This window comes from Oncorhynchus keta, chromosome 30 (assembly GCF_023373465.1).
Source record: "Oncorhynchus keta strain PuntledgeMale-10-30-2019 chromosome 30, Oket_V2, whole genome shotgun sequence".
NCBI classification, from domain to species: domain Eukaryota; kingdom Metazoa; phylum Chordata; class Actinopteri; order Salmoniformes; family Salmonidae; genus Oncorhynchus; species Oncorhynchus keta.
Window position 1 is genome coordinate 15,584,480 of NC_068450.1, and position 105,157 is coordinate 15,689,636.

Genomic DNA, 105,157 nt, shown 5'->3' on the forward strand with positions numbered 1-105,157 from the left:
CATCTAGGTGATTAATGGTTTATGTTGGACTGGTATAGTTCCCAATCAGAGACAGCTGTTGATCGTCGTCTCTGATTGGGGATCATATTTAGGTAGCCATTTCCCCTTTGTGATTTGTGGGATCTTGACTATGTATAGTTGCCTAGTGGCACTGTTAGGGTCACGTTTCGTTTGTGCTTTCTTGTTTTGTTTGGTGAGTTTCGATTTATTAAAATATGTGTAACTCTCCGCACGCTGTGCCTTGGTCCAATCATTCCAACGAACGTGACAGAACCAGAACTAATAAGTTACTGTTCTCTCTTTTCAGCTATTTGACAAAAAATGATACTCCTGTGTAAGGGTCTGCAGCGAATCACAGCCAGCCGCCAGAGAGAAGCAAACATAACCACAGGACATGTGACAGAGTTGATGGACACCCTATGTTCATCAAAGGACAGAAAGTTCGTCAGAATGGAATATAATCCCGTTCTATCAGAAACCGCTGCACTTGACCCCAGGTTTAAGAGGCTAGCCTTCAGTGATGCCAGAGCGATTGATGAGGCTCTTCAAAGAATAACCTCAGCAGCAGGGAGGGACAGCCCCAGCAGTCAGTTGGCTCAGGCACCAGGGCAACAGGAAGAAGAGGGATCAGATGGAGCAGAAGCACCAGCAGTAGTGCCACAAACGTCTGCTGTTTGGATGCTGTTTGACGAGAGAGCAACTGGGGATGCAGCACGAAGAAATCTCTCAGCAGATGTCATAACGGAGGTCCGATCCTATTTGGAGGAGCCCCTGCAGATCCTCTGAGCTGGTGGAAGAACAAGGCCTCTGTCTACCCACGGCTTACTAAAGTCATGACAGGGAGACTCTGCATATGGGCCACATCCGTTCCCTCTGAGAGGGTCTTCTCGAAAACGGGACAAATAACTACTGAGAGAAGAAAGCTCATCAGCCCCTCGAAAGTGAGGCAGCTTGCATTTCTGAATGCAAATCTCTCATAAAAGCTAAATATGGTCAGCATTGCTGTGTGCTGCTGGTTATAACATGGCAATAAAGAAGAGAGAGAAAAGAGAGACCAGTTTAATGTTTTAACTGAGATGCTGCAGTTTTGCAAATTGTTATTTATTTTTCTTTGATAAAGTGCAATATTCTATTATGCTGTTCAGATTCTATTTGTTTTGAATGGTTAGATTTACAGGCACTTAGTTTATATACTTTAAAAAGTTATACTTTAAATGCAAATGTTTAATAGCTTTCTACTTTATAACAAACCAATGCAATTTTAAATACATTGTGGTTAAGGTAGGTTATGATTTAATTTAATAATTTAATTAGAATTGTTTTAACAACAATCATAGTCAAACAATCGCAAACTGTTTGAATTTAAAAAATACAAAACATATATTTTTTAAAGAGCCGTTTGGGAGCCAAAAGAGCCGGCTCTTTTTGGTGAGCTGAGCCGAATGAACTGAAAAGACCCGGAATGCCCATCACTAAACATCGTACAGAGCAGAGCCTGTTGGGGACGGTTGGAACAGGGACAGCGCTCTAATTGGCCCTGGGAATCTCGCGCAGTTTAGCTGGGGCTGTCAATCAAACTGCCACCTTTATAAGGGCTGATAAACCCGGCAGGAGACAGACAGACAGGACAGGAGTGTGACTGTCTGGGAGCAGATCCATTTTAGATAAACAGATTAGGCTACAATCAGGAGTTGAGTTTTAGATTGAGATTGATCCATTCACCTGTTTGTTGACTAATCTTTTAGAATATTTTTCTCTCAATACTTTTTTTCCTAGTCAGTCTTCTCATTAGTTGATTTTTTCATCTGTTTACCTTTCCACCAGTCTAGACTTCTTGTGTTAAGTTGGCTTTCAATATACTTTTAAAAATATTTCTTTACTCTATATAAAAAGATAAGTCTAAGTAGTTCTCTCTTGTCTCTCACCACCTGTCTCTTCTGAGATGGATAAACTGCCAAGGGTGAACCTAACGGCTGCTAACAGCTCTACTGTGGACCGGCTTTATCCTTCCTTCATCGAGCATGGCTCCTACCAGCACCTGTGTGTCCTCGTGCCTGTCATCCTGGGGGTGATCTGTGTCCTTGGGCTTGCCAGTACCCTCACAGCCATGGGCATCCTGATCTCCAACGCCCACCGTGGGAAACTATCCCTTATCAACGCTCTCATCCTCAACCTGATGTTTGCCGACGGCCTTGTACTGGCATTCGCCCTCCCGTTCCGTGCCGCCGCCTTCTCCAAACCCACCTGGACGCTTGGTTGGACAGTGTGCAAGACCTGTGATTGGTTCCTGCAGAGCTGCATGGCTGCGAAGAGTTTTACCGTAGCGGTGTTGGCTAAGGCTTGTTACCGTTACGTCTCTAACCCGACTAAACAGGTCAGCATCCGTCTACGCTCCATCCTATTGGTGATGTGGTTCCTCTGGCTGTCTGCCTGCTCCGCTCCCATCCCTACCTGGCTGTTCTCTTCACTGCAGAGAGACACCCGGGGGCTGGTGTGTGTGCAGGTGGTTCCCTCCGAAGCGCAGGACTTCATGTCGGTCTACGTCAAGGCGTACCCCCTGGGTGTATTCTGCGCCCCTTTGAGTTTTGCCCTGCTGTATTTCTGGCGGATGTATGGGCAGTGCCAGCGGCGCTGTAGTAAGACCCAGAACCTCCGAACGCAGATCAGATCCAGGAAGCTCACTCTGATGCTATTCAGTCTGACGGTAGCCATGACAACGCTGTGGCTGCCGCAGTGGGTGGTCTGGGTGTGGGAGCGGCACGCCGCGGAGCGAGAGGCACAGGGACCGGGAGAGGGAGGACCCTTTGTCGTCTTCTCTCCCCCTCTCCTCCTCTCTCTCTCCGCCCTGCTCCTCACTTTCTTTCTCTCCCTGGTGAACCCCCTCATTGTCCTCTCTCTGTCAGAGGAGTTCAGAGAGGGTTACAGAGGTCTGTGGAGGCGCCTTACTCTTCGTAAACACACCCTGTCCAACCCCAAACCTGGCCCCCATGCACCCACTGCCCCCCATTCCCCCTGCCCGCGACCGGAGACCTCAGGCCAGCCGAGGGGAGGAGATGGAGGCCTAGGCTCCATCCCTTGCCAGGGGACGACAGATCATCCCCAACCCCAGATGGAGCAGGGCGGAGTGGGAGAGGCGGAGGATGAGGCAGAGGGAGAGAGCCCTCGGGATGGGATCGTGCTGCTAGACGTGGAGCAGTTTTGGCATGAGAGAGAGACAAACTCCATGACAGAAGAGAATGATCCCATACCCTGGGAGCACCAGGAGGGAGCACCAACCGAAGGGAGGAAGTGAAGGAAGGGAGGAGAAGATATACACACAGACGAACAGGACTGGTTCTAAGAGGCTACTCAATACTCAGTTACATCTGTTCTTGTCTTTGTGTATCTGTCTATCTTGTGTGGTTTTTGTGAACAAATTGTGTTGCCCACCACAAGCAGTGATTTTTAAGCAAAAGGTTGTTTGAGAGTATTTGGATACTGCCTCAACGATGCCTGATACACTATTTAGCATTGAGACCAGCCAGTAAGCCTCCCCTCTCTCTTCCTCTCAGTTAGCGCCACAGCGTTCAAACAACCTTCAAACAACACACACACTGACAGACTATATCAAATGTCAGTCCGACTGTAACGGACTGAAGATCAGTCAACAGAGGAATCAGCACAGGAGACAACATAGGAGACGAAACAGGAGACAATACAGGAGACAACACAGGAGACAATACAGGAGACAATACAGGAGACAACACAGGAGACAATACAGGAGACAACACAGGAGACAATACAGGAGACAATACAGGAGACAATACAGGAGACAATACAGGAGACAATACAGGAGACAACACAGGAGACAATACAGGAGACAATACAGGAGACAACACAGGAGACAATACAGGAGACAACACAGGAGACAATACAGGAGACAATACAGGAGACAATACAGGAGACAACACAGGAGACAATACAGGAGACAACACAGGAGACAATACAGGAGACAATACAGGAAGCAACACAGGAAGCAACACAGGAGACAACACAGGAGACAACACAGGAGACAATACAGGAGACAATACAGGAGACAACACAGGTGACAATACAGGAAGCAACACAGGAAGCAACACAGGAGACAACACAGGTGACAATACAGGAGACAACACAGGAAGCAACACAGGAAGCAACACAGGAAGCAACACAGGTGACAATACAGGAGACAACACAGGAAGCAACACAGGAGACAATACAGGAGACAATACAGGAGACAACACAGGAAGCAACACAGGAGACAACACAGGAGACAATACAGGAGACAACACAGGAGTCAATGGTTGGTATTCATTCAACTGTGTCTATGATATTGTTTGATGGGAATTACATTGGTTTGTCAACTGTTTGATTGGTTATTGTTATGGTGAATATACATAAAGTGTTATATTTCACTGTAGATGTGTGTGTGTATATATATATATATACACACACACACAGAGTATATATATTGGAGGTATTCTACTTATCCTTGAAGTAATGACCAACAGTAATGTCTGTTGTAAATACCAACAAGAGTTACAAAATATAAACTGTACATAAGTTTGAAATGATTTGATACAACAACAAAGCAGAATAAATAGCCTTTAGAAATCAGTAAGAGCATTTCTGTATGCTATTGAACAGTATTTGATGTTACTGTTACATGTATCAGTGTTTGATTCTCCTATTTGAGGTGGTTTTGTAATGATATGTGCTTGTAAAAAAGGTTGTTTATAATAAAGTGATAAATAAAATTGATCCAGTGCTCTATTTGATTTCATCTTTATTACTATAATAAATTCAATTTACATACATTGGGGCAAAAAAATATTTAGTCATCCACCAATTGTGCAAGTTCTCCCACTTAAAAAGATGAAAGAGGCCTGTAATTTTCATCATAGGTACACTTCAACTATGACAGACAAAATGAGAAGAAATAAATCCAGAAAATCACATTGTAGGATTTTATATGAATTTATTTGCAAATTATGGTGGAAAATAAGTATTTGGTCAATAACAAAAGTTTATCTCAATACTTTGTTATAAAACCTTTGTTGGCAATGACAGAGGTCAAAGAAATCTCAACTAGCAAGCAAGTCACAGCAAATAAGAATTGAGTGTGTGTGCATTTACACACCAGCTCCAAGCATAAGTGATACAAGTGGTCTCTTAGACCCGACACAAAACACACACACACACACACACACACACACACACACACACACACACACACACACACACACACACACACACACACACACACACACACACACACACACACACACACACACACACACACACACACACATATATATGTAAGAATAGTAGAATACACCTGAGGGGTATACAAAGATTTAAGCTACATATAATTTTTTTTAAATTTTTTTATATACTCAGTGTTTTCTAAAACGAGCCAGCTTCAGTTAGCTTCACATTCCATTTCAGGCTTTATTGGTACGATTATTGCTTGTCCACCTACCGCTAACCAGCAGGCATGTAACTGTCGCATGTGGCCCGTCGAACACCGAACTCTTCGTTGAGACAATGCTGATACAACAAACCTGATTTCCTTGTGCCGAAATCAAAATCAAACAACAGTTATCATGCACATTTAGCAGTCTGTGGTGTGAAATAGGCTTCTTGATGTGATGTATTTATAAAATGATTTATCGTTAAAATGCTGTCTTTGGTGTGCTTATCAATGCACAAGCACCACACTCCTATCGATACAATAATCGTATTGTCATGCACAAGTTTTAATGTGTGTGAAGTTTCAAATATATTCTGTCTTTACTAAATAATAAAATATTTAATCAGTCATCTTCCTCAAATGAAGGGGATGATAATGATCATTTCATTGGTCCTCAACTCACAGATCAGACACGTCATTCAGGATAAACACAGTTAGTTCTGGGTCAGCCTGCCCTGGAGCAGGTTAGTTCTGGGTCAGCCTGCCTGCAGGTTAGCTCTGGGTCAGCCTGCCCTGGAGCAGGTTAGTTCTGGGTCAGCCTGCCTGCAGGTTAGCTCTGGGTCAGCCTGCCCTGGAGCAGGTTAGTTCTGGGTCAGCCTGCCCTGGAGCAGGTTAGTTCTGGGTCAGCCTGCCCTGGAGCAGGTTAGTTCTGGGTCAGCCTGCCTGCAGGTTAGTTCTGGGTCAGCCTGCCTGCAGGTTAGCTCTGGGTCAGCCTGCCCTGGAGCAGGTTAGTTCTGGGTCAGCCTGCCTGCAGGTTAGCTCTGGGTCAGCCTGCCCTGGAGCAGGTTAGTTCTGGGTCAGCCTGCCTGCAGGTTAGCTCTGGGTCAGCCTGCCCTGGAGCAGGTTAGTTCTGGGTCAGCCTGCCTGCAGGTTAGCTCTGGGTCAGCCTGCCCTGGAGCAGGTTAGTTCTGGGTCAGCCTGCCTGCAGGTTAGCTCTGGGTCAGCCTGCCTGCAGGTTAGCTCTGGGTCAGCCTGCCTGCAGGTTAGTTCTGGGTCAGCCTGCCTGCAGGTTAGCTCTGGGTCAGCCTGCCTGCAGGTTAGTTCTGGGTCAGCCTGCCTGCAGGTTAGTTCTGGGTCAGCCTGCCTGCAGGTTAGTTCTGGGTCAGCCTGCCTGCAGGTTAGTTCTGGGTCAGCCTGCCTGCAGGTTAGTTCTGGGTCAGCCTGCCTGCAGGTTAGCTCTGGGTCAGCCTGCCTGCAGGTTAGTTCTGGGTCAGCCTGCCTGCAGGTTAGCTCTGGGTCAGCCTGCCTGCAGGTTAGTTCTGGGTCAGCCTGCCTGCAGTTTAGCTCTGGGTCAGCCTGCCTGCAGGTTAGTTCTGGGTCAGCCTGCCTGCAGGTTAGTTCTGGGTCAGCCTGCCTGCAGGTCAGCTCTGGGTCAGCCTGCCTGCAGGTTAGCTCTGGGTCAGCCTGCCTGCAGGTTAGTTCTGGGTCAGCCTGCCTGCAGGTTAGTTCTGGGTCAGCCTGCCTGCAGGTTAGCTCTGGGTCAGCCTGCCTGCAGGTTAGTTCTGGGTCAGCCTGCCTGCAGGTTAGCTCTGGGTCAGCCTGCCTGCAGGTTAGTTCTGGGTCAGCCTGCCTGCAGGTTAGTTCTGGGTCAGCCTGCCTGCAGGTTAGCTCTGGGTCAGCCTGCCTGCAGGTTAGTTCTGGGTCAGCCTGCCTGCAGGTTAGTTCTGGGTCAGCCTGCCTGCAGGTTAGTTCTGGGTCAGCCTGCCTGCAGGTTAGTTCTGGGTCAGCCTGCCTGCAGGTTAGTTCTGGGTCAGCCTGCCTGCAGGTTAGCTCTGGGTCAGCCTGCCTGCAGGTTAGTTCTGGGTCAGCCTGCCTGCAGGTTAGCTCTGGGTCAGCCTGCCTGCAGGTTAGTTCTGGGTCAGCCTGCCTGCAGGTTAGTTCTGGGTCAGCCTGCCCTGCCTGCAGGTTAGTTCTGGGTCAGCCTGCCCTGCCTGCAGGTTAGTTCTGGGTCAGCCTGCCTGCAGGTTAGTTCTGGGTCAGCCTGCCTGCAGGTTAGTTCTGGGTCAGCCTGCCTGCAGGTTAGTTCTGGGTCAGCCTGCCTGCAGGTTAGCTCTGGGTCAGCCTGCCTGCAGGTTAGTTCTGGGTCAGCCTGCCTGCAGGTTAGCTCTGGGTCAGCCTGCCTGCAGGTTAGTTCTGAAAGATTCGTTGGCACCAATGAGCCAATTTCATGGTACTGATTATCCCGAGTTGAACTCAGAGGTTATCAAATTTTCCACGCTACCTCATCAAAAGAAGTTTTATTTTATCCTTATTTAACCAGGCAAGTCAGTTAAGAACAAATTCTTATTGTCAATGACAGCAGGTTAACTGCCTGTTCAGGGGCAGAATGACAGCTTTGTACCGTGTCAGCTCAGGGATTTGAACTTACAACCTTTAGGTTACTAGTCCAACACCCTAACCACTAGGCTACCATGCCGCCCCAGCTATGTAGTATAGTGCTCAGGTGCAATTTCGAAATATGGTTGTGCTGCCCAGCTATGTAATGGGAACCCAGCTATGTAATGGGGACCCAGCTACCCAGCTATGTAATGGGAACCCAGCTATGTAATGGGGACACAGCTACCCAGCTATGAAATGGGGACCCAGCTACCCAGCTATGTAATGGGACCCAGCTACCCAGCTATGTAATGGGACCCAGCTACCCAGCTATGTAATGGGACCCAGCTACCCAGCTATGTAATGGGAACCCAGCTATGTTATGGGGACCCAGCTACCCAGCTATGTAATGGGGACCCAGCTACCCAGCTATGTAATGGGACCCAGCTACCCAGCTATGTAATGGGGACCCAGCTACCCAGCTATGTAATGGGAACCCAGCTATGTAATGGGGACCCAGCTACCCAGCTATGTAATGGGGACCCAGCTACCCAGCTATGTAATGGGACCCAGCTACCCAGCTATGTAATGGGGACCCAGCTACCCAGCTATGTAATGGGACCCAGCTACCCAGCTATGTAATGGGACCCAGCTACTCAGCTATGTAATGGGACCCAGCTACCCAGCTATGTAATGGGACCCAGCTACCCAGCTATGTAATGGGACCCAGCTACCCAGCTATGTAATGGGGACCCAGCTACCCAGCTATGTAATGGGGACCCAGCTACCCAGCTATGTAATGGGACCCAGCTACCCAGCTATGTAATGGGGACCCTGCTATGTAATGGGGACCCAGCTACCCAGCTATGTAATGGGGACCCAGCTACCCAGCTATGTAATGGGGACCCAGCTACCCAGCTATGTAGTGGGGACCCAGCTATGTAATGGGGACCCAGCTACCCTGCTATGTAGTGGGGACCCAGCTACCCAGCTATGTAGTGGGGACCCAGCTATGTAATGGGGACCCAGCTACCCAGCTATGTAATGGGAACCCAGCTATGTAATGGGGACCCAGATACCCAGCTATGTAATGGGAACCCAGCTATGTAATGGGGACCCAGCTACCCAGCTATGTAGTGGGGACCCAGCTATGTAATGGGGACCCAGCTACCCAGCTATGTAGTGGGGACCCAGCTATGAAATGGGAACCCAGCTATGTAGTGGGGACCTAGCAACACAGCTATGTAATGGGAACCCAGCTATGTAATGGGGACCCAGCTACCCAGCTATGTAATGGTGACCCAGCTACCCAGCTATGTAGTGGGGACCCTGCTACCCAGCTATGTAGTGGGGACCCTGCTATGTAATGGGGAAACAGCTACCCAGCTATGTAGTGGGGACCCTGCTACCCAGCTATGTAGTGGGGACCCTGCTACCCAGCTATGTAGTGGGGACCCTGCTATGTAATGGGGACACAGCTACCCAGCTATGTAGTGGGGACCCTGCTACCCAGCTATGTAGTGGGGACCCTGCTACCCAGCTATGTAGTGGGGACCCTGCTATGTAATGGGGACACAGCTACCCAGCTATGTAGTGGGGACCCTGCTACCCAGCTATGTAGTGGGGACACAGCTACCCAGCTATGTAGTGGGGACCCTGCTACCCAGCTATGTAGTGGGGACCCAGCTACCCAGCTATGTAGTGGGGACCCTGCTACCCAGCTATGTAGTGGGGACCCTGCTATGTAATGGGGAAACAGCTACCCAGCTATGTAATGGGAACCCAGCTACCCAGCTATGTAGTGGGGACCCTGCTATGTAATGGGGACACAGCTACCCAGCTATGTAATGGGAACCCAGCTACCCAGCTATGTAGTGGGGACCCAGCTATGTAATGGGGACCCAGCTACCCAGCTATGTAATGGGACCCAGCTACCCAGCTATGTAACGGGGACCCTGCTATGTAATGGGGACCTAGCTACCCAGCTATGTAATGGGGACCCAGCTACCCAGCTATGCAATGGGGACCCAGCGACCCAGCTATGTAATGGGGACCCAGCTACCCAGCTATGTAGTGGGGACCCAGCTACCATGCTATATAATGGGGACCCAGCTACCCTGCTATGTAATGGGGACCCAGCTACCCAGCTATGTAGTGGGGACCCAGCTATGTAATGGGGACCCAGCTACCCAGCTATGTAATGGGAACCATGCTAGGTAATGGGGACCCAGCTACCCAGCTATGTAGTGGGGACCCAGCTATGTAATGGGAACCCTGCTATGTAATGGGGACCCAGCTGCCCAGCTATGTAGTGGGGACCCAGCTATGTAATGGGAACCCTGCTATGTAATGGGGACCCAGCTACCCAGGTATGTAGTGGGGACCCAGCTATGTAATGGGAACCCTGCTATGTAATGGGGACCCAGCTGCCCAGCTATGTATTGGGGACCTAGTTACCCAGCTATGTAATGGGGACCTAGCTACCCAGCTATGTAGTGGGGACCCAGCTATGTAGTGGGGACCCAGCTATGTAGTGGGGACCTAGCTATGTAATGTGGACCCAGCTATGTAATGTGGACCCAGCTACCCTGCTATGTAATGGGGACCCAGCTATGTAGTGGGGACCCAGCTATGTAGTGGGCACCCAACTATGTAATGTGGACCCAGCTACCCTGCTATGTAATGGGGACCCAGCTACCCAGCTATGTAATGGGGACCCGGCTACCCTGCTATGTAATGGGGACCCAGCTACCCTGCTATGTAATGGGGACCCAGCTACCCAGCTATGTAATAGGACCCAGATACCCAGGAGGGAGAGGTTTAGGGAAATAGGAGAGAAGGAGGAAGAGTAGAGGGAGGAGATGAGTTGAGAGGGATGGTGGAGGCAGAGGAGTTGGTGGTCTCACTCCCTCCCCCACTCCCTTTCTCCCATCCTCCCAGACGACATTTATCTCTCATTAATCATTGATGGTGACCTTTCTTTACCAGAGGCACCAAACTCAATCACAGGAACACTTAATAAATCTAACCCTCCCTTCCTACTAGCTCCTGGGCTAACACTAGGCTAACACACTTAACCCTTAATTCCACTAGCCCCTGGGCTATCGCTAGGCTAGGTCCAATACCATTCCACTAGCCCCTGGGCTAATGCTAAGCTAACCCTCCATCCCACTAGGTCTCTGGGCTATGTCCTGCAGGGACCTGTACTCTATGATGGAAGCCCCTGAGAGAAATATAGCACTAAACTAAAGTGTGATGTTGGCTCTGTCTTGTATAACATTAGAGGCAGTGACTAATGGCCATCCTTTAGTTAAAATAGCAAAAATCCAACAGTCATTTATGTTGACCTGGCGGTTGTCATCTGAAATGGCTGATTGATTGGCCTAGAACCTGGAATAGCAGACCATGAGATGGAGAGAGGTTTTCTAATATAGAGAAAGCCAGGGACAGAGACAGAAAGAAATAAGAGAGAGAGAGAGAGAGAGAGAGAGAGAGAGATGCTATGCTAGAGGCCGTTTTAGACAGAAGGAAAATACAAATCTGCATTTACAGGAGAAACAAGCCCAGGCTTAATTAGTTTATTATACAACAGGGATCATGCTGGTAGAGGTGTCAGCAGGTGAGTTCATCACTGTGCCCCTCACCCTTATTCCATGCCCCTTCTCCCCCCCCCCTCTCTTACTCCCCCACTGTGTGCGGGAAGTCGTGGGTGTGACTGGCGTGCGTTTCATCCCAGAGCCAGTCATCTCTAATGGATGATGTGCCACATGGTTCGCAGTGGAGCTCACAACATGCTAACGTTAATTAGCTCACAGTGCAGTAGGGGGGTAATTAAGATAAACAAACATCGCCCCCTGCTCCACTACCTCACCCTTACGTCACCCATACCCCCTTTTACCTGAAATCTTCCTACCTCACCCTTACATCACCCATAACCCCCCTTCACCTCAAACCTCCCTACCTCACCCAAACATCACCCATACCCACCTTCACCTCAAACCTCCCTACCTCACCCTTACATCACCCATAACCCCCCCTTCACCTCAAACCTCCCTACCTCACCCTTACATCACCCATAACCCCCCCCTTCACCTCAAACCTCCCTACCTCACCCAAACATCACCCATACCCCCTTCGTGCTTTTACACCTGCATTGTTTGCTGTTTGGGGTTTTAGGCTGGGTTTCTGTACAGCACTTTGAGATATCAGCTGATGTACGAAGGGCTATATAAATAAATTTGATTTGATTTTGATTTGATTCACCTCAAACCTCCCTACCTCACCCTTACATCACCCATAACCCCCCTTCCCCTCAAACCTTCCTACCTCACCCTTACATCACCCATAACCCCCCCTTCACCTCAAACCTCCCTACCTCACCCGTACTTCACCAATATCCCCCCCAAAACCTACCTCTCCGAAGACCTCTACAACTTCATAGAGAGTGTGTGTTTGTGTATGTATATATTTATGTGTGTGTGTGTGTGGAGGGGGTTATGGGGGCCTTGATGTTTGTGGTCTTTTGATTGGAGTAAATCTGTCTTTCATCTCAGTGAAGATCCAAAGGACAGGAACCTTTCAGGCCCTCTGTGTGAACTTATAGGGGGTCTCTTTTTAACTCTCTCCTTTATTCACTGATCTGAAATAAATCATTAAAAGCAAATAAACATTTGCTAAAAACATTTGTTTTGTTTATCTCAAACCACTGAGATAGGCTGGGATTCATTCTGATCTCGGGTTGTCAACAATGCAGCTTTTAAAGACAATTTCTGATTGATCCGACATCTGCAGTGACTACTGTGAATGCAATCTCTTCAAACACGGGAACATTGCCTTTAAAAGCCACATAGTTGAGAACCCACGATCAAATGTAATCCCAAAACGTATATAACTCTTACAGTGAAGTTTTTGTAACATTGCCCAGTTGCTAATTAAGACCGTGAAGCAACAAGACAAATCGCTAGATTTGAGGGGTTGTCGGCCACTTCTGACTGAGAGGATGGAAAAAATAAGATGAAGAGGTAGGAGTTTGGAGAGAGAGGAAGATGAAGAAGAGGAAAATAGAGGTAGGAAGAGGGAGGAGGGGGGAGAGGGAGGATGAGCTGTCTGTATATTCGGCTGGTATATTCTAGTAGTCAACAACAGCAGCAGCAGCTGGTAGCCATGACACGTCTTCTGAACGGGTACAGTCATACAGACAGAGACGTAGTGATACAGACAGAGACGTAGTCATACAGACAGAGACGTAGTCATACAGACAGAGACGTAGTCATACAGACAGAGACGTAGTCATACAGACAGAGACGTAGTCATACAGACAGAGACGTAGTCATACAGACAGAGACGTAGGCCAACTTGGGGCTAGAGAGGAGGCTGCTGAGGGAAAGACGGCTCATAATAATGGCTGGAATGGAGCGAATGGAATGGCACCAAACACATGGAAACCATGGAAACCATGTTTGATGTATTTGATACCATTCCACTTATACCGCTCCAGCCATTACAACTAGCCCATCCTCCCCAATTAAGGTGCAACCAACCTCCTGTGCTAGATTCAATCCGTAGCGAAGAAGATGCAGCGTTATAGCATGAGTCAAATGTAAAGGAAGCCTAGTGGTTAAAGCGTTCGACTAGTAACCGAAAGGTTGAACGATCAAATCCCCGAGCTGACAAGGTAAAAATCTGTCATTCTACCCCTGAACAAGGCAGTTTACCCACTGTTTCTAGACCATCATTGAAAATAAGAATTTGTTCTTAACTGGTCTGCCTAGTTAAATAAAGGTTAAAAAAACACAGGTTTACTCTTAATGTAGTCTCTGCAAAATTATTTCACCTTTATTTAACCAGGTAGGCTAGTTGAGAAAAAGTTCTCATTTGCAACTGCGACCTGGCCAAGATAAAGCAAAGCAGTTCGACACAGACTACAACACAGAGTTAAACATGGAATAAACGAACATACAATCAAAAATACAATAGAAAAATCTATATACAGTGAGTGCAAATGAGGTAGGATAAGAAAGGTAAGGCAATAAATAGGCCATGGTGACAAAGTAATTACAATATAGCAATTAAACACTGGAATGGTAGATGTACAGAAGATGAATGTGCAAGTAGTGATACTGGGGTGCAAAGGAGCAAGATAAATAAATAAATAAATACAGTATGGTGATGAGGTAGATTGGATGGGCTAATTACAGATGAGCTATGTACAGGTGCAGTGATCTGTGAGCTGCTCTGACAGCTGGTGCTTAAAGCTAGTGAGGGAGGTAAGAGTCTCCAGCTTCAGAGATTTTTGCAGTTCGTTCCAGTCATTGGCAGCCGAAAGAGAGGTTGAAAAGGCTAGTAGTAGGGGTTGCAACAATTTCAGCAGATAATTTAAAAGAGAGGGTCCAGACTGTCTAGCCCGGCTGATTTGTAGGGGTCCAGATTTTGCAGTTCTTTAAGAACATCAGCTATCTGGATTTGGGTGAAGGAGAAATGGGGGAGGCTTGGGCGAGTTGCTGTGGGGAGTGCAGGGCTGTTGACCGGGGTAGGGATAGCCAGGTGAAAAACATGGCAAGACACTTTTAAAGAATGACCAGGCATCCTCTACTGACGGGATGAGGTCAATATCCTTCCAGGATACCCAGGCCAGGTCAATTAGGAAGGCCTGCTCGCTGAAGTGTTTTAGGGAGCGTTTGATAGTGATGAGGGGTGACCACAGACCTGTTACGGATGAAGGCAATGAGGCAGTGATCGCTGAGATCTTGGTTGAAAACAGCAGATGTGTATTTGGAGGGCAAGTTGGTTAGGATGATATCTATGAGGGTGCCCATGTTTTACAGATTTGGTATTGTACCTGGTGGGTTCATTGCTAATTTGAGAGAGATTGAGGGCATCTAGCTTAGATTGTAGGATGGCCGGGGTGTTAAGCATGTCCCAGTTTAGGTCACCTAGCAGCACGAGCTCTGAAGATAGATGGGGAGCAATCAGTTCACACATGGTGTCCAGGGCACAGCTGAACATTGAACTTAAATGTTTCTTGCTATAGTGTGAATCTTCCCCGCTACGGATTGAATCTAGGCCTTCTAGCTACGACCACCAGCAGAACAATGTTTATTATATTTGGAATTGTTACGCACGTCTCTATGAAGAGGGAACGCAACATCCTGCTACAACTAAACTCTCCGTGAAGTGAAAAAGGTATGGACTGTAGGTGCGAGTAAGGATGACAACAGACAGAATGTGGTACCGTTTACAAGGACTTTATTCCTTCACACGGTAATATGGGGAAAAGGGGCTGGACGGAACCAAAGCAAAGAAAGTCAATCTCAAAGCTCCCCCTCTATCTTACCTACCTACCCACTACTTACCTAATTTAGCACCACCTGGTGCCCTAACCAAAATACAGGGTTTGGTCCGCCCAGGTCTTACCTAGTGTGCCTAGACAGCGAATATGCTACGGGTATATGTATGCCCGCGGGCATCTTGCTTAAGCACTCCCTAGGTGCCTTCCCCTTCTCCCCCTGGGAACAAATGAAACAATTTCACAAACAAACTAAGAAACAAAGGACATCAAATAAGCTCTATCTGAGCAACAAACTCACAAAACATACCAACTCTCAGCAATAATCTCTCAAGCAAAATCTCTCAAGCAAAATCTCTCAAGCAAAATCTCTCAAGCAAAATCTCTCAAGCAAAATCTCTCAAGCAAAATCTCTCAAGCAAAATCTCTCAAGCAAAATCTCTGCAATGACCTCCCAGCAAATCTCTCCCTCCTGAACAGAACACTGGCTTTTATATAGCTTCTGAAGGAATGGGTAATTGGAGACAGCTGCGTCTTGACGAGGGGGCGGGGTCAGCTCTCCAATTAGCCATGGAGTCGACCAATCAGCTGCTTGAGGGATTTCAGGAAGCCATTTCCTGAAATAAACACATGCAAACATACAAACTACAACACATAAACAGGGGAACGTAACAAGAATGTAATGCCAATTCATGCCAGTAGAGAGAATAAGTTATCTGATGACACTAAAGGCAGTTAGTTTATGTACGACAGTACTGCCAGCTACAGATCATTCTAGGACATTACTGCCATCCGTAGATCATTATTGGACAGTACTGCCATCTGTAGATCATTCTTGGACAGTACTGCCATCTGTAGATCATTCTTGGACAGTACTGCCATCTCTAGATCATTCTATGACAGTACTGCCATCTGTAGATCATTCTTGGACAGTACTGCCATCTGTAGATCGTTCTTGGACAGTACTGCCATCTCTAGATCATTCTTGGACAGTACTGCCATCTGTAGATTATTATTGGACATTACTGCCATCTCTAGATCATTCTAAGACAGTACTGCCATCTGTTGATTATTCTAGGATAGTACTGCCATCTGTAGATCATTCTAGGACTGTACTGCCATCTGTAGATCATTCTAGGACAGTACTGCCATCTGTAGATCAAGCTTATTTCTCTCAAATGTTGTGCACAAATTTGTTTACATCCCTGTTAGAGAGCATTTCTCCTTTGCCAAGATAACCCATCCACTTGACATGTGTGGCATATCAAGCAGCTGATTTAACAGAACAATCAATACACCGACGCACCTTGTGCTGAGGACAATAAAAGGCCGCTCTAAAATGTGAAGTTTTTTCACACAACACGATGCCACAGATGTCTCAAGTTTTGAGGGATCGTGCAATTAGCATACTGACTGCAGGAATGTCCACCAGAGCTCTTGCCAGAGAATTGAATGTTAATTTCTCTACCATAAGCCACCTCCAATGTCATTTTAGAGAATTTGTCAGTATGTCCAACTGGCCTCACATCCACAAACCACGCCAGCCCAGGACCTCCACATCTGGCGTCTTCCCCTGTGGGATCATCTGAGACCAGCCAACCGGACAGCTGATGGAACTGTGGGACCAGCCAACCGGACAGCTGATGGACCTGTGGGACCATCCAACCGGACAGCTGATGGAACTGTGGGACCAGCCACCCGGACAGCTGATGGAACTGTGGGACCAGCCACCCGGACAGCTGATGGAACTGTGGGACCAGCCACCCGGACAGCTGATGGAACTGTGGGGCCAGCCACCCGGACATCTGATGGAACTGTGGAACCAGCCAACCGGACAGCTGATGGAAGTGTGGGACCAGCCACCCGGACAGCTGATGGAACTGTGGGACCAGCCACCCGGACAGCTGATGCAACTGTGGGACCAGCCACCCGGACAGCTGATGCAACTGTGGGACCAGCCACCCGGACAGCTGATGGAACTGTGGGACCAGCCAACCGGACAGCTGATGGAAGTGTGGGACCAGCCACCCGGACAGCTGATGCAACTGTGGGACCAGCCACCCGGACAGCTGATGGAAGTGTGGGACCAGCCACCCGGACAGCTGATGGAACTGTGGGACCAGCCAACCAGACCGCTGATGGAACTGTGGGACCAGCCAACCGGACAGCTGATGGAACTGTGGGACCAGTCACCCGGACAGCTGATGGAACTGTGGGACCAGCCAACCGGACCGCTGATGGAACTGTGGGACCAGCCACCCGGACAGCTGATGGAAGTGTGGGACCAGCCACCCGGACAGCTGATGCAACTGTGGGACCAGCCACCCGGACAGCTGATGGAAGTGTGGGACCAGCCACCCGGACAGCTGATGGAACTGTGGGACCAGCCAACCGGACCGCTGATGGAACTGTGGGACCAGCCAACCGGACAGCTGATGGAACTGTGGGACCAGTCACCCGGACAGCTGATGGAACTGTGGGACCAGCCAACCGGACCGCTGATGGAACTGTGGGACCAGCCACCCGGACAGCTGATGGAACTGTGGGACCAGCCACCCGGACAGCTGATGGAACTGTGGGACCAGCCACCCGGACATCTGATGGAACTGTGGGACCAGCCAACCGGACAGCTGATGGAAGTGTGGGACCAGCCACCCGGACAGCTGATGGAACTGTGGGACCAGCCACCCGGACAGCTGATGGAACTGTTGGACCAGCCACCCGGACATCTGATGGAACTGTGGGACCAGCCACCCGGACAGCTGATGGAACTGTGGGACCAGCCAACCGGACAGCTGATGGAAGTGTGGGACCAGCCACCCGGACAGCTGATGCAACTGTGGGACCAGCCACCCGGACAGCTGATGGAAGTGTGGGACCAGCCACCCGGACAGCTGATGCAACTGTGGGACCAGCCACCCGGACAGCTGATGGAACTGTGGGACCAGCCACCCGGACATCTGATGGAACTGTGGGACCAGCCACCCGGACAGCTGATGGAACTGTGGGACCAGCCACCCGGACAGCTGATGGAACTGTGGGACCAGCCACCCGGACATCTGATGGATCTGTGGGACCAGCCACCCGGACAGCTGATGCAACTGTGGGACCAGCCACCCGGACAGCTGATGGAACTGTGGGACCAGCCACCCGGACATCTGATGGAACTGTGGGACCAGCCACCCGGACAGCTGATGGAACTGTGGGACCAGCCACCCGGACAGCTGATGGAACTGTGGGACCAGCCACCCGGACAGCTGATGGAACTGTGGGACCAGCCACCCGGACATCTGATGGAACTGTGGGACCAGCCACCCGGACAGCTGATGGAACTGTGGGACCAGCCACCCGGACAGCTGATGGAACTGTGGGACCAGCCACCCGGACAGCTGATGGAAGTGTGGGACCAGCCACCCGGACATCTGATGGAACTGTGGGACCAGCCACCCGGACAGCTGATGGAAGTGTGGGACCAGCCACCCGGACATCTGATGGAACTGTGGGACCAGCCACCCGGACAGCTGATGGAACTGTGGGACCAGCCACCCGGACAGCTGATGGAACTGTGGGACCAGCCAACCGGACAGCTGATGCAACTGTGGGACCAGCCAACCGGACAGCTGATGGAACTGTGGGTTTGCATAACCAAAGAATTTCTTCACAAACTGTCAGAAACCATCTCAGGGAAGCTCATCTGCGTGCTCGTAGACCTCACCAGGGTCTGAGTGCTCGTCATCCTCACCAGGGTCTGCGTGCTTGTCGTCCTCACCAGGGTCTGACGTGACTGCAGTTCAGCGTCGTAAACGACTTCAGTGGGCAAATGCTCACTTTCCATGGCCACTGACACGCTGGAGAAGTGTGCTCTTCACGGATGAATCCCGGTTTCAACTGTACCGGGAAGATGGCAGACAGTGTTATGGCGTCATGTTGGCGAACGGTTTGCTGATGTCAACATTGTGAACAGAGTGCCACATGGTGGCGGTGGGGTTATGGTGTGGGCAGGCATAAGCTACGGACAACAAACACAATTTGCATTTTATCAATGGCAATTTTAATGCACAGAGATACCATGACGAGATCCTGAGGCCCATTGTTGTGCCATTCATCCTCCACCACCTCATGTTTCAGTATGATAATGCACAGCCCCATGTCGCAAGGATCTGTACACAATTCCTGGAAGCTGAAAATGTCCCAGTTTTTCCATGGCCTGCATACTTGCCAGACATGTCACCCATTGAGCATGTTTGGAATGCTCTGGAACGATGTGTATGACAGCATGTTCCAGTTCCCGCCAATATCCAGCAACTTCGCACAGCCATTGGGACAACTTCCCTCAGCCAATGGGACAACTTCCCCCAGCCAATGGGACAACTTCCCCCAGCCAATGGGACAACTTCCCCCAGCCAATGGGACAACTTCCCCCAGCCAATGAGACAACATTCCACAGCCAATGGGACAACTTCCCCCAGCCAATGGGACAACATTTCACAGGTTACAATCAACAGCCTGATCACTTCTATGTGAAGGAGATGCGTTGCATGAAGCAAATGGTCACACTAGATACTGACTGTTTTTCTGATCCATGATCCAAAGGGATCCAAAGGTATCTATGACCAAGAGATGCATATCTGTTTTTCCAGTCATGTGAAATTCATAAATTAGGGCCTAATTTATTTATATAAATCGACTGATTTCCTTATGTGAACTGTGACTCAGTAGTCTTAGAGATAGTTGCATTTTTCAAATCAAACTGAACGACGTAGTCCTGTTTCTAAACACTTTATTTCAAATCAAACTGAACGACGTAGTCCTGTTTCTAAACACTTTATTTAAAATCAAACTGAACGACGTAGTCCTGTTTCTAAACACTTTATTTCAAATCAAACTGAACGACGTAGTCCTGTTTCTAAACACTTTATTTAAAATCAAACTGAACGACGTAGTCCTGTTTCTAAACACTTTATTTCAAATCAAACTGAACGACGTAGTCCTGTTTCTAAACACTTTATTTAAAATCAAACTGAACGACGTAGTCCTGTTTCTAAACACTTTATTTAAATCAAACTGAACGACGTAGTCCTGTTTCTAAACACTTTATTTCAAATCAAACTGAACGACGTAGTCCTGTTTCTAAACACTTTATTTCAAATCAAACTGAACGACGTAGTCCTGTTTCTAAACACTTTATTTCAAATCAAACTGAACGACGTAGTCCTGTTTCTAAACACTTTATTTAAATCAAACTGAACGACGTAGTCCTGTTTCTAAACACTTTATTTCAAATCAAACTGAACGACGTAGTCCTGTTTCTAAACACTTTATTTCAAATCAAACTGAACGACGTAGTCCTGTTTCTAAACACTTTATTTCAAATCAAACTGAACGACGTAGTCCTGTTTCTAAACACTTTATTTCAAATCAAACTGAACGACGTAGTCCTGTTTCTAAACACTTTATTTAAAATCAAACTGAACGACGTAGTCCTGTTTCTAAACACTTTATTTAAAATCAAACTGAACGACGTAGTCCTGTTTCTAAACACTTTATTTAAATCAAACTGAACGACGTAGTCCTGTTTCTAAACACTTTATTTAAATCAAACTGAACGACGTAGTCCTGTTTCTAAACACTTTATTTCAAATCAAACTGAACGACGTAGTCCTGTTTCTAAACACTTTATTTCAAATCAAACTGAACGACGTAGTCCTGTTTCTAAACACTTTATTTAAAATCAAACTGAACGACGTAGTCCTGTTTCTAAACACTTTATTTCAAATCAAACTGAACGACGTAGTCCTGTTTCTAAACACTTTATTTCAAATCAAACTGAACGACGTAGTCCTGTTTCTAAACACTTTATTTCAAATCAAACTGAACGACGTAGTCCTGTTTCTAAACACTTTATTTCAAATCAAACTGAACGACGTAGTCCTGTTTCTAAACACTTTATTTAAAATCAAACTGAACGACGTAGTCCTGTTTCTAAACACTTTATTTAAATCAAACTGAACGACGTAGTCCTGTTTCTAAACACTTTATTTCAAATCAAACTGAACGACGTAGTCCTGTTTCTAAACACTTTATTTCAAATCAAACTGAACGACGTAGTCCTGTTTCTAAACACTTTATTTAAAATCAAACTGAACGACGTAGTCCTGTTTCTAAACACTTTATTTAAATCAAACTGAACGACGTAGTCCTGTTTCTAAACACTTTATTTAAATCAAACTGAACGACGTAGTCCTGTTTCTAAACACTTTATTTAAATCAAACTGAACGACGTAGTCCTGTTTCTAAACACTTTATTTCAAATCAAACTGAACGACGTAGTCCTGTTTCTAAACACTTTATTTAAATCAAACTGAACGACGTAGTCCTGTTTCTAAACACTTTATTTCAAATCAAACTGAACGACTTGGTCCTGTTTCTAAACACTTTATTTAAATCAAACTGAACGACGTAGTCCTGTTTCTAAACACTTTATTTCAAATCAAACTGAACGACGTAGTCCTGTTTCTAAACACTTTATTTAAATCAAACTGAACGACGTAGTCCTGTTTCTAAACACTTTATTTAAATCAAACTGAACGACGTAGTCCTGTTTCTAAACACTTTATTTAAATCAAACTGAACGACGTAGTCCTGTTTCTAAACACTTTATTTCAAATCAAACTGAACGACGTAGTCCTGTTTCTAAACACTTTATTTAAATCAAACTGAACGACGTAGTCCTGTTTCTAAACACTTTATTTAAATCAAACTGAACGACGTAGTCCTGTTTCTAAACACTTTATTTAAATCAAACTGAACGACGTAGTCCTGTTTCTAAACACTTTATTTCAAATCAAACTGAACGACGTAGTCCTGTTTCTAAACACTTTATTTCAAATCAAACTGAACGACGTAGTCCTGTTTCTAAACACTTTATTTCAAATCAAACTGAACGACGTAGTCCTGTTTCTAAACACTTTATTTCAAATCAAACTGAACGACGTAGTCCTGTTTCTAAACACTTTATTTCAAATCAAACTGAACGACGTAGTCCTGTTTCTAAACACTTTATTTCAAATCAAACTGAACGACGTAGTCCTGTTTCTAAACACTTTATTTCAAATCAAACTGAACGACGTAGTCCTGTTTCTAAACACTTCATTTAAAATCAAACTGAACGACGTAGTCCTGTTTCTAAACACTTTATTTCAAATCAAACTGAAGGACGTAGTCCTGTTTCTAAACACTTCATTTAAAATCAAACTGAACGACGTAGTCCTGTTTCTAAACACTTTATTTCAAATCAAACTGAACGACGTAGTCCTGTTTCTAAACACTTTATTTCAAATCAAACTGAACGACGTAGTCCTGTTTCTAAACACTTTATTTCAAATCAAACTGAACGACGTAGTCCTGTTTCTAAACACTTTATTTAAAATCAAACTGAACGACGTAGTCCTGTTTCTAAACACTTCATTTAAAATCAAACTGAACGACGTAGTCCTGTTTCTAAACACTTCATTTAAAATCAAACTGAACGACGTAGTCCTGTTTCTAAACACTTTATTTAAGATCAAACTGAACGACGTAGTCCTGTTTCTAAACACTTTATTTAAATCAAACTGAACAACGTAGTCCTGTTTCTAAACACTTTATTTCAAATCAAACTGAACGACGTAGTCCTGTTTCTAAACACTTTATTTAAATCAAACTGAACGACGTAGTCCTGTTTCTAAACACTTTATTTAAATCAAACTGAACGACGTAGTCCTGTTTCTAAACACTTTATTTAAAATCAAACTGAACGACGTAGTCCTGTTTCTAAACACTTTATTTCAAATCAAACTGAACGACGTAGTCCTGTTTCTAAACACTTTATTTCAAATCAAACTGAACGACGTAGTCCTGTTTCTAAACACTTTATTTCAAATCAAACTGAACGACGTAGTCCTGTTTCTAAACACTTTATTTAAAATCAAACTGAACGACGTAGTCCTGTTTCTAAACACTTTATTTCAAATCAAACTGAACGACGTAGTCCTGTTTCTAAACACTTTATTTAAAATCAAACTGAACGACGTAGTCCTGTTTCTAAACACTTTATTTCAAATCAAACTGAACGACGTAGTCCTGTTTCTAAACACTTTATTTAAATCAAACTGAACGACGTAGTCCTGTTTCTAAACACTTTATTTAAATCAAACTGAACGATGTAGTCCTGTTTCTAAACACTTTATTTCAAATCAAACTGAACGACGTAGTCCTGTTTCTAAACACTTTATTTAAAATCAAACTGAACGACGTAGTCCTGTTTCTAAACACTTTATTTCAAATCAAACTGAACGACGTAGTCCTGTTTCTAAACACTTTATTTAAATCAAACTGAACGACGTAGTCCTGTTTCTAAACACTTTATTTAAATCAAACTGAACGACGTAGTCCTGTTTCTAAACACTTTATTTAAATCAAACTGAACGACGTAGTCCTGTTTCTAAACACTTTATTTAAAATCAAACTGAACGACGTAGTCCTGTTTCTAAACACTTTATTTCAAATCAAACTGAACGACGTAGTCCTGTTTCTAAACACTTTATTTAAATCAAACTGAACGACGTAGTCCTGTTTCTAAACACTTTATTTAAATCAAACTGAACGACGTAGTCCTGTTTCTAAACACTTTATTTAAATCAAACTGAACGACGTAGTCCTGTTTCTAAACACTTTATTTCAAATCAAACTGAACGACGTAGTCCTGTTTCTAAACACTTTATTTAAATCAAACTGAACGACGTAGTCCTGTTTCTAAACACTTTATTTCAAATCAAACTGAACGACGTAGTCCTGTTTCTAAACACTTTATTTAAAATCAAACTGAACGACGTAGTCCTGTTTCTAAACACTTTATTTCAAATCAAACTGAACGACGTAGTCCTGTTTCTAAACACTATTTCAAATCAAACTGAACGACGTAGTCCTGTTTCTAAACACTTTATTTAAATCAAACTGAACGACGTAGTCCTGTTTCTAAACACTTTATTTAAATCAAACTGAACGACGTAGTCCTGTTTCTAAACACTTTATTTAAATCAAACTGAACGACGTAGTCCTGTTTCTAAACACTTTATTTAAATCAAACTGAACGACGTAGTCCTGTTTCTAAACACTTTATTTAAAATCAAACTGAACGACGTAGTCCTGTTTCTAAACACTTTATTTAAATCAAACTGAACGACGTAGTCCTGTTTCTAAACACTTTATTTCAAATCAAACTGAACGACGTAGTCCTGTTTCTAAACACTTTATTTCAAATCAAACTGAACGACGTAGTCCTGTTTCTAAACACTTTATTTCAAATCAAACTGAACGACGTAGTCCTGTTTCTAAACACTTTATTTCAAATCAAACTGAACGACGTAGTCCTGTTTCTAAACACTTTATTTAAAATCAAACTGAACGACGTAGTCCTGTTTCTAAACACTTTATTTCAAATCAAACTGAACGACGTAGTCCTGTTTCTAAACACTTTATTTAAAATCAAACTGAACGACGTAGTCCTGTTTCTAAACACTTTATTTAAATCAAACTGAACGACGTAGTCCTGTTTCTAAACACTTTATTTCAAATCAAACTGAACGACGTAGTCCTGTTTCTAAACACTTTATTTAAAATCAAACTGAACGACGTAGTCCTGTTTCTAAACACTTTATTTAAAATCAAACTGAACGACGTAGTCCTGTTTCTAAACACTTTATTTAAATCAAACTGAACGACGTAGTCCTGTTTCTAAACACTTTATTTAAATCAAACTGAACGACGTAGTCCTGTTTCTAAACACTTTATTTAAATCAAACTGAACGACGTAGTCCTGTTTCTAAACACTTTATTTAAATCAAACTGAACGACGTAGTCCTGTTTCTAAACACTTTATTTCAAATCAAACTGAACGACGTAGTCCTGTTTCTAAACACTTTATTTAAATCAAACTGAACGACGTAGTCCTGTTTCTAAACACTTTATTTAAATCAAACTGAACGACGTAGTCCTGTTTCTAAACACTTTATTTAAATCAAACTGAACGACGTAGTCCTGTTTCTAAACACTTTATTTCAAATCAAACTGAACGACGTAGTCCTGTTTCTAAACACTTTATTTCAAATCAAACTTAGTCCTGTTTTAAACACTTTATTTAAATCAAACTGAACGACGTAGTCCTGTTTCTAAACACTTTATTTCAAATCAAACTGAACGACGTAGTCCTGTTTCTAAACACTTTATTTCAAATCAAACTGAACGACGTAGTCCTGTTTCTAAACACTTTATTTAAATCAAACTGAACGACGTAGTCCTGTTTCTAAACACTTTATTTCAAATCAAACTGAACGACGTAGTCCTGTTTCTAAACACTTTATTTCAAATCAAACTGAACGACGTAGTCCTGTTTCTAAACACTTTATTTCAAATCAAACTGAACGACGTAGTCCTGTTTCTAAACACTTTATTTCAAATCAAACTGAACGACGTAGTCCTGTTTCTAAACACTTTATTTCAAATCAAACTGAACGAGTCCTGTTTCTAAACACTTTATTTAAAATCAAAACTGAACGACGTAGTCCTGTTTCTAAACACTTTATTTCAAATCAAACTGAACGACGTAGTCCTGTTTCTAAACACTTTATTTCAAATCAAACTGAACGACGTAGTCCTGTTTCTAAACACTTTATTTCAAATCAAACTGAACGACGTAGTCCTGTTTCTAAACACTTTATTTCAAATCAAACTGAACGACGTAGTCCTGTTTCTAAACACTTTATTTCAAATCAAACTGAACGACGTAGTCCTGTTTCTAAACACTTTATTTCAAATCAAACTGAACGACGTAGTCCTGTTTCTAAACACTTTATTTAAATCAAACTGAACGACGTAGTCCTGTTTCTAAACACTTTATTTCAAATCAAACTGAACGACGTAGTCCTGTTTCTAAACACTTTATTTCAAATCAAACTGAACGACGTAGTCCTGTTTCTAAACACTTTATTTAAATCAAACTGAACGACGTAGTCCTGTTTCTAAACACTTTATTTAAATCAAACTGAACGACGTAGTCCTGTTTCTAAACACTTTATTTAAATCAAACTGAACGACGTAGTCCTGTTTCTAAACACTTTATTTAAATCAAACTGAACGACGTAGTCCTGTTTCTAAACACTTTATTTAAAATCAAACTGAACGACGTAGTCCTGTTTCTAAACACTTTATTTCAAATCAAACTGAACGACGTAGTCCTGTTTCTAAACACTATTTCAAATCAAACTGAACGACGTAGTCCTGTTTCTAAACACTATTTCAAATCAAACTGAACGACGTAGTCCTGTTTCTAAACACTTTATTTAAATCAAACTGAACGACGTAGTCCTGTTTCTAAACACTTTATTTCAAATCAAACTGAACGACGTAGTCCTGTTTCTAAACACTTTATTTAAATCAAACTGAACGACGTAGTCCTGTTTCTAAACACTTTATTTAAATCAAACTGAACGACGTAGTCCTGTTTCTAAACACTTTATTTAAATCAAACTGAACGACGTAGTCCTGTTTCTAAACACTTTATTTAAATCAAACTGAACGACGTAGTCCTGTTTCTAAACACTTTATTTAAATCAAACTGAACGACGTAGTCCTGTTTCTAAACACTTTATTTAAAATCAAACTGAACGACGTAGTCCTGTTTCTAAACACTTTATTTAAATCAAACTGAACAACGTAGTCCTGTTTCTAAACACTTTATTTAAATCAAACTGAACGACGTAGTCCTGTTTCTAAACACTTTATTTAAATCAAACTGAACGACGTAGTCCTGTTTCTAAACACTTTATTTAAATCAAACTGAACGACGTAGTCCTGTTTCTAAACACTTTATTTAAATCAAACTGAACGACGTAGTCCTGTTTCTAAACACTTTATTTAAATCAAACTGAACGACGTAGTCCTGTTTCTAAACACTTTATTTCAAATCAAACTGAACGACGTAGTCCTGTTTCTAAACACTTTATTTCAAATCAAACTGAACGACGTAGTCCTGTTTCTAAACACTTTATTTAAATCAAACTGAACGACGTAGTCCTGTTTCTAAACACTTTATTTAAATCAAACTGAACGACGTAGTCCTGTTTCTAAACACTTTATTTAAATCAAACTGAACGACGTAGTCCTGTTTCTAAACACTTTATTTCAAATCAAACTGAACGACGTAGTCCTGTTTCTAAACACTTTATTTAAATCAAACTGAACGACGTAGTCCTGTTTCTAAACACTTTATTTAAATCAAACTGAACGACGTAGTCCTGTTTCTAAACACTTTATTTCAAATCAAACTGAACGACGTAGTCCTGTTTCTAAACACTTTATTTCAAATCAAACTGAACGACGTAGTCCTGTTTCTAAACACTTTATTTAAATCAAACTGAACGACGTAGTCCTGTTTCTAAACACTTTATTTAAATCAAACTGAACGACGTAGTCCTGTTTCTAAACACTTTATTTCAAATCAAACTGAACGACGTAGTCCTGTTTCTAAACACTTTATTTCAAATCAAACTGAACGACGTAGTCCTGTTTCTAAACACTTTATTTCAAATCAAACTGAACGACGTAGTCCTGTTTCTAAACACTTTATTTCAAATCAAACTGAACGACGTAGTCCTGTTTCTAAACACTTTATTTCAAATCAAACTGAACGACGTAGTCCTGTTTCTAAACACTTTATTTCAAATCAAACTGAACGACGTAGTCCTGTTTCTAAACACTTTATTTCAAATCAAACTGAACGACGTAGTCCTGTTTCTAAACACTTTATTTAAATCAAACTGAACGACGTAGTCCTGTTTCTAAACACTTTATTTAAATCAAACTGAACGACGTAGTCCTGTTTCTAAACACTTTATTTAAATCAAACTGAACGACGTAGTCCTGTTTCTAAACACTTTATTTAAATCAAACTGAACGACGTAGTCCTGTTTCTAAACACTTTATTTAAATCAAACTGAACGACGTAGTCCTGTTTCTAAACACTTTATTTAAATCAAACTGAACGACGTAGTCCTGTTTCTAAACACTTTATTTAAATCAAACTGAACGACGTAGTCCTGTTTCTAAACACTTTATTTAAATCAAACTGAACGACGTAGTCCTGTTTCTAAACACTTTATTTCAAATCAAACTGAACGACGTAGTCCTGTTTCTAAACACTTTATTTCAAATCAAACTGAACGACGTAGTCCTGTTTCTAAACACTTTATTTAAATCAAACTGAACGACGTAGTCCTGTTTCTAAACACTTTATTTCAAATCAAACTGAACGACGTAGTCCTGTTTCTAAACACTTTATTTAAATCAAACTGAACGACGTAGTCCTGTTTCTAAACACTTTATTTAAATCAAACTGAACGACGTAGTCCTGTTTCTAAACACTTTATTTAAATCAAACTGAACGACGTAGTCCTGTTTCTAAACACTTTATTTCAAATCAAACTGAACGACGTAGTCCTGTTTCTAAACACTTTATTTCAAATCAAACTGAACGACGTAGTCCTGTTTCTAAACACTTTATTTAAATCAAACTGAACGACGTAGTCCTGTTTCTAAACACTTTATTTAAATCAAACTGAACGACGTAGTCCTGTTTCTAAACACTTTATTTAAATCAAACTGAACGACGTAGTCCTGTTTCTAAACACTTTATTTAAATCAAACTGAACGACGTAGTCCTGTTTCTAAACACTTTATTTAAATCAAACTGAACGACGTAGTCCTGTTTCTAAACACTTTATTTCAAATCAAACTGAACGACGTAGTCCTGTTTCTAAACACTTTATTTCAAATCAAACTGAACGACGTAGTCCTGTTTCTAAACACTTTATTTCAAATCAAACTGAACGACGTAGTCCTGTTTCTAAACACTTTATTTCAAATCAAACTGAACGACGTAGTCCTGTTTCTAAACACTTTATTTAAAATCAAACTGAACGACGTAGTCCTGTTTCTAAACACTTTATTTCAAATCAAACGACGTAGTCCTGTTTCTAAACACTTTATTTCAAATCAAACTGAAGGCACACTGTTTGCATAGGTCTCATGGTGGATGGTGAATTTCAACAATCAAGGAAAACCAGATTATTTGATATAAATTCATTTTATGGGCCTGACTATAATTGTGTTGACTCTGCTGTCCTGTGCATCACATTTCAAAAGATAACATACTGTATGTTACACAGGACCAAAAACCATCCAGGTGTCCATTCATCCATTCAGTCAGAAAAGCTGAATTTAGAACCCAACACAACAAGAACAGTGCAATATACAGGAAATACATTTAAAAAACAGTCAAAACAAAACAATGTCATTTTCAAATAGTTATTGCTACATTTGAGATGTCCTTCATCTTAGGCATACACATGTAGCAATAATAACATGCATGTTTGTGTCCTTATAATTCCAGTCTATCGTTTATTCACATACTAGAAGCATTAAGCATCATTCCATACATGGCGTTTTCTTAACATGAGATGTTCCCTTAAGACTCGTGCTCTTGTAGAAACAATATACAGTACATCCACTTTAAACACTAGTCTCTTTGCTCTGAAGCGTTGCAAATAAATAGACCTGAAACAGCATATCAACACATGATACTGTTAACCCATGGTATAAGGTACCATCTACAAGAACTAAATCAGTCGATAAAGTCCAGTCTTAAATATTACAAGTATACAGGACGCCTGGTTTCAAGAGGTAAGGCAAGACATAGCCTGGCAGCTAGCCGAGTAGCCAGAGATGTTTGTTCATCAGGCAACTCCTTTGTCTTTGTTGTTGGAATGAAATACAAACACTGAGACTGGCGAACAGAGGCTACCAGGCTAGCATTAGTCTGATTCTATAGTAATGGCATCCCTGGACAGATCTGAAACTGAACCCTATTTCCAATATCGTGCACTACTTTTAGGGTGCCATTTTGGACCCTGTGTGTCCAGCCGTGGCCCTCCTCTCTCCTTTCCTACAGTGTCATTTTCTTCATAAAGGCTGACGGTGATGTTCCTCTTTGGACAACCTTGGGGAAAGACGCAGCTCACAGAGAGAGAAGAGATTTCCAGTTAGATGTCTCAGCAATTTCACTGAGCTCCGTTGTCCAGTGTTGGTCCTCGTCTCCTCCCTGAGATGTTGTTTTGGGATCTAGAAAAGAAAGTGGAACGTCATGAAATTGAGTGAAAATAACAGATATTTTTGTAATGAACGTCTAGAACAGAACAGATGAGTCAAAACTAGTGCACTTTATAGGACAAAGGGTGCCATTGGGGACATAGCGTGGCAAACACATTGTGATGTTCTTAAGGTTCTGCGCTGCAGTATATTCTGTTCTTACCTGCTGGGTTTCTTATGTCCACCAGGTGGCGCCAGATTGGACTTTCCTCTCTGTAACACGTCTGATGGTATTTTGGGTTTGGTGAGCGGGCAGGGGGGTTGGGGTCTGTTGGGGGGGTCAGGTCTGTGTGTGTGAGGTGTTGAGTGGGGCTTGGGGGGCAGGATGGCTGGAGGAAGGGGTCCTTTCTGCTGGGCTAGGGAGCTGGGGATAGGAGGTTTATGCTTGGGCTGTGGCAGGGGCTGGAGAGAGGGTTGGGGCTTGGGCTGGAAGGAGGGTTGGGGCTTGGGGTGGAGGGAGGGTTGAGGCTGGGGCTGGGATTGAGACTGGGGCTGAGGTTGAGACTGGGGCTGGGATTGAGACTGGGGCTGAGGTTGAGACTGGGGCTGAGGTTGAGGCTGGGGCTGGGATTGAGACTGGGGCTGAGGTTGAGACTGGGGCTGAGGTTGAGACTGGGGCTGAGGTTGAGACTGGGGCTGGGTTTGAGACTGGGGCTGGGGTTGAGACTGGGGCTGGGATTGAGGCTGGAGCTGGGGTTGAGCCTGTCTCTGCTGGGCTGCGTAAGCAGGTATAGGAGGGGGTTTCACAGTCGGACGGAAGATAGCGTGCCTGGTTCTGGTGGAGGGGCTGGGACGAGGACTGGACTGACTCTGTGGCGGACAAACACAAGCACTCACAGCACTGCTGTCAGAATAGTTTTTGAATTATTATTTTGTTATTTACCTGTCAAGAGTAAGATTTTTAGCATTGACTTTACTGTACATAGAATGTACTGTGGTGTAAGGTGAATAAACAGATCCCCTCACCAGTCTGTCTGAGCCCTGTCTCTTCAGTAGGAAGGCAGGGTTGGCATGGCCGTTGGCATGGCTGTTGTCAAGGTGACAGTTTTCAAGACTGTTGGCTTGTAGATGTTTGGCTTCAGCAGGGACTGGCCAACTGACTGGGCAACTAAGGAGTCAAACACAGTGTTTTTCATTCTAGAAGTTAAATCTGAGATGTTGATTACTGTGAAATGTCTATGATGCATATTTTCCTTTAATAAAATAAGATAAATTTAAAAAGTAAAATATGTAAAAACAACTGAAATACTGAGCTACACACATTGTCTTGGGTGGTGGGACCGAGGTCTTCAGAGGAAGGTTTTTATGTAGTTTATGGCTGTAGCAGCACCACAGGCCCACAGCAGACAATAGGACAAAGAGAACCATGGGGAGGAGCAACAGGACAGGAAGTAGACTGCCTAGAAACACAAACAACATCAACAACAAAGGTCAGATCAAACATTAACCTGGAAGATATGACTTGAAAACCAACAATCAAATATATGTGGTTTAACCTAGTAGTCTTTTTCAACACCACATCAGTTATTAGATTTAATCAGTTATTAGACTGACTGAATCATTATTTGAGTGACTGGTTGGTTGATAACATACTGTGGTTGATGACAGGTCCACTATCGACACTCCCTCCTGTCCCCTCCTGGTCACACAAGGGAGGAGCCCAGCCTGAGTCACAATGGCAGTGGTGGTTGTTGTTACACAGCTAGAGAGAGAGAGAGAGAGAGAGAGAGAGACGCTTTCAACACTGACAACATGTGTTATAACAGCTTTATTAAACCTTTGAGTCCATAACCTCAGACCCAGCACCTTCCCTTATTCTGCAGTAGCCCATACGCCTACCTACCCCTCCCACATCACTCCCATACCCTTCCCCTATCACACACCCAGCCCCTCCCATACTCTTCCCCTATCACACACTCAGCCCCTCCCATACCCTTCCCCTATCACACACCCAGCCCCTCCCATACTCTTCCCCTATCACACACCCAGCCCCTCCCATACTCTTCCCCTATCACACACCCAGCCCCTCCCATACTCTTCCCCTATCACACACCCAGCCCCTCCCATACTCTTCCCCTATCACACACTCAGCCCCTCCCATACCCTTCCCCTATCACACACCCAGCCCCTCCCATACTCTTCCCCTATCACACACCCAGCCCCTCCCATACTCTTCCCCTATCACACACTCAGCCCCTCCCATACCCTTCCCCTATCACACACCCAGCCCCTCCCATACTCCTCCCCTATCACACACTCAGCCCCTCCCATACCCTTCCCCTATCACACACCCAGCCCCTCCCATACCCTTCCCCTATCACACACCCAGCCCCTCCCATACCCTTCCCCTATCACACACCCAGCCCCTCCCATACCCCATGGCCATGGCACTTGGCATTGCACTCATCCGCCCTCAGGAAAGACGCGTTGCGACACTCTCCCCCGAAACAGATCTGTTACAGAGAGTGAGAGAGAAAGAGGGATGAGAGAGAGGGCGAGGGAGAGCGAGTGAGCGAGAAAGAGAGAGAGAGAAAGGAGAGGGATGAGAGAGAAATTAGAGGGATGAGAGAGCGAGAGAGAGAGAGCAAGTGAGTGAGCGAGAAAGAGAGAGAAAGGAGAGGGATGAGAGAGAAATGAGAGGGATGAGAGAGCGAGAAAGAGAGAGAGAGAGATGAGAGGGATAAGAGAGCAAGAGAGCGAGTGAGCGAGAAAGAGAGAGAGAGTCATTATAATAAGTAGATAGTCTAGTAAATGGCATCCTTCCACAACAGAGAGCTCATAGACTAAAAGATACACAGCGCTAAAGCACACACACACACACACACACACACACACACACACACACACACACACACACACACACACACACACACACACACACACACACACACACACACACACACACACACACACACACACACACACACACACACACACACACACACACACACACAACATCCTCCACCCACACTACCCCCACTCCTCCTCTTCCCTCCTCACCGAGTCCTCTCCACACTTGGTCCCGGTCATGACCAGTCCTGGGTCCAGTGTGTCCCCCTGTTCCTCGTCCCCCTGGCCTGGTCGGTAAACATGTGTCCCCCTACAGAGGACCTTCTTGCTTCCCACCCGGACCGTGGTGTCAATGGGAACAGCGTTAGTCTCCAGGGGCTTGGAGGCTGAACTCACACACTGGATCTTACCACATCTAGCATCCCTAAAGCAACAGAACGGTCACATGGATTCAGACATGAATGTTAAATGGTAGTTGAAGGAAGAGACACTTCTATACAAAGGATCACACATTTGGTGGTGACTGTGTGACTCCTCACCTGTCCCTGCATCCTTTGTATTTCCCCAACAGGTCCTTGCCACAGTTCCCAAAGGTGTCTCCTGCCTCGTTCACCTTCTTAAAGCACAGGTCTAGAGCAGGACGGCCATCTAGAGAGGACCGAACACACACAGTGTTATATGACCTCCTGCAAGCACACAAATGTTCCTGTGGTCAGGTAAAGCCTGTCCTGTGAAGATTTCTGATAGTGAAAACAGAAATAACACCGAACAGAGCCCAGTCCAGTAACAAGCCCTAATCCTTCTCCCTTGGAGCCAAGGACCCAGATAGGTGTGAGCAATATTGTCAAAGCCGCAGACTTCCGGCGCCGACTGAGATGGCCGCCTCGCTTCGCGTTCCTAGGAAACTATGCAGTTTTTTGTTTTTTTACGTGTTATTTCTTACATTAGTACCCCAGGTCATCTTAGGTTTCATTACATACAGTCGAGAAGAACTACTGAATATAAGATCAGCGTCAACTCACCATCAGTACGACCAAGAATATGTTTTCCGCGACGCGGATCCTGTGTTCTGCCTTACAAACAGGACAACGGAATGGACGCTTGCAGCGACCCAAGGAAACGACTACGAAAAAGAGGGAAACGCGGCGGTGTTCTGGTCAGACTCCGAAAAAGGGCACATCGCGCACCACTTCCCAGTATTCTTCTTGCCAATGTCCAGTCTCTCGACAACAAGGTTGATGAAATCCGAGCAAGGGTGGCATTCCAGAGGGACATCAGAGACTGTAACGTTCTTTGCTTTACGGAAACATGGCTTACTGGGAAGACGCTATCCAGGGCGGTGCAGCCAACGGGTTTCTCCACGCATCGCGCGGACAGAAACAAACATCTCTCTGGTAAGAAGAGTGGCGGGGGCGTATGCCTCATGACTAACGGGACATGGTGTGATGAAGGAAACATACAGGAACTCAAATCCTTCTGTTCACCTGATTTAGAATTCCTCACAATCAAATGTCGACCGCATTATCTTCCAAGAGAATTCTCTTCGATTATAATCACAGCCGTATATATCCCCCCCCAAGCAGACACATCGATGGCTCTGAACGAACTTTATTTAACTCTTTGCAAACTGGAAAACATTTATCCGGAGGCTGCATTCATTGTAGCTGGGGATTTTAACAAAGCCAATCTGAAAACAAGACTCCCTAAATTTTATCAGCATATCGATTGCGCAACCAGGGGTGGTAAAACCTTGGATCATTGTTACTCTAACTTCCGCGACGCATATAAGGCCCTGCCCCGCCCCCCTTTCGGAAAAGCTGACCACGACTCCATTTTGCTGATCCCTGCCTACAGGCAGAAATTAAAACAAGAGGCTCCCACGCTGAGGTCTGTCCAACGCTGGTCAGACCAAGCTGACTCTACACTCCAAGACTGCTTCCATCACGTGGACTGGGATATGTTTCGTATTGCGTCAGATGGGAATATTGACGAATACGCTGATTCGGTGTGCGAGTTCATTAGAACGTGCGTCGAAGATGTCGTTCCCATAGCAACGATAAAAACATTCCCTAACCAGAAACCGTGGATTGATGGCAGCATTCGCGTGAAACTGAAAGCGCGAACCACTGCTTTTAATCAGGGCAAGGTGTCTGGCAACATGACTGAATACAAACAGTGCAGCTATTCCTCCGCAAGGCTATTAAACAAGCTAAGCGTCAGTACAGAGACAAAGTGGAATCTCAATTCAACGGCTCAGACACAAGAGGCATGTGGCAGGGTCTACAGTCAATCACGGACTACAAGATGAAATCCAGCCCAGTCACGGACCAGGATGTCTTGCTCCCAGGCAGACTAAATAACTTTTTTGCCCGCTTTGAGGACAATACAGTGCCACTGACACGGCCTGCAACGGAAACATGCGGTCTCTCCTTCACTGCAGCCGAGGTGAGTAAGACATTTAAACGTGTTAACCCTCGCAAGGCTGCAGGCCCAGACGGCATCCCCAGCCGCGCCCTCAGAGCATGTGCAGACCAGCTGGCCGGTGTGTTTACGGACATATTCAATCAATCCCTATACCAGTCTGCTGTTCCCACATGCTTCAAGAGGGCCACCATTGTTCCTGTTCCCAAGAAAGCTAAGGTAACTGAGCTAAACGACTACCGCCCCGTAGCACTCACTTCCGTCATCATGAAGTGCTTTGAGAGACTAGTCAAGGACCATATCACCTCCACCCTACCTGACACCCTAGACCCACTCCAATTTGCTTACCGCCCAAATAGGTCCACAGACGATGCAATCTCAACCACACTGCACACTGCCCTAACCCACCTGGACAAGAGGAATACCTATGTGAGAATGCTGTTCATCGACTACAGCTCGGCATTCAACACCATAGTACCCTCCAAGCTCGTCATCAAGCTCGAGACCCTGGGTCTCGACCCCGCCCTGTGCAACTGGGTACTGGACTTCCTGACGGGCCGCCCCCAGGTGGTGAGGGTAGGCAACAACATCTCCTCCCCGCTGATCCTCAACACGGGGCCCCACAAGGGTGCGTTCTGAGCCCTCTCCTGTACTCCCTGTTCACCCACGACTGCGTGGCCACGCACGCTCCAACTCAATCATCAAGTTTGCGGACGACACAACAGTGGTAGGCTTGATTACCAACAACGACGAGACGGCCTACAGGGAGGAGGTGAGGGCCCTCGGAGTGTGGTGTCAGGAAAATAACCTCACACTCAACGTCAACAAAACTAAGGAGATGATTGTGGACTTCAGGAAACAGCAGAGGGAACACCCCTATCCACATCGATGGAACAGTAGTGGAGAGGGTAGCTAGTTTTAAGTTCCTCGGCATACACATCACAGACAAACTGAATTGGTCCACTCACACTGACAGCGTCGTGAAGAAGGCGCAGCAGCGCCTATTCAACCTCAGGAGGCTGAAGAAATTCGGCTTGTCACCAAAAGCACTCACAAACTTCTACAGATGCACAATCGAGAGCATCCTGGCGGGCTGTATCACCGCCTGGTACGGCAACTGCTCCGCCTCAACCGTAAGGCTCTCCAGAGGGTAGTGAGGACTGCACAACGCATCACCGGGGGCAAACTACCTGCCCTCCAGGACACCTACACCACCCGTTGTTACAGGAAGGCCATAAAGATCATCAAGGACATCAACCACCCGAACCACTGCCTGTTCACCCCGCTATCATCCAGAAGGCGAGGTCAGTACAGGTGCATCAAAGCTGGGACCGAGAGACTGAAAAACAGCTTCTATCTCAAGGCCATCAGACTGTTAAACAGCCACCACTAACAGTGAGTGGCTGCTGCCAACACACTGTCATTGACACTGACCCAACTCCAGCCATTTTAATAATGGGAATTGATGGGAATTATGTAAATATATCACTAGCCACTTTAAACAATGCTACCTTATATAATGTTACTTACCCTACATTATTCATCTCATATGCATATGTATATACTGTACTCTACATCATCGACTGCATCCTTATGTAACACATGTATCACTAGCCACTTTAACTATGCCACTTTGTTTACTTTGTCTACACACTCATCTCATATGTATATACTGTACTCGATACCATCTACTGTATGCTGCTCTGTACCATCACTCATTCATATATCCTTATGTACATATTCCTTATCCCCTTACACTGTGTATAAGACAGTAGTTTTGGAATTGTTAGTTAGATTACTTGTTGGTTATCACTGCATTGTCGGAACTAGAAGCACAAGCATTTCGCTACACTCGCATTTAACATCTGCTAACCATGTGTATGTGACAAATAACATTTGATTTGATTTGATTTGACAATGGATTTCAATAGGGGAGCATTACATTGAAAAGTGCTATAAAAGCAATCCATTACTTTATAACAGCATGCAATAACATGCCTACTAACTCCGCCCCAGAATGATTGATAGGTACTAACCCCGCCCCCAAAGTGATTGACACTGCTGCTCCAGGGTGAGACACATGCCGGTGTAGCAGTAGGCCCGCCCCCCATCACAGGATGTACCATCCACCAGGTATAAGTTAGCAGGACAAGACTCCGCCATCCCATCACAGTACTCGGGTAGGTCACATGACCCTGTTGGAGTACGACACAACACACCTGGACTCTTCAACTAGAGAGAGAGAGAGAGAGAGAGAGAGAGAGAGAGAGAGAGAGAGAGAGAGAGAGAGAGAGAGAGAGAGAGATAGAGAGAGAAGAGAGAGAGAGAGGGAGAGAGAGAGAGGAGAGAGAGAGGGAGAGAGAGATAGAGAGAGAGATGAGAGAGAAGAGGGAGAGAGAGAGAGGGAGAGAGAGAGAGAGAGAGAGAGAGAGAGAGAGAGAGAGAGAAATAAAGAGAGAGAGAGAGGGAGAGGGAGAGATAAAGAGAGAGAGGGAGAGAGAGAGAAGGGGAAGGAGAGAGAGAGGAGAGAGAGAGAGAGAGAGAGAGAGAGAGAGAGAGAGAGAGAGAGAGAGAGAGAGAGAGAGAGAGATAAAGAGAGAGAGAAAGAGAGAGAGAAGGAGAGAGAGAGAGAGAGAGAGAGAGAGAGAGAGAGAGAGAGAGAGAGAGAGAGAGAGAGAGATAAAGAGAGAGGGAGAGAGATAAAGAGAGAGGGAGAGAGAGAGGGAGAGAGAGAGAAGGAGAGAAGGGGACTATTAAATGATCCAACACACCTCACAACTCTTCAACTAGAGAGAGAAAGAGAGAGAAAGAGAGAGAGAGAGAGAGAGAGGGTGGGGAAAGAGAGAGAGAGGGTGGGGGAAAGAGAGAGAGAGAGAGCGGACAACCAGAAAGCTAGAGAGAGAGAGAAATAGAAAGAGAGAAAGATAGAAAGAGAGCGAGAGAGAGGACAGTGTACAGTACCTTACAGTTGTGACAGCAGACTCCGTGGGCACATTCTGCTCCAGCCTTGAGAGTACAATTGTTGGCATTACAGCAGGGACTGGAACACTCCTGCAGAGAGAGGAAGAATAATCAGTATACACACACACACACACACCAGTGGAGGCTCTTCAGATGAGGAAGGGGAGGACCATCCTCCTCAGTGAATATATATTTTTTTTAAATTGTAAAACATTGAAAAAGTTACCGTTTTTAGATAAAACTATACTAAATATATTCACATCACCAAATAATTGATTAAAACACACTTATTCATTTATTCACTTATTTAGCTAGAAAATGCAGCTGGCTAGTTTAGTTACTCAAACAGAGGGATGCTATGTTAGCAAGCTGGCTATGACTATCCAACACAACACTGGAACTCTTCCAATTCAAGGTAAGCTTTTGGTTTTATTCATTTATTGCCACTGTGGCCCACGGATGTAACTGCTTACTGACTGTACACTGTAACGTTACTGCATGATTGTAGCCGGTTTACCAATGAATTAGTTATATTAGCTATGTTGACTAGGATGTTACTTTAGCTAATATGGGGACAACGATGTAGGCTGTGTGTAGCGGTTATGACATGGTTTGGCTTGGAAAGGTTTTTTCGCCTGGTCACAAACAGCTGATGTATTGTTCATTGAAGCCCACAAACAAAGGGAAACGGTGAGAGGAGGAGAGTGCATTGAGGCGAGAAGGAATACAACGTGGCTGCTATGAAAGTGAACTGTGTTTATGCTGATCACTGTTGTGTTCATTCCACAGATTCTGTTGACAAACGTTTCTTAAACGGAAGCAAACAAAACGGAACAAAAAAATACCTGAATTTGTCCAATAGAAACTCTCATTTGCAACTGTTGGACTAAGGATTACACCATAAACTACATGCAGTTAAGAGTGTGCAAGGCAGTATTGAATGTGTCACTGTCTGTCATCTCATTGTCTTTCTCTCGACCCAAGTGTAAACTTCCATTCATAGGCTAGGTTTTAGCAACCTCATGACTGATTTAGGGAAAATGTGAATCATGTAGTAGTCTAAACCTCAATGTTATATTGAACAGGGTGAATGAAATATGAATGACAGTCATCTAACATGCTGTAATAGAAGTAAGACCATGTCAGTGGCGGCACTGACCATCACACACGCACACTTCCCCCCCTCACCTTCTCGTCTCCACAGTCACACTCCTCTCCGTCCTCCAGGTACCCGTTCCCACAGCGCTGTCCCCCGTACATGGCTCTGGTGTTGGGGAGGTTAAACAAACACTTTCCCCCTCCGGAGCTCAGGTACCTGCTCAGCTCCCGATGGTTACATCCATTAAACACACGGGGGAACGGGTGGCTGTGAGACACACACCAGGGGTGTATTCGGTAAGGTGCAACGCATTGCAGATAGAAATGCCATCACTAGACTTTACATTATTCCTTCTACTCTACGTGTTAGAGAGGAAATTCTGTTCTAAGTTATATATTTCTATACAGATATTAATAATCCACTACATTTTGCTCAGCTGAATGTGTCCCGGGAATGTCTTTTACAAAGCAGCATTATATCATTATTTAACCTTTAGTTATACAGGTTTATTCTCACTAAGATAAAATCTCTTTAATAAGAAAGATATTTTCAACATAGATAGATTCTCTCACCCAGTGGCAGCAGCCATGATGCAGCCTCCATCATCAGCCTTGGCCTGGCAGCACCCGGGGCTGTCATGGCTCATGCCAAAGTTATGCCCCATCTCGTGGGCCATGGTCGCTGCCACGCCCACAGCACTGTCAGAGTGGTCCTGTAGGGGGGTAGAGGTGGATTCCCGTATTGAAAGTCAAAAGGACATACATCTCATGTTAGCTTGGTTCTAGATCTATGTGTGCTATTAGAAATACATCACAACTTCATGACAACATTAGAGAAAGCTTTACTGGGCTGCTATTGGCAATGGTCAAATCTCAAACGACAGAGTTCTGTTGTAGTCTTACTGCGTTGATTCCCCCTGACTGGTACTCTGAGCACATGGCTCTGAGAGGGGCCAGCCCAATGGTGGTGCCCTGAAACGCCACGCCCCTGTGGGAACAAAAAACACAGCTGTGTAGTTCCACTGAATGGTTTTAATGGAAGGAAAGAGAGCTGGATTAAGGATGAATGGATTAAAGAGATCTAGAGTACAGTAAGGAGTGTGTGTCACACTAACGTGATGAGTTGAGCGTTGTTGTTAGGTAGTGTGTGTGTGTGTCACACTAGCGTGATGAGTTGAGCGGTGTCGTTAGGTAGTGTGTGTGTGTGTTACACTAACGTGATGAGTTGAGTGTTGTCGTTAGGTAGTGTGTGTGTGTCACACTAACGTGATGAGTTGAGCGTTGTCGTTAGGTAGTGTGTGTGTGTGTCACACTAACGTGATGAGTTGAGCGTTGTCGTTAGGTAGTGTGTGTGTGTGTGTGTGTCACACTAACGTGATGAGTTGAGCGTTGTCGTTAGGTAGTGTGTGTGTGTGTGTGTCACACTAACGTGATGAGTTGAGCGTTGTCGTTAGGTAGAGTGTGTAGCTGTTTGCGTCTCCAAGCCAGGAACGCTCCCAGGGTACTGTAGGGGTTACCAGACACACTGATCCTGTCCTGATCAGACCACACCTCCAGACCGATCACTGCCACACGAATACTTAGAGACTTGTAGTACTGCACAAACACACACACACACACACACACACACACACACACACACACACACACACACACACACACACACACACACACACACACACACACACACACACACACACACACACACACACACACACACACACACACACACACACAATTTGACTAACAAGTTTTATTTAAACTTTAATTAACCAGGTAGGCAAGTTGAGAACAAGTTCTCATTTACCAAGATAAAGAAAAGCAGTGCGACAAAAACAACAACACAGAGTTACACATAAACAAACACACAGTCAATAACACAAGAGAAAAATCTATATACAGTGTGTGCAAATGTAGTAAGATTAGGGAGGTAAGGCAATAAAAAGGCCATAGTGGCGAAATAATGACAATTTAGCAATAACACTGGATTGATAGATGTGCAGATGATGATGTGCAAGTAGAGATACTGGGGTGCAAAAGAGCAAAAGAATAACAATATGGGGATGAGGTAGTTGGGTGGGCTATTTACAGATGGGCTGTGTACAGGTGCAGTGCTCGGTAAGCTGCTCTGACAGCTGATGCTTAAAGTTATTGAGGGAAATATATGTCTCCAGCTTCAGTGGTTTTTACAATACGTTCCAGCCATTTGCAGCAGAGAACTGGAAGAAAAGGTAGTCAAAGGAAGTGTTGGCTTTGGGGATGACCAGTGAAATATACCTGCGGGAGTGCGTGCTACAGGTGGGTGTTGCTATGGTGACCAGTGAGCTGAGATAAGGCGGGGCTTTACCTAGCAAAGACTTAAAGATGACCTGGAGCCAGTGGGTTTGGCATACCAGGGTATGTTTGGCAGCATGAGTGAAGGAGGCTTTGTTGCGAAAAAGGAAGCCGATTCTAGATTTAATTTTGGATTGGAGATGCTTAGTGTGAGTTTGGAAGGAGAGTTTACAGTCTAACCAGACACCTAGGTATTTGTAGTTGTCCACATATTCTAAGTCAGAACCGTCCAGAGTAGTGATGCTAGTCGGGCAGGCGGGTGCGGGCAGCGATCAGTTGAAGAGCATGCATTTAGTTTTACTAGCATTTAAGAGCAGTTGGAGGCCACGGAAGGAGAGTTGTATGGCATTGAAGCTCATTTGGAGGTTTGTTAACACAGTGTCCAAAGAAGGGCCAGAGGTATACAGAATGGTGTCATCTGCGTAGAGGTGGATCAGAGAATCACCAGCAGCAAGAGCGACATCATTGATATATACAGAGAAAAGAGTCGGCCCGAGAATTTAACCCTGTGGCACCCCCATAGAGACTGACAGAGGTCCGGACAACAGGCCCTCCGATTTGACACACTGAACTCTATCTGAGAGTTACCAGATTGCATAGCGGAGAAGGTACGGTGGGATTCGAAATGGTCGAGGATCTGTTTGTTAACTTGGCTTTCGAAGACTTTAGATAGACAGGGCAGGATGACCGCGGCAGCTTTCCAATCTTTAGGGATCTCAGATGATACGAAAGAGAGGTTGAACAGGCTAGTAATAGGGGTTGCAACAATTGCGGCAGATCGTTTTTGAAAGAGAGGGTCCAGATTGTCTAGCCCAGCTTTGTAGGGGTCCAGATTGTCTAGCCCGGCTGATTTGTAGGTGTCCAGATTGTCTAGCCCGGCTGATTTGTAGGGGTCCAGATTGTCTAGCCCGGCTGATTTGTAGTGGTCCAGATTGTCTAGGCCGGCTGATTTGTAGGGGTCCAGATTTTGCAGCTCTTTCAGAACATCTGTTATCTAGATTTGGGTGAGGGGGGGCAAGTTGCTGCGGGGTGCATAGCTGTTGCTTATTGAAATTCTCGATTATCATATTATCATATTATCACACTGGTGACAGTGTTTCCCAGCCTCAGTGCAGTGGGCAGCTGTGAGCAGGTGCTATTATTCTCCATGGACTTTACAGTGTCCCAAAACGTTTTGCAATTATTGCTGAAGGGGACAAATTTCTGTTTGAAAAAGCTAGTCCTTGCTTTCCTAACTGACTGTGTATGTTGGTTCCTGACATCCCTGAAAAGTTGCATATCGCCGGGGCTATTCGATACTATTGCAGTCCGCCACAGGATGTTTTTGTGCTGGTCAAGGGCAGTCAGGTCTGGAGTGAACCAAGGGCTGTATCTGTTCTTAGTTCTACCAGGCAGTGATGGGTACGAGACCCAGCACCTACGATCCAAATGAGAGCCAGACGGAGCTGAGACCCAGTACCTTTGGTTATTTGAATTATCGAATGAAAAATTGTTGTCCCCATTTAATTTTCCACAGCCAAAACCACGAGTAAACAACAGCAAAATCAGACAACTCCATAGTAGAATAGTTGACCTATTAAATTGTTCAACCTGTCGCATTCTATGAGAGAAAAGAATATTGCTCTTGAGGCGCATTCAAATTCCAAGAGAAAGAGAGAGAAATATGCATGCTCAGTCATTGTACAACATTCTTAATGCAGTGCAGAGGAAAATACATATTTGAAATCATTTGATGGCCACTGTTAAAAGTGGAGGATAACTGAGCTTTCTATAGTTATCAGGCTATACTTAATTCTCAAATCCAAGAAATGAGTAGGCCTAAACTGCACCATTTTAGAACCAGATTGTACAGCAGTGGTGTTTAGCAGTGGTGTTTAGCAGTGGTGTGTTTAGCAGTGGTGTGTTTAGCAGTGGTGTGTTTAGCAGTGGTGTTTAGCAGTGGTGTGTTTAGCAGTGGTGTGTTTAGCAGTGGTGTTTAGCAGTGGTGTGTTTAGCAGTGGTGTGTTTAGCAGTGGTGTTTAGCAGTGGTGTGTTTAGCAGTGGTGTGTTTAGCAGTGGTGTGTTTAGCAGTGGTGTGTTTAGCAGTGGTGTTTAGCAGTGGTGTGTTTAGCAGTGGTGTTTAGCAGTGGTGTGTTTAGCAGTGGTGTGTTTAGCAGTGGTGTTTAGCAGTGGTGTTTAGCAGTGGTATTGTTCCATGCGAGTTAGTGCTCGCCCATGGCGTTGAATGCATAGGGAAGACTGGGGATAAATGTAACACAGGCCAGTGCAACTAGGCCTACATTATATTCACAGTACAGGATCCTTGGTTGACTGAGTGCCAGTGGAACAGTTTTTTTTTTTTTTGGGGGGACAATCAAGTCATCAATATTTTTCTAACTAGCAACATTATAGCCTTATGTTTACACTTTAAAGTGTGTGATCTAACCTGCCTGATCATATGGACCTATATGTTATTGGGCTCATTTCTGGAGGGGGAAATGATATTTTCATTCAGTTCGCAGTAGAATGTTGTTATGAAAAGTCACCAGAACTGGCCTTCTCGCAGTCCTTCTCCCCCACAAAAGTGTAGGTCTCTCCACCACCTGTAGTATGCTGTGATATGTGCCTTTTGTCAGTATTATATTGTTTAGGTTACTGCCTTATACCCCCCACCGCACCCCAAACTAGATGCCTAGTTAAATAAAGGTTAAATAAACAAAAAATCTTAAACTAGGGACCCACAATCTCCCAAATCTCAAATGAACCACAGTGTTAATTTGTGTGGTTTTCTTACCTTGTCTACGTAGTTAGCTGCCTCCAGCAGTTTCGTCTTCGTCCTATTTAAGTCCCCGCCGTGCTTCTGAAACTACACACACACACACACACACACACACACACACACACACACACACACACACACACACACACACACACACACACACACACACACACACACACACACACACACACACACACACACACACACACACACACACAGACCCTGTTAGGTCTCATTAGAACAGACCCTGTCAGGTCTCATTAGAACAGACCCTGTTAGGTCTCATTAGAACAGACCCTGTTAGGTCTCATTAGAACAGACCCTGTTAGGTCTCATTAGAACAGATCCTGTTAGGTCTCATTAGAACAGACCCTGTTAGGTCTCATTAGAACAGACCCTGTTAGGTCTCATTAGAACAGACCCTGTTAGGTCTCATTAGAACAGACCCTGTTAGGTCTCATTAGAACAGACCCTGTTAGGTCTCATTAGAACAGACCCTGTTAGGTCTCATTAGAACAGACCCTGTTAGGTCTCATTAGAACAGACCCTGTTAGGTCTCATTAGAACAGACCCTGTTAGGTCTCATTAGAACAGACCCTGTTAGGTCTCAATAGAACAGACCCTGTTAGGTCTCATTAGAACAGACCCTGTTAGGTCTCAATAGAACAGACCCTGTTAGGTCTCATTAGAACAGACCCTGTTAGGTCTCATTAGAACAGACCCTGTTAGGTCTCAATAGAACAGACCCTGTTAGGTCTCAATAGAACAGACCCTGTTAGGTCTCAATAGAACAGACCCTGTTAGGTCTCATTAGAACAGACCCTGTTAGGTCTCATTAGAACAGACCCTGTTAGGTCTCATTAGAACAGACCCTGTTAGGTCTCAATAGAACAGACCCTGTTAGGTCTCATTAGAACAGACCCTGTTAGGTCTCATTAGAACAGACCCTGTTAGGTCTCATTAGAACAGACCCTGTTAGGTCTCATTAGAACAGACCCTGTTAGGTCTCAATAGAACAGACCCTGTTAGGTCTCATTAGAACAGACCCTGTTAGGTCTCATTAGAACAGACCCTGTTAGGTCTCAATAGAACAGACCCTGTTAGGTCTCATTAGAACAGACCCTGTTAGGTCTCAATAGAACAGACCCTGTTAGGTCTCATTAGAACAGACCCTGTTAGGTCTCATTAGAACAGACCCTGTTAGGTCTCATTAGAACAGACCCTGTTAGGTCTCATTAGAACAGACCCTGTTAGGTCTCAATAGAACAGACCCTGTTAGGTCTCAATAGAACAGACCCTGTTAGGTCTCAATAGAACAGACCCTGTTAGGTCTCAATAGAACAGACCCTGTTAGGTCTCAATAGAACAGACCCTGTTAGGTCTCAATAGAACAGACCCTGTTAGGTCTCATTAGAACAGACCCTGTTAGGTCTCAATAGAACAGACCCTGTTAGGTCTCATTAGAACAGACCCTGTTAGGTCTCAATAGAACAGACCCTGTTAGGTCTCAATAGAACAGACCCTGTTAGGTCTCATTAGAACAGACCCTGTTAGGTCTCATTAGAACAGACCCTGTTAGGTCTCATTAGAACAGACCCTGTTAGGTCTCATTAGAACAGACCCTGTTAGGTCTCAATAGAACAGACCCTGTTAGGTCTCAATAGAACAGACCCTGTTAGGTCTCAATAGAACAGACCCTGTTAGGTCTCAATAGAACAGACCCTGTTAGGTCTCATTAGAACAGACCCTGTTAGGTCTCATTAGAACAGACCCTGTTAGGTCTCAATAGAACAGACCCTGTTAGGTCTCATTAGAACAGACCCTGTTAGGTCTCATTAGAACAGACCCTGTTAGGTCTCAATAGAACAGACCCTGTTAGGTCTCAATAGAACAGACCCTGTTAGGTCTCATTAGAACAGACCCTGTTAGGTCTCATTAGAACAGACCCTGTTAGGTCTCAATAGAACAGACCCTGTTAGGTCTCAATAGAACAGACCCTGTTAGGTCTCATTAGAACAGACCCTGTTAGGTCTCAATAGAACAGACCCTGTTAGGTCTCATTAGAACAGACCCTGTTAGGTCTCATTAGAACAGACCCTGTTAGGTCTCAATAGAACAGACCCTGTTAGGTCTCATTAGAACAGACCCTGTTAGGTCTCAATAAAACAGACCCTGTTAGGTCTCAATAGAACAGACCCTGTTAGGTCTCAATAGAACAGACCCTGTTAGGTCTCATTAGAACAGACCCTGTTAGGTCTCATTAGAACAGACCCTGTTAGGTCTCAATAAAACAGACCCTGTTAGGTCTCAATAGAACAGACCCTGTTAGGTCTCATTAGAACAGACCCTGTTAGGTCTCAATAGAACAGACCCTGTTAGGTCTCATTAGAACAGACCCTGTTAGGTCTCATTAGAACAGACCCTGTTAGGTCTCATTAGAACAGACCCTGTTAGGTCTCATTAGAACAGACCCTGTTAGGTCTCATTAGAACAGACCCTGTTAGGTCTCATTAGAACAGACCCTGTTAGGTCTCATTAGAACAGACCCTGTTAGGTCTCAATAGAACAGACCCTGTTAGGTCTCAATAGAACAGACCCTGTTAGGTCTCAATAGAACAGACCCTGTTAGGTCTCATTAGAACAGACCCTGTTAGGTCTCAATAGAACAGACCCTGTTAGGTCTCAATAGAACAGACCCTGTTAGGTCTCATTAGAACAGACCCTGTTAGGTCTCATTAGAACAGACCCTGTTAGGTCTCAATAGAACAGACCCTGTTAGGTCTCATTAGAACAGACCCTGTTAGGTCTCATTAGAACAGACCCTGTTAGGTCTCAATAGAACAGACCCTGTTAGGTCTCATTAGAACAGACCCTGTTAGGTCTCAATAGAACAGACCCTGTTAGGTCTCAATAGAACAGACCCTGTTAGGTCTCATTAGAACAGACCCTGTTAGGTCTCATTAGAACAGACCCTGTTAGGTCTCAATAGAACAGACCCTGTTAGGTCTCAATAGAACAGACCCTGTTAGGTCTCATTAGAACAGACCTTGTCAGGTCTCATTAGGGGGAAGTGGGGAGGATGTGGATGAGATGTGACGATAGAGAGATGAAGGGATGGGGGGGATGTAACAGAGGGTTGGAGTGTCTCTAGTTCAGTCTTTCCTTGAAGTATGAGTCACAGGTCAGAAGAGGAGATGGAGGTCATGCATCCTTTCTACCCTCACAACTGACTAACTGGAATAAATGGCCATGTAAAAAATGACTAAGGTGCCTAGCCTCTTACCTCAGCATGGTCGGCTACCAGCAGCAGCTCTACATACTTCATACTCTGGCCCACGTTTCTACGCTCCTGGAGAAAATCAGGACATATTAGAGAACTTTACAGCCAACTATTACAGTGCATTATTACTTGTATGAGCTTGCAACACACACATATACCCCCCCCCCCTCCATAATGGTTTATTATCAACTCACAGTATGTTTTGCCTCTATTTTTCATCAGTCTTAAAATGCCTAACATTTATTGGATATTTCATTGATACAAAGCAGCCTCTATTCACTGGAGAATATAGTGGTTGTTCTCATATCAGATACCAGTCTAATCATCCCTCCTCCACTCACCCTTCCGCCCCGCACCATCATCATTCCCCGGATGAGATCACCCAGACCCTCCCCCTGGCCCTGGTTGCTATGGTGATGCCCGCATGTTCCGTTAGGCAGACGAAGGTTCTTGGCTCGGAACACAGCGTGAGGAGGCTGTGTATCCATGGTGACAGCGGGCAGGGGTTCTATCAGGTAGCTGACGCTGGTGTTCACCGTAATAAGTCCCCTAGGGAAACAGAGATCTGAATCACAACAGTTCCAGGCTAGAAAACAAACTAAAACTATTATAGCTGGGAAAACGTATTGGTTTTTCAGTCTCTAGTTTAAGAGAGAATCCATCAAATAACTATTGAGAGAAGTTAGATATGGCAGAATGTAAAACTAGAAACATCTGGGATTTACATGTCAGGTCCTTTTCAAAAATGTTCTTTTACCTTTATTTAACCAGGCAAGTCAGTTAAGAACACATTCTTATTTTCAATGACGGCCTGGGAACAGTGGGTTAACTGCCTGTTCAGGGGCAGAACGACAGATTTGTACCTTGTCAGCTCGGGGGTTTGAACTCGCAACCTTCCAGTTACTAGGCCAACGCTCTAACCACTAGCCTATGCTGCCGCCCCAGGTCTGAGACAACTAAATCCTGGCTGAACTGTATGTTGAACTGTGTACATAAATCCTGATACCGGATGGGTATTGGATCAGGGAGACACCCAGCACATATCACATTCTGACTCAGCGGGGATTGGATCTGGGAGACACCCAGCACATATCACATTCTGACTCAGCGGGGATTGGATCTGGGAGACACCCAGCACATATCACATTCTGACTCAGCGGGGATTGGATCTGGGAGACACCCAGCACATATCACATTCTGACTCAGCGGGGATTGGATCTGGGAGACACCCAGCACATATCACATTCTGACTCAGCGGGGATTGGATCTGGGAGACACCCAGCACATATCACATTCTGACTCAGCGGGGATTGGATCTGGGAGACACCCAGCACATATCACATTCTGACTCAGCGGGGATTGGATCTGGGAGACACCCAGCACATATCACATTCTGACTCAGCGGGGATTGGATCTGGGAGATACCCAGCACATATCACATTCTGACTCAGCGGGGATTGGATCTGGGAGATACCCAGCACATATCACATTCTGACTCAGCGGGGATTGGATCTGGGAGACACCCAGCAAATAGCACCCTTCTCCAGATGCTCTCTACAGCCCTGTGTGTGTGTGTGTGTGTGTGTGTGTGTGTGTGTGTGTGTGTGTGTGTGTGTGTGTGTGTGTGTGTGTGTGTGTGTGTGTGCGTGCGTGCGTGCGTGCGTGCGTGCGTGCGTGCGTGCGTGCGTGCGTGCGTGTGTGTGTGTGCGTGCGTGAGTGTGCGTGAGTGCTCTGGGCTCTATACTGAGCTCTGTCTAGGGACATAGCAGGGAGATGTATTCATTAATTCCTTTCCTGCAGATGTGGGGCTGTGTGTGTATTTGTGTGTGTGTGTGTGTATTTGTGTGTCTGTGTGGGTGTATTTGTGTGTGTATGTGTGTGTGTGTGTGTGTGTGTGTGTGTGTGTGTGTGTGTGTGTGTGTGTGTGTGTGTGTGTGTGTGTGTGTGTGTGTGTGTGTGTGTGTGTGTGTGTGTGTGTGTGTGTGTGTGTGAATTTGTGTGTGTATTTGTGTGTGTGTGTGTGTGTATTTGTGTGCGTGTGTGTGTGTGTATTTGTGTGTGTGTGTGTGTCTGTGTGAGAGCACTCCTACTCCTGCAGATGTTCTGTCAATGTATGTGTCTGTTATTCTCCTATAACAGCCTCCTCTGTGAACCCAGAAAGGAAACAACAGCACGGCTGGATCCCAACCTCTAAACTCCATCCCTGATGCTGCTGGAGCTTCAATAACTTAACATGGAACCCAAATGACCGAGAAACACACTGGCCTGCATATCTCAACAGTCAGTGCATGGCCAACAAATAAACCATCTTTTGACCTTCTCTCCTGTTGTGTTGGTTTGAGAATGGCCGTGTGACAAATATACGTCTGAATTATCATTCAAATAAAATGTATTAATATTTAGGAGGCATGTCTTATTCAATGCTGTTAGTGATCACCACTTTCACCAGAAATGTTACCTGTGGTAACTCTTACCTGAGACCTGAGCAGGTGCTGAGTGCTGCACTTGACCCCTTCACACCACGGACATCACCATGGTAGAAACAGTGGCCCTGCAACACGAGAGGAGAGTTAAACAAACTCACATCATGCAATTTTCTTTTTCCGATGATGTCACCTAAGATTTAAGAGCTTGGTTAGTCTGTTTCTGATTCAGCCAACTCTTTTGCCATTTGACATCCACAAATCAGAAATAGGCTGGTTACATGGTTACCCCCCTATTGTGAGATGCTTTAGAACAACCCATTGAACTCACAGTGCTGGGTGGATTGGAGGTCTGGCGGGAACCACTGGGACTGTACCATATCTCCTGATATCCGGGGGCCAATAACTGCCTGGAACATATGGAACGGGAGAGAGAGAGAGAACATTACCAAACTGAAAACAGTGCTGGTGAATAGAATACACTGTCACCATAAAACAAAGGGGAGCAGGATGCTTCAGTCAGACAGAACAGAGAGAGGGGAAGGGAATGAGAACATGACAGGAGTGTGATAGAGTGAGAGTGATAGAGTGAGTGAGCGAGGAAGAGAGAGAATGCGAGTGAGCTATGAAAAGTGAGAAAAGAAGAGAAAGAAGTACTGTGTTCCTCTCCAGGGACACAGCTCATGAAACATTAATTGTGACATTCTGAGTTACAAAGGGAAAGAGTGCCTCAAAGCATTACAGAGAAATACACAGAGAGATACAGATACAGAGAGATACAGACACAGAGAGATACAGATATAGAGAGATACACAGAGAGATACAGATACAGAGAGATACAGATACAGAGTGATACACAGAGATACAGATACAGAGTGATACAGACACAGAGAGATACACAGAGAGTTACAGATACAGAGAGATACAGATACAGAGTGATACAGACACAGAGAGATACACAGAGAGATACAGATACAGAGAGATACAGACACAAAGAGATACACAGAGAGATACACAAAGAGATACAGATACAGAGAGATACACAGAGAGATACAGATACAGAGAGATACAGATACAGAGAGATACACAGAGAGATATAGATACAGAGAGATACACAAAGAGATACAGATACAGAGAGATACAGACACAGAGAGATACACAAAGAGATACAGATACAGAGTGATACAGACACAGAGAGATACACAAAGAGATACGGATACAGAGAGATACACAGAGAGATACACAGAGATACAGACACAAAGATATACACAGAGAGATACACAGAGAGATACAGACACAAAGAGATACACAGAGAGATACAGATATAGAGAGAAACACAGAGAGATACAGACACAATGAGATACACAAAGAGATACACAGAGATACAGACACAAAGAGATACACAGAGAGATACACAGAGAGATACAGAGACAGAGAGATACAGAGACAGAGAGATACAGATACAGAGAGATACAGACACAGAGAGATACACAGAGAGATACACAAAGAGATACAGAGACAGAGAGATACACAGAGAGATACAGACACAGAGAGATACACAGAGAGATACACAAAGAGATACAGATACAGAGAGATACACAGAGATACAGATACAGAGAGATACAAAGAGATACAGACACAGAGAGATACACAAAGAGATACAGATACAGAGAGATACAGATACAGAGAGATTCACAGAGAGATACACAGAGAGATACAGAGAGATACACAGAGAGATACAGACACAAAGAGATACACAGAGAGATACAGATACAGAGAGATACACAGAGAGATACAGACACAAAGAGATACACAGAGAGATACACAAAGAGATACAGAGAGATACACAAAGAGATATAGATACAGAGAGATACACAGAGATACAGATACAGAGAGATACACAAAGAGATACAGACACAGAGAGATACACAAAGAGATACAGATACAGAGAGATACAGACACAAAGAGATACACAGAGAGATACACAAAGAGATACAGATACAGAGAGATACACAGAGAGATACAGATACAGAGAGATACAGACACAGAGAGATACACAGAGAGATACAGATACAGAGTGATACAGACACAGAGAGATACACAAAGAGATACAGATACAGAGTGATACAGACACAGAGAGATACACAAAGAGATACAGAGACAGAGAGATACAGATACAGAGAGATACACAGAGAGATACAGATACAGAGAGATACAGACACAGAGAGATACACAGAGAGATACACAAAGAGATACAGAGACAGAGAGATACAGATACAGAGAGATACACAGAGAGATACAGATACAGAGAGATACACAGAGAGATACAGATACAGAGAGATACAGACACAGAGAGATACACAGAGAGATACACAAAGAGATACAGAGACAGAGAGATACAGATACAGAGAGATACACAGAGAGATACAGACACAGAGAGATACACAGAGAGATACACAGAGAGAGACAGAGATAGATATACACAGAGAGACAGATATAGGGAGAGATACACAGAGAGAGAGACAGATATAGGGAGAGATACACAGAGAGAGACAGAGATAGATATACACAGAGAGACAGATATAGGGAGAGATACACAGAGAGAGAGACAGATATAGGGAGAGATACACAGAGAGAGACAGAGATAGATATACACAGAGAGACAGATATAGGGAGAGATACACAGAGAGAGACAGAGATAGATATACACAGAGAGACAGATATAGGGAGAGATACACAGAGAGAGACAGAGATAGATATACACAGAGAGACAGAGATAAAGAGCAACCCAGACTCAACCCTATTAAAGAAACAATCCTATCTACAACATATACAATCCCAAACCGTTCTGTCCGATCAGAAAAGCTATTTTTCCCTCCCAGACATTTGGATAATAACATATATAGAGTGACTGTTTGTTTGTCCAACGACACTATGACAGGGCTTTCAGTCAACTCTTCTGGACTTTTCTAACATCCTTACTGAATGGGTATATGCTTCATTTGGAGTGTCACACCTGGGTGAACTCATAGTTAGGAGTATGTGATAGTCTGGTCAAACACACACAGATGCTCTATAGACAGACCAACAAACATTCAGGGTCTTGTGCAGATGTTTATTTTTTTGCTCTGATTGGTTCCAAGTCTGTCTCAATCCACTCTTCCTGTTTTCATTCAAATACTAAACCACACTACCAGCTGTTATAGGTCTCTCTCTTTCTCTACGCCTCCCACTCTCTCCCTCTCTCTCTCTCTCCCTCCCTCTCTCAGATCCATCAAACTAAGGAATGCAGTTGGACCATGCCGAACACACACACACACTTGGGAGACATATTTCTTCATCACTGGGTTTGGCTGAGGGCTCACACGAATAGCTAGAACAAACTCAAGATTATATATACCTCCATCCATCTCTCTATCCATCCATCCATCGTTTCTATACCTCCACCTATTTCTCTAGACATCCATCTCTTCTATTCCTCCGCCCATCTCTGCATCCATCTCTTCTATTCCTCCGCCCATCTCTCCATCCATATCTTCTATACCTCCACCCATCTCTCTGTCCATTCATCTTTTCTATACCTCCACCCATCTCTCTGTCCATTCATCTTTTCTATACCTCTACCCATCTTGGTCAGATGATAGTTTCTCCTGAGGGCTAGTTTCAAACACAGAGCCATCAGCAACGATCAACTGCAACGATATTTTATATTTTTATTTTACCTTTATTTAACTAGGCAAGTCAGTTAAGAACAAATTCTTATTTTCAATGATGGGTTAACTGCCTGTTCTGGGGCAGAACGACAGATTTGAACCTTGTCAGCATGGGGATTTGAACCTGCAACCTTTCGGTTACTAGTCCAACGCTCTAACCACTAGGCTACCCTGCCGCACCCCGCCTCAAATCTATATAATCAAATCTATATCATCAGATCTACATCATCAATTCAATACTCATCTTTAAAACCCAAACTATTTAGGGCAAAAGAGTTCATCTTAAAGAAGGAAATAGAGGAACTAACGGTACAGATAGATAGCAATAAAAACTAACATAGAGGCACAGAATAAGTTAGAGGAAAACTGAAAGAAATGGAGGGACTTATTTAAGAGTGTAAGTGTAATATATTGTAAAAAAATAAAGCAAACCCGAATGGAATATGGGTATAAATGCACCAAATTATTGTTTTATCTTCAACATAGAAATTCTAACAAAAATAATGTATAGAAATGTGTTATCCATGATTTACAAAACTATATTTTGAAAGAGGAAGCAAAGTACTTTCATATCAGTCTCCTCCATTTCCACAAACTGAAGTTACTTCTAGATTCAATTAAAGTCTTCAAGTCTGGGAAAACTCCAGGGCTGGATGTCATACCAGTTGAGGTATATCAAATATTTTTCAATGTACTCAAAGGTACGTTATTAACATGTTTTAATCACTCTTAAAAATGGTAGACTTGTAAACGGCTGTAGTCGGATGAAGAAGGAGACCAAGATGCAGCATGGTAGGCGTTCATGATTTTTATTAAAACTGAACACAGCAACAAAATAACAAAGTTGAACCAAACAAAAGTTCAGTCAGGTGCAGACACTACACAGAAAACAACTACCCACAAAACACAAACAAAAAAGGACAACTTATATATGATCCCCAATCAGAGACAACAATAGACAGCTGCCTCTGATTGGGAACCACACCAACATAGAAATAAAGAAACTAGAATGCCCACTCTAGAAACACCCTGGCCTAACCAAGATAGAGAATAAAAGCCTCTAATAACAGCCAGGAGAATATCGCCGCCCCAAAGAAGAGCTGGAGGCAGAGAAGGCGGAGAGGCGCTGGTATGAGGAGGCAGCACGGCGGAGAGGCGCTGGTATGAGGAGGCAGCACGGCGGCGTGGATGGAAGCCCGAGAGTCACACAGGAAGTATGTCGAAGCCAGGTAGGAGACCTGCACCAACTTCCTGTGCTTACCGGAGGGCGAGAGAGACTGGGCAGTCACCGTGTTTTATGCTGTGGAGTGCACGGTGTCTCCAGTGTGGGTGCATAGCCAGGTGCGGTACATACCAGCTCCGCGTATCGGCCGGCTCTACGCATCTGGTCTCCAGTGAGTCTCCTTGGGCCGGCTTACATGGCACCAGCCTTGCGCATGGTGTCCCCGGTTCGCCTGCATTGCTCAGTGTGGGCTATTCCACCTCGCCGCACTGGCAGGGCGACCGGGAGCATTCAACCAGGTAAGGTTGGGCAGGCTCGTTGCTCAAGAGCTCCAGTGCGCCTGCACGGTCCGGTCTATTCGGCACCACCACCACGCATCAGCCCTCCGGTGGCAGCTCCCTGCACTCGCCCTGAGGTGCGTGTCCTCGGCCCAGTACCAACCAGTGCCGGCACCACGCACCAGGCCTACAGTGTGCCTCGTATGTCCAGCGCTGCCAGAGTCTCCCGCCTGTCCAGCGCTGCCGGAGTCTCCCGCCTGTCCAGCGCTGCCGAAGTCTCCCGCCTGTCCAGCGCTGCCGGAGTCTCCCGGTCTGTCCAGCGCTGCCGGAGTCTCCCTCCTGTCCAGCACTGCCGGAGTCTCCCTCCTGTCCAGCGCTGCCGGAAACTCCAGTCTGCCCAGTGCCGCCTGAGCTACCCGTCTGCCCAGCGCCATCAGAGCCGTCAGTCTGCAAGGAGCCGCCAGTGCCGCCAGTCTGCCAGGAGCCGCCAGTGCCGCCAGTCAGCCAGGAGCCGCCAGTGCCGCCAGTCAGCCAGGAGCCGCCAGTGCCGCCAATCAGCCAGGATCCGCCAGTCAGCCAGGATCCGCCAGTGCCGCCAGGATCCGGCAGAGCCGCCATTCAGCCAGGATCCGTCAGAGCCGCCAGTCAGCCAGGATCCGCCAGAGCCGCCAGTCAGCCAGGATCCGCCAGTGCCGCCAGTCAGCCAGGATCCGCCATTCAGCCAGGATCCGCCAGAGCCGCCAGTCAGCCAGGATCCGCCAGAGCCGCCAGTCAGCCAGGATCTGCCAGAGTCGTCAGCCAGTACGGAGCTACCCCTCTGTCCCGAGCTGCCCCTCTGTCCCGAGCTGCCCCTCTGTCCCGAGCTGACCCTCATTTTAGGATCCGCCAGAGCTGCCAGTCAGCCAGGATCCGCCAGTGCCACCAGTCAACCAGGATCCGCCATTCAGCCAGGATCCGCCAGAGCCGCCAGTCAGCCAGGATCCGCCAGAGCCGTCAGTCAGCCAGGATCCGCCAGAGCCGTCAGTCAGCCAGGATCTGCCAGAGTCATGAGCCAGTACGGAGCTACCCCTCTGTCCCGAGCTGCCCCTCTGTCCCGAGCTGACCCTCTGTCCCGAGCTGACCCTCAGTCCAGTGGGGTCATTTTAGAAGGGTCGCCGTGGTTAGGAGGCCACGGAAGCGGACAATGAGGCGGACTAAGACTATGGTGAAGTGGGGGCCACGTCCAGCACCAGAGCCGCCACCGCGGACAGATGCCCACCCAGACCCTCCCCAATAGGTTCAGGTTTTGTGGCCGGAGTCCGCACCTTGGGGGTGGGGCTACTGTCACACCCTGACCATAGTTTGCTTTGTATGTTTCTATGTTTTGTTTGGTCAGGGTGTGATCTGAGTGGGCATTCTATGTTGGATGTCTTTTTTGTCTGTTTCTGTGTTTGGGCCTGATATGGTTCTCAATCAGAGGCAGGTGTTAGTCATTGTCTCTGATTGGGAGCCATATTTAGGTAGCCTGTTTTGTGTTGGGTTTTGTGGGTGGTTGTCTCCTGTGTCAGTGTTTGTACCACACAGGACTGTTTCGGGTTTTCACGTTTCTTGTTTTGTAGTTTTTTCATGTATAGTTTCTTTATTAAAGAACCATGAATTATAACCACGCTGCATTTTGGTCCGCCTCCCCTTCCCAGGAAGAATCCCGTTACATTATCGGATATTATTCATTCAAATCAGACAGGTTTCTTACATGGACGATAGACTGGAGATAATATAAGACAAGTACTGGAAACAATAGAACACTATGAAATATCTGGGAAACGAGGTCTGGTATTCATAGCTGACTTTGAAAAGGCCTTTGATAAAGTAGAAAAGAGAAACTCTTATACAATGGGTTTAAACTATGTATCGTAACCCCAGGTGAAAAATAGTCAATAATGGCTACTTCTCGGAAAGTATTCAATTGTCAATAGGAGGAAAACAAGGCTGTCCACTATCGCCATATATATATTTTATTATGGCCATTGAAATGTCAACTATTAAAATTGGATCCAAAAATAACTTCAAGAGGCTACAAAATTCAGGTCTTAAAAACAAAGGTGTTATTGTACACTGACGATTTATGTTTTCTTTTAAATTATTTTTGGTTCCCTGCACAGCCTCATAGAGGATCTATATACTTTTTCTAACCCCTCTAGATTAAAACTGAATTATGATAAGTGCCCCCTATATTACGTATTGGATCACTGAAAAATGCTACTTTTACATTACCGTGTAGTTTACCAATAAAATGGTCCGACGGTGAAGTGGACAAACTCAGTATTCATATCACAAAAGATACAATGAATTTTAATAGAAAGTTAGCCAAATTAGATAAGATTTTGCAACCATGGAAAGGACAACACTTGTCTATTTGTGGAAATATCACCCTGATTAATTCTTTAGTCAAATCCCAGTTCACTTTTCTATGGGATCGGTGTCCCTAAACCGGGACGGTTGTTGCTAACTTGCGCTAACGTGACTAGAATGACGCTGTAAACAACGGCGAACTTTCCGGGACATAGACATGTCGTATATAGGCAGAACGCTTACATGCTTGATAATCTAACAGCAGTGTCCAGTTAACAGTGAAAAATACCATGCTGTTGTTTGAAGAAAGTGCACAACAACAAAACACTTTTATCACGGCAACTGGTTGGATACATTCACCTCTAAAGGTAAATAATGTACTTACATTCAGTAATCCTGCTCTGATTTGTCATCCTGAGGGTACCAGAGACAAAATATAGCAGAGTTTTGTTTGATAAAATACATTTAGCCAAAATTGGCTAAAGTGATAAATTAAAAAGTATACCAGTTTCATTTAAGGATGAAAAATGTACAGCTGCACCATACAGGTTGCAAATATAGTTGGGAAGAGATTTTAAATGTACCGATTCCATGGCACATGGTTTATGAACTGATACACAAAACGACACCGGATTCAAAACATAGAGTTTTTCAATTTAAATTATTACACAGAATTATTGCATGCAATAGAATGATGGCAGTTTTTGGTCGCAGGTTTGGGAATGGCTGAAAAAAAATAACATTTCTTGGAGCTAACTCTGCAAATAGCACTGCTGGGTGATTTGATAAGTCATGGTCAATAGAGCAATAATATAATAATACTCTTAGCAAAGGTGTTAATCTTTAATTTACAATCCGTAGAAACTGTGGGAATAGGAAGGTTCGGCACTTTTGTGAAAAATCACAGCACAGTTGAAAAATATATGGCAAATAGAAAACTTTATGGTCTTCAGAGATATATGGGAGGGGTTGAGGGGAGCTGAAGGCTGGGACTGGATGGTCTTCAGAGATAGATGGGAGGGGTTGAGGGGAGCTGAAGGCTGGGACTGGATGGTCTTCAGAGATAGATGGGAGGGGTTGAGGGTAGCTGAAGGCTGGGACTGGATGGTGTTCAGAGATATATGGGAGGGGTTGAGGGGAGCTGAAGGCTGGGACTGGATGGTGTTCAGAGATAGATGGGAGGGGTTGAGGGGAGCTGAAGGCTGGGACTGGATGGTCTTCAGAGATAGATGGGAGGGGTTGAGGGGAGCTGAAGGATGGGACTGGATGGTCTTCAGAGATAGATGGGAGGGGTTGAGGGGAGCTGAAGGCTGGGACTGGATGGTCTTCAGAGATAGATGGGAGGGGTTGAGGGGAGCTGAAGGCTGGGACTGGATGGTGTTCAGAGATAGATGGGAGGGGATGAGGGGAGCTGAAGGCTGGGACTGGATGGTCTTCAGAGATATATGGGAGGGGTTGAGGGAGCTGAAGGCTGGGACTGGATGGTGTTCAGAGATATATGGGAGGGGATGAAGGGAGCTGAAGATTGGGACAAAAAAAAACAAAAGATAACTAATGTAAAATATACTGTCTGTGAAATGTACAGTGCCTTGCGAAAGTATTCGGCCCTCTTGAACTTTGCAACCTTTTGCCACATTTCAGGCTTCAAACATAAAGATATAAAACTGTATTTTTTTTTTGTGAAGAATCAACATCAAGTGGGACACAATCATGAAGTGGAACGACATTTATTGGATATTTCAATCTTTTTAACAAATCAAAAACTGAAAAATTGTGCGTGCAAAATGATTCAGCCCCTTTACTTTCAGTGCAGCAAACTCTCTCCAGAAGTTCAGTGAGGATCTCTGAATGATCCAACGTTGACCTAAATGATGATAAATACAATCCACCTGTGTGTAATCAAGTCTCCGTATAAATGCACCTGCACTGTGATAGTCTCCGTTAAAAGCGCAGAGAGCATCATGAAGAACAAGGAACACACCAGGCAGGTCCGAGATACTGTTGTGAAGAAGTTTAAAGCCGGATTTGGATACAAAAATATTTCCCAAGCTTTAAACGTCCCAAGGAGCACTGTGCAAGTGATAATATTGAAATGGAAGGAGTATCAGACCACTGCAAATCTACCAAGACCTGGCCCTCCCTCTAAACTTTCAGCTCATACAAGGAGAAGACTGATCAGAGATGCAGCCAAGAGGCCCATGATCACTCTGGATGAACTGCAGAGATCTACAGCTGAGGTGGGAGACTCTGTCCATAGGACAACAATCAGTCGTATATTGCACAAATCTGGCCTTTATGGAAGAGTGGCAAGAAGAAAGCCATTTCTTAAAGATATCCATAAAGAGTGTTGTTTAAAGTTTGCCACAAGCCACCTGGCAGACACACCAAACATGTGGAAGAAGGTGCTCTGGTCAGATGAAACCAAAATTGAACTTTTTGGCAACAATGCAAAACGTTATGTTTGGCGTAAAAGCAACGCAGCCCATCACCCTGAACACACCATCCCCACTGTCAAACATGGTGGTGGCAGCATCATGGTTTGGGCCTGCTTTTCTTCAGCAGGGACAGGGAAGATGGTTAAAATTGATGGGAAGATGGATGGAGCCAAATACAGGACCATTCTGGAAGAAAACCTGATGGAGGCTGCAAAAGACCTGAGACTGGGACGGAGATTTGTCTTCCAACAAGACAATGATCCAAACCATAAAGCAAAATCTACAATGGAATGGTTCAAAAATAATTAATCCAGGTGTTAGAATGGCCAAGTCAAAGTCCAGACCTGAATCCAATCGAGAATCTGTGGAAAGAACTGAAAACTGCTGTTCACAAATGCTCTCCATCCAACCTCACTGAGCTCGAGCTGTTTTGCAAGGAGGAATGGGAAAAAATTTCAGTCTCTCGATGTGCAAAACTGATAGAGACATACCCCAAGCGACTTACAGCTGTAATCGCAGCAAAAGGTGGCGCTACAAAGTATTAACTTAAGGGGGCTGAATCATTTTGCACGACCCAATTTTTCCGTTTTTGATTTGTTAAAAAGTTTGAAATATCCAATAAATGTCGTTCCACTTCATGATTGTGTCCCACTTGTTGTTGATTCTTCACAAAAAAAATACAGTTTTATATCTTTATGTTTGAAGCCTGAAATGTAGCAAAAGGTCGCAAAGTTCAAGGGGGCCGAATACTTTCGCAAGGCACTGTATGTAGTATGTATGAACTGGAAGATGAAGTAGAAGCCTAAGTATTGTTGTACATTAGTTTACTCCAATTAGGGGAGGGGTGGAAGGGTTAGGGGAAAATAATAAAATATATTTAAATAAATATACAGAACCAGTCAAAATGTTGGACACACCTACTCATTCTAGGGGTTTTCCTTATTTTTACTATTTTCTACACTGAAGAATAATAGTGATGACATCAAAACTGAAATAACATATATGGAATCATGTACATTAAAATGTAAATGATATCCCATTCACCATTCAATTTCTTAGAGGGGGAGTGTACTAAAAGAGAAAACAGGAGGAGTGGGGAAGAGGGGGAGGAGGATGAGTGAGCATTTTTGTCTCTCTCCTTTAGAATTCTGGGGCAGAGTCGAGAGAGGGGGAGACAAGACCTGTTCCATCCCCAACAAACAACCACTCTGATGGTTATGAAGATACAACCCCCTCCCTCCCTCCCCCTCCCTCCCTCCCTCCCTCCCTCCCTCCCTCCCTCCAGCACAGGCCACACACAGCCCCCAGCAGCACAACAGGTAACACATTAATACTCATTAGGGTTCACTGTATCTGGATGACATCCCACTGCACTGGGCAAAGGTAGACTGTGCTGCTATGACATTTATGTAGAGTCTGCAACCTTTCTCGCTCTCTCCCCGTATCTCTCATGTAATCTTTTCCCTCCTCCTCCTCCTCTCACCTCTGCTTTGAGAGCCGTCTCTCTCTCTCCTCTCTCTCCTTTTCTCTCATTCTCTCTTTCTCGTTTGCCTCTCTCCATCTTTCTCCCTCTTTTATTATTTCTCGCTTGCTCTCTAACTTCTCCCTCTCTCTCTCTCTCTCTCTTCTCTCCCTCTCTCTTTATCTGTGTGATACTAATCCCAGTCAGCTATCATCGTGCTGACCAGTACTGAGTTGGCAGTCCTTATGGGAGGTTAAAGCATGACACAGTGATGGTACTAGGGAGGTTACAGCCTGACACAGTGATGGTCCTAGGGGAGGTTACAGCCTGACAGTGATGGTCCTAGGGGAGGTTACAGCCTGACACAGTGATGGTCCTAGGGGAGGTTACAGCCTGACACAGTGATGGTCCTAGGGGAGGTTACAGCCTGACACAGTGATGGTCCTAGGGGAGGTTACAGCCTGACACAGTGATGGTACTAGGGGAGGGTACAGCCTGACACAGTGATGGTCCTGGGGGAGTTTACAGCCTGTCACAGTGATGGTCCTAGGGGAGGTTACAGCCTGACACAGTGATGGTCCTAGGGAGGTTACAGCCTGACACAGTGATGGTACTAGGGGAGGGTACAGCCTGACACAGTGATGGTACTAGGGGAGGTTACAGCCTGACACAGTGATGGTCCTAGGGGAGGTTACAGCCTGAAACAGTGATGGTCCTAGGGGAGGTTACAGCCTGACACAGTGATGGTACTAGGGGAGGGTACAGCCTGACACAGTGATGGTTCTAGGGGAGGTTACAGCCTGACACAGTGATGGTCCTAGGGGAGGTTACAGCCTGACACAGTGATGGTCCTAGGGGAGGTTACAGCCTGACACAGTGATGGTCCTAGGGGAGGTTACAGCCTGACACAGTGATGGTCCTAGGGAGGTTACAGCCTGACACAGTGATGGTACTAGGGGAGGGTACAGCCTGACACAGTGATGGTCCTGGGGAGTTTACAGCCTGTCACAGTGATGGTCCTAGGGGAGGTTACAGCCTGACACAGTGATGGTCCTAGGGGAGGTTACAGCCTAACACAGTGATGGTACTAGGGGAGGGTACAGCCTGACACAGTGATGGTACTAGGGAGGTTACAGCCTGACACAGTGATGGTCCTAGGGGAGGTTACAGCCTGAAACAGTGATGGTCCTAGGGGAGGTTACAGCCTGACACAGTGATGGTACTAGGGGAGGGTACAGCCTGACACAGTGATGGTCCTAGGGGAGGTTACAGCCTGACACAGTGATGGTCCTAGGGAGGTTACAGCCTGACACAGTGATGGTCCTAGGGGAGGTTACAGCCTGACACAGTGATGGTCCTAGGGAGGTTACAGCCTGACACAGTGATGGTCCTAGGGGAGGTTACAGCCTGACACAGTGATGGTACTAGGGGAGGGTACAGCCTGACACAGTGATGGTCCTGGGGAGTTTACAGCCTGTCACAGTGATGGTCCTAGGGGAGGTTACAGCCTGACACAGTGATGGTCCTAGGGGAGGTTACAGCCTGACACAGTGATGGTACTAGGGGAGGGTACAGCCTGACACAGTGATGGTACTAGGGGAGGTTACAGCCTGACACAGTGATGGTCCTAGGGGAGGTTACAGCCTGAAACAGTGATGGTCCTAGGGGAGGTTACAGCCTGACACAGTGATGGTACTAGGGGAGGGTACAGCCTGACACAGTGATGGTTCTAGGGGAGGTTACAGCCTGACACAGTGATGGTACTAGGGAGATTACAGCCTGACACAGTGGTGGTCCTAGGGAGGTTACAGCCTGACACAGTGATGGTCCTAGGGAGGTTACAGCCTGACACAGTGATGGTCCTAGGGGAGGTTACAGCCTGACACAGTGGTGGTCCTGGGGGAGGTTAAAGCCTGACACAGTGATGGTCCTAGGGGAGGTTACAGCCTGACACAGTGATGGTCCTAGGGGAGGTTACAGCCTGACACAGTGATGGTCCTGGGGAGTTTACAGCCTGTCACAGTGATGGTCCTAGGGGAGGTTACAGCCTGTCACAGTGATGGTCCTAGGGTAGGTTACAGCCTGACACAGTGATGGAGTGATGGACCTAGGGAGGTTACAGCCTGACACAGTGATGGTCCTAGGGAGGTTACAGCCTGACACAGTGATGGTCCTAGGGGAGGTTACAGCCTGACACAGTGATGGTCCTAGGGGAGGTTACAGCCTGTCACAGTGATGGTCCTAGGGAGGTTACAGCCTGACACAGTGATGGAGTGATGGTCCTAGGGGAGTTTACAGCCTGACACAGTGATGGTCCTAGGGGAGGTTACAGCCTGTCACAGTGATGGACCTAGGGAGGTTACAGCCTGACACAGTGATGGTCCTAGGGGAGGTTACAGCCTGACACAGTGATGGTCCTAGGGGAGGTTACAGCCTGACACAGTGATGGTCCTAGGGGAAGTTACAGCCTGTCACAGTGGTGGTCCTAGGGAGGTTACAGCCTGACACAGTGATGGTCCTAGGGGAGGTTACAGCCTGACACAGTGATGGAGTGATGGTCCTAGGGGAGTTTACAGCCTGACACAGTGATGGTCCTAGGGAGGTTACAGCCTGACACAGTGATGGTCCTAGGGAGGTTACAGCCTGACACAGTGATGGTCCTAGGGGAGGTTACAGCCTGACACAGTGATGGTCCTAGGGAGGTTACAGCCTGACACAGTGATGGTACTAGGGAGGTTACAGCCTGACAGTGATGGGTCTGACTCCTGACACTACAGTTACAAACACACAGACACAACATGTAATTAAGATGGTACAGGAAACAGTTCTCTGTCTCTCTCTTTTGCAGAACATTTACAAGGTTTAAAACGTATTTCTGACAAGTTATAAATAGCTCTCTAATGTATGCAATGACTGACATGACAAGAGGAACTGACGATGCAATACCCAATTTCGAAATTGCAGCTTGTGCATTTTACTATTACAACTAGTTCCTTTATTTTGTTGTTGAGTGTATGCACAATGGGTTTTGGGGTCTGGGTTATGGAGTCCAGGCTCCAGACAGATGCTGTGATTGAGAACCAGCTAGTCTGAGAGCAGGGCTAAGACAAAAGACTTGGTTCAGTCACGAACGAAAGACAGAGAGAGATAGAGAGAGGAGGAGGAGAGAAAGAGAGGGAGGAAGAGGGAGAGAGGAGAGGCAAGAAAGAGAGAGAGACTGAGATAGAGAAAGAGGGAGGATTAGGAAAGATGGATAGATGTGGATAGAGAGAGAGGGGATGAGGAAAGATGGATAGATGTGGGTAGAGAGAGAGGGAGGATGAGGAAAGATGGATAGATGTGGATAGAGAGAGAGGGAGGATTAGGAAATATGGATAGATGTGGATAGAGAGAGAGGGAGGATGAGGAAAGATGGATAGATGTGATAGAGAGAGAGGGAGGATTAGGAAAGATGGATAGATGTGGATAGAGAGAGAGGGGGATGAGGAAAGATGGATAGATGTGGATAGACAGAGAGGGGATGAGGAAAGATGGATAGATGTGGATAGAGAGAGAGGGAGGATTAGGAAAGATGGATAGATTTGGATAGAGAGAGAGGAGGATGAGGAAAGATGGATAGATGTGGATAGAGAAAGAGGGAGGATTAGGAAAGATGGATAGATGTGGATAGAGAGAGAGGGAGGATGAGGAAAGATGGATAGATGTGGATAGAGAGGGAGGATGAGGAAAGATGGATAGATGTGGATAGAGAGAGAGGGAGGATTAGGAAAGTTGGATAGATGTGGATAGAGAGAGAGGGAGGATGAGGAAAGATGGATAGATGTGGATAGAGAGGGAGGATGAGGAAAGATGGATAGATGTGGATAGAGAGGGAGGATGAGGAAAGATGGATAGATGTGGATAGAGAGAAAGGGAGGATTAGGAAAGATGGATAGATGTGGATAGACAGAGAGGGGGATGAGGAAAGATGGATAGATGTGGATAGAGAGAGAGGGGGATGAGGAAAGATGGATAGATGTGGATAGAGAGAGAGGGGGGTGAGGAAAGATGGATAGATGTGGATAGAGAGAGAGGGGGATGAGGAAAGATGGATAGATGTGGATAGAGAGAGAGGGAGGATTAGGAAAGATGGATAGATGTGGATAGAGAGAGAGGGGGATGAGGAAAGATGGATAGATGTGGATAGAGAGAGAGGGGGATGAGGAAAGATGGATAGATGTGGATAGAGAGAGAGGGGGATGAGGAAAGATGGATAGATGTGGATAGAGAGAGAGGGGGATGAGGAAAGATGGATAGATGTGGATAGAGAGAGAGGGGGATGAGGAAAGATGGATAGATGTGGATAGAGAGAGAGGGGGATGAGGAAAAATGGATAGATGTGGATAGAGAGAGAGGGGGATTAGGAAAGATGGATAGATGTGGATAGAGAAAGAGGGAGGATTAGGAAAGATGGATAGATGTGGATAGAGAAAGAGGGAGGATTAGGAAAGATGGATAGATGTAGATAGAGAGAGAGGGGGATGAGGAAAGATGGATAGATGTGGATAGAGAGAGAGGGGGTGAGGAAAGATGGATAGATGTGGATAGAGAGAGAGGGAGGATTAGGAAAGATGGATAGATGTGGATAGAGAAAGAGGGAGGATTCGGAAAGATGGATATATGTGGATATAGAGAGAGAGGGATGAGGAAAGATGGATAGATGTGGATAGAGAGAGAGGGGATGAGGAAAGATGGATAGATGTGGATAGAGAGAGAGGGAGGATTAGGAAAGATGGATATATGTGGATAGAGAGAGAGGGGGATGAGGAAAGATGGATATATGTGGATAGAGAGAGAGGGGATGAGGAAAGATGGATAGATGTGGATAGAGAGAGAGGGGGATGAGGAAAGATGGATAGATGTGGATAGAGAGAGAGGGGGGTGAGGAAAGATGGATAGATGTGGATAGAGAGAGAGGGGGGTGAGGAAAGATGGATAGATGTGGATAGAGAGAGAGGGAGGATTAGGAAAGATGGATAGATGTGGATAGAGAGAGAGAGGGATGAGAAAAGATGGATAGATGTGGATAGAGAGAGAGGGGGATGAGGAAAGATGGATAGATGTGGATAGAGAGAGAGGGGGATGAGGAAAGATGGATAGATGTGGATAGAGAGAGAGGGGATGAGGAAAGATGGATAGATGTGGATAGAGAGAGAGGGGATGAGGATAGATGGATATATGTGGATAGAGAGAGAGGGGGATGAGGAAAGATGGATAGATGTGGATAGAGAGAGAGGGGGATGAGGAAAGGTGGATAGATGTGGATAGAGAAAGAGGGGGATGAGGAAAAATGGATAGATGTGGATAGAGAGAGAGGGAGGATTAGGAAAGATGGATAGATGTGGATAGAGAAAGAGGGAGGATTAGGAAAGATGGATAGATGTGGATAGAGAAAGAGGGAGGATTAGGAAAGATGGATAGATGTGGATAGAGAAAGAGGGAGGATTCGGAAAGATGGATATATGTGGATAGAGAGAGAGGGGGATTAGGAAAAATGGATAGATGTGGATAGAGAGAGAGGGGGATGAGGAAAAATGGATAGATGTGGATAGAGAGAGAGGGGGATGAGGAAAAATGGATAGATGTGGATAGAGAGAGAGGGGGAAAAGTGGCGGGTCAGTGGGTCGCATTCCGTCCTGGTATCAGATGACATCATCAGGGTCTCTCAGTGTGTGTGTGTGTGTGTGACTTCACTAGAGCTAAATGGAGGGGGGGCAAGGGATGACGCAACTAGAGGCTACTCAGAAATTAATGATGAAGGGGCTTTCAATGGCAGAGCCGGGAGGATGTGTGTGTGTGTGTGTGTGTGTGTGTGTGTGTGTGTGTGTGTGTGTGTGTGTGTGTGTGTGTGTGTGTGTGTGTGTGTGTGTGTGTGTGTGTGTGTGTGTGTGTGTGTGTGTGTGGGTGTCAGACTGTCTTAGCCGGGGGTCAAGCTAAAGTCACACAAGCACATAGATCTGTAGCGGTGAAAGACTAAACATCAACTGAAAAAAAGAAAGAAAGAAAGAAAGAAAGAAAGAAAGAAAGAAGAGAGAAGAGAGAGAGAAGAGATGTCTCTGTTATATAGCAAACGTACCAAAGTCACAGAGAGAAGAGATGTCTCTGTTATATAGCAAACGTACCAAAGTCACAGAGAGAAGAGATGTCTCTGTTATATATCAAACGTACCAAAGTCACAGAGAGAAGAGATGTCTCTGTCTGGTGTCTGTCTGTCTGGTGTCTGTCTGGTGTCTGTCTGGTATGGTGTCTATCTGGTGTCTGTCTCGTCTGGTGTCTGTTTGGTGTGGCGTCTATCTGGTGTCTGTCTCGTCTGGTGTCTGTTTGGTGTGGGCGTCTATCTGGTGTCTGTCTGGTCTGGTTTCTGTCTGTCTGGTTTCTGTCTCTGTGTGTGGTCATCATTCTCTACATCCTGACTGTACAGTGGGGGACGTGATGACCTGAAGCTTAAACTACTCTACTGGGAAAAGGATGAGAGGAGAGGTGAGGAGAGGGGTGGAGAGGGAGGAGTGGAGATGAGAGGGGAGGAGAGGGAGGAGAGGGGATGATGGAGGAGTGGGGTGGAGAGGATAGGAGTGGAAAGGAGTGGACAGAGGAGAGTGGTGGACAGAGAAGAGTGGTGGACAGAGGAGAGGGGTGGACAGAGGAGAGGAAACGAATGGACAGAGAGCAGTGGAGAGAGGAGAGGGTTGGACAGAGGAGAGGGTTGGACAGAGGAGAGGGTTGGACAGAGGAGAGGGTTGGACAGAGGAGAGGGTTGGACAGAGGAGAGGGTTGGACAGAGGAGAGGGTTGGACAGAGGAGAGGGTTGGACAGAGGAGAGGGTTGGACAGAGGAGAGGGTTGGACAGAGGAGAGGGCTGGACAGAGGAGTTCTATTGTCAAGGCAGAGGGTTAATGTACTGTAAGAATGGAGTAGGGAGGGAGGCGAGGTGCAGGGGGGAACAGGACAATAAACAGATTTGAAAACCACATAACCCTCCCCCCGCGACCGACCAAATGTCTCCTCTCATTTCTTAACTCCCCCCGTCTTTCCTGACCTCTACCCTTCTCTTGTCCTTCCATGTCTCTCTTTCTCCCTCTCCATCTTTCTCTTTCTCCCTCTCCATCTTTCCATTTCTCTCTCTCTGCTTCTCTCTCTGTCTCTCTCTGAGTCAGCAGCACAGCCCCGCCTGACTCTTAACCAAATCACCGTCCCCCTCTGGCCCCAACACAGCCTTTCATTAGACTAAAAGCCCTGCAACACTCACACACACACACACACACACAAATTCACAGCAGGTTTATTATTAAGTGATTCAAAGACAAGAGCAAAGGAGACAGACTGAAATAGAGAAGGAGAGAGGGAGGAGACATAAGGTGATAGAGAGGGGAAGAGAGAGAGAAGGAGAGAGGGAGGAGACATAAGGTGATAGAAAGGGGAAGAGAGAGAGAAGGAGAGAGGGAGGAGACATAAGGTGATAGAGAGGGGAAGAGAGAGAGAAGGAGAGAGGGAGGAGACATAAGGTGATAGAAAGGGGAAGAGAGAGAGAAGGAGAGAGGGAGGAGACATAAGGTGATAGAGAGGGGAAGAGAGAGGGAGGAGACATAAGGTGATAGAGAGGGGAAGAGAGAGAGAAGGAGAGAGGGAGGAGACATAAGGTGATAGAGAGGGGAAGAGAGAGAGAAGGAGAGAGGGAGGAGACAAGGTGATAGAGAGGGGAAGAGAGAGAGAAGGAGAGAGGGAGGAGACATAAGGTGATAGAGAGGGGAAGAGAGAGAGAAGGAGAGAGGGAGGAGACATAAGGTGATAGAGAGGGGAAGAGAGAGAGAAGGAGAGAGGGAGGAGACATAAGGTGATAGAGAGGGGAAGAGAGAGAGAAGGAGGGAGGGATGAGACATAAGGTGATAGAGATGGGAAGAGAGAGAGAATGAGAGAGGGAGGAGACATAAGGTGATAGAGAGGGGAAGAGAGAGAGAAGGAGAGAGGGAGGAGACATAAGGTGATAGAGAGGGGAAGAGAGAGAGAAGGAGAGAGGGAGGAGACATAAGGTGATAGAGAGGAGAAGAGAGAGAGAAGGAGAGAGGGAGGAGACATAAGGTGATAGAGAGGGGAAGAGAGAGAGAAGGAGAGAGGGAGGAGACATAAGGTGATAGAGAGGGGAAGATAGAGAGAAGGAGAGAGGGAGGAGACATAAGGTGATAGAGAGGGGAAGAGAGAGAGAATGAGAGTGGGAGGGAAGAGAGAGAGAAGGAGAGAGGGAGGAGACATAAGGTGATAGAGAGGGGAAGAGAGAGAGAAGGAGAGAGGGAGGAGACATAAGGTGATAGAGAGGGGAAGAGAGAGAGAAGGAGAGAGGGAGGAGACATAAGGTGATAGAGAGGGGAAGAGAGAGAGAAGGAGAGAGGGAGGAGACATAAGGTGATAGAAAGGGGAAGAGAGAGAGAAGGAGAGAGGGAGGAGACATAAGGTGATAGAGAGGGGAAGAGAGAGAGAAGGAGAGAGGGAGGAGACGAGGACTGGAGGCTGGTGAGGTTTAGGACTGGAGGCTAGTGAGACTAGGACTGGAGGCTGGTGAGGTTTAGGACTGGAGGCTAGTGAGACTAGGACTGGAGGCTGGTGAGGTTTAGGACTGGAGGCTAGTGAGACTAGGACTGGAGGCTAGTGAGACTAGGACTGGAGGCTGGTGAGACTAGGACTGGAGGCTGGTGAGGTTTAGGACTGGAGGCTAGTGAGACTAGGACTGGAGGCTGGTGAGGTTTAGGACTGGAGGCTAGTGAGACTAGGACTGGAGGCTGGTGAGGTTTAGGACTGGAGGCTAGTGAGACTAGGACTGGAGGCTGGTGAGGTTTAGGACTGGAGGCTAGTGAGACTAGGACTGGAGGCTGGTGAGGTTTAGGACTGGAGGCTAGTGAGACTAGGACTGGAGGCTGGTGAGGTTTAGGACTGGAGCAGGGGGATGAGGCTGGTGAGGTTTAGGACTGGAGCAGGGGGATAAGGCTGGTGAGGTATAGGACTGGAGCAGGGGATTAAGGCTGGTGAGGTATAGGACTGGAGCAGGGGGATAAGGCTGGTGAGGTCTAGGACTGGAGCAGGGGATAGGGTTAGTGCGGTATAGGACTGGAGCAGGGGGATGAGGCTGGTGAGGTTTAGGACTGGAGCAGGGGGATGAGGCTGGTGAGGTTTAGGACTGGAGCAGGGGATTAAGGCTGGTGAGGTATAGGACTGGAGCAGGGGGATAGGGTTGGTGCGGTATAGGACTGGAGCAGGGGGATAAAGCTGGTGAGGTATAGGACTGAAGCAGGGGATAGGGCTGGTGAGGTTTAGGACTGTAGCAGGGGGATGAGGCTGGTGAGGTTTAGGACTGGAGCACGGGGATAAGGCTGGTGAGGTATAGGACTGGAGCAGGGGAATAAGGCTGGTGAGGTATAGGACTGGAGCAGGGGGATAAGGCTGGTGAGGTTTAGGACTGGAGCAGTGGGATAAGGCTGGTGAGGTTTAGGACTGGAGCAGGGGGATAAGGCTGGTGAGGTTTAGGACTGGAGCAGGGGGATAAGGCTGGTGAGGTCTAGGACTGGAGCAGGGGATAAGGCTGGTGAGGTTTAGGACTGGAGCAGGGGGATAAGGCTGGTGAGGTCTAGGACTGGAGCAGGGGGATGAGGCTGGAGGACAGTAGAGGACTGTTGGAGAGGAGAGTTCAAGGAAAAAGAGAGCTGAGGCAAGGAGGACTGGTGTAGAGGGCTGGGCAGTGAACTGGGGTAAAGAGGACTGGTGTAAAGGACTGGGTTAAAGAGGACTGGGGTAAAGAGGACTGGGTTAAAGAGGACTGGGGTAAAGAGGACTGGGTTAAAGAGGACTGGGGTAAAGGACTGGGGTAAAGAGGACTGGGGTAAAGAGGACTGGGTTAAACAGGACTGGGGTAAAGAGGACTGGGTTAAACAGGACTGGGGTAAAGAGGACTGGGGTAGAAGACTGGGGTAAAGAGGACTGGGGTAAAAAGGACTGGGTTAAACAGGACTGGGGTAAAGAGGACTGGGTTAAAGAGGACTGGGTTAAAGAAGACTGGGGTAAAGAGGACTGGGTTAAACAGGACTGGGGTAAAGAGGACTGGGTTAAAGAGGACTGGGGTAAAGAGGACTGGGTTAAACAGGACTGGGGTAAAGAGGACTGGGTTAAACAGGACTGGGGTAAAGAGGACTGGGGTAGAAGACTGGGGTAAAGAGGACTGGGGTAAAAAGGACTGGGTTAAACAGGACTGGGGTAAAGAGGACTGGGTTAAAGAGGACTGGGGTAGAAGACTGGGGTAAAGAGGACTGGGGTAAAAAGGACTGGGTTAAACAGGACTGGGTTAAAGAGGACTGGGTTAAACCGGACTGGGTTAAAGATGACTGGGGTAGAATACTGGGGTAAAAAGGACTGGGTTAAACAGGACTGGGTTAAACAGGACTGGGTTAAAGAGGACTGGGTTAAACCGGACTGGGTTAAAGATGACTGGGGTAGAATACTGGGGTAAAGAGGACTGGGGTAAAAAGGACTGGGGTAGAAGACTGGGGTAAAAAGGACTGGGTAAAGGACTGGGGTCAAGAGATCTTTGGGTAGAGGACTTCTGTAGAGGGCTGGGGAAGAGGGGTAGAGGACTGGGGTAAAGAGATCTTTGGGTAGAGGACTGCTGTAGAGGGCTGGGGTAGAGGGGTAGAGGACTGGGGTAAGGGTTGACGTAGGGGTACAAGTGTGGGTTGGGACTGGGGCTTGGGCTGGGAGAAGGCTTTCTTTTCTAGGGTCCTCTGAGGATGGTGAGCAGTCAGATTACTAAAGGTTCCTCTGAGGATGTTGAGCAGTCAGATTACTACAGGTTCCTCTGAGGATGGTGAGCAGTCAGATTACTACAGGTTCCTCTGAGGATGTTGAGCAGTCAGATTACTACAGGTTCCTCTGAGGATGGTGAGCAGTCAGATTACTAAAGGTTCCTCTGAGGATGTTGAGCAGTCAGATTACTACAGGTTCCTCTGAGGATGTTGAGCAGTCAGATTACTACAGGTTCCTCTGAGGATGTTGAGCAGTCAGATTACTACAGGTTCCTCTGAGGATGTTGAGCAGTCAGATTACTACAGGTTCCTCTGAGGATGTTGAGCAGTCAGATTACTACAGGTTCCTCTGAGGATGGTGAGCAGTCAGATTACTAAAGGTTCCTCTGAGGATGTTGAGCAGTCAGATTACTACAGGTTCCTCTGAGGATGGTGAGCAGCCAGATTACTACAGGTTCCTCTGAGGATGGTGAGCAGTCAGATTACTACAGATTCCTCTGAGGATGTTGAGCAGTCAGATTACTAAAGGTTCCTCTGAGGATGTTGAGCAGTCAGATTACTAAAGGTTCCTCTGAGGATGTTGAGCAGTCAGATTACTACAGGTTCCTCTGAGGATGGTGAGCAGTCAGATTACTACAGGTTCCTCTGAGGATGTTGAGCAGTCAGATTACTAAAGCACAACCTCAGTAAAATAGTACCTCTCTTATCTCATTTCAAAGAATGTCTGCTAATGACACACACACACACACACACACACACACACACACACACACACACACACACACACACACACACACACACACACACACACACACACACACACACACACACACACCCTGATGTTAATCACTCCCCCAGCTGTAATGTGACCACCTGCTGAGGCCTTCTCCCTTAGGGGAGAGTCAGCCAGACACAGCGGAGTCACACTCTTTCTCTCTCTCTCTCTGTGTGTGTGTGTGTGTGTGTGTGTGTGTGTGTGTGTGTGTGTGTGTGTGTGTGTGTGTGTGTGTGTGTGTGTGTGTGTGTGTGTGTGTGTGTGTGTGTGTGTGTGTGTGTGTGTGTGTGTGTGTGTGTGTGTGTGTGTCACCGGTCACCACCATAACTTTATTCAACAGGTTTAATCCTACTCCCCACCCCTCATTTTTCACTGATGTTGTCCACTGTCAGAACGGGTTGTCTTTCCATTATGTTTGTTAATAGAAATACATTCCATGCGTGACATTCCTATCCTAAAGGTGGAAGTCTGCTGTTCCCTGGAAGTTAATGTAATCGCTCCCTCTGTATTGTGGCCATAGGGACTCAGTCATTGTGTTGTTAGCCAGATGATCTGAGAGACTGTGACACGGGTCAATGTGTCGTTAGCCATTACAGCATCAATGTTGACAGAAAAACCTCCATCTAAGTCATTTTCTTTTCCTCTCATCATCTGTCCATCACTACTTTCAACAGATGGAGAAGATAGTCACTTCCTGTTTCCCCTCAGGTGACATCCCTCTATCTTTCTCTACTCCATCCCCCTCTCCTTCCATCCCTATGTAAAACATATGTTCACTTTGACATCTGTCTAACTAAACTCAAACATATGGGATAGCCTGAAGGATGAGGTCTGAGACCCCCTTTGTGTGTGTGTGTGTGTGTGTGTGTGTGTGTGTGTGTGTGTGGTATAGTACAGTATAGTACAGTGTGATACAGCATGTTATGGAATAGTACACTATGTTATGGTATAGTACATCATGTTATGGTATAGTACATCATGTTATGGTATAGTACTTCATGTTATGGAATAGTACATCATGTTATGGTATAGTACTTCATGTTATGGTATAGTACTTCATGTTATGGTATAGTACAGCATGTTATGGTATAGTACATCATGTTATGGTATAGTACATCATGTTATGGTATAGTACTTCATGTTATGGTATAGTACAGTATTTTATGGTATAGTACAGCATGTTATGGTATAGTACTTCATGTTATGGTATAGTACAGTATTTTATGGTATAGTACAGCATGTTATGGTATAGTACATCATGTTATGGTATAGTACTTCATGTTATGGTATAGTACTTCATGTTATGGTATAGTACATCATGTTATGGTATAGTACATCATGTTATGGTATAGTACATCATGTTATGGTATAGTACTTCATGTTATGGTATAGTACAGTATTTTATGGTATAGTACAGCATGTTATGGTATAGTACTTCATGTTATGGTATAGTACAGTATTTTATGGTATAGTACATCATGTTATGGTATAGTACAGCATGTTATGGTATAGCACTTCATGTTATGGTATAGTGCATCATGTTATGGTATAGTACATCATGTTATGGTATAGTACTTCATGTTATGGTATAGTACAGTATTTTATGGTATAGTACAGTATTTTATGGTATAGTACATCATGTTATGGTATAATAACAGCATGTTATGGTATAGTACATCATGTTATGGTATAGTACTTCATGTTATGGTATAGTACATCATGTTATGGTATAGTACATCATGTTATGGTATAATACATCATGTTATGGTATAATACATCATGTTATGGTATAATACATCATGTTATGGTATAATACATCATGTTATGGTATAATACATCATGTTATGGTATAATAACAGCATGTTATGGTATAGTACATCATGTTATGGTATAGTACATCATGTTATGGTATAGTACATCATGTTATGGTATAGTACAGCATGTTATGGTATAGTACAGTATTTTATGGTATGGTACAGTATGCTATGGAACAGTACAGTAAGGAATGGTATAGTACAGTGCCATGACGTTGGCCTGGGGGTAGGTTTATGACAGTCATAATACCTCTTTCCCCCTCTCTCTACCCTACTGATGTTACATTTGCAAACCCCTTTGGTTTAACATAGAGATTCTGGGAACATCAGAAGGTGGGGGGAAATGAACTATATTCTGGTAATCCGACCAATTAAACATATGCGGTGGTACTTAATGAATATGATGTCAGTTCGGTTGTCATCTGAGACATTCTCATCAATGATAAGGTGAAATAAACTCTACAGTGGAAAGTCTACACATCAGAGTTATCGGATTCACATGGAATTGTTGTTCAGTTTAAATGTTTGAATATGAAATTATTCGTGATGAGATGAAATATGATTTTAGCTTCTAAAATGTGAGAATTGGGTTTTTATAAGGTTAGGTCTCTGCTCAATCAGTGGGCTATAAAACTTTTCAAACACGCCCTCCTCTCCCTTCCTATATAAAGCCTTGACGACAATGTAACCTCCTGTTCCGAGGATGTGAGGACGATGGTCCGATGTTAGAATGGTTCAGATAATAACTACAGAACGAAGCCGACATCAGCATGAGCGTTGGTTGCGAATGGTATGAACTCTGAACTCTTATTCACTACAGAAGTGATACCTCCTAGCCGTTGAGTTAGCAACAGCCGCTGCAAACGAGGGTTAGGAAGGAACCGACAGAGTATCCCGTCTATCACACAATGACGTTACTACAACGTATCCAATTGACCACCAGAGACATTCTTCAAAGAACTCGGTTTGGCAACACGACCTTCCATCTACCACCAACCTACTGAAGCGTGGCTCAGAGTAAATATTTATTGCATTTTCCTTTTCCAAATGGGTGATAATTTAGAATGCATAAGATATTGTATTTACGATAGCACAGCTTCGCCCTTTGTTCCTCAGTCTTAGCGCTCTTTCACTCAAACCCAGCCCCTTTTCTTTTGTGTAACCAGCTGTCATATCTGTTCCGCCGGCTAGGGACGTTTTCCTTTGATGTAATTTGTAATCAAGTTATGATTTAATTATGTGTATGTGTAATTCTGTGTGATTAGTTAGGTATTTAGTAAATAAATGATTAAACCCAATTTTGTATTGCTGATTCAACTTGTTAGCCAGGGTTTGTGCAGATAACCAAGAATTTACAACTTTCAGATGAGACTGAATTAAGATGACAATTAATATTGACTGCTATTGATGTAAAATATTACTAGGTCTTTAAGAGTTTATTCAAAAGATAACAGCTCCATAAATATTATTTTGTGGTGCCCCGACTCTCTAGTTAATTACACTTACATGATTAGCTCAATCAGGTAATATTAATTACGGAGAAATTATTTTATAGAATTGTCACGTTCTGACCTTTATTTCCTTTGTTTTGTATTTATTTAGTATGGTCAGGGCGTGAGTTGGGTGGGCAGTCTGTTTGTTTTTCTATGTTTCGGCCTAGTATGGTTCTCAATCAGAGGCAGGTGTCATTAGCTGTCTCTGATTGAGAATCATACTTAGGTAGCCTGGGTTTCACTGTGTGTTTGTGGGTGATTGTTCCTGTCTCTGTGTTTTGCACCAGATAGGGCTGTTTTTGGTTTTCCACGTTTATTGTTTTTGTAGTGTTCGTGTTTATCTTGTTATTAAACATTAATCAAAGAAACCACGTCGCATTTTGGTCCGCTTCTACTTCACCTAAGGAAAACCCTTACAAGAATAGCATGTGATATCACTTAATCCGGCATAGCCAAAGACACTAAAACAGTATTTTATGGTATGGTACAGTAAGGTTCTTACTCATTCCTGTGCAGACGGAGTGTCATCTCCTCTCCCTCAGCTGTGATGAGGACCTCTGCCTCAGACGGGTGCTGAAAAGCAGAGAAATAGAATAATATCTCTCTAGCATCACCTCTAACATTATATCTCTCTAGCATTATATCTCTCTAGCATTATATCTAACATTATATCTCTCTAGCATCATCTCTATCTAACATTATATCTCTCTAGCATTATATCTCTCTAGCATCATATCTAACATTATATCTCTCTAGCATCATATCTAACATTATATCTCTCTAGCATCATCTCTATCTAACATTATATCTCTCTAGCATCATCTCTAACATTATATCTCTCTAGCATCATCTCTAACATTATATCTCTAGCATTATATCTAACATTATATCTCTCTAGCATCATCTCTAACATTATATCTCTAGCATTATATCTAACATTATATCTTTACATTACATTTACATTTAAGTCATTTAGCAGACGCTCTTATCCAGAGCGACTTACAAATTGGTGCATACACCTTATGACAACCAGTGGAACAGCCACTTGCATCTAAATCTTGTTGGGGGAGAAGGATTACCTACCCTTACTTACCCTATCCTAGGTATTCCTTGAAGAGGTGGGGTTTCAGGTGTCTCCGGAAGGTGGTGATTGACTCCGCTGTCCTGGCGTCGTGAGGGAGTTTGTTCCACCATTGGGGGCCAGAGCAGCGAACAGTTTTGACTGGGCTGAGCGGGAACTGTACTTCCTCAGTGGTAGGGAGGCGAGCAGGCCAGAGGTGGATGAACGCAGTGCCCTTGTTTGGGTGTAGGGCCTGATCAGAGCCTGGAGGTACTGAGGTGCCGTTCCCCTCACAGCTCCGTAGGCGAGCACCATGGTCTTGTAGCGGATGCGAGCTTCAACTGGAAGCCAGTGGAGAGAGCGGAGGAGCGGGGTGACGTGAGAGAACTTGGGAAGGTTGAACACCAGACGGGCTGCGGCGTTCTGGATGAGTTGTAGGGGTTTAATGGCACAGGCAGGGAGCCCAGCCAACAGCGAGTTGCAGTAATCAAGACGGAGATGACAAGTGCCTGGATTAGGACCTGCGCCGCTTCCTGTGTGAGGCAGGGTCGTACTCTGCGGATGTTGTAGAGCATGAACCTACAGGAACGGGACACCGCCTTGATGTTAGTTGAGAACGTCAGGGTGTTGTCCAGGATCACGCCAAGGTTCTTAGCGCTCTGGGAGGAGGACACAATGGAGTTGTCAACCGTGATGGCGAGATCATGGAACGGGCAGTCCTTCCCCGGGAGGAAGAGGAGCTCCGTCTTGCTGAGGTTCAGCTTGAGGTGGTGATCCGTCATCCACACTGATATGTCTGCCAGACATGCAGAGATGCGATTCGCCACCTGGTCATCAGAAGGGGGAAAGGAGAAGATTAATTGTGTGTCGTCTGCATAGCAATGATAGGAGAGACCATGTGAGGTTATGACAGAGCCAAGTGACTTGGTGTATAGCGAGAATAAGAGAGGGCCTAGAACAGAGCCCTGGGGGACACCAGTGGTGAGAGCGCGTGGTGAGGAGACAGATTCTCGCCACGCCACCTGGTAGGAGCGACCTGTCAGGTAGGACGCAATCCAAGCGTGGGCCGCGCCGGAGATGCCCAACTCGGAGAGGGTGGAGAGGAGGATCTGATGGTTCACAGTATCGAAGGCAGCCGATAGGTCTAGAAGGATGAGAGCAGAGGAGAGAGAGTTAGCTTTAGCAGTGCGGAGCGCCTCCGTGATACAGAGAAGAGCAGTCTCAGTTGAATGACTAGTCTTGAAACCTGACTGGTTTGGATCAAGAAGGTCATTCTGAGAGAGATAGCGGTAGAGCTGGCCAAGGACGGCACGCTCAAGAGTTTTGGAGAGAAAAGAGAGAAGGGATACTGGTCTGTAGTTGTTGACATCGGAGGGATCGAGTGTAGGTTTTTTCAGAAGGGGTGCAACTCTCGCTCTCTTGAAGACGGGAGGGACGTAGCCAGCGGTCAGGGATGAGTTGATGAGCGAGGTGAGGTAAGGGAGAAGGTCTCCGGAAATGGTCTGGAGAAGAGAGGAGGGGATAGGGTCAAGCGGGCAGGTTGTTGGGCGGCCGGCCGTCACAAGACGCGAGATTTCATCTGGAGAGAGAGGGGAGAAAGAGGTCAGAGCATAGGGTAGGGCAGTGTGAGCAGAACCAGCGGTGTCGTTTGACTTAGCAAACGAGGATCGGATGTCATCGACCTTCTTTTCAAAATGGTTGACGAAGTCATCTGCAGAGAGGGAGGAGGGAGGGGGGAGGATTCAGGAGGGAGGAGAAGGTGGCAAAGAGCTTCCTAGGGTTAGAGGCAGATGCTTGGAACTTAGAATGGTAGAAAGTGGCTTTAGCAGCAGAGACAGAGGAGGAAAATGTAGAGAGGAGGGAGTGAAAGGATGCCAGGTCCGCAGGGAGGCGAGTTTTCCTCCATTTCCGCTCGGCTGCCCGGAGCCCTGTTCTGTGAGCTCGCAATGAGTCGTCGAGCCACGGAGCGGGAGGGGAGGACCGAGCCGGCCTGGAGGATAGGGGACATAGGGAGTCAAAGGATGCAGTAAGGGAGGAGAGGAGGGTTGAGGAGGCAGAATCAGGAGATAGGTTGGAGAAAGTTTGAGCAGAGGGAAGAGAAGATATCTAACATCTCTCTAACATCATCTCTATCTAACATTATATCTCTCTAGCATTATATCTAACATATCTCTCTGGCATATCTCTCTAACATCATCTCTATCTAACATTATATCTCTCTAGCATTATATCTCTCTAGCGTTATATCTGTCACGGTTTATGTGGTGAAGGAGAGTCGGACCAAACTGCAGCGTGTATATTGCGATCCATGTTTAATCAAACAACGTAAACACGAATAAACACAAACACTACAAGACAATTAACGTAACGAAAACCGAAACAGCCTAAACTGGTGCAAACTAACACAGAATAAGGACATCAAGACACTAAGGACAATCACCCACAATACAACCAAAGAATATGGCTTCCTAAATATGGTTCCCAATCAGAGACAATGATAAACACCTGCCTCTGATTGAGAACCACTTCAGACAGCCATAGACTCTCCTAGAACACCCCACTAAGCTACAATCCCTCTAAGCTACACACCACATACAAAAACCCATGTCACACCCTGGCCTGACCAAATACATGAAGAAAAACACAAAATACTTCGACCAGGGCGTGACAATATCTCTCTAGCATTATATCTCTATTGCATTATATATCTCTACAATTATATCTCTCTAACATCATATCTCTGGCATTATATCTCTCTAACATTATTCTTTAACATTACATCTCCTGCATCATATCTCTCGAACATTATATCTCTCTAACACTATATCTCTCTAACCTTATAAATAGGAGTATATCTCTCTAACATTACATCTAAAATTATATCTCTCTAACATTCTCTCTGACATTGTATCTCTCTAAACGTACAAATAATGGTATATAGCTCTAACATAATATCTCAAATTATAGATCTCTAGAATTATATTGAACAATATATATTTCTAACATGATATCTCTCTAGCATTATATCTATTTAACATTATATCTCTTTAGCATTATATGTAACATTATATCTGAAATGATATGTCTGGCATTATATCTTTCTAGCATTATATTGAACATTATATCTAAAATTACATCTAACATATCTCTCCTAAATTAAATGTCTCTAATGTTGTATCTAGCATTATATCTAACATTTTATGCGAAATTATATCTCTCTAGCACACTGGTTCTCAATCCTGGTCCGGGGGACCCAAAGGGGTAAACATTTTGTTTTCTACCAAGCAATACAGCTGATTCAAATGATCAACTCATCAAAAAGCTTGGATGATTTGAATCAGCTCTAGCATTATCTCTTTAACAGTACATCACTCTAACATTATATCTCTCTAGCATTATCTCTTTAACAGTACATCACTCTAACATTATATCTCTCTAGCATTATCTCACTCTAACATTATATCTCTCTAGCATTATCTCACTCTAACATTATATATCTCTAGCATTATCTCTTTAACAGTACATCACTCTAACATTATATCTCTCGAGCATTATCTCACTCTAACATTATATATCTCTAGCATTATCTCATTAACAGTACATCACTCTAACATTATCTCTCTCTAGCATTATCTCTAACATTATATCTCTTTAACATTATATCTCTAGCATTATATCTCTCGCATTATCTCACTCTAACATTATATATCTCTAGCATTATCTCATTAACAGTACATCACTCTAACATTATATCTCTTTAACATTATATCTCTAGCATTATATCTCTCGCATTATCTCACTCTAACATTATATATCTCTAGCATTATCTCTCTTTAACAGTGTATCTCTCTAGCATTATCTCACTCTAACATTATATATCTCTAGCATTATCTCTAACATTATATCTATATGGGGTATTGTGAGTAGATTAAGGAGGATTTAAAAAAAATCTACTTTAGAATAAGGCTGTAACGTAACAAAATGTGGAAAAAGTCAAGGGGTCTGAATACTTTTCGAATGTACTCTATATCTCTCTAGCATTATATCTAACATGATACCTCTCTAACATGTAACATGTAAAATGTGTTGTGCTATTTCAGAGGACAATCATGTCTCTGAGTTAGTAGGGAATGTCAGTGATAAGATCAGATCTCACCTTCTCTCCATGGACGGACCTCCTGTGTCTTGCAGGCTGCAACCAGTGTGGATAGGTAATCTCATAGCTCTCTCTGTGTTCTATTCTGTGACTGTTCTCCTGAGGGCTCGGTCTCTGCTCCTCTACACAAAGGATTTACAAGCATGTCAACAAAGGGGACAGTAGAAGGTAACAGTTTATTGAAAGATTTGTTGGTTGATTTGATTTCTCAATTAAGCCAGTGCACTTCATTTTCTTAGACAGGTTTGAATATGATGTCTCCTGATAAAATATAATACAACAAGCTTGTGTAGTCATTGTAAAATCAACTCAAATAAATGTCTGTCACATGCTTCGTAAAACAGCAGGTATAGACTAACAGTGAAATACTTACTTACGGGCCCTTCCCAACAGTGCAGAGAGAAAGACAATAGAGAAATAATAGAGAAGTAAAACGTAAAAATAAAAGTAATAACGAATACACAATGAGTAATGATAACTTGGCTATATGGGTACCAGTACCAAGTCGATGTGCAGGGCTACGAGGTAACTGAGGTAGATATGAACATATAACTAGTTTATGTGACCAAACAAGCAATAGTATAGACAAGTGCAGATAATCATTGTACCATCTGAACCACTGTGAAATCTACTTTCAAAAACCCAAAATATTGTATTTTCAGCTGTTTGAAAATAATGTACAAAACCGGAAGTAAAATAGACACAAATGAAACGAGAAGCATAGAAATAGCGCACATAGAACAGATTAATCGCTTCTTAGACTTGCTTTCAATGCAAATGACAGTTCTATAACTACAATTTCTATGTAAATTTGGTCAGGTCACCCAAAAAGTTACATAATGCAGTTTTAACTATTTAACTAACTATTTAGTAGTCTTGTAGCTTGGGGCTAGAAGCTGTTCCGGGTCCTGTTGGTTCCAGACTTGGTGTATCGGTACCGCTAGCCGTGCAGTAGCAGAGAGAACAGTCTATGACTTGGGTGGCTGGAGTCTTTGACCAATTGTAGGGCCTTCCTCTGACACCGCCTACTACAGAGGTCCTGGATGGTGGGGAGCTTGGCCCCACTGATGTTCGCACTACACTCTGTAGCTTAGTGATGAGCTTGGAGGGCACTATGGTGTTGAATGCTGAGCTGTAGTTAATGAACAGCATTCTCACATAGATGTTCCTTTTGTCCAAGTGGGAAAGGGCAGTGTGGAGTGCAATAGGGATTGTGTCATCTGTATCTTTTGGGGCAGTATGTGAATTGGAGTGGGACCAGGGTGTCTGGGATGATGGTGTTCATGTGAGCCATGAAGAAACTTTCAACGCATTTCATGTCTACAGACGTGAGTGCTAGTCATTTAGACAGTTTACCTTGGCACAGGGACTATGGTGGTCTGCTTGAAATATGTAGATATTATATATATATACTTCCATATTGAGTGTGTCTATGGTACATCCTGCTCGAAGTTTTGCTTGTAAGCACAAATCAGGAGGGTAGAATTATGGTCAGATTTGCCTAATGGAGGGTGAGGGAGAGCTTTGTATGTGTTTTCTGTGTGTGGAGTAAATGTGATCTAGAGTTATTTCATCTCTAGTTGCATATGTGACATGCTCGTAGATTTCACTATTTCTGCATTAAAATCACAGGCCACTAGGTGCGCCGCCTCTGGATGAGCATTTTCTTGTTTGATTATAGCCCTATAGAATATCACAGTATGAGTCATCATACCCATAAAACCTAGCGGTCAAACAAGGAAATGGTTCCAATCATTTTTCACTGTTCATTTTTAGAAACACTTGAAATAAGGGTTGTGTTTTGTGTAGGCTTACCCTGGCGTGAGGTTTTGTGTAGGCTTACCCTGGCGTGAGGTTTTGTGTAGGCTTACCCTGGCGTGAGGTTTTGTGTAGGCTTACCCTGGCGTGAGGTTTTGTGTAGGCTTACCCTGGCGTGAGGTTTTGTGTAGGCTTACCCTGGCGTGAGGTTTTGTGTAGGCTTACCCTGGCGTGAGGTTTTGTGTAGGCTTACCCTGGCGTGAGGTTTTGTGTAGGCTTACCCTGGCGTGAGGCTTTGTGTAGGCTTACCCTCACGTGAGGTTTTGTGTAGGCTTACCCTGGCGTGAGGTTTTGTGTAGGCTTACCCTGGCGTGAGGTTTTGTGTAGGCTTACCCTGGCGTGAGGTTTTGTGTAGGCTTACCCTGGCGTGAGGTTTTGTGTAGGCTTACCCTGGCGTGAGGTTTTGTGTAGGCTTACCCTGGCGTGAGGTTTTGAGAACCGTGTAAATCTCTCTAGGACAAGGTGACTTTTCTCAATATATTTGCTGGTATTTACCACACAAAAATGAAATGCTAATTAGCTGCTAATGTAGCTTTCACAAAGAATTACAAATACCATGATGATCTGGACGTGAATGCCGAATCGAGGCAAAGGTAAATATCTCTGGATTAGTTATCTAATGTTATCTAAATTTAGCAATGAAAAAATTGACAACATTTCTTTAAATGGACAATTCTGTGAACAGCCTTGTGCTAGTTTTAAATTGACACAATACCTGTTAGCAAAGGTGTCAGGTAGAGATGACATGCAGGAGCTTGCAGGGATTTGTAGTCTTGCATGATGTCTACTTTGATGCTAATTAGCATTTTCGTAAATGCTAATTAGTAAATAGACTTGAATATATTGATAAAAATCACCTTGTCCGAGAGAGATTTATATGGTTAGCAAAAACGTCACTCCAGGGTAAGCCTACACGAAACACAGACTCTATTTTAATGGTTTCTAAAATTCCTTATGAGAAAAATGAATGGTGAAAAAACGATTGGAATCGTTTCCCTGTTTGACTGCTAGGCTTTATGGGTATTATGACACCTCTACTGTGGGGCTCTATACAGCTGGGGTAGTCTTGGTTTGAAATCTATGAACAATATAGATGAAAACTTGCTTGGCACATAGTATGGTCTACAGCTTATCATGAGGTAGCCAATAGGAAATTCTTTAGATTACTGAATTTAAAACTGACTTCGGCACATGCTTTTAAAATAATTTAGTCTGCAATTTATAGAAAACTTGCTTATGTTATGAATGAATAAGAAAATTGATTCTTTCAAACATTCACAATAGCCCAAGAAAGACTAAATAAACCTTGAAACACCAGTAAACACATAGCTATGGACTGAATGAACCAACATTATGCACAGTTCAAAATAAATGATCTTGAAATATTTATCAGCCATCCAGAAAAACTCCATTCATGAACTGATTAGCTGTTGTAATGAATGCACAGACTTACCGGCAGCATCTACGTGACCAGATACAACAGACCCAACACAGCAGATAACGACTGTCAAATACAGACACAGACGCAGAAGGGAATATGCAGAACACCGATTAAAGCGGGTTATCCGTTCTCGTGGACTCATGCTAAAATAAAGGGTTATAGTTTAAACCCTACAATGTAATCGCAAACAACAAAAAATGCATAGGCAAAGGATAAATAATAGCTGCCGGTCGACATATCCTATGAAGCGGATAAATGTGTAGGCAACAATAGCACTCTATCGCTCTGTCTGCTTCGGATGCTTCCACAGGGGTAGAGCGCATCTTTTCTCTGTTTCCAGTTCTTACTTTCATTTTCAGCCCCTCCCATTTACCCTATAACTGGCCAATCGATTTCTGTGATTTTGAAAACCTTTGAAGACTAGAGATTGTTTTATGAGAGCCCTAACACAATTCAAAAATTCCTACAGTATGTAATATGATAGGTGAATGTGAATTTCTGAAATACAGAATGTCTCATGGCAATAGTCTACTGTAAAACATTTCTACTAAAGATGATTATGTTATTCAGCTCAGGCTCTGTACCAAAGACACCATATTTCCTATATAGTGCACGGCAGTGTTTTGTTCGAGACCACCCAAAGCGAGACCGACTCAAGACAAAGACCGGAGAGAATCTAGTCCAAGTCAAGACCAATACCGGAGAGGGGGCGAGACCGAGTCAAGACCGGGGTGGGGGATGAGAGGTCCGGGAAGCAGTCAAGATCGAGACCAGAAAAATGCGAGTCCAATTCAAGACCATGACTGTAATTTTGTCAAATCTTCACCATAATTAGAGTTCAAAATGTCCAGTATTTCTGTGTTCATATTTCAGAACAACATATGGATTCTTTTGTCATTCAGGTAAAACAAATACATGCCGAAGGCAAATAGAGCCACTCTACACATTATTACTGATCCAAACACAGTGGGGAACAACGAGGAGCTAGGAACACGAGCATTTCACTACACCCACAATAACATCTGCTAAATATGAGTATGTGACCAATACAATTTGATTTGGTTTGATTTGAGAGCCTTCTCCGGTTTCAGAAAAAAGAATAAGGATTTATAGCAAAATAATAATAACGATATTATTATTTTCAATGATGTTCTGATTTAATCTCTTCAACTTTTGATAGAGAGGATAAGGTTAACGCTGAAGATTTTTGTTTTTTAGATAAATCTAGCTAGCTAAATCATCCATTGGCTAAGACATCAGAAGCTTGATAGAAGGCATCTGCCATTCAACTGTATTAGGGCAACATTTTGGAGTGATGGTGGAATCAACCAATCACATTGACTTGTAATGGCCAACAGGTCAAAGGCCGACAGGTCACTATGCAATTATTATTATTATTTTTTCACCTTTATTTAACCAGGTAGGCAAGTTGAGAACAAGTTCTCATTTACAATTGCAACCTGGCCAAGATAAAGCAAAGCAGTTCGACACATACAACGACACAGAGTTAGTTACACATGGAGTAAAACAAACATACAGTCAATAATACAGTATAAACAAGTCTATATACGATGTGAGCAAATGAGGTGAGAAGGGAGGTAAAGGCAAAAAAAAGGCCATGGTGGCAAAGTAAATACCATATAGCAAGTAAAACACTGGAATGGTAGTTTTGCAATGGAAGAATGTGCAAAGTAGAAATAAAAACAATGGGGTGCAAAGGAGCAAAATAAATAAATAAAATAAATAAATACAGCAGGGAAAGAGGTAGTTGTTTGGGCTAAACTATAGGTGGGCTATGTACAGGTGCAGTAATCTGTGAGCTGCTCTGACAGTTGGTGCTTAAAGCTAGTGAGGGAGATAAGTGTTTCCAGTTTCAGAGATTTTTGTAGTTCGTTCCAGTCATTGGCAGCAGAGAACTGGAAGGAGAGGCGGCCAAAGAAAGAATTGGTTTTGGGGGTGACCAGAGAGATATACCTGCTGGAGCGCGTGCTACAGGTGGGTGATGCTATGGTTACCAGCGAGCTGAGATAAGGGGGGACTTTACCTAGCAGGGTCTTGTAGATGACATGGAGCCAGTGGGTTTGGCGACGAGCATGAAGCGAGGGCCAGCCAATGAGAGCGTACAGGTTGCAATGGTGGGTAATATATGGGGCTTTGGTGACAAAATGGATTGCACTGTGATAGACTGCATCCAATTTGTTGAGTAGTGTTGGAGGCTACTTTGTAAATGACATCGCTGAAGTCGAGGATTGGTAGGATGGTCAGTTTTACAAGGGTATGTTTGGCAGCATGAGTGAAGGATGCTTTGTTGCGAAATAGGAAGCCAATTCTAGATTTAACTTTGGATTGGAGATGTTTGATGTGGGTCTGGAAGGAGAGTTTACCTAGGTATTTGTAGTTGTCCACGTATTCTAAGTCAGAGCCGTCCAGAGTAGTGATGTTGGACAGGAGGGCAGGTGCAGGCAGCGATCGGTTGAAATAGTGAGGAATAGTTTTCCCATGGTCTAAGGAGATAACTTTTATTGTAGGCTAGTTTGCAGCTGCTGCAGCAGGTGTTATTGAAGAGGACATTATGGCTAATTTGTTAGCTTCTCCCTTTTCAAGAATAACTTTCAACAAGAAGTTAAAATAACTGATGTGTGTGAAACATTGTTGCATTTAAACTTTAGATCACCCATTACTTTGTGTGCTAAACATGAAACCTTTTTTGCAATGGGAGGTAATAGTTGTAAATTGTGATTGGAAAATGCTTAGCCTAATGATTGTGTTTTTGTATTCTTATGATTGGGACCTACTGGTTTATAATGTCAGAGTGAATGGACTGCTGCCTTTCCATCGGCCCTATGCAGTGGTGTAGTGATGCCTGGAGAAGTGGGTCCTGTGTGAAGGAAAGGCCCTGCGTGAAAAATCCTATGTTTTCACATAGATTTTCAGATTTTCCCTCTCAAAAAAATATATAATTAAAAGACAAAAATGTGATGTTTAAAGTCCACAATAATTCTTAAACCTCATCAGGAGAACATTTTTTAGATCTGGAAAAAATATATATTTTTGGAGGGTGTAGTTGCCCTTTAATTCAATTGAGCTAAACAAAATGCCCTCCCCATAGATACAAATCAGTTTTGTCAGGTATGCTAACATTGCAGTCAGCATTTAATTGAAAAGTTTTTTTGGGGAGGCCTTTAGAAATATTGATGCAAACAGAGCTTGATGACACATCGCAAATAACCTACTAACCAAGATTTTTATTACCTTTATTTAACTAGGCAAGTCAGTTAAGAACAAATTCTAATTTTCAATGATGGCATAGGAACAGTGGAGTGGGTTTACTGCCTGTTCAGGGGCAGAACAACAGATTTGTACCTTGTCATCTCGGGGGTTTGAACTTGAAGTCCAACGCTCTAACCACTAGGCTACCTGCCACTGTAGAAACTATGACAATAGAAATGTTCAGAACGTTTGTGAAACAGCACAGTTGAAAAATATTTGTCTAATAGAAATCAAAACTGGATGGTGTTCAGAGATAGATGGGAGGGGTTGAGTGATGCTGAAAGATGGGACTAAAAACAAACAACATATAATTATTACAAAATATACTGTGTCCGTAAAATGTTTATAGTCTGTATAAAGTAGAAGCCCAAGTGTTGTTGTCCATTAGTTTAATCCAATTAGGGGAGGGGTGGTAGGGTTAGGGGTAAATAATAAACAAAAATTAGTTTAAAATAAATAAATATATTATCTATATAGAGTACCAGTCAACACCTACTCATTCAAGGGGTTTTCTTTATTTGTACTATTTTCTACATTGTAGAATAATAATGAAGATATCAAAACTATGAAATAACACATATGGAATCATGTAGTAACCAAAAAGTGTTAAACAAATCAGAATGTATTTTATATTTGAGGTTCTTCAAAATAGCCACCCTTTGCCTTGATGACAGCTGTGCACACTCTTCGCATTCTCTCGACCAGCTTCATAAGGAATCCTTTTCCAACAGTCTTTAAGGAGTTCCTACATAATAATAATAATAATAATATACATATGCTGATGGCTGCTTTTCCTTCACTCTGCAGTATAAGTCACCCCAAACCATCTCAATTGGGTTGAGGTCAGGTGATTGTGGAGGCCCTGTCATCTGATGCAACCCTCCATCACTCTCCTTCTTTGTCAAATAGCCCTTACACAGCCTGAAGGTGTGTTGGGTCATTGTCCTGTTAAAAAACAAATTGTAGTTCCACTAAGTGCAAACCAGATGGGATGGTGTATCACTGCAGAATGCTGTGGTAGCCATGATGGTTAAGTGTGCCTTGAATTCTAAATAAATCACAGACAGTGTCACCAGCAAAGCACCCCTACACCATCACACCTCCTCTTCCATGCTTCACGGTGGGAACCACACATACGGAGATCATCCGTTCACCTACTCTGCGTCTCACAAAGACACAGCAGTTGGAGCCGAAAATCTCAAACTTGGACTCATCAGACCAAAGGACAGATTTCCACCGGTCTAATGTCCATTGCTCATGTTTCTTGGCCCAAGCAAGTCTCTTCTTGTTGGTTATCACTGCATTGTCGGAACTAGAAGCACAAGCATTTCGCTACACTCGCATTAACATCTGCTAACCATGTGTATGTGACAAATAAAATTTGATTTGATTTGATTTGGTGTCCTTTAGTAGTGGTTTCTTTGCAGCAATTCGACCATGAAGGCCTGATTCACGCAGTCTCCTCTGAACAGTTGATGTTGACGTGTCTGTTACTTGAACTCTGGGAAGCATTTATTTGGGCTGCAATCTGAGGTGCAGTTAACTCCAATGAGCTTATCCTCTGCAGCAGAGGTAACTCTGGATCTTCCTTCCTGTGGCAGTCCTCATGAGAGACAATTTATTTCATCACAGCCCTGTATGCTTATGAAGAAACTTTCAAACTTTTAAAGTCTTAAAGTAATGATGTTGTTCCTCTTTGCTTATTTGAGCTGTTCTTGACATAATATGGACTTGGACTTTTACCAGGTGACTACCTCATGAAGCTGGTTGAGAGAATGCCAAGAGTGCGCAAAGCTGGAATCAAGGCAAATATACTATAAAATATATTTTGATTTTTTTAACACTTCTATGGTTACTACATGATTCCATAAGTGTTATTTCATAGTGTTGATGTCTTCACTATTATTATACAATGTACAATTTTTGACTGGTACTGTAAAAATGTACAAAAGATATGATGGGGGATTTGAAATTATGTAGACAATCACATTGATGGAAGCCCCAATCTATCTGCAATTGTAAAGCTGATCCACCCCCTAAAAAAAGACTAAGGACCAAACATTTTCACCACCTGGTGTGCATACCCATTGTTGCCTTAGTTAGCATTTACTGGTAGATACACTACATGACCAAAAGTACGTGGACACCTGCTTGTTGAATATCTCTTTCCAAAATCATGGGCATTAATATGGAATTGGTCCACCCTTTGCTGCTAAAACAGCCTCCACTCTCCTCCACTCTTCTTGGAAGGCTTTCACTCGAGATGTTCGGACATTGCTGCGTGGACTTGCTTCCATTCAGCCACAAGAGCATTAGTGAGGTTGGGCACTAATGTTGGGCGATTAGTCCTGGCTCGCAGTCGGTGTTCCAATTCCTCCCAAAGGTGTTTGATGTGGTTGAGGTCAGCACTCTGTGCAGGTCAGTCAAGTTCTTCCACACCGATCTCGACAAACCATTTCTGTATAGACCTCACCATGTGCACAGGGGCATTGTCATGCTGAAACAGGAAAGGGCCTTCCCCAAACTGTTGCCGCAAAGCTGGAAGCACAGAATCGTCTAGAATGTCATTGTATTCTGTAGCGTTAAGATTCCCTACACTGGAACTGAGGGGCCTAGCCTGAACCATGAAAAATGCATTGGGGCAGGTAGCGTTCTCTTGGCATCCGCCAAACCCAGATTCAGAAGGTGAAGCATGATTCATCACTCCAGAGAACACGTTTACACTGCTCCAGTCAAATGGTGGCAAGATTTACACCATTCCAGCCGACGCTTGGATTTATGCATGGTGGTCTTAGGCTGTGTTCGGCTGCTTGGCCATGGAAACCATTTCCTTAAGCTCCCGACTAACAGTTATTGTGCTGACATTGCTTCCAGAGGCAGTTTGGAACTCGTCCCGTTCGGTGAGCTTGTGTTGCTTACCTTTTTACAGCTAACTCATTGTTGCGCCTAGAAGTTTCCACTTCACAATAACAGCACTTACAGTTGACCGGGGCAGCTCTAGCAGGGCAGAATTTGACAAACTGACTTGTTGGAAAGGTGGCATCCTATGATGGTGCCAAGTTGAAAGTCACTGAGTTCCTCAGTATGGCCATTCTACTGCCAATATTTGTCTAAGGATGGCTGTGTGCTCGATTTTATACACCTGTTAGTTGTGGCTGAATTAGCCGAATCCACTCATTTGAAGGGATGTCCACATAATTTTGTATATATAGTGTATCATAAGTTGAAACGTCTTTCCTACCTACCGGCTACCAATGTCAAAAAGTGGGTATAGGATGTATATAGCCTCCACTACACCACCGGCCCTTTCTTTTTTTACAAAAAGTGCGCTTTCATACATGAGTGCGCTGGTGCTATGGTTGCTGTCCTTTCAGCATCACGAGCCTGAAGGACTAGGTTCAATAGTTTCGCCACTGCGCAAATGTCTATAACAGATATAAAGACCTAGAATTTCACCGTCTCCGCTTTACTAATAGTGAACGCGCAACTTTCCAACAATTTCCCTCACTCTTCCCTACCAGCGAGTCAAGGATATTGGACAAAGTTTGAGGATTTATTTCAGTGAAATTGAAGGACAGTAATGTTACGAGTTAAGTCGGAATATCAGGTTTAAATAGGTCATAGGGTATTAATATTTAAAAAAGAAGTGTATATATTTGGCCTGGCGAAGTGCTTTTATGGCTGACTGAATGGAAGCTGATAATGAGTTTTTTACTCCACTGGTCTGGGTAAGAAATGACGAGTCCTCAATATCTGAGACAGAGACATTCAAAATGTGTTCTCGATACCGAGTACAACACTGGTGCATTGCCTTTGAACAGGGCCATATGGCTGTCGGCACAAGGGGTGATCGTTATTGCCAGCACAGGTAGTTTCTGGGCAGAGCGGCACGTAGTGTTCAGTACAGCATGCCATGATCATGCTGGGGTTGGCACCATTTCTGGGCAGGGATTGTAGTGGAGAGCAATCTGGTTTATGTAGGCCTACTGTATCAGCATTGTGCATGGTGATACCTACCCGAGAAACTAGGTTCCATCTGGTTTTTGCTGTCCCACCAAAAGCAATACATTTATCAACCACTGTAAACCAGTGTGTAGAGAGAGAGAGAGATAAGATGATATAATATGCCAGCATCACCACCAGAAAAACAAACTACATATTATCTTGGTTTAATGGATCCAGACATGAAAAGAGCAGTCGTATTTAATCACAGTAAAATATTTGTATACAGTACATGAGCAAAGAGAATGATGGTGTGGAGTTATGAAAGACCTCTTGTTTTACAGCCACCATAGACAGTTTGTTCCAATCAAGAGTTGGTTATTAACAGTATCTGTCCATGCAGAGTGAGAGCTCTCAACCCCACAGCACGAGCATTTGGGAGTACGAAGAACTCCCCCTAGACTCTGTCCATGTTCAACGTTATCCACGAAGGGCTGGCTGGTTTTTCTCCAACAGGAAAAGTTCTGTTCCCCGTCAGCTCAGCAGTTGTCGTCTTCTAGAATGTTGGGGTGTTCCTCCCAGAACTGGTTCCCTATGACGTCACAGTGGTGGGCACTGACACGCCTCCTGGTGCGTGTCACTAGCACCTCCTCCCCCGCCTCGTCGGGGAGCTTCACACTCTTGGTCACTGTTTCTTCCAGCTGGGACAGAGGGATGAAGGAAGGGGGTTAAGAATTTGAGAGTGAGAGAAGCGAAGGATAGGACAAAATGTAAGCACCTACCTAATTATTAATGTATTATAGGTGTGAATTGTATAGCCCTAACCCTTCATATGCCACTCCCCCAGACACCCTTGGAGTGAGCCATTATTGACGGTGACCCTGGAGCAATCGTCGACAGATTTTCACCTAGTCATCTTGGTGACTGGAACCAGCAACATTTCAGTTACTGGCCCAACACTCTTAACCGCTAGGCTACCTAACGCCCTCACACACACAAGCCTGTATTTTATATGAATGTATCTGAAATGGCATCCAATTTTCTATATAGTGCACTACCTCAGACAAGAGGCTCTATATAGGGAATAGGGTGCATTAAGGACAACCAGAGTTCTCACCTTCTCCCAGATGAGGGTGGTTCCTTTCCTGTGGACCAGAGGCTCCTTGTTGTAATTGATATCAAACTCAGAAAACATGATCTCATTCTTATCTGCTGCCAACGTTCCCTGAGAGAGACAGAGAGAGAGAGAGACAGAGACAGGAGAGAGAGGAGAGAGAGGGGAGAGAGGAGAGAGAGGAGAGAGAGACAGAGAGAGAGAGAGACAGAGACAGGAGACAGAGACAGGAGACAGAGACAGAGACAGAGAGAGACAGAGAGAGAGAGAGAGAGAGAGAGAGACAGAGAGAGAGAGAGAGAGACAGAGAGAGAGAGAGAGAGAGAGAGAGAGAGAGAGAGAGAGAGGAGAGAGAGAGAGGAGAGAGAGAGGGGAGAGAGAGAGAGAGAGAGAGAGGAGAGAGAGAGAGGAGAGAGAGAGGAGACAGAGGGGAGAGAGAGGAGAGAGAGAGGAGAGAGAGAGGAGAGAGACAGAGACAGAGACAGAGGGGAGAGAGAGAGAGAGAGAGATACATCACAGAGATTTGATTATGTATCTAAAGGTTCTTGGTAAATGGAACTGGCAACTGTGAGGTGGTTTTCAGTGAAAGTAAACAGCATGAAGTAGTCATCCATTCTAAAGCTATTAACATAATAATTATAGTTATGACTAACAAGCAGATGCCCCATAGCAAATGACACACCTAAAAAATAACAGATATTTGAAGCCTGACACACCCCCACACCTGTAATTATGCTAATCTCACTGGAGTAACTCTCACCTTTAGTCTGTCCTCTGCCTGTGTAGTGGTGAGTCCGCCTTTCTGCACCAACGTCCAAAACACTGTGTTATACAGGTTGTTGACGTGACCTGGCAAACACACACACCATTACGAAAGAGAACCACAAACGTGGAAGAGAATCTACTGTAGTCAAAGCATACACACACAGGATAATGTATTGGGGGATAGGAGTGTGTGTTTGTGTGTATATTTACAGTCAGCCTGCCTCCAGCTGAGGTAGTCCCGGAGGTTGCGGTTGCTAGGATACAGAACCACCCGTCCGTCAAACCCCGGGGGGTAAAGGAGGGGCTGGTCTCCGAAGTAGTCCTTCCAGTAGAACACATAGGAAGAGGAGAACTGGGACGCTACATGGGTCATCAGCTTACTGGAGGGGGAGTGGAAGGGGAGGAGACCAGAAAAGTGTCACTCAAATGCAATAAACATTTCTTGTGTGTGTCTGTGTGGTTGGTGAGTGTCTGTGTGGTTGGTGAGTGTCTGTGTGACGGTGTGTGCGTCTCTGTACATGTGTGTTATTACCTGGCTCTCCTCTTAAACCAGTTGGAGGTCCTCTTGAAGACGAAGCTGAACTCGTCACTTTGTCCGTACGATATGATGATGTCATCCAGGTCCTCCATGACAGACCTGGCGCTGCGCGTCATCAGGCCCAGAGCTCTGTCGTCGTTGGGCTTCATGAAGTTGTGCTGCTCTGCAAACCTACAGCAACACAGGGTCAGTCAGTGGGTAGGTCAGTCAGTCAGTCAGTCAGTCAGTCAGTCAGTCAGTGGGTAGGTCAGTCAGTCAGTGGGTAGGTCAGTCAGTGGGTAGGTCAGTCAGTCAGTCAGTGGGTAGGTCAGTCAGTGGGTAGGTCAGTCAGTGGGTCAGTCAGTCAGTCAGTGGGTCAGTCAGTCAGTCAGTGGGTCAGTCAGTCGGTGGGTCAGTCAGTCGGTGGGTCAGTCAGTCGGTCGGTGGGTCAGTCAGTCGGTCGGTAGGTCAGTCAGTCAGTAGGTCAGTCAGTCAGTGGGTAGGTCAGTCAATCAGTCAGTCAGTGGGTAGGTCAGTCAGTGAGTTGGTCAGTCAGTCAGTAGGTCAGTCAGTCAATCAGTCAGTCAGTGGGTAGGTCAGTCAGTGGGTCAGTCAGTCAGTGGGTAGGTCAGTCAGTGGGTAGGTCAGTCAGTGGGTGGGTCAGTCAGTCGGTCGGTCAGTCAGTCGGTGGGTCAGTCAGTCAGTGGGTCAGTCAGTCGGTGGGTCAGTCAGTCGGTGGGTCAGTCAGTCAGTGGGTCAGTCAGTCGGTGGGTCAGTCAGTGAGTCAGTCAGTCAGTCAGTCAGTCAGTCAGTGGGTCAGTCAGTCGGTGGGTCAGTCAGTCGGTGGGTCAGTCAGTCAGTGGGTCAGTCAGTCAGTGGGTCAGTCAGTCAGTGAGTCAGTCAGTCAGTCGGTCAGTCAGTCAGTCGGTCAGTCAGTCGGTGGGTCAGTCAGTCAGTGGGTCAGTCAGTCAGTGGGTCAGTCAGTCAGTGGGTCAGTCAGTCAGTCAGTGGGTCAGTCAGTCAGTGGGTCAGTCAGTCAGTGGGTCAGTCAGTCAGTCAGTGGGTCAGTCAGTCAGTCGGTGGGTCAGTCAGTCGGTGGGTCAGTCAGTCGGTGGGTCAGTCAGTCGGTGGGTCAGTCAGTCGGTGGGTCAGTCAGTCGGTGGGTCAGTCAGTCGGTGGGTCAGTCAGTCGGTGGGTCAGTCAGTCGGTGGGTCAGTCAGTCGGTGGGTCAGTCAGTCGGTGGGTCAGTCAGTCGGTGGGTCAGTCAGTCGGTGGGTCAGTCAGTCAGTGGGTCAGTCAGTCAGTGGGTCAGTCAGTCAGTGGGTCAGTCAGTCAGTGGGTGGGTCAGTCAGTCGGTGGGTCAGTCAGTCGGTGGGTCAGTCAGTCGGTGGGTCAGTCAGTCGGTGGGTCAGTCAGTCGGTGGGTCAGTCAGTCGGTGGGTCAGTCAGTCGGTGGGTCAGTCAGTCACTGGGTGGGTCAGTCACTGGGTGGGTCAGTCGGTCGGTGGGTCAGTCGGTTGGGTCAGTCAGTCAGTGAGTGGGTCAGTCAGTCAGTGAGCGGGTCAGTCAGTCAGTGAGCGGGTCAGTCAGTCAGTCGGTCGGGTCAGTCAGTCAGTGAGTGGGTCAGTCAGTCAGTCAGTGAGTGGGTCAGTCAGTCAGTCAGTGAGTGGGTCAGTCAGTCAGTCAGTGAGTGGGTCAGTCAGTCAGTGAGTGGGTCAGTCAGTCAGTCAGTGAGTGGGTCAGTCAGTCAGTCAGTGAGTGGGTCAGTCAGTCAGTCAGTGAGTGGGTCAGTCAGTCAGTGAGTGGGTCAGTCAGTCAGTCAGTGAGTGGGTCAGTCAGTCAGTGAGTGGGTCAGTCAGTCAGTGAGTGGGTCAGTCAGTCAGTGAGTGGGTCAGTCAGTCAGTGAGTGGGTCAGTCAGTCAGTGAGTGGGTCAGTCAGTCAGTCAGTGAGTGGGTCAGTCAGTCAGTCAGTGAGTGGGTCAGTCAGTCAGTCAGTGAGTGGGTCAGTCAGTCAGTCAGTGAGTGGGTCAGTCAGTCAGTCAGTGAGTGGGTCAGTCAGTCAGTGAGTGGGTCAGTCAGTCAGTCGGTCGGTGGGTCAGTCAGTCAGTCGGTCAGTCAGTCGGTGGGTGGGTCAGTCAGTCAGTCGGTGGGTCAGTCAGTCACTGGGTGGGTCAGTCGGTCGGTGGGTCAGTCGGTTGGGTCAGTCAGTCAGTGAGTGGGTCAGTCAGTCAGTGAGCGGGTCAGTCAGTCAGTGAGCGGGTCAGTCAGTCAGTCAGTGAGTGGGTCAGTCAGTCAGTCAGTGAGTGGGTCAGTCAGTCAGTGAGTGGGTCAGTCAGTCAGTCGGTCGGTGGGTCAGTCAGTCAGTCGGTCGGTCAGTCGGTGGGTCAGTCAGTCAGTCAGTCAGTCAGTCGGTGGGTCAGTCAGTCAGCGGGTCAGTCAGTCAGTCAGTGAGCGGGTCAGTCAGTCAGTCAGTGAGCGGGTCAGTCAGTCAGTCAGTGGGTCAGTCAGTCAGTCAGTCGGTGGGTCAGTCAGTCAGCGGGTCAGTCAGTCAGCGGGTCAGTCAGTCGGTGGGTCAGTCAGTCAGTCAGCGGGTCAGTCAGTCAGCGGGTCAGTCAGTCAGCGGGTCAGTCAGTCAGCGGGTCAGTCAGTCAGCGGGTCAGTCAGTCAGCGGGTCAGTCAGTCAGTCAGTCAGTCAGCGGGTCAGTCAGTCAGCGGGTCAGTCAGTCAGCGGGTCAGTCAGTCAGTCAGTGGAGCTACAGACACTAACACACTAGTCGTAATTTGTCAGCTGGCTTCTCATTCAGTCCCTCAGTCCACTTCAAGGGTGCGTCTCAATAATAAAATACATGGTTCCTGTCCTGCTTGTTCACTAAGCAATTGACTGTGAAATGTGACAGGATGGTAACGATTTTCTCCACATTTTTGATCTGCACAGATCATTCAGTGCAGAAGAAAGGAGAGGATGCCACTGCAGACACACCCCCAGCTATTCTCTGGAGCTACAGATACACCCCCAGCTATTCTCTGGAGCTACAGATACACCCCCAGCTATTCTCTGGAGCTATAGATACACCCCCTGCTATTCTGTGGAGCTACAGATACACCCCCTGCTATTCTGTGGAGATTTAGATACACCCCCAGCTATTCTCTGGAGCTACAGATACACCCCCTGCTATTCTGTGGAGATTTAGATACACCCCCTGCTATTCTGTGGAGCTACAGATACACCCCTGCTATTCTGTGGAGATTTAGATACACCCCCTGCTATTCTCTGGAGCTACAGATACACCCCCTGCTATTCTGTGGAGATTTAGATACACCCCTGCTATTCTGTGGAGCTACAGATACACCCCCTGCTATTCTGTGGAGCTACAGATACACCCCCTGCTATTCTGTGGAGATTTAGATACACCCCCTGCTATTCTGTGGAGCTACAGATACACCCCCTGCTATTCTGTGGAGATTTAGATACACCCCCTGCTATTCTCTGGAGCTACAGATACACCCCCTGCTATTCTGTGGAGATTTAGATACACCCCCTGCTATTCTCTGGAGCTACAGATACACCCCCTGCTATTCTGTGGAGATTTAGATACACCCCCTGCTATTCTGTGGAGCTACTTACTTGTGGAAGTTCCTTCCATCCAAACGCACCACGATGTAACAGTTTTTCAGACAGGTGTCGTCTGTCTCAAAGTTACGGACGTACTCAAACTTGCTCTTGGCCATTCTGGAGCTGCTGATGAAAACACTGGCTACTGGTCGGAGGATGCGCGTCTTGATGCCTCCTGGTAATCTACACAGCACTGGACCAAACATGAGGATTCTATGAGAAAGGACAGACCATATCAAATCAAAGTAGGTTCTGTTGGAAAAGAAGAAGCAGCAGCACAAGGTTGGCTGTGGTCTTCATGTCTGAAATTCTGCTCGCTTTTAGACTGGAGCATTTCTTATTATTCTGTAAGGAAATTCAAGACACTATTTACTATGATGTTAAGTTTAGTTTGGTATGTAATTAATCTGTCCATCATCCATTTCATGTTACAAATTACAATTCGTATGACATTTTACTAATTGCAATTAATATAATATGCTACGAATTTGCAAAAGATACAATATGTTACAAATTACAATTTGTTGTGGCTAACGTTAGCTAGCTGGCTAACCATAGCCAGGCTAGGGGTTAAGGTGAGCTAACATGCTAAGTTGTTAAAATGAGTAAGTAGTTATATATATATATATATATAAAAAACCTTTATTTAACTAGGCAAGTGAGTTAAGAACAAATTCTTATTTACCATGACGGCCTACCCCACCAAACCCTAACCCGGACGACGCTGGGCCAATTGTGCGCCGCCCTATGGGACTGCCAATCACAACCGGTTCTGAACAGCCTGGAATCGAACCGGGGTCTGTAGTGATACCTCTAGCAATGAGACGCAGTGCCCTTGATCGCTGCGCCACAATTAGCTAAACTTATCAATTCGAGAATCGAACATGTATTTTTTAGGTTGCTACCCATCCACCCTGACCGACCTCATTCCGTTTTAGCATTAAGTAGTCTTCTGTTTTATGTAACATATCATACTAATTTGACCATCCCTGATGATACGTTTAGTCTATAAGACCAGGCTGACAGGCTAGCTAGCTAGCTACTTACAAATGATTGGCATCATCTTCGGTTCATGATGAATACTTCCTAAAAACAATGTTATAACTTAGTTTACTTTAGTTGAAACTATGTAAGTGATGCTATTGTCGAGGCAAAGCTTTAAGTTGTTATTTTAATTTCACTGTGAGAATGTATCTGGCAAATAACAGAACACATGTTGTTTTCGCCAGTGGGTGCAACCCAGTCCGTCCACCAAATAAGTCCTACTAGAACAGATACCGTCCCGGAATTGAAATACGCAGTATCTCATCTACGATCTCACAAAACAAAAACAACTAAAGAACATAAATTGTTTTTATTGTAGTTGTCGATTGTCTTTTAGCTGGGTTCATGGACATAATTTCATTTAAAAAACAATAAAAACAAAGACTACAGACGACTAATGTGCAAATCTGCTTCATATTACTTCAGCGCCCTCTTCTGGTGAAAATCGAGAAATGTAGCGGAAGAAGACTACGCTTCCCATTATACTTAGCGTCGTGCATGTCTGCGGTTGTTTCAAACATGGAGGAGAGGGAAAGAAGAGGAGATAAACACAAAAAATGTAAAACATCAGAAAAGAAAGAAAGAAAGAAAGAAAGAAAGAAAGAGAGAGAGAGAGAGGATCAACAAGTGCATGTCCTTCAGATGCAACCGAACATACGTCAGAAGAAGAAGATGCTATCGTGGCAAAGTTGGACGTCACCTCCGATAGATTTGATCCACTCCTGGAACAATACTCCCCTGCAGCGCCTCTTCCATACCCCAACGTGAAGTGCTTCAACAACATAGCCGAGTATGAGAGCTGTCTGAAGGGGGGCCGCGCCAAGCGGAGAAAAACGTGGAGAGAAAACTGAGTAAATCCAGGAAAGGTGTAGCGGATCCGGAGAGGATAGAGAAACTGAAGAGGATGATGGTGAACAACCCGACAGAGGGAGAGGAGGGTACCAGCACCACTGCCCGGCGTTGTAGAATGCACAAGAATGTCATGACAAGGATGCTCCGTATGGCGTGAATTATTTCTAGCTTTTGTCGGCCTGCTTTGAGTCATTTCGTTTTTGATGGTGGTGGTGTCAGATCAAAACATTCTCATTTCATTCAAACTTTACTTATATGATCGTTGTCTCATATTGCCACATATATAAAAGCTAATTAAAACTCGATATTGATATGTGGGGCATTATTGACGTGTCAAACTTGTGATTGACAGCCAGGTGAATTCTATTTCATGTCTGCTTTCTGTTTATACAGTCCATACAGGAAGCCCTCTGGGGGAGCTGTGTTGCTGCGTGGAGGAGAGGATAAGGGTGAGTTCACATCAGAACCTTTAAGGGGCTCCGTGGTGTGTGTTCTGGCTTCAGTGGCCTTCGACAAGTTCTGGAACTTGGTGAGAGCTCACCCCCTTCCCTCTCCCTTACCCGTCCTTCCCTCTCCCTTACCCGTCCTTCCCTCACCCTTACCTGTCCTCACCCTTACCTGTCCTTCCCTCACCCGTCCTGCCCTCTCCCTTACCCGTCCTTCCCTCACCCTTACCCTTACCTGTCCTCACCCTTACCCGTCCTTCCCTCACCCTTACCTGTCCTCACCCTTACCCGTCCTTCCTCGCCCTTACCCGTCCTTCCCTCACCCTTACCCTTACCTGTCCTCACCCTTACCCGTCCTTCCCTCACCCTTACCTGTCCTCACCCTTACCCGTCCTTCCCTCACCCGTCCTGCCCTCACCCTCACCCGTCCTGCCCTCACCCTTACCCGTCCTTCCCTCTCCCTTACCCGTCCTTCCCTCACCCTTACCTGTCCTCACCCTTACCCGTCCTTCCCTCTCCCTTACCCGTCCTTCCCTCACCCTTACCTGTCCTCACCCTTACCTGTCCTTCCCTCACCCGTCCTGCCCTCACCCTTACCCGTCCTTCCCTTACCCGTCCTTCCCTCACCCTTACCTGTCCTCACCCTTACCCGTCCTTCCCTCGCCCTTACCCGTCCTTCCCTCACCCTTACCTGTCCTCACCCTTACCCGTCCTTCCCTCACCCATCCTTCCCTCACCCTTACCCGTCCTTCCCTCTCCCTTACCCGTCCTTCCCTCACCCTTACCTGTCCTCACCCTTACCCGTCCTTCCCTCTCCCTTACCCGTCCTTCCCTCACCCTTACCTGTCCTCACCCTTACCCGTCCTTCCCTCACTCTTACCTGTCCTCACCCTTACCCGTCCTTCCCTCGCCCTTACCCGTCCTTCCCTCGCCCTTACCCATCCTTCCCTCACCCGTCCTGCCCTCACCCTTACCCGTCCTTCCCTCACACGTCCTGCCCTCACCCTTACCCGTCCTTCCCTCACCCTTACCCGTCCTTGCCTCACCCTTACCCGTCCTTCCCTCACCCTTACCCGTCCTTCCCTCACCCTTACCCATCCTTCCCTCACCCGTCCTGCCCTCACCCTTACCCGTCCTTCCCTCACCCTTACCCGTCCTTCCCTCACCCTTACCCGTCCTTCCCTCACCCGTCCTTCCCTCACCCTTACCTGTCCTTCCCTCGCCCTAACCCGTCCTTCCCTCGCCCTAACCCGTCCTTCCCTCGCCCTTACCCGTCCTTCCCTCGCCCTTACCCGTCCTTCCCTCGCCCTTACCCGTCCTTCCCTCACCCTTACCCGTCCTGCCCTCACCCTTACCCGTCCTGCCCTCGCCCTTACCCGTCCTTCCCTCGCCCTTACCCGTCCTTCCCTCGCCCTTACCCGTCCTTCCCTCGCCCTTACCCGTCCTTCCCTCACCCGTCCTTCCCTCACCCTTACCCGTCCTTCCCTCACCCGTCCTTCCCTCACCCGTCCTTCCCTCACCCTTACCTGTCCTTCCCTCACCCGTCCTTCCCTCACCCTTACCCGTCCTTCCCTCACCCGTCCTTCCCTCGCCTTACCCGTTCTTCCCTCACCCTTACCCGTCCTTCCCTCACCCGTCCTTCCCTCGCCCTTACCCGTCCTTCCCTCACCCGTCCTTCCCTCACCCTTACCCGTCCTTCCTTCACCCGTCCTTCCCTCACCCTTACCTGTCCTTCCCTCACCCGTCCTTCCCTCACCCTTACCTGTCCTTCCCTCACCCGTCCTTCCCTCGCCCTTCCCTCGCCCTTTCCTGTCCTTCCCTCGCCCTTCCCTGTCCTTCCCTCAGCCCTTCCCTGTCCTTCCCTCAGCCCTTCCCTGTCCTTCCCTCGCCCTTCCCTGTTCTTCCCTCGCCCTTCCCTGTTCTTCCCTCGCCCTTCCCTGTCCTTCCTCGCCCTTCCCTGTCCTTCCCTCAGCCCTTCCCTGTCCTTCCCGCAGCCCTTCCCTGTCCTTCCCTCAGCCCTTCCCTGTCCTTCCCTCGCCCTTCCCTGTTCTTCCCTCGCCCTTCCCTGTCCTTCCCTCGCCCTTCCCTGTCCTTCCCTCGCCATTACCTGTCCTTCCCTCAGCCTTTATCCATGCCCTCCACCACCTCCTGACAGGTGGCTTGTAGACTAGACTGTAGTCTGATGTAAAATGGGTGGCTTGCAGACGACTGTAGTCTGATGTAAGACAGTGCGCACATCATTGTCCTCACTCTCTCCCATCTCTCTTTCTCTCCGGCGATGGTGGGTGAAGCTCTCTATGCTGGGTGAAGCTCTCTACCACGAGACGGCCCTCACTGTCACACGGGTAGGTCTGGCTGCCAATGAAGGGCTCTGATCCTCTAGTCTAGTGGATCATTCTAGAGAGTAGGGTGTTGTTTTGGATGCAGGCTATGACATATCCAGATCATGTACCACCCACTAAAAAAGGTACAGCCATTTTCATTCTCTGCAATCAGAAAACAAACTCATTAGCTATCGCAAAGACTCTTTTAACCCCTTTGTCTCCCCTCTCCTTCTGTAGCTCTCTGACAAGCTGAAACTCCATGAGAGTGGGGCTCTGAGAGAATGTGAGAAGAAGAAGCAGATAGACAAGAGGAAAGCTGAGCCTCCCCAGGGTTCAAAACTCAAATTAGAGACAGCAGATGAGGGGACCCCAATAGAGGGGACCCTAGGGCAATGGATCCCCAACTTCAGAGGACCACAGCGGGGCCACAGGCCATCACTAGATGGTGTAGAAGTCGGACGTGTGTCTTTGTCTTATCCCCTGTAAATAGCAGTTTAAAAAAAATCATATCTTATTCTCACTTTCTATCTACAAACTAAATATACTTTCCTGCAACCCGCCTCACCCAATGTGGTACAGATCTATTTTATTCCTTATAACTGGAACCTCCATCAGGAGCTAGCCAGCTAACTAGCAACTAGTCTTTGTTAGCCACGGCTAGCAGTCTTTACCTTTTAGCTCGGTCACCAGCCAGCCTAAGCTTGGACAATTACCTGCCAGTCTGCACAGCGCGATATCAACCCAGAGCATATCGGACTGCTTCTCTCTACCACATCACCAGATTCCTGCCGCTCTGGATCATTACACCGGATCATCGCAGCTAGCTAGCTGCAAATGAGTGGCTGCTGTTAGCTAACGCCTCTGTCCCGAAGCAAGCACCAGTTAGCCTTGAGCTAGCCTCGAGCTAGGCCCATATAACAGCTAATTCTAGGGCTCTTTTGCCAATTGGCATGGACCCTTTATTGTCGACAGGGAGCCCCGCCTATCCATCACGACTGAACTGGTTTCATGCATGTTAACATTAGAAGCCTACTCCCTAAGTTTGTTTTACTCACTGCTTTAGCACACTCTGCCAACCCGGATGTCTTAGCCGTGTCTGAATCCTGGCTTAGGAAAACCACCAAAAACTCTGAAATCTCCATCGCTAACTATAACATTTTCCGCCAAGATAGAACTGCCAAAGGGGGCGGTGTTGCAATCTACTGCAAAGATAGCCTGCAGAGTTCTGTCTTACTATCCAGGTCTGTACCCAAACAATTAAAGCTTCTACTTCTAAAAATTCACCTTTCCAGAAACAAGTCTCTTACTGTTGCCGCTTGCTATCGACCTCCCTCTGCCCCCTCAATACCATATGTGAATTGATTGTTCCCCATGTATCTTCTGAGCTCGTGCTACTAGGTGACCTAAACTGGGACATGCTTAACACCCCGGTCATCCTACAATCCAAGCTTGATGCCCTCAGTCTCACACAAATTATCAATGAACCTACCAGGTACAACTCCAAATCTGTAAACACGGGCACCCTCATAGATATCATCCTAACCAACTCGCCCTCCAAATACACCTCTGCTGTTTTCAACCAAGATCTCAGCGATCACTGCCTGATTGCCTGCATCCGTCATGGGTCTGCGACCAAACGACCACCCCTCATCACTTTCAAACGCTCCCTAAAACACTTCTGCGAGCAGGCCTTTCTAATTGACCTGGCCCGGGTATCCTGGAATGTCATAGACCTTAACCTGTCAGTTGATGATGCCTGGCTATTCTTTAAAAGTGCCTTCCTCACCATCTTAAATAAGCATGCCCCTCTCAAAAAATGTAGAACTAGGAATAGATATAGTCCTTGGTTCACCCCAGACCTGTCTGCCCTTGACCAGCACAAAAACATTCTGTGGCGTTCTGCATTAGTATCGAATAGCCCCCGTGATATGCAACTTTTCAGGGAAGTTAGGAAAGCTAAGGCTAGCGTTTTCCAACAGAAATTTGCATCCTGTAGTACTAACTCAAAGTTCTGGGACACTGTAAAGTCCATGGAGAATAAGAGCACCTCCTCCCA

The 105,157-nt window shown here is 45.4% G+C and overlaps 3 protein-coding genes across 7 annotated transcripts; 1 reads left to right on the forward strand and 2 right to left on the reverse strand.

Moving 5' to 3' along the window:
* The first annotated feature begins 1,639 nt into the window (after positions 1 to 1,639).
* LOC118379914 (G-protein coupled receptor 151-like) lies at positions 1,640 to 4,644 on the forward strand. Its single transcript, XM_035766917.2, has one exon. It carries the CDS (start codon positions 1,943 to 1,945, stop codon positions 3,290 to 3,292), a length of 1,350 nt encoding a protein of 449 aa, XP_035622810.1. The 5' UTR covers positions 1,640 to 1,942; the 3' UTR covers positions 3,293 to 4,644.
* Positions 4,645 to 29,153: 24,509 nt separating this feature from the next.
* On the reverse strand, positions 29,154 to 85,513 carry LOC118372987 (disintegrin and metalloproteinase domain-containing protein 19). Its single transcript, XM_052487813.1, has 22 exons — positions 85,228 to 85,513; positions 81,957 to 82,078; positions 77,243 to 77,313; positions 50,729 to 50,807; positions 50,449 to 50,525; positions 48,316 to 48,523; positions 47,978 to 48,043; positions 44,710 to 44,781; positions 41,032 to 41,198; positions 40,506 to 40,590; positions 40,176 to 40,315; positions 39,693 to 39,870; positions 38,505 to 38,594; positions 37,580 to 37,775; positions 33,662 to 33,770; positions 33,333 to 33,546; positions 32,708 to 32,785; positions 31,926 to 32,034; positions 31,594 to 31,732; positions 31,299 to 31,440; positions 30,496 to 31,142; positions 29,154 to 30,305 (listed from the first exon to the last, which is right to left on the reverse strand). Exons 1-22 carry the CDS (start codon positions 85,355 to 85,357, stop codon positions 30,245 to 30,247), a joined length of 3,180 nt encoding a protein of 1,059 aa, XP_052343773.1. The 5' UTR covers positions 85,358 to 85,513; the 3' UTR covers positions 29,154 to 30,244.
* A 7,160-nt stretch (positions 85,514 to 92,673) lies between these two features.
* On the reverse strand, positions 92,674 to 100,318 carry thg1l (tRNA-histidine guanylyltransferase 1-like). 5 transcript variants are annotated; one of them, XM_035759030.2, is made up of 7 exons: positions 100,180 to 100,318; positions 98,448 to 98,648; positions 94,839 to 95,015; positions 94,517 to 94,686; positions 94,302 to 94,390; positions 93,545 to 93,652; positions 92,674 to 93,128 (listed from the first exon to the last, which is right to left on the reverse strand). In XM_035759030.2, the coding sequence occupies exons 1-7, from the start codon at positions 100,233 to 100,235 to the stop codon at positions 92,967 to 92,969; spliced, it is 963 nt and encodes a 320-aa protein (XP_035614923.1). In that variant the 5' UTR covers positions 100,236 to 100,318; the 3' UTR covers positions 92,674 to 92,966. The 5 variants fall into 5 exon arrangements, with proteins under 5 accessions (XP_035614923.1, XP_035614926.1, XP_035614924.1 ...); XM_035759033.2 differs by having other exon boundaries at positions 100,138 to 100,252; XM_035759031.2 differs by lacking the exon at positions 100,180 to 100,318 and adding an exon at positions 99,483 to 99,708 and having other exon boundaries at positions 98,448 to 98,628.
* Positions 100,319 to 105,157: the final 4,839 nt, after the last annotated feature.

Coding starts and splice junctions, on each gene's coding strand:
- LOC118379914 (XM_035766917.2), top strand. CDS start 1,943: ATGGATAAACTGCCAAGGGTGAACCTAACGGCTGCTAACAGCTCTACT.
- LOC118372987 (XM_052487813.1), bottom strand. CDS start 85,357: ATGAGTCCACGAGAACGGATAACCCGCTTTAATCGGTGTTCTGCATAT. Junction 48,044..48,315: donor TGATGGTGCGGGGCGGAAGG/GTGAGTGGAGGA, acceptor GATTTTCTCCAG/GAGCGTAGAAACGTGGGCCA. Junction 31,143..31,298: donor GACAGGGCTCAGACAGACTG/GTGAGGGGATCT, acceptor TGTCCGCCACAG/AGTCAGTCCAGTCCTCGTCC.
- thg1l (XM_035759030.2), bottom strand. CDS start 100,235: ATGGAAGAGGCGCTGCAGGGGAGTATTGTTCCAGGAGTGGATCAAATC. Junction 94,391..94,516: donor CAGCTGGAGGCAGGCTGACT/GTAAATATACAC, acceptor TGTGTTTGCCAG/GTCACGTCAACAACCTGTAT. Junction 93,129..93,544: donor CCACCCTCATCTGGGAGAAG/GTGAGAACTCTG, acceptor CCTCTGTCCCAG/CTGGAAGAAACAGTGACCAA.